This window comes from Cannabis sativa, chromosome 1 (genome assembly GCF_029168945.1).
Source record: "Cannabis sativa cultivar Pink pepper isolate KNU-18-1 chromosome 1, ASM2916894v1, whole genome shotgun sequence".
In the NCBI taxonomy this organism is placed as follows: Eukaryota; Viridiplantae; Streptophyta; class Magnoliopsida; order Rosales; family Cannabaceae; genus Cannabis; species Cannabis sativa.
The window spans coordinates 44,485,940-44,628,033 of record NC_083601.1 but is presented as its reverse complement, the minus strand read 5'-3'; the positions used below and the strand labels follow the sequence as shown (position 1 = coordinate 44,628,033).

Here is a 142,094-nt window from a genome sequence, read left to right as displayed (position 1 = left end):
AGAAATACTAGAAATATATTTCCTACTCTATTTTGCCGTCTCTTAGATAATGCTTACATAATGCTTAGAAAAATGGCATTATTCAAATATTTATGTTATAAAAAAAAAAAAAATACACGTCAAATAACAGAGACAGTTCAAAATAGAGTAGAAAGTGAGTTTAGACTAATTGAAGTTGAAAATCATAAATAGAAGTAACTTTGATAAAAATTATATTTTTTTGTCATATATTTTGTTGATTTACACACGAAAAAAAAATTAAAATATTTTATAAAACTACAATAAAAGAAAGATTTTACGGTTTATTTATTTACATATATATATAATGTGTAAAAAAATATATAAATTTTCAAAATGGAAAAAAGATTTTTTTTATAGCTTTTTATTAATTTCTGGTAGTTTCTAATTTTCAACAACAAAACAATTGACATTTTCCAATAAAATTTAAAAAGAAAACATAAATATCATATTTTTTACAAACTATGAAGTCCATCAAATATGATGGGAATCATCAATTGGGCCATCAAATGGGGCCTTCTTTAATCTTTACTAATACATTAGTGGGCCGCCAAAGTTTCTTAAGAAGGCCTATTATTGATGTCTAATCTCCAGAGGTTGTATAGTTGAGGGGAAAGCATTAATTTTAGTAAAAAGAAACACTCTCTCAGCATAGTAAGGCATTGGGACAATAGAAAAAGTGAAAATGGATATAACTTTTGAAACTTTTGTAGCCAAATCAGGGCACTGAAATAATATATGTATTGAGAGTGTTAACATTAACATTATCATCGTTTCAAGTGAGAAAAGAAATACCCTTGTTTGTTGCATTTGGGTTGGCTGGTTGAGTTAAGCAAAGAAGCAAAGCCAGTGACTTGGTGCTTAAGTGAAGTGAAAATAAAAATGGTTTTGTCTCACAAAAGATGGGGTGAGTCATTTGTGGATAATACTGATTTTAAATTATATAAAAACATGGATTAGTAAGTCAATTCAAAGCAACTAGTTTAAGTCAATTTTCAAACCCTCCAAAGTCCAAACTAAACGAATTTAACCACCGAAATACTAAATATATAATATGTACTGAAAAGTAGTAGAGTACAAATTCAATCTCCTTGTCTTTTCTTCTGTTTACGTTTTTTCTTGTACCAAATAAACACGATGAAAATGAATAAAGAAAGAATTGTACTCTTTTTTATTATTTTATTTCCCTTCTTTAGAAATATGTACTCTGTTTTTTTTAACATTATTTCTTTCATCTTTATGCCTAAAAAGTATCAATATAAACCTCAAAAGATGAATGGCAATTTCGAAATAAGTGTTTGTAATAAAGCTACACAAGTCACAGATTCAAGCTTTCTTCTATTCACATGCCTTGAGTAGAAGAAGGACAGATCAGCAAATATGGTTTTGATTTTGAGGAATTACTCACTCATCTCTACATAGAAACCACTTTCAACTTTCTATACTACTACTAGTAGAAGTAGTCATTATTAGAAACGAAAAATGGGTATGACGAAGTTGTGATCTAATTTAATTTATGAGGTTCATCGTTGAGATTCAGCCTCGGGAAATGAATATATAACTTACACACTTGAGAGTTTTGTCCAAAGACAAAAAAGAGGTTTACTGAGGAAAGAAAGAGTGAGTCAGAAACTTTAGATGATAAAATAAAAGGAAAATGATATACATTACCATCTTTTTGGGTGGGTTGCACATGAAATATTTTTAAGTAGAGATTGCTCATGAATGTGAATGTGAATGTGAATGTGAAATGTGATACCTTACCAATCAATTAAATAAAAACTCCGCATGCTATGCTTTGCATCAAGATTCAACAATTGTAACCAAAGCTACAAACTTAAACACTCTTTGTCTCATAAATAAAATGAATCATAAATAATACATAAACAAATTAATATTATTTATAACAAGTTATATTAGCAAATCCCACCGTTACTATAATTACAGGTACATATGATAAACTTTTCTTTTTTTCTTAAAAAATAAATAAATAAGAAGAAGAATATAGTCCTTCAAAAATCGAACCTTTTTTTCCCTTAAGCTTTGAATATAAAAAATTAAAATAGTAATTTATATTATATGTTTTAATGGGAGATTAACAATATAAGATAAGTAGCTAATTAATTAAGGGTTAACTTAATACACCTTCTTAGTGAAAAGACTCCGGAGATTAAAAAGATTTCCACCGTTTCCGACACTACTAACACCGCCACCGCGGCCACCACCTCCGCCGCCGACTTGGCCACTGCTTCTATTTCTTCCGTTGATACCGCCACCTTCACTGCCGGTGACAGCACCATCACTAGTGCCAACACTCATCAAAGCACTATTCTCATTACTTCTACAACTCAAATGATTTCTATACCCAATACACATCGGAACATTAATATTCAACACTTTAGCTTTCGTAGCACCACCAGCACCGGCATCGGAGGAAGCTGCTACGCCTTTACTCCGGCGAATTTCGGATACTTCTTTTTTCGCTCCCTTTTCCCCATTCCGTACCAAAGGCTCAACGGTTCTACCAATACCACCGCCAGGAGTTCCGGCTCCGGCTCCACCACCACGCCTAACTTGCCAAACTGGGCTGCTCCGGCCCAAATGAACTCCGGCACGACTTGGACTGCTCGGCCATTTTCTGGACTTTGACTCGCCGGCGGAGTTGCTCCGGGAACAGGGTGCGCTATTTACCTTGCGTGAACCGGGAGCTCCAAACATTGTCTTGGGTCGGGTATAAGCATTACCGGCGGATCTACTCCGGGAGAAAGGCCATATATTGATGTTCAACTCGGCGGCGGAACTCGTTCCGGTTCCGGTCTTCCGCTCCTTCTTCTTTTCCTTATTACAATCTTTACTATCTTTATCCTTATTACTATTATTATTATTATTATTAATATTACTATCTTCTGATTCACTTTTGGTGCTTTTCTTAAAAATATCTCTCCACCGCTTCGACGCGCTCAAAGGAACAGCCGATTCGGCGGAAGAAATCTTGGGTCCGGGTCCGGGTCCGGATTCGGGTTCGGGTTTCGGAGGAGGAGGAGGAGCTGGTTCTGGTTGGGGAAGATGGGGTTCGGATTCAGAAGGTGGATCTTTGTGTTGGTGGGAAAGAAGGTGAAGAGGGAGTAGAAAGCCATCTACGATAAGCTCGTCAGCCGATAAGAGATTGGGCTCCGGAAAAGAGGGGTTTCGGACCATCCAGAACTCGAAGTCGGGTGAGTTTGAATCGAAGCTGATTCCTCTTCTCCTTACGCTATTGCTGGGAGTCAAGGTTTGGGCCTCCGGAATGATTATTGGGCTGTCCATTCCCGGGCGGTAGAGGAGTTGAGAAGTTTCTTAGTTTGTTTCCTATGTTTAGAGAGAGAGAGGAAGAAGGAGGAGAAGAGTAGAGGTGTTTTCAGGGGGAAGTGACCCTACTAATGCAATAAATAAAGAGAATTAAACAAAACAATAGACAGATATATTATAGAGAAGAAGAAGAGAATAGAGAGATGGTGTTTTATTTATTTATTTATTTATTTTAATAATAAAAATTTATTCAAAAAAAAAAAAAAATAGAGAAGTGGGGTCCATAGTACATGGAAGGAGCAATGTCATAGGTTAGGATTAGAGAGATGATTTGGTGGTGTAGTTTGAATGTAGAAGGATAATGCTCTTTTTTCTCTTTCATAATATCTCTATTTCTACTCATTAATTAGAATAGATAGAATTTGTCCAACTATTATCTTTCATCTTCGTAGATTTTCGCCTATCTCATTTTTTTTCTTCTTAAGTATATACTTCTAACTATAAAAATACTTACAAATAGCCTCATTCAAATATTTTGGTCTTTTTTTTTAATGAGCAATAAAGATTAAAGATACTTCTAAAAATTTGGATAATAAATGTAAAAATTTCTGATAATGGTTTTAAAACCATTAAAATAAATAAATTTAATAGAAAAAAAATGACAGTTGTAAAATTTTGGTAATAAATTACAATCCAATATCATTAGGGTCATGCAATTTATTTTAAAAACATGCTATCTTTTTTCTAAAAATTTGAAAGAACAATAGGGTAAATCATAAAAATAATTATATAATATACTATGAATCTAATTAAGTCGTAAATCTCTCATCCCCATAGATAAATAAATATTTAGATAAAAAGATATAAACTTTTATAAATGTTTCTCTTTATACAATTTCAATATATATTTTATTGAATATATATATAAATTGATAGGCATGCGGAAATGGTAATAATATCAAGGATTATTGCCTTAATAATTTATTAAAAAAAAACATGGACTATCCATTAAATCGAGACAAATTCAATTATGCCATAATGATGTTATATCTGTATTCAAGAAATTTTTTTTATTAACTGAAGTTAAGAAATTTTGATTACCACTATTTCTCATAATTAATGAGGATGTGATAATATAGCCCCGATATAAGATTTTTGGCATGAAGTTAATGGAATTCCATATGTAACATTGTACATATAGCTTTTTGTTTATTATTGTTATTCTCTTATTATTATTAACATGATCATGACTTTATTAACATCTAAACAGATTATTAATACATCGAACTTAACCACAACCTTTTGCATATTAATTGGATATACTTCACTATAATGACCCATTTAGTAATGTAGTTTACTTACTTTCATGTATACATAAACACACTCTTTAAACATAAGTAGACTCAACAAACCTTGATTTAAAATTTAAGTTAGTTGGTTTAGATTCGAATATATATAAACTGTTTCCTTTTTTTCTTAATATCAATAAATGCTACAAATATGATGTGTACATATTATAACAACACATAACATGTTATAATAATTCATAAATTTTTTCAATTATTATCCTAACAGTCTATGGTGAATACCTATAGAGAAAAGTGTGAAATCTCTTCACAATTAGAGACGACATTATCAGCACACTCTACTATTTTTGGGGGACCAACCTATAAATTAATATTATAGAACCCATAACTCCATATAACAAAGCAAAAACTCCACTTGTGCTAAGTATATAGTGGTGATTTACTTTTGGATATCATTGAACATTGATTTAGATTGTGATATTTTTTTCTATAATAAATAAGATGGTGTTAATCATGTATTTGGGTAAAATATGAAAATAATTAAATTTAAAAGAAAAGAATGATGTCACGTGAAGTTGCTATCTTTCATGTAGGATGATATGACTCCAATATTAGAAATTACAAATTAGAATGTCTTTCACTAGCGTTGACAATTTATAATAAGCATTATTATTCTTATTATTATTATTATTATTATTATTATTATTATTATTATTATTATTATTATTATTATTATTATTATTATTATTACATATCATAATTCAAACACCACTTGATAATAAAATCCCAATTCAATCTCTTATCAACCGCATCAATTACTATCCATGATTTATCTCAACATATCCATATGAATGATGCTTTTATTTTTTAGTTTTTAGATGATAATGAGTGCGAGCAAACAAACAACAATTCCTTAAAATTAGGTAAGTGCCAATTTATGATTTTTAAACTCTTAACTCATTTCCTACTCTTAATTCATTTAGCCATCTATATTTTTTATCTATAAAATTTGAATGCCTAATTATTTGTGTGGTAAAAATGATTTTATTTCTCTCTTTTTTTCTTTGTAGTCTTGAAATTTATCTTTAAAATATTTATTTGGCATTCATTGTTAACAGTTACAATCCCAAAGGCAATGGTAATGAAGTTCATCTAATAATAAATATAATAAATAAAAGTAATGTAGTGGAATAATTATTTTATTATATTTATTGGAAACCTGAAGATCGTTCGTGGGGATAATTTGTTGGCTAGCTAATGAAATTATTATTTGATACACTTCGTAATAATAATTAAAAAAAATAAATAAAATAAAAACATTGACAAATTCTTATTAATCAGTTGACTTGTTCACTTGAGCAGAGCTGGCCGGGGCTGTAAAGGTACGTTTGGTGGCTTTTTTTTCTTCAATTTTTGGTTGAAAAAACCAATAGATGTATTATATAATGATCTATTTCTACAAATAAAATGTCCAAAAACAAAAATTGACGGCTCGAAAAATAATAGTATGTGGAAAATTCAAACACTCAAAAAAGTAATATATATTAATAGAAATGAGGTTAGTTGTGGTGTGGGTTAGAACATGGGCTACAATAATGAATAATGAATAAGAATGAAAAGAGAGCATGTGATGGGCATAAATATTAGTAATTAAAAAGGGATCACACGGTTGGAAAACTTGTAAGATTGGAATTATGCTACAAAATGACAAACTTGGGTTGGGGTTGGATTATTGGAATTGGATTTGGACCCTCCTCCATAAATATATATTTTGATTATTTTTCAAACCAGGATTCAAGATATGTATATATATTGATCTTCAAATATACCACGAATCTTGATAATAATGATAACGATAAATGATAATGTAATAAGTAATTGGTTTTGCAGTACTACTAGTCAGTCTATATATGTACCCCTATAGTGCTGCTAATGGTGAAGCTGCATGTGCCTATGAATGTGATGTGTGTGTAAATGTAAAATTAAGCTATTATATATCTTACAACAATTCTTATTGCTCTAAGGATATTAATGAGAGTAATATTGTGTTGTTTGTTTACATGTTGGAATTAAATTATTATGTTTGGTTGGATATATATTTAAGAATAAAATGAAATTATTTATATTGTATTGAAAAAATTGTCTGATTTATTAGGAAAGGAGAAGACTTATAAGAGCATTGTGTGAGTAATTTGTAATAATTTCAATGATAATTTAATGTGATTTTATAAATAATTACAATAATAATAATAATTAAATGAAAGGGAATTGTTATTCCATTATAGACCCCATTGTTATTCAATACCATAAATTATTTATCCAACAAAAACATGCACTACTTAGTTAATGAAAGTTTTCACACATTCTATATCAATAAAACATATAATCCATGAAAGATAGTACACATTTCATATATCAAAACTCTTGTGGTGCATATTTGATATTTGTAAAGTTGTTTTCAAATTTTTTGGTCCTCTTATGAAACACTAAATATCAGTTGAGATTTTTTTTTTTTTTTTTCATTTTCTTTTCGAAATACACTTTTATTGCTTTGATTAATTGCATTTGTTTGAAAGCAAAATGATGAGGCATGTGAAAGCAATATATATGTATATAAATATACATATATATTACAAAAAACACACCACCATGAAAGCAATGGGTCCCAAAAAAACCCAAATAGATGGCCTTTCTTGATTGCAACAGCTTCTTTTACCCTTATTGCAAAGCTGTTGGGTGTGTTTAATTAGTGTTGTTGTTGTAGAGACTTGTAGTAGTAGCAGTAGTGGTAGCTCTGTCTCTGTATTAGATTAAATTTATGTGTTTGACATAATAACCATCCATGGCTATAGGCTAGCCACACCCAACTACATTTAATTAGACCCCACTTTCTCTCTATCACTATGATGTGATCTCAATTTTCAATTCTAACGTGATTGTCTCTCTTCTTATATTAATAATGATTATTGATAATGTTTTAATCTATGTCTGATGATTTGATTGAATATATAGGACCCTACTTCTTTAAACTATTATATGTAGATTTTTGCTTATAGTTTTGAAGCAAATAATGCATACATAATAATACCTACTAAATCTATTAAGAAAAACCTTTTTTTTTTTAAAGGTTACTTACTTGGTTATGAGATTCTAGGTCTTTCAGATGCAATAGTGCCAAAACTTAATTAATAAAATTGGTGTTATTTATTTTATTTTGGATGAAAATAGTAATGAGAATGCCTCATAAAAGCTAGGAAGGTAGCACCCGTCACCCCCGACTTGTCACAAGCACCAAATACTCCAACCTTGTTAATAGGGATAAGAATACAAATATATGACAGACACCAAATACTAACGGCCAAGCTTACAAGTGTCGTTTTTCATTTTTAACCAATCATAATTTTTGTCGAAAACCAACAAAATCATTAATGCAATTGGATAAAATATAAATATTGAATCACAACACAAACTCGTAGATATATGTATGAAAAAAGTTACTCCTATCCAAAGGAAAAAAACAGCGCCTTAAATATGATGGTGGGCCTAGGCTCTACGGGCCCATACCCATAGTACAGCCCAATTTTTAGCCCTATTCATATAATGGTACGGACCACTTAGCTAAATTAGGCTCTTAGCACTATGTTTTGGGTTTCCCAATTTTCTTTTTCTTCTTCTCATTCTCGTTCATTACGAGATTGACTTTTATATTTTCATTAAATAGGACAAAGGGTTACTTGTAGATTCCCATTTTTTTAACTTTTTATTATGTTCCTTTTCCTCTCAAATTGTTTCCATCTATGGTTGACTCTCATTCTTATCCTACTTTCTACTACCCAATTATTTATCATGAAATTCAAACTTCAATGAAAGTAATTACTAAAATGTTTCAAATTTTCATTTGAGGGGGGAACAATTGTATTAGTAGAGGTTTGCTAACTGAGATTAGACAGTGATTTAATTAGCTTTTATCTACACAAAAAGAATGAAAACAAAAGAGAAAATGAAAATAAGGGAAAGCATGTGATTTGGGGTGTCTTTTGACATAAAAGACTAAAAAGAAGAAAATAAAAAAAAGAAAAGAAAGGCAAGTGGTGTCAGCTGTGTCTTCTGTTAGAGAAAATAAAAATAAATAAAATAAAGTATTACTACTTTTGGGATTGCATCAAATTGAGAGTATAGTTCCCACACACACAATGCAAACACAAAGTAAAATCCGTTTTTGATTTTAAAAAGACAAGATCAAAAAGCACAATTTGATCTACCACTCCATGATTCTGCCTTTATTATTCTTTTAAATTATCATTTTAATTTAATAGACAGATGGCAAAGAGGGTGTTATAAGGACCCATGTCACCCAACTCATAGCAATTTGTTTAAAAGCAAACGAAAAAGAAAAAAAAGTAAAAAAGAAAACTCTTCAGATTTTAATTTAGATGTCAACCTCATATATGTAAATAATCATTGTCAGTCATGTGATCACAATAATTTAGTGTGTAAGATACCTTTCAATTCATCTGTATATTTCGTTTATTATTAATAATAAAATCAAGAAATATATAGAGCTAGCACATAACAGAATTATGTTGCTAATAATTTAGTGTGCCATGATACCTATAAGAATTAACATAAGTAATTTTTGGGTTCTTCTGAGTATTATCCTATGACAACATTGTTTTGTTTTTACCTTTTTTATTGCTACGTTTGGTGAGAGCGTTGGGAATGGAGAGGAGACCCACCTCAGTACAAAAGAGAGGACGTAAAATTTTTCTAATTTGGTAGGTGGATTGTAACATGTGAGAGAGGAAGATGATAAATTTTACGGATTGGAATTTCTGGGGTCATCATAAAAAGGCTTGTTTGCTAAGAAAAAATAATTTGTTTTTTACTTTATAATTTATTCGAACTTGAATTGTCTATAGGAGTACATATATCATTACATCATCACAAAATTTGCTGATATAAATATTAATGTTCGTGTTTGGAACATTTGAACAAAAAAGGTCCAGAACCTGATGTGATGAACTTATACTGTGTTTGTTACAGTTAAATATAGTAACTTAAGAGATAAGAGTGAAGAGAATAAACTGTCTGCTTAATTTTAGTAAAAGAGAAAAATAAGTGAAATTCACTAAAATTTATATTTATAAAGGTGGAAGAAACAAAAAAACCTTAGTAAATTACTAAATTACCTTCATTAATAACTTTGAAATAATATTACAAAATAATAATTCATAAGAAAAGAATTTATTTATTTATTTCCCTCTTCATTGCAAGAAATTATTTACTTTTCTCCTAAGTTTGGGTGTTCTTTTATTTATATATAAAATTTAAAATTTATTTTTTTTAAAAAAAAAAAAAGATAAAAATATTCTTATGCAAGAAAAGGTTATAAACTAGTCAGTGCATCCTTTTCCTCAATTAATCAAATCATGTCATGATATTCGGTATCATAATAAAGAAAACTCAAAGAATTTTATATTTAACACACAAATAGGAAAGAGACATAATTTACGAGTTACTCAAACGAAAGATTCTTCAACATATTAGAATACAAGAGTAGGAAGATATATATCCATAATAACACCAATATACTACTCATTTCTAGTACACTAGTATTTTCTACAGTAAAACCAAATTAGAGTATAGTGCCATAAACCCGGTAGTACTTGATGGTACATAGAAAAATGTCACAAGAAGTCGAAGTAAAACAATGGCAACACATTTTGAATCTCCATAAAAATTTCACATTTCTAACACTTTTATTATCGATGTCATTTTTTTGTGCTCTTACAGAAGTGACATTCCACAAGAAAACCAAACAGGTAATTAACCTGCAGCTTAAGGGCAAATAATAACTAGTTCGTACCAAATATAGCAGGGGAAGAAATCCCACCTAATTGAAATTTCAGAAAAGGGGAAACAAAAAAACAAAAAACAAAGTTTCGTGCACCTACATTAAGCAGAACAATCTCACATCTGCCGAAACAACATCCAATTTATATCGATGACGCAGAAATAATTTCAGTTCATTTTCCTCTTGTTTGATAAAAATAAGAAGACATTAATAATCTTACACTTGCGCACCAAGTTCCAATAGTAGAGTGTGATTAGTTGCATTTGATGATGGGCCAACAAATTGAATAGGACCTGCGCTCAACAAAGTTTGGACAGCACTAGTTAAGAGTACGAATATTGAGCAGTAAGAATATGAGATGTTTATGGACATTCCTGGTTCGTGGTAAGAAACTTTAGCAACTATCAGATTCATTACTAACCGGGACTGATATAACAATTCTTGATGGCCCACTGGTCCCTTAAGGATGCAAACTTCTTAAAAGGTGCACCTGAAATTCATTTAATAATTAGAGAGGCAAAGAGGAAAGAATTTTAAGGAGTTAAGCAACCTACTAAGACTTATCATTTACCCCACATTACTACTACAAACCAAAGTATAAACCAAGTAAATAAGTAGTCTGCTTTTACCTTCAAGCTCCACCATTGCCTTCTTGATCACTGGCTTAAACTTGCCTGAAAACAAGAGAGTCGCATAAATTGCAAACAATATTAAAGAAGAAGCAATACAACAAGGACAGAGCAGAAATCTTCAAATATTCGTCCAATATCATCCTTGCAAACTTTAGTTTACAAATGACCGAATTTTGGAGGATAATAATTACACTGAGTGCGTAAATGAAGGTTATAGTAGTACCGTGTCTTCTCTCCACGTCCATAAGTGAGGTTAAAGCTGTCCCACTTACTGTCCATTCCTCAACCGGAGCAGCCAAATTCCCTACCTGTATGCATTAGGCAGAAAAGAAAAAGAGAAAAGAGTCGTTATTGAACTAAAAAAACTTCGTCCTCAGGATAACAAAAATGTACAATAGTTGCAAACAAGAACATATAAGAAAGTAACTATAAGAGGAAGGGGAAAAATGAAAAAAAAAAAAAAGAAAAAAAAGAAAAGAAAAAAAAAAGTCACAAACCGATGATATCAATCCAGTTTTCCCACTGTGAAGGAGAGCCCCTGCACCATAACCCAATGCATAACAATAGGTAGAATCAAAATTTGTTGGTAGACCACATCTTCCTTCATACCTGCATATGGAAAGATAACAAGGATGAACTAAAGTATGCTTTTCAGGATTGTTAAAGCTTCATTGCTTTTCTCACAGATTTCTATTTCAAATAATGTGAAAGCTACAAGGCAATAAAAATGCCGCAGCCTCTCCGGCTTCAAGTGAGCCCGAGTCATACAGTTGTCAGCAAAATCTCGCAAGCAAATCCTCAAACTCAATGAGCCTGACACATTAACTTTCAAGCTAAATTAAAATGTCATGCAACATTGGTAATTGGAACTTGCGACTCAAATTAATTAGCGCTATTTGGAGATTTCAGCTTATTTATGGATATATTTAATATTTACAGATCCATTTAGCTTAAAAGAAAAAGACATGTATTAAATTGAAGTGTATAGAAAAGAAATCAAATATAATTTCTTTCTCAATTTAGGCAAAAGACATTAAATACCCGAAAAAGTGAGACTGTCCTTGGAATCCACCTTTGTATGCACCTGCTTGACTCCTTTTCTCTAATTCAGTTTCAACCATTTGAATAAGCATCTTCTCTGTTTCTATTTTGGCAACCTGATGGAAATAACTGTACATGAACAACACTGCCCAATATATCTAGAAAAGTAAATATGGAATACCGAATAGTTGAACGAAAATGTATAAACATACCTGAACATTTCCATGAGGATCTCTTTCAAGCATCAACTGCTCTTGGATTGCTGGAGGTAAAAATTCAAAAAGCTGTAAAGATTGATCAGCAAGTTTCTTTTTCCATTGCCCATCCTCATCGACAACCTCGTGGGCTAGAATTTCATTCAGTTCGGCGATAAGTTGTTGCACCTACAAATTGCAATTGACTGTAATGTGGGTCTAATATAAAGAGCCAAAAAATAGGAAATAAATTTACACAGCAACTATGACCAAGAATTTTACCTCCGGAATGAAATCAATTAGACCTTCAGGAATAAGAATGACACCATAATTATAACCAAGTTCAGCACGTTTGGAGATTATGTCAACAATGTAATCGGTAACATTTTTCAGTGTCAACTTCTTTTCAGCAACCTGTACAGAGATATACAGTGATAAGATTATTTTTTTAAGGGAAAAAAAAAACTGTATTACAGTACTTCAGGTTCAATGTGGTGCAGAAATCAATAGTAATTAATTACTTTCAGCACCACATTGAAAATAGATTTTATGGGAACAGTAACTTAGTAATGCATAATGTCAATACTAAAAGGGTGAAGTGGACACTAGCACCTTTACCATTATTATAGTGATTCTAAAAATAAAACCAAAATACCAAAATCAACTTTCCAAAGTGTGTTCCATAGCAAGATACTGTATATTGTCTACATTATAAAAAGGCTATGTGCCTGCAGTTATATAATTTTTAATTGAGTAGCTATACAATGCAAGACAAATCATTCAATGGTACCTCTTCTCCTATAATTGTAATATTGGGATGAGTTTGCAAAGCACATTCGAGTGTTATGTGTGAAGCTGCACGCCCCATAAGCCGCACAACTACAGTTGAGAAATAAATTTCATTAAACTCACGAAAGTGCAACAAAAAGAGAATATGGATTCAAATGTATGCTAGAATCTACAACACTACATGTTCCATGACTTTCAACAAGCATACTTACAGTGATAATATTTTCCAGTTGACCTGGCATCTATCATGACATTTCCAATCATTTCTGCATATATCTGAATAAAATGAAGAGCATCACGTTACTATTTAGTTTTCCTCAGTGTATCCGTAGTTGCATTGCATATCATAGAAAATGATACACTATTAATGCCAAGGAAAGTCTGTCAGAGTCTAAACTTAGTCAGTCAGAGTCTAATTTAGTCAGTCAGTCAGTCAGTCAGAGTCTATTAAGTATTACACGCATGATCCACTAATTCTTTTTTTCAGAATTTTTATTTTAGCACCTGTTTAGTTTTTTAGGCAGAACAGAGTACATTGAATACTATACTATATTTCATTAATCAAACACAATATCACCAAATTTTCTTGCTACTTGTAGTTGATCGCCCACAATTTTGAACAATTAATCAACAGATATGCAAACAATATTCTATGAGAAGTTCCTTCACGTAAAATTTAAAGGTTGATGCTTTGGAGTGAATTCATGAGTTCATGACCTTAATGAAATAGTCGTATCATGGAACAATAAAATTACAATTCCAAATAAATTTTCATCAAGTAAATTGATAAAATTTTCAAGCTTGTTGGGTTAAAAAAATATAGAATGTTGCTAAAAGATTGCTAACACGATATGTGGAAAGGACCATACAAAATTTCTTAGTTCTAGTCGTAAAATAAATTATTTTAGTTTAGTCACCTTGCAAGCAGTATCAAACCCAAAACTTGTTGGGACTTCTTTGCATTTCAAGTCACCATCTATGGTTTTTGGACATCCAATCACCCTAGTTTTCAAATTCTTTCCCCTGGTTGAACAAAAGAAAAAAAGAAAAAAGTATGTTAAACAAACCAGTAGAACAGCCTTAAAGCCAGACTCCTGTGACCCTGCCATCTGCCAATCAAGATTTCTCTAGAGAGAGAGAGAAAAAAAAAGTCATATACCTGAAATTTTCAGCAAGGAGGCAGGCATTTGTGTTCGAGTCATCCCCACCAATAACAACAAGTCCATCCAAATCAAGCTTCTGGGCAGTGTCTGCAGCTTGTTGAAACTAAAAGGAAAATCCATTTAAACAATTTATTATCGGTTTAATGTGTCAATAAAACTAAAAATGAAACTCTGAAGAAGCAAAGAAAAGTCACCTGCTCTGGAGTTTCAATCTTATCTCTTCCACTACATATCATATCAAAACCACCCTGATAAAATAAATAAATCAATCAAATCAAATATAATTTCTTGGTTAAAAAGCACGCATGCATGAATTTTATGTAAATCACTAGAATACAAATAACAATGGATGCACGATATCTTCTAAAACATTCGGAAGCACCTATTTAAGCAAGCAGCGTTACCAGTGATCATGAACTATTCACTCCATAAATTTTTTGTATCATATGGCAAACTAAACCATAATTAAAACTCACCTGGTTTCTATATGGGTAAATAAATTCTGGTGTCAGTTCCACGTACTTTCCCTTCATGATTCCGGCGGGACCTCCCCTGAAACCGTACAATACGCTGCCTTTTGCACGTTCCTGCAAGTAATCTACCAGGAAGCACAGAATGAATGATGACCTCAAGCATACTGAACAGCATTAACTTCGAAGACAAAAATCAAGGAATAATGATAACAAAAGATCCTCACCAAAAATTCCAGAAATGACATTGTGCCCTCCAGGTGCCTGGCCTCCAGACAAAACAACACCAATTTTCAATTTCTTCTGCGAATCATTAGAGTCAGAATCGCTAGGCACTACCAAGGCAGATGGCTGGCCGAAAAGATGTGGAAAAAGCTTTGCGATTTCATCTGAAAGCATAGAAAGGAAAACACAATCGTATCAAAACGAGAAGCCACACACATAACCAAACTAATACTAAAGTTCGTAAGAGATCGAAGTAGACTGAACCAATTAAATCAACGAAAATCTGTGGATCCAATACCTGGATTGCCAGCCGCGGAACTAGGTGGTCCTTCAACGATCTTGAAGGGGTTTCTGATCACGGTAGGGAGAGGGAGGGCGTGGTCGATACGACTCGCCTGGACCTCGCTGTAAACGGAGGCAACTCGACCGGTAGCCGGGGCCGGAATGTCGCCGTTAGCAGCCAATGCCGTAGCCATTTGTTTAGACCTAGTAACACCTCGGAGAAATCTTTCAGTAGGAGTGAGTGAGTGTTGAATCAAAATCCGGTGAAACGAGGAAATCAGGAAAGTAGCATTTATATTTGTAGTAGAAAAGGGTAATAATGTCTTTTAGACATTGGACTCTCCGCCTCTTTGGGTTTGGTTGCAGTTAAACACCGGGGTAGTTTAGGAATCGTAAATTTTCATTGATTTGCAACGATTTTTTACAACAAAGTAACGGACAGGATTAGGGTTTTGAGATGGCGCATAGAAAGTCAGGGTATTCTGATCCGCACTGGATCAAACGAGCGTTATTCTACCTAACCTTGTGGTGGGTCATTCTTAATGTAGGTGAGAACTGAGAGGCATACTCCAACCAATATTTTACGTTTGGTGTGAATAATAGTTTTTTTTTTAAAAAAATAACTATTGTCTAAGCTAAAATCTTGGTGAGCACGTGGGACTCACCTCCCAAAACCATTACAATTATAGTCAGGAGAGGCGAAAGAAAAAACAAAAACAAAAAGCACCTCATTGGCATGGAATTCGGATATTCTGACCACTTGAAATTGTTAACTTTTTTTTTTTTTTTGGTTGATGGAACAATTTTGTGCAGTGTTGTGTATTTGTATATATGGACTTGCATTTTAAGCACAACACAAAATTAGTATGAGCTCAAGAGATTTGAGTACAATACAGTATGAAAAAACATAAAATTGGGCTTGCTACGATGAAAAAAAATTAAAATTTGAAATATAGATTTAAACATAGCACCACAAGGATAAGTACAAAAACATACACTACAAATATATTTGCAGTTACACGAAAGTACTATACACAAGCACAAATGTAAAAAGTACAATTTTTATTTTAGTTCATATGTTTTCTCTCCTATCAAGGATGTGTCAATATTTGTTGCTGGATCTATTTTACACGATTCTAATTAGCTTTGTTGCATTATTTACGAATTCACTTTGTCTAAATGCAAATTGTAAATGTATTGTTCCATGCACCTTTAAAGGCTTGGAGCCTGTAGTTACCAATATAACTTGAATGTAACAACTAAACACAAGAAATTGTAGAATACTCTCTAACAAAAGAAATCCCCCAAAAATATTTATTTATTTTTCAAAATGAGAATAGAAAGAAATAGAAACATAAAAAATAGGAATAAGAATGTAATCAAATTCAAAATATATATATAAAAAATTAATTAAAGAATTATTAAATTTTTTCAATACTCTATCATTTCATTTCAAAATGAAAAGTTGTTTTACTAAAATGATATTCTAATATTTTAAAATGTAATTAAATAAATAAATAGAATAAAAAATTATTTCTTTTCTTTTTCATTTAATTACCAACGCCACCTAAGAGTTTAGATCAATAGGATTGACAAATTTACCAAAAATAAGAGAAGAGCACAAAAAATTAAGATGCAAATTAATGAGAAGATCATTACCCAGAAAGTTGCCACTGAGATCTGGTCTATGGGAGAAGATAACAAAACAGCTCAAGGATGCAATTGCAGTAGCCAAGGGGGAAGAATTCATCAGAAAAAAAGGGAAAAAAAAAAACAAGGAAGTGGAAATGAAGGGAAATGAAGATGAGTCCTCTAAAGTAGAGTAGGTGGTGAGTCAGGGTTGAGATTTCAGCTGAGGAAGCAGGGGTGATGAGTCTCAAATTCATCTGTTCTGAGGTAATATGCTGCTGCAGATGAGCAATTCCACGGCTCGTTGATCATGAGTGAAGTGAAAATAGGAAATGAATTTGCTCAACTAGATAATACAATACTGAAATTCTTTTCATTTGGTTCTTATTTAGAATCGTGTACCAAATATGATGTTGTTTCTAGATTTTGTGTAGTATAGCAGTTTATAGTTAGCTGAGCATTTGTTTGATTATTTTATATGTGAATGAGATCTCATTAGTCATTACACTAACCAGTTTTTGTAGATGATGTCATTGGTGGCGAGCTTCTTTTTAGTAATATACGACTTCTTAAGCCAACCAAGTTAAAAACAATGCTAGATAACTGAGTTCTGATGGCTTTGGATATGTCTCTACACCAATGAGTAAAGTCTTTTCTATCAAAAGAACAAAGGAAAAACATTGCTAAAGTAACCAATTTGCAGCTGTAAAAGTTAAGAATTGACATTTTCATTTCTTCTTTTTTAGCCTTTCTTTTCACAATCTTTTGTTTAATCAAATGTGCAGATAGGTTCAATGATAAATAAAAGCAATTCCTCCAGCAATTCTAGAATTAGACTCTTCTTATGATAAAGTATAAAGAAAGGGGCTTATAAACATGAAATGCAATAATCTTAATCAACTAACACTAATGGAGCCTATGAAATAAGTTTCTTTATATCAAGAAAGCGAAGAACAGTCTGGCCTCTATTAGGTGCCTATTACATCTACATTATCTTACTCCACTCGCCCACAACGACGTTAGGCTTTATCTTTCCTTACCAATCAATGATCATTATAACAACATGTGTCGTTTACCTTTGTTAGTACCACCAACTTAATATGAATATCAAGTTTTGTTAATAAAATATTACTCTATAAACACATGAACAACACCTTGTTCTTCCAGCTTTAGTATTTTGGTAATTATTTTTTGAAGATTCTCACCAGCTGTGTATATATCTTTGTCGGATTTTCTATGCAATTGGATGAGGCAACAGAATAAGCATGAAACAAGTGTACTTATAGTAGAGAAGATCTTTTTCTGTTACTCTACAAAGCAAAAGTGGAAAATTCTGATTGCAATAAGCTTCCATTCAGTTCATCTTATCATCTACATCCAATAAAGCTACTCCTATCAAAGCCTAAGACGTGGTTTGTTCCTAAACCACCTACAATCTTCCCTTTAAACACATTAAAATATATTTATATGTCAATGGTTGGACCCCATCATTACACTCTCAGTTTTAATCTCACCTAATCAATATGTATCTTAAAAAATTCTCTATTTCTTACAATCCAAACTACTATATATATATAGTAAAGAAAAAGATCCATTCTTTTTGGGGTAATCTTTGCGTATAACAATAGCAAGTCATAAGATTAACAAGTACAATTTTAAAGCTGGAATGTGAATTTGTACCAAAACAAAACAGAGTTTAATTTTCAGTGTGATTCCTTTATTTTATTTAAGCTATCTTCAGTAGTCCTAATCATCTAAAGCCTTTTCTGGACCACTTTAAGCAGCTTTACATATTCACCAGCAGATTTTGAAAAGCATGCCACCTAATACTATACTACTACTACTACCCTAATAGAGGAAATTATTGAAGGTCCACTTAAGCACACCATGATCACTATCTCGATTAACCACACAAAGGTTTCTCTAATTACCTTATTAATTTATCTTAACTAATTCTCTGAAACAATACCATATATTAAATATAATTAACAATTAAACATATGTTGTTAAACACAAGACACAATCATGCTTAACGTGACCCACTTGCTAATTCTGCATAAATGATTAACACAATTTCCCTTCACAGCTTCAAATTAAGTGTCCTCAAGAGGAAGATAAAAATGAGAGCCTCCTCTCTAAGGCAACACAAGAAAAGGCAAGATCAGCTTGAGCAGATCAAATCAGGAGGATGCAGTAGAGCTTTGTGTTGTAGTAGTTGCAGGCTTAGTGTTTCATCTTCTGAGGAAGCTGAGAGCACCAACTCGGATCGGTTCGCTTCGGTTTCTAGCCTTGCTCACGCCATGGTCCAGGAAAGGTTGGAGCAGATGATCAGAGAAAGAGAAATGAAGACTATCAATAGTAACTTGGCAGAGAGAAGAAGGCAAAGAGTAAGTTGTAGTAGTAGTAGTGATCAAGGAACTAGTAGTAGCAGTAGAACTAAGTTTGTTTTAATGGTTGCCATGGAAAAGTGTTCTAATGATATTAGAGAGGATTTTAGAGAATCCATGGTGGAGATGATTATGGCTAATCGGATTAGAGAGCCTAAGGATCTTCGTAGTCTCTTAAACTATTATGTTTCCATGAATTCGGATGAATATCATGGTGTTATATTGGAGGTCTTTCATGAAGTTTGCTCTCGTTTGTTTTTATCTTGTAAAGGTCATTATTCATATGCAAAATGAAAATCATAATGTAATGAGATCACTCTCTCTCTCTCTCTCTCTACATATCATAAATGTGTACGCAAATTTTTTCGGGAAAATTATCTATTTTTTGCTTTACATTTTCGGTAAAATAGTGTCGCTCCAAACAGAGTTTTGCCTAGTAAAAAATTATACTCTTTTTTTGACAGAGTTTTGCCTAGTGAAAAATTGTACTTTTTATACTTATTCCAACGTTAACAAATGACATTTTGTGTACCCCTAGTTGATATTCTCTCCTTAACAAATGAGACAGTTGTCCAATTAGAAAATTAAGACCCTGCTTTTTTTGAGTACATCCGTTGATTAAAAGCAAGAACATCCTCTTGATTGTAAAAATAAATGATTGTTCAAGTTATTAGTACTTTATTAATGTGCAAATATCATGTGCCATGGATTTGCTGCTGATGTATATTAAAGCTTATGTGAGAGTTTGGACCACAGTACAACACATAACAAGTTCCAGTTTAGTGGCGAATACAAGCACGTGATCACTCCTAAGTAAATCATGCTGGACACGTCACTTGTATAATCACGGCATTAAAAAACCTTACCTTATTACAAAACAGTAGTATAACTATAAGATGTCAGAAACAGAACAGAGCCATTAGAGGGACTGCATAATAATATAGATAACCATAATACTATATTTTTCTTCAAACGCTCCACACAACACATTTGTGGAGTGTATAAATCCTTTTCAAATTAGCATTGCTGGAATATAACAAACGAGGATCCCCAACCTTTATGACACAGTTTTTCCAGCATAAATATGCTTATTCTATTACTATAATTCAGAACCGTTGGCCGGAAACAAACCCACATAAAAGCACCTAAAACATTTTAAAAGTCATTTGTTTTGGAGTACAACTATACTTCTTTATAATTTAATTGACAAGGCCAGAGTTACAACCAAGTTCTTGGATTTATTACTACTTTTCTATATATATTATTACATCGAAAAACCGAAAACCAAACTGGCTCTTTTATGTATGTATATGTATAGATTACATGAGAAGAAAACGGTGTGTGAGATGACTCAGGGTGTCAACAGGGAGCTTCCTTCCTTTATCAGCACAAATACACTGCCGGCATCTCCCCTTGAAATTCGAAGTTCGCCATCAAGATATGTGGTTAACAGCCACGATTGAGCATTGTTGTTTGAGATTGGAATCTTCAGTGGTGGTTGGTTGGAGAAGGTCTTCACAACAGAAGAAGCTGTATCTTGAACAGAGGTGATCAAGCCCTTGAAAGGTGTCAGATCAATTTTTTGTCCCAGAAATTCCACATTCTCAGGTACAACTATTGAGTCTGTTAGTTGGGGAGTTCCAATGATGCCTTCCTCAAACTTAATCTGAACCAAGAGAATAAAATTCTTTTAGAACATACTCGAAAACCAATGGAAACATTCTAATTCAGAAGAGTTAAGATCCTCTCCAACAGTGAAGCGATCACAATGAAATAGTCACAGGAACAAGTCAAATGATCAGATTTCAAACAACTTATTTGTGCCAAAGCTATCAATTGCTTAGCTATTAGTCTCATAGCGATTAATGATCTAATTAATCAGAAATAACAAAGGGCTAACAAGAAAATGAAACTAACCTGTACGCGCTTGGGACTTCGGACTTCAAATTTGGCATTGGTAGTAATGGAGGTTGTAGTTAATGGACCAGCAAACTGGACAGAGTTCTGAACTGTTAAATTCTCTGAATCAATTGTTTGTGATATCTCCTCTATCTTTACTAATGGCAGTGTACCCCTTGACAACAATGTTAATACACCTGGGAAAGATGTATAACTGTACAGAGGAAAAATATTAAACGCATAAATTTTTCTAAGTAACAGCAATAAAAATGACCCACAAATATTTGACCCCATAATTTATCTTGAGGGGAGGGCTACAAAGCTATGAAAAAACAAAACCCTTGCCAAAAGATAAATAAACATGGCTGTGTTAAGGTCATCTTGTAGAACAGATTATAAATTTTTTAAAGTAAATTAAAATTCCTATCACAATAACCATTCTAATCACTAGTACATATTTTCTGAAGTTCAATAAATCAATGTACTTAAACCAAAATGAAATTCAAACTAAATTGTTATCTTAGCTAAAAAAAATATAGCAGTAATGAAAGAGAGAGCTTACGCAAGAATCCATTTCCCGTTAAGGAGAGGCAAGGCTTCGGTCGGAGCCGGGGTCGGATTCTGGGCCTCCAACTGGGTAATAAGTTCAACAATCTCGGCCCTAGTTTCACTCGAGGCCTTAAGCCCCCGATTAGTACCGTAAAATGAATCCACCAAAGCTTTCTTAAGATTCGCAGTTTCGGACGGCTCAACCGGCGCCTCCTCCTCGGCCACCGCCACCGCTGATCTTTCACCGACCGGTTCGGGGCCCCATTCGTCATCGTCAGCTACCCTGACTCGAAACACAGGTCTTGCCTTACCGAATTGTCGGGTGGAAAGTTTGGGTCCCTCTGAAAATCTGGAAGGTACTCCAATCGAATTCGGAGGAACCGAGAGTTTGGATTGTTGTCGCGGTGGAACCACAGAGCAGGTCTTGCATGGGAACTGGTTTAATTGAGAGACGGAGGCCATGATCAAGATTTTCCTAGCTACAGAGAAGCTTTTAGTTTGCTAAGTTTACAGAGAAGGTGAGCTTAGCTTAGCTATCTATGGCTTCTTAGAACAGTTACTAACTACCAGGAAAACCAGAGACTAGAGAAAACGTTTTTTATAACTTGGAGGGAGAAGCCGTACTCGTATTAAACGAAATGACAATTTTACCCCCTTCATCTAATATTTTTGTGGTGTGTTGGTGAGGGTAGTATAGGGTTTAAAAGGTTAGATTAGTGACAGGTTCATAGATACTTGTCCTGCTTTTGACACGTGGACGACGACTAATGGGTCTACAATAACAACTGGAATTTGGATGAAGGAAACAAAAAATTTATTTTTGTAATAACATATCTAATTTCATCCAAAGAAAAAAAGAGAAAATATGTGGTAATGTGAGACTATTGATTTTCTTTACGTGGCCTAGTCTAGAATCTTCTTCAATAAGTCGGTTCTTTTTTCCTCTTTGGCTTATTGTGAGCATTCCTATTGGTTCCACAAAATGTCTAACACATCGCTAATTTGAAATCAAGAGTTCAATCTTATGGTATATTCAAAAAAATTATCCGTCAATTATTTTATTATTATTTTTAATAAAAACTCAATTCATTGAGATAAATTTAAAAAATTTAAAAATTATGGACAAGCATCCATCTATATACACTCTCCTATATTAGTAACATTTATATTAAGGGTGTTCATAAAATAACCGATCCAATCCAATCCGCATGATCCAATCCAATTCAATCCGTAAAGTGCGGATATTCACACTTGTACGGATTGGATTGGATTGGAAAATTCAAAATCCGCACTTGTACGGATTGGATGTTGATTGACATGTAAAAGTAACCGATCCAATCCAATCCACACATATTTATGACAAAATTAAAAAATTAAATATACAAATAACATTTTAATGTAAAGAATATAGTAATTTAAAAGTCTTAATACGTTTAATACAATTATATTGCAAAACTTAATAGATAAAATGTATATTCTATTCTTATATATTTTTTTTCTACATACAATTTAAAATAAAATTTAATATTTTTTTTATATATACAATTTTTTTTCTTCCTTTGAATTTGTTATTTGTTATTTTATTTATTTAATGTGTTGTTGGAGACATAAAATAACTATAATTTGTTTTATTTTGTTGCTAGTTATGTGAAAAAAAAAATATTTTTTTCATAAATATTAAATAATTCAATATTAAAAAGTAATCAATCCAAAGTAACCGATCCAATCCGCGCTTTTGCGGATTAGATTGGATTGGATTTGAGCTATTGTGCGGATTGGATTGGATCCAAAAAATGAAATCCGCACTTAGTGCGGATTGGATGTTGTTTGACCAAAAAAGTGCGGATTGGATCGGATGAACAGCCTTAATTTATATAGACAACACCATTTACAGACTACAAAATAGCACTATAAAAATTACCACCAACATTAACTAATCAAAAATTAATATTTAATAAAACACACTAAAAAATAAAATTTAAGTTAGAATTATTAATTCAACCAATAACCAGGTAGAATTACTATTAATAATAGACATATTTAAACTAATTAATGTGCAAGAGAATCCCAGTCTAATTGCAAGCAGTTCCCCCACATTAACAGAAAAATCACCTAAAACACCAAATGACCAAACCAGCCAAACTACACTCGCAGCATCCCGTATCACTCCACCCAGCTCGACAAAGCCCCTCCCAAGAACGGCTGAAGCATCAATCGCAAGAGCAAAGAACTCAGAATGTGGTGGCATCCACCGAGTAGGTCGTTGTCAAACTTGGTTTGAATTGCACCGTCCCAGTTGAAGATCCCGCCGAACATACTCTTTGAATTCCAATAGGTGATTATGGGCTAAATCTGGAACAATATCTAATCTTGACTGCATATTATCAAATAATATTGAGTTTCGATCATACCAAAGTCACCATAAGGTAACCATCATTAATTCAAACGCCTCACAAGATAAATTTTTAAAGAGAAATAGAAGAATTTTCGACAATGGTCCATGGACACACCAACAAAGCACTAACCATACCTCCAATCGGTGCCATAATGGAATTAAGCCAAAGCAGGAAAATAAGCTTATGTTTCAGAGTTTCAAATTCTTCTCCGCACTGTGAACAACAAAGGAGTATCTGAACCTTCCGAGAGATAAGTCAGATAAGCTATGTAAATAATTTTATTTTACATCAAAATTTATGTTTATTTATTTATAGCATTCTTAAATTTTAATGTATCCGATTATTAATATAGCTCAAATGTCATAATCTAGTTATCATTAAATTTATTAGTTTAATTAATTCTTTGGATTATAAAATAACATATTCAATGATAGAAATAATAGCAGATGTAATATATATGCATGAGATTAATTTCGTCTCTTTCCTTTCAAAATCAGAATGTCATCATAAGTCATTTTAACTAGAGTTAATCTGTTCTCACACCTCTATTCCAGTTTCTAGATTATGCTTCACCTATTGATACCCTTACTTACATCTTACCTTCATTCATGTTTTTATCGTTTCCTTTCCATTACTTATATGTTATTTCTAAATTGGCACTTTGAACTTGATGTTTTATTTTCTTCGAAACGACACAATAATTTTGTCATGTTTGCGAGTTTATTATTATTCCTTACTAATATATTTCTCAAATTTTGTTAGTGTGTTGTTGCTGTTGTCATGGAGCATAAAAGAAATCAACGACAAAACTATTTTTCAAAAAGACAAAACAGAACACAAATTGAGGTCCAAATTCGAGATCATGAAGATATTAAGAGCCAGTTTATGTCTTTATTTAGTGAAAATTACATGAAATATGGGATTTCATAACAAAGTTAGAAAAATATGGCATTTTTAGGTTTGCCACTCTTCTATGGCATTTTTTCACATTTAAGATTTTTTATGGTATTTGATATGCCATATTTTTATAAACTTATTATCCAATCCCATATTTTATGTTTTTGATTTTAGCTTAATTAATTTTATTTATTTTTTAATTTATTTTACACTTACATTTTAGAGTTTCTTTTTATTTGAAAAATTTACACCAAATACTACATTTTTTTTCAAACATTACATTTTTAATTTGACAAAAACATTTTACTTTTATACTTTTATTAATTTTTTTTTTCTTTTTTACTTATTGAAACTTCAAAAGTTTTTTTTTTTTGTCTTTTTTATATATTTTTTAGTCAATTTTGGCTCTCTTTTTTCTTTTCAACTTTTAAGTCAGTTGCTACTTTTTTTTTTCTTTCTTTCGCTTATCTCTCTCTATTTTTTTTTCTAATTTCTCTTTGTGTCTCTTTTTTCTTTTTTTTAATTTCTCTTTCTCAACCTAATTTTTTTCTCTTAATATATATAATACGTGTACATTTTTATATTTCATTTTTTTTTACAAAAATTAAACTTATTTTTTTTATTTATTTAAACTACTATTTGTTTTTTTTTTGTTAAAAACTAATTATTCCATTAAAAGCAGCAGAAAAAAAAAAAAAAACCAGTTTCATCAACATCATCCTGAAAAAAAAATAATATAAAAAATCATAATCTAAAAAGAATCCAAACTTTAAAAACTAGTTTCATCAACATTGAAAGAAACTAATAATTTCATTTAAAGAATACAAAAAATAGTTTTATCAATACCTAATAATCAAACTTTTAACTTCATTCTTTATTTTGGCATTTAATTTTTTATTTGCTTGCTCAAAAATTAGAGTTAATTTAATCATACAATATGCAACAAATATAACAAAGAGAATCATAAATTAAAATCAAAGAGAAAAAAAAAAGAAACAAAATAAATTAAAGAGACAAAAGTGCAATAAAAACCATAAAAGAATAACAAAAAAAAAACAGTGGAATGTGAGAAACCACTTAGTAAAACAACCAAAATAAAAACAAACAAATAAAAACCAGTTTCTTGAAATAAATTAATAAAAAATTGAATAAAACTCAATTATGAACAACAATAAAAAAAAAACTAGTTATAAAAACTAGTTACTTAAAAAAACCAGTTATGAAAATAATAAAATAATATGTGTGTGAGAAACTGATTAATTAAAATAAAATAAAAATTATTGTTCAAATATCATACAATAATAAAACTGGTTTTATACAAACTAAAAAATATATAATAATATCATAAAAATTGAGCAACCCCATTACAGAACAGTTAAAACCTGTGAAACCAGTTTCGACATGTGAAACCAGTTTTGACGTTATAAAAAATCATAACAAAATACAAATGTTAATAATAAAGTTAATTGAAACCAGTTTCATCAGACAATCAAATAAAAACACACACACACAAATATACAAAAAAAAAAATACTAATCACAAATATAATCAAAACAACACATAATGCCTACCAATAATTTAATAACAAAATATAAGTGTAAGTTTCCAACCTAGAAACAAAATAATAAAAAAGTAACTTGAAAAAAAATTCTAATAACATAATGAAACTATTTTTTTTTATTCTTTTAATGAAATTAATAGTTTCTTTCAATGTTGATGAAACTGATTTTTAAAGTTTATATTATCTTTAGATTATAATTTTTTATATTGTTTTTTCTTCAGGATGATGTTGATGAAACTGGTTTTTTTTTTTTTCTGCTTTTAATGAAATAATTAGTTTTTAACAAAAAAAACAAAGAAAAAAAAATAGTAGTTTAAATAAAAAAAAAAACAAGTTTAATTTCTGTAAAAAAAAATAATATCTATAGTTGAGATCATTTTTTATTTATTTTAGTATTTTATTTTTTTAAAAAAAAAAAGAAAAAATAAATAAAAAGAAACACAAATTTAAAGTTTTTTATGGCATTCCTCAAGACTTTTTCCCATATTTGTAAGTTTTTTAAAAAAAATATCATATTTAGTGTAATTAAATTTTTATGCCATATATATCAAAACTTATCTTTATTTTCCCATATTTTTGTAAATAGCCCCTTTATTTATGAGACTGGCTTGATTGGTCTGGGCCTTCCCTTCCCTTTCCAACTATGGAAAGTAGGCTGTGAGGGTAAGTGAAGCATTGGGCCTAGTTGTTTGAAGGTTTCCTTTCCAATAAGGCCCACCATTGAATAAGCCCCATCAATTTGTGAGAAATTCCCATTTCTTTTTGTGTGGAAATGAATAAAATTTGTGAGATTCCCACCAAATTTTATAAAACATAGCTACAATTTTTTTAAGTTGATGAAGGAAATAGAATAGGAGACAGGGAGATTTGAGTAACATTTTTTTTAAAGTTTTTTTTGGTAGAATGGATATAGTGGTGGAAGGTTGGAGGACATTTATTTGTAAAATTATTATATTATCCTTATACATATTTTTTAATAATATATTAAGTTGGTATAATTGTAATTTCCAACAATTGAAGAGGGAGAGTGAGAATTTTATCATTAATAAAAAAAATTCTAAATCAGAGATTTTTGAAGGATTTGTTGTACATTAAACTATCATTTTTCTCTTTCAATCTTTCTTGCGAAGAATTGTTATCTCTTCTTATCTCTTTCCCTCCACGCACTGATCTCCCTCCTACCAAACATAGTTTTAGGGCTTGTTTGATTTTTCTTTTAAAAAGTTTATTGAAATAAGAAACAAATAAATTTTGCATTTTTTGAAAAATAAAGTATTTGGTTTTGGTTCATGTTTTAAAAAAATAGTTTTTAGTTTTTTTAAGGGTTAATTTCACAAATGCACAAAAACAACAAAAATACGGTTTCACGGAATTTTAAATATTTTTACGATTTTTTTGATTTTATTTACATAAAATACGGTCTTTTTATGTTGAAATTTTGTTCATTTGTTGTTAATTTTTTGTTATATGTATGTTATTTTTTGTTGTTTTTTTGTTGTTATTTTCATGTTACTTTTATGTTGTTGTCTTATTGATTTTATGTTGTTTTCGTGTTATTTTTTAGAAAACCGTAAAAATGTAAAAAAATATTTTTTGAACGTAAAAATGTAAATATTTTACAAAAAATAGTGTCTTATGTAATTATTTCTTTTTTTAATAGGAAAAAATGACTAATATATTTATAGATATATAATTATCTTAAAGTTGTAATAAATAATTTGATGAAAAGAAATGATGCAAAATCTAAAAAATAAGTAGTTGTTTGTCTTTATAACTAAAAAATTGATTTCAGTTTTTAAAAATACAAAACAACTTTTAAAAATAAAAAGGGGCGTTTGGCCAATTTTTTTTTTTTAAAAAAAACAGTTTTAAAAAAAAAAATTAAGTTTCTCCCTTTCTCTTTGTGCTTCAAATTTTTCTATATATATATATATATTTTTTTGTAACTTTATTTTGAGAAAATGATTTTCTAAAACCAATGGCAAACGCCCTATTTTTGTTCAAAAAAAACAACTTTTAGTTTTTTAAAACAAAAACATCTTCTTAATCTTCTTATATAATTATATATATTGTAATTATATCATGCATCTTGCTAGTTTTTGAAACAAAATGAATAATTTTTGTTGCTCAACTGAAGCTTTAAATACTTTTTACACTCTTCTTATACATAATAAATAAAAAAAGTCATAGTGACTTGTGCAACAAGAATACAATAATTGTCCTAATTAAAATAAACACCACCTTTTTAAAAAAAAAAAAAATTAAAAATCTGCACCTATGAAAGATGATAATTTGTCATAACCTTAAAGAGATAATTGTTAAGAGATAATAAATACTCAAAATTTTATATTTATAATAGGTATATATAATTTATTATTTTTTTTAGCAGTATAAATATTCAGTATTTATAAAATAACAATTTTCGTCGAGTTTTTCATACAAAGTCTATTTTAATTTATTAAAAGAAGACTTCAATGTAACTCATATTATATGTTTCTTTCAAAATCTAATAATTTAGATTTAAAATAATAACAATGTATGTATTGACAAAACAAAGAAAAATTATACTTATACTAACATTAAATACTTATAAACTAAAAAATTTAGATATTTATACCATTATTTATCCTAACCTTAATTTAAAATTATTAAAATACATATGTCTTATTATTTAGGCTTCAAAGTATCAATACTACTACGTAAGCAAACAACAACAAATAAACAATATATATATATTATTTATATGTATGAACAAGGAATAATATTAATCAATGGTAATGAAACCCACGTCGATGAGATTATTATCACGTAATACAAAATATGGTATCATCTTAAGTCGATCTCAATTTCTTAATGATTTTTTTTTTATATATAGTTATTATTTTCTAAAATTATTATATATATATAGATAAATTATTGGGAGAATTGTTTAATTAAGACGTGCGTGAGAAATTTTAGTTGGGAGAATGGGTGATGCTCTGTAATATCGGTGGTGTCCACATTAACTAAAAATGTTAAAGCATACTAATTGACCCACACACGCTAATCACTCATTAAATTATATAAAAATAAGATAAAAACACAATTTGTAATAAAATGACATACTTAACATGGTATTTTTTCATCAAAAAAAACATGGTATTTAATTATGAGTACTATTAAGGAAACAGAATATTGACCGTTCAATCAAATACGTTATCTCGAAGCGTTAGCATGATTAATATTAAGCTTTTGTGATTATGGTGTGATGACAGAATATTTGTATGCATAAATGCATGGTACCTTTTATAAAAATAGGACCCAAAAAGAAGAAAAAAAATACAATATTTATGTAAAAAAATAAAAAAGAAACATAGAATATTAAACACGAGGCCCACTCACTGAAATACAAAATAGAATATCAATCATTTTGGCTTCTAAACAAAAAAAAGAAAAAAAAATTGAGAAAGAATCTTTTTTATTTATGCAATTGTCATTCAAATGAAATCTTTTTTTCTCACTTTATAGCGCAATCAATGCTCTAAATATGTTTTTTAGATCGACAAAGAATTTGTTTGGGTCATAAGAAGAAATATTATCATTATTTTTAGATCTTTTTACTTGATTGTTAAATGTTGGTACTTTTACGTAATAATTTTAAGTTGAAAAATTGAAATCTTATCAGTAATTTCTGTTAATTTTTTCTTCATAAAAGAACACAAAATAACAGTGTTAATTTTGAGTGTAAAGTGAAATTAAAGTACACATATGATTTAAAGTGCCACTTGGCATTACCTCGGTTGAGGCGCCGGCTTCAATGGCTTTGACTTGGATTATACTGGCAGGCCAGCCTTAACTCACCTAATCACCTACTTAAATACTCTGATTCTAATATCTTAAATGTTTTAAATATTATAAATTCATTTATTTACAAATATTTGTCACAAACGGATCCCAAGTTCGAGAAGAATGAAAAAAAGGTGGGAAATCAAAACTAGTTAGGGGGAAACACACACCCGTAAGCTGTAAAGTAGCCATATTTTCCTCTTCGATTTTTGTTTTCTTACTTCTTCTTCTTCATTCTCTTTCGTCTCATCTAATTAATTATCTTTCTTTTTCAAATTTTGATGAATTCAATTGAGTCCTTTTTTTCAGTGACGGAGTTGGCTTCAAATGAAACTTAATTCACTTTCTCTCACCAGCCCAGTATTTAATGTTTTATCCTCTGGTGAATTAATCTAGAGGTGGGTATTATTCCTCATTCATGGAAAAAAGATCTCACGAGATTTCCATGGACATTGCAATACCCTTTATTGCGATCCAAACTTGTAAGTCTTGTATATAAAAACAGTTTTTTTTTTTATTGTGTCTAAATCTGTACTGTATTCATAACATTATCGATCTTATTTTAATTGATTTTGTGGTTTCTGGGTGTGTAGGAAAATGAGTCAACTCGGTGTGATTCTACAGGAATCGCTGAGTCGAGAGAGGGAAGCGAGAACGATTCTGTGTTTTCTGAGGGAACAAATGGACGTAGGAGATGGAGGAAGAGGAAGAAGGAGGAGTCTGAAAGAACGGTTTGGATTGAAAGGAATGGGTTGCTGTGGGGCCACGTGGGGTTTCAGGCCAACAGTAATAAGCGTTAGAGATAATGATGAAGAAGAAAACGACAACGACAACAACGAAGAAGGAGAAAACCAAGAACGACAATCTCTGGAAACTATTTTTAACCAAGGAACACTTCAGAATCACCCGGAGAATGATGCGGATCCGGTTTGTTCAGATCCGGATCCAGATCCGGCTCATTCGGCGCCGAGCATGAATCTTGCAGCGGCGTTAGCCGCCGAAAGACAATTCCGGCAAACAAACGAAACCCCAGCGAGGGAAGAGGCGGCGTCAAGAACGGCGGGGAGTACGGCTCCGGGAACGCCAATGAGGGTGTCTTTGATGAGATTACTGGAGGAAACGGACGGTCGTGATGGGAGTACGGAGAAGAGTAATGCAGTAGTAGTAGGAGAAGGAGGGGTGGGGAATGATTCGGTGTGCTGCGTGTGCATGGGAAGGAAGAAAGGCGCGGCTTTCATCCCATGTGGTCACACCTTTTGCAGGGTGTGTTCGAGAGAGATGTGGTTGAATCGAGGTGCCTGTCCCCTCTGCAATCGTCCCATTCTCGAGATTCTCGACATTTTCTAAGACCATCACCATCATCACTATCATCACCATCACCATCATCATCATCATCATCATCTCTTCACTTGATCTGTACTGCCTCGAGTTTTGTGCTTTGCAACGGAATTATTTTTCACGTACCAGAAAAATCCATAAACATATATATTCCATTTTTCTTTTTGTAATGTAAAAATATCGTTTCAATGATTCTTAATTACTATGCAATGTCTACATCAAATGGAAATTCTCATTAATATTGTTTTGTTTATCTATATTTTTTAAGATAACACTCTTTTTTTTTTTTTTTAAGTTTTGCCATCCAATTCCGAGTGCAGGAACAGGATAATATTATTTATTTACTTTAATTATTTAACAAGAGTAGAGGGGTGTTGTGTGAGTGAGTATATGGTTGTACCTTTTCATTCAACTCAATTGGAGTATATCTAACATGTGTATGCATGTTTGTTTGTTAAATTTGTATTAAAGTTCTTATTATTTAATTATTAGTTTAAATAATAAAAATAAAATAAAATTTAATCTAATTTAATTATATTTTTTAAATATATAAAATTTAATTTAATTTTAAATTTATTTATTAAAAAATATATTTAACCAGTTTTATTAAACAATAAAATAAGCAATTATTTTATAAATAAATAAATAAGTTTAGATATGTTAATTTTTTTTTTTTTTGAATGGAGTTTAGATATGTTAATTAAGAATGAGTGTTTGAGAGTATTTAGGGGCGGCCTAGTGGAAGAAGTGGTCCTGCTATCTCTCACTTGTTTGCTAATGATAGTTTCTTCTTTTTGTATGTATCTCCTGATAGTTGTGCCATATTTTGAGTAATATTGGGATGGAATGAGTGTGCGTTAGGTTAGCTTGTTAATTTGACGAAGTCCTCCATGTGTTTTTCTCCTGGTATTTTTAAAGGAGCGGAGGATGCTTTTACAAATGTTTAAGGACTAGTTCGAAGAATTTCGTGTCATGAGAAGTATAGTCTCTTGTGTTTTTCTAGTCGCTGTAAATCTTGTTTGTTTCAATCTATCAAAGATCGGGTTTGGAACAAATTATTTGGTTATTAGAAGTCAAATGGGCCTGAAACCTATAAAGGGTCCTATATTTGGAAAATTATTTTTTGGGGTAGGGAACTTTTTCAGAGGGTGGTCGATGGCTTATTGGAGAAGGACATTCATGAACATTCACTTTCAGGTATGGATTCCTAAACAATCTGCTTCTCGTACTCCTTCTAGACCTATCCTAGTGTGTCTATGGTTATTGATAAACTGAGTGTCTGATGAGGCTAGATAGATTTTGGCTATCCCCAAATCTTTACAACCTTTGGATAGACTAATTTGGCATTACAATGCTTTCGGTGGGTACACAATCAAAAGCGGGTGTTGAAATGCTATTCGATTATTAGGAAGAGGTTAAGTTGATTCTTCTTTAGGCCCTTCTTTTTGGTGGAACTATTTATGGAGTCTTTCTATCCCTCCTAAGATTAAAGTTTTTATTTAGGAAGGTTGTCTTGATTGGTTTCCTACCTCTTACAATTTGAAAATTCTTAAGGTTCCAACAAATTCTTTGTGTTCTATGTGTGGGGTTGAAAAAACCTTTTATTATATTGTATATTTTAGAAAATGTCCTTGTACACAAAATAGCCATATACATATATAAATCTAGGTCATAATTAATTCTATAAACTATAATAGTGACACACTTGGTAAAAGAGATTTCCACGCGAGAATGAGATTGCAGCCTAGTTTTTATATTTCTGGGAAATACTATAATCAAGCAACGTACATTTTTATTATCTATATTCTATATATTATATACCTTATTCGACGTGCATAGACGTATATTGAAATTCAACGCTTTGTTTAAACCAAATAAAATAAACTAGTTGACAAAACGATTGTTGGTTTGGTCGTATTAAACATATTAACAATTTTTTTAAGGAATTCAGAACAAGATATCAAAACACACAATTCATAAACAAGTTTTTATGTATTAAAGATTGTTCCAGGAAACATGCACAAATGCTTGGACTAGCTAGACAATTAGACATCTATGCTCTTCAATAAATAAGAAAGAAGTACCTAATTAATCCTAATATAAAACAACACGTTTAACCAACTACTAATAACAGATTCACAAGACGTTATAGTAGCTACAACATATGAATCACCAAATCACAATCATTACTTCTTAGTGTCTTGATCCATTTTCAAAATAAACATATTATTCCAGGTACAGCACAGCCATATTAAAGCATGCAAAATTAATTTTTGTTGACTTTTGAATTCATAGTCTCAAGGGTCACCTACCAGCAGGCCCGGTCTGAGCTAAGGTGAGCTAGGCCCGTCTTAGGGCCCACCGGCACTTTAAGACCCAAAAATCTTATATATAACATAGAAAAATATTTCTTTTATTTATCAATTAACTAAATTTACTTTTTCAATGGGACGTGGAAATTCTTGCGGACCTGTTTGAGCAACGTGATCGAGATCTTATCATGCATATCCCTCTGAATTCGGGTGAAGAGAATGACATCTGGTTTTGGCAACATGAGAATTCGGGCTTTTATTCAGTCAAGAGTTGTTATCAATGGTTACAAGTGTCGAAAGGGAGATGGTCTGCTGATATGGAATCGAATCTTTGGCGTTCTTTATGGAAAACCAAAGTCCCTCCTAAAGTTATTCACTTTGTTTGGAAAGCCATCACTGGGTGTCTCCCCACTCGTACTCAATTATATACCAAACATGTGCCTGTGCAGCTTGATTGTCCTTGTTGTTCAAGAGAGGAAGAATCAATTTTCCATGTCCTGGTTACTTGTAACTTTGCTCAATCTTGCTGGAACTTGTCAAGTGTGCCTACTGCTGTTATTGGGGGGACTGCATTTGGAGATTGGATAGAGCAGCTTTTAGTTAAATGTCAGCCGGTGGTATTTGAAGAAGCTCTTATGGTGGCATGGGCAATTTGGAAAGCAAGAAACGAATTGCTTTGGAATAAAAATGTCACTAGAGCGGCTGAGGTAATTACCACTGCAACAACAGTGTTGAACCAATGGAAAACTGCTGCTGCTAACCGTTTTTCCCCCCTACCTGCTGTCGTAAACAACACCAGCAACCACGACAATAACTGGACAGCACCAGATGCTGGTTTTTTGAAGGTGAACGTCGACGGTGCTGTATTTTCTGCATCCGGTTCTTTTGGTGTGGGAGGCCTAGCCCGTGATTCTAATGGCCAGCTGATTGAAGCGTTCTGCATGCACAAAGCAGGGTGTTTTCAACCCAGTTTGGTGGAGGCCATTGGTGTAAAAGAAGCTTTAAGTTGGATTAAAAATAAAGGATGGGAACATGTTACTTTGGAAACTGATTCTCTTGTGGTTGTTCAAGCTCTTCAAAGTAATGTGGTCATGCATTCTGTGTTTGGCTCTACTATTACATATTGTCTAAATCTTTTAAAGTCTTTGTCTCATGTTAATGTTTGTTTTGTTAAACGATCTGCTAACAACGCTGCACATTGCCTTGCTCGTGGCGCTTGTTATTGGTCAGATTGTATTTTTGTTGGTAGCAATGTTCCTACTGCTATTAGCACTGCTGTAATGGCCGATTTGGCTGTTCTTTCTTAATGAAGTTATCTACTTTCATTCAAAAAAAAAAAAAAAAAACTAAATTTACTTTTAATTTATATTTAATTGAAACATATTTCTTTTGGGAAATTTACACAGTTTACTGTGTTTTCCCATTTTCTTTCTTTTATACTGTTACACTCCCAAAATAACTTTTGTCTTGTTTTTTTTTTTTTTTTTTTTTTTTTTTTTCTACCAACTTTTTTTTTTCTTTTTTCTTTTCTACGCCAACTTTTTTTTTTTTTTTTCTTGCCAACAATTTTATGTTATTGTTTTGTTTTTTTTTTAGATTGATTGGGACATGGGCTCAATTATTTATTTAATTTTTTATTTTAATGGATATAAAAGTTATTATTTATTATTTTTAATATTTAATAATTATTATTTTTTGAGATAATTTAATAATTATTATTTTGATGAAAAGGTTGATGGGATGTGTCATAAAAGTGACATGTTTTACTTTTTCTTTTATTTAAATAAATTTAAAAATCACACCCCATGTCTCATTCTTTTTTTTTTTATTTAAATAGATTTAAAAATCTCACTCCCATTTCTCACTATTCATCTTCTTCATTATCTCTATCTTCTAGCTTTTCAAATAAATCTCACCCCCATGTTCTAATATTCATCTTCTTCTTCAAGTTTTTTTTTCTTCATCTTTACCGTTGTTTTAGTATTGTTCTACTGTTGTTTTTCATGATTTTTATTTTTTTTTAATGTTCAGTTCTTCTTCTTCATCTTCTTTTCTTTTCTTCTTTTTTTTTTTTTTTTTTTTAATTTTTGAAGTTCTTAGTTATGTTTTTTTTTGAAAATATAAGAGTTAGTGCGGTTTTTTTTTGTTCTAATTTTCTAGAACTTTTCTTGCAAATATAGTGCATTTAGTATTGAGAATGTGCACAACATAGTTAATTTTTGATCATTTTTTTTTATTGTTTTTTTTTTGTTTTAGTATTGTTTTAGTATTGTTTTACTGTTGTTTTTCATGATTTATTTATTTGATGCCGATTTCACTGCCCTTGCTCCATCTCGCTGGAATTAATAGGTATTTTCTGGGTGTTCTCGTGTTGTTGTGATGGTTATGTCTGTGAGTGTGGAAGATGGAGGCTATAAATACATTTATTCTTCGTTCTCTTTGGCTATTTTTGTGGTTTTTTTCTTTTGGTTGTCCTATAAATATATTTGACGAGCTCACTCACAAGAGAGTTTTGAGGTGTGTGTTTCTTTTATATTTTTCTAAGTATTTATATTTGCTTCATTTGTTTTTGTGTTGTTTCAGTGTTGTTTTAGTAGTTTTTTTTTTATAATTTTCTAGGAATAGACTTGCAAATATAGTTGATTTTGCATCTGGTGTTGAGGTTGTACGGATTGTTTGTTTTTTTTAATCATTTTTTTTCTTTTGTTTTGTTTGATTGTTTTAGTGTTGTTTTACCGTTGTTTTGCCATGATTATTTATTGACGTCGATTTTACTGCTTTTGTTTATTCTTGCCGGATTTAATGGTTTTTTCTTGGTGATGTCCATCTCCGGCGACTCCCCACACACGAAGCAGGTTGTTTTCCCGTGTGTTTTACTGTTCACAGTATAAATGTTATGTTGTTGGGCTTGGGCAGTACAAAAGTAAAGAAATTGGGCTGGGGCAGTAAAAATGTTATTTTTGCCGTGTCCCAGTATATTTGTAAAGTTTTGGTCCAAAAACAGTATTTTTGTAAAATTCCCTTTCTTTTTATATGTATTATACCCAAAATACTCTAACATAAAAGAGTCACCTAGAGTATATTGAAGTGACAGGAAAAGAATTGGCAAAGTATTTATAAAAAGAAGTAAAATGATAGAATTTAAAAAAGAGGGTAAAAGTAAAAGATGACAATATAAAAAGAGTATAGAGTATAATTTCCTCCCATTTATCCATACCAGATTAAAAAAGAAAAAGAAAAACTATACTATTGAGGCATTGACTATAGAAAAAAGCATTATTTTATGAAAGTAAGGTAAAAAAAAAAGAAGAGAGAGACAAAAGAACATACCCATTTTTTTAGGGAAATTTACATGGTATACTAACTTTTACCATTTTCTTACAAAAATACTGTCAGGCGGTATTTTTTACTTTTTTACTGTGTTTTTCTATAAGTTTCATACTGCAGTATACTGTGTTAAGTTTTGACTGGTGTTCTACTGGTGTTTTACTGGTGTTCTACTGTTGTTTTGAGTTATCTGCTTTGTGTTTTACTGGTGTTTTATAAAAACACAGTATTTTTGAAAATTTTTCCGTGTGACAGTATTTTTGTAAAAGTTAACCGAAATTCTAGTATTTTTGTAAGTTTCCCACTATAAACTTTCCTTAGGCCCATAATTTTTTAGGGCCGGCCTGTCTAGCAGTGACAAATAATGGGCCTCTTTTTTTCAATGAGGAAATTACAGTATATGGTTTTTTTGAAACTTTGTTACAAATATATGGCTTTTTTAAATTTGACCACTTTTTATGGCATATTTTAATTTTTAAATCATTTTATGGTATTTTTTATACCATATATGTGTAAGCTTAATTTTTTAAAAAAATAAAAAATCTCAAAAAAAAATTTCTCCATTCCATTCAAGTACCCTACATGCCTCATCCTTCAATAGTCCACCTATCGACCTCCGTTCACCAACGACACATCCGACAATCAGCAACCCACACATTCGGCAACCGACGGCTCAAACTGACTTAGATATGAGATTTCCATCACCAAAACCTCAAAGGAACAAACGAATTTTGTTGCAGTTGGGAATCTTGAAACCAATTTCTTAAACTAAAAAATTGGTTTTATAATAAACAAATCTTATATGAAAGTGCATAAGCTATTTTCTTAATTTATTGCCTTAATAAAACTATTTTTAACTGATTTTTTTGTTAAAAAACTAATATCTTCATCAAGAAACTAATTTTTTTAAAATTGGTTTTGATTATATAGAAGTAAAATTTATATATATATATGAGTTTTTAAGTTTTTATAATATTTCTTCTTATAAATAATTATTTATGATGATTTATCTCCTATTTTTTTTTTAAATAACATATTTAGTGCAACTAAGATATATATAAATATATATGTATATCAAAACTTTCTTTTTCTTTTTTTCCAAATTTCTGTAAATAGCCATTCTTCATGACTTCATCAATTCTGCCATTATTTGGTCTTAACTCTTGGGCTGTCCGTAGACATTGTACTGCAAGACAGTCAAGTGCATATATATTGGGCCGATTTCGTAGTCAAGGCCCAAATCAAGGTGAAACCCAATATTTTGGCTAAGGCGTAAATCTAAGTGAAGCCCAACTAAAAAGAGCTGGGTCTATGAATTAGAGTAGGCTGTCCGTCGTATATTTCAACCAAATAGTTCGACTTCGATGGATTATTTGCTGCTCTATTGCTTTCAACTAAAATATTAGTCAGCAACCATTCACTACCCAATCAAAGCTAAAATATTTAGTCGAGTACGAAAATCAGTTTAATGCTTTATCATCTTGTTATGAAACGAGTACATAGAATCTTTCTTTATTTTGATATTTATTCCTAATTAATAAGACCAACTATATACAATACAAACTAAAAATATACACACTTACATGTAAGCAAATTAAGTCTACGACGTGGCATAAAACAAGGAATATGAATTTTCCTATTTATAAACAGAAGTGGGCATCATGGAATGGATAAGAATGAGTTATAATTAAAGGGATCAAGTGATGAGTGAGAAACTCATCATGATCATCATCATCATCATCAATGTGGCACATTTATATAAATTGAATTCGACAGCATATGATTCTATAGGGCTTTGTGAAATGGATTTTTTTTGGTTACGTGCAAGGTATGTACATTTCTTTTAAAAAAAAAAATTATATAAAACCAAAACTAAAATAATAATTACCCTTTTCCTTTTTCGAACTATATAATGGGAGAGTTAGTGGAAGATGTTGAACTCTGTAATTTGTTCCAATTATGTGGCCTCAGAAAGATGACTTAAGGTACTCTTACTCTTTTTACTGCTTTTCCTTGATGTTGATCTTCTAAAAGATCTTATTAAACTCGTTTTATTCTTTCCTTAATTTGCCCAATAAATAATTATGAGAAAGAAACAAAAAGACTTTTGGCAACTTTTAATACATATACTAATGATCATGATGTAGCCTATTATATAATACTTAAAACATAAAGGTAATAAAATCATTAGCTAATAAATCTGTAAGCCAAAGGTAAAGAAAAAAAAAAAGACAATTATTCAACAATTGTGATCAAATCTATAATGAAGATCTGAAATAATAAACTGTTCTGGGCTTTATATAATCGCACATGATATCTCCAACATTTCAAAAAAGTTCAACCAAATCGGCCTCTCTATAGATATAATTATTACATTCTTTATTGAGGAGGAACAAAAAAAAGTTGAAGTATACTATAGTAAATTTGATTAAGTGAAATGTGATTCTTTCTCACTAATTTTGTCTATCTTAGGAGACCCAATTGTACTTTTTTTTTCTTCTTTTCTTTCTCTTCTAGTACTTTTTAAAATGGCATGTTGGTTATCTATAGAGATTTGCTTAAAGAAACAAAGATTATTAAGAAAATAATTGGTAAGATATATTGTAGATGTAGTCTCCCATAACATGCACGCCCATTAATAATGTCCCACATATATAAAAACTTTGATCACAATGATCTAGTCAAACCATATGGATAAGTCATTCAATGCAAAAACAATAAGCTAAGATATATATAAAATTAATTAATTATTATATCAATAGTAAATAATATTAAAGAGATTAATTACTATTTCAGGTGGGTGGGTGGATAATACTGGCTGGGACCATATTATGGGGTCATGCATATATAATTAAAATAGTAAAATACCATCAAAAGGATCTAATTAAATCCCTCATTTGATTGATATTATTGATCATCATCCCATATCTTCATGTGGGGTCTCTTTTTAAATAAGCTGCAAGCTCTCAATGTGGTCCAATAATATATATTAATGTAAGTATGTATCTACATATATATTGCCATACTGAGACTTGAGAATATAGTTGGATTACTTGAAAGTTTGAGTGGATATATTTAAATTTATTAAGAAGAATCAAGAATCAAGTCATTGATTTCATTTCATTGATTTAGATATTGTGCGTACCCTTACTTTTTATATGTAGAAGGTATAAAATGTTGTGTCATTTACTAATTTAGAAGTATTACTATATTGGGATGAAATTTGGCACTGAAGAGAAGATCAAGAGAGTCGAAAATGAGTCTAGATTTACATATTGTCATCGCCGCCAGAAACTGTTTTTTTATTTATTTTTATAATGTCACATATCTAATGGATTTTATTCCAAAAATAGTATAATATGAAAAAATAAAATAATAAAAAGAGTATAATATGAGTATGCTTAATTTGCCTTTACAAAATGAAACTTTCCTAATAGTTACATATTAAATACAATATTTAACAGCACAATAATTACAAAAACTTGTGTAAATATATTATCTTTCACAAAAAGCTGCTTCCATGACTACATTTCGTGGAAATGCCATAAGAATATTTAAATATATATTTATATGATTGTTTTTATATAATTAATTACACTAATAAATAAGTAACATTATTAAATTGCCAAAATTATATTATGAGGTTAAACTTTGGTAACTACTAGATGCAATATAAATTTCACAGATTAATTATAATGTGGGATAAAATACACACATATTTCTTTTATATATAGAATAAATCACACAAAAGTAGTAAGATTTATATTAATATATATGTTTGGCCCCTCAAACATTTTTTTATTTTATATTTCACAAATGAGAAAGGAATCATATTCCTTGATCATCAATCAGATCGATTCAATAATTATATTCTCTTAATTGTTGACGAGATGTTCTTTCTTTTATCATTTTTATTATTACAACTTTCACTATTTTTTTGCAGCTAGCTAGCAAGACAGACAAATTAACAAGTTCTTTACAAATGACTAATCAATTTGTTAGCTATACCCGTGAGTACTTCTCCACCTTCCTATAGCTGTAATTGACATACATAACCTTCTCTCGTGGTTATCCTTAATATATAATTACACCACAGCAATTAAATGAAAATATTCAGTATGAACATGCATGCAGCATATATATCCATTAATTATATTCCTTACATAAATATATATACACTATATATACTAATATAGATGTCACATAAACATAATAAAGATCATGTGTATCACAATATGTAGTATAGCCTAGCTAAGCTAAGACCATACTCGATCTTATGATTTATGAAATGGAAACTGTGATCCTTTTTATTAGGGCTGTTCTGTACGTATCGGATTTGGTATGATTTTCTTTTTCTTTGAACCAAACTATTATTAATATTATTATTATTAGTTTTTGAATAAATCAGGAGATTATCATTATTATTATTATGGTTTTCTAAAAAATTTAAAATATATATCAAATTATATTAATGTTATTCAAAAAAATTAAAATGTATTGGTTAAGAATTGCAGTTTGTATTCAAAATTGTTCTAATATTTTTTGTAAGTAATACTTTTTTTTTTAATTTATTATTTATTATTAATTAAGGTTTCTAAATTTTTTAAAGTTTATAATCAAAACAATACCAACTCATAATTTTTTTTTTCAAAATATCTGCATCCAACACTACAAGAAACGTCACTTTTGCCTGCACAAAAGTTGGTATTGCGCTGGTAAAATAGAATTTACCCATGATGTGTTGGCAAAAAGGGGTTGGCAAATCAATGTTGGTATTAGAACTTTTGCCAGCATAAAATGAAAAGTGCTGGCAAAAAAGACTTTTCCCAGCGCGTAAATGTGCTGGTAAAAGTCAGATTTTAACCACTGCAAATGTACGCTGAGAAAACTTTGATCTCTTTGCCAGCGCAGTTTGCGAAATGCACCGGTAAAAGTTACTTTTACCAGCTCAGTAACGAACTGTGCTGGTAAAAGTGACATTTCTTGTAGTGCAAAGATATACATTGTTTGGATTTCTTTTAATAAAAAAATATAATAAAACCTCTATTTAAAAATATACTTAGATTAAGCGAATTACATTCTACTTAAGAGATTATAACTAAACAGAGGTATACTAGAAAAAAAATGAAAAACTCAAAAAATATCAAATGTAAAAACAATAACAATAAGTAAGGGGTAAATACCATTTTGGATCTCGTATTTTGCAAAAGTTACCGACTGGACATTTTATTTTGTTAAGTGAAAATATATACTATATATATTTTAAAATAGTAATAATAAGACCATGAGTTCAATTTTCGACAATTTTTTTTAAATAACCAACTGAAAATATTCCTAGCACGAACTGATGTAGAAAATGTAATCAGTTTTGTCATGACACATCTAGATTGGACTACTATTAAGTTTTATTTTGATAAAAAATAAGTTCGGTGTCTTGTACTATTTTGAAAATAGGATCCATTTTATCATTTAACAAATAGATTATTCAATCGATAATTTTTGAAAAATACAAGGTCCAAAATAGTATTTATCCATAAAATATTCTTGATACTACTAGATTAATATTACGTGCAATGCATGTATACTTAGTTATATTCTTAATTTTTATTTTGGCTATATTTATTTTTAGTTGTATAATTAGTTTTTTTTATATGTTATATTTCAATAAACAATATTTTTTTAATTAAAAAATATTTAATTTAAGTGTTATTTATAAAAATAAAATATAATAATATTTAAAAAATTTATTGTTAATTATAATTTAGTTTAACTTTAATACTTTTAATTTTATGCTATTTTTCATTCTTTTAGAAATGTCATACACTTTTTTTTTGTTAAAAACATAATATAAATATATTTTCTTAGTAATTGCAATAGGTATAATGATGTTACAATATTGATCCTGTAAGAAACATAAATAATTTTTTATTTTATTGTTAAATATGTAGATAGGGTAAAGAAAAATAATAATAGAGTTTTTTTTAGATATGCATGTACAATGAGTTTAAAATTGATCTTGCACGTTAAAAAAACACTTTATGTTATTATATGGCTACATTTAAGATAATATAGTTATCATAATAAAATTACTTTTTAGTAAATATATATAATATTAATTATATATGTAACAATTTAAAATAAAATTATTAATTTTACATAAATAAATTTACAAACTATATATTCTATTTAAATTTAAAAAATACATAACTAATTACAATTTAAAAATTATTTTTATTTATAATTAACATAAATTGCGACTAATTTTTTTTTCTTCTAATTACCGAAAATGTATTATTTATAGATAACTCAAAGAATGTCCTTTAACTTATTAACATTAGCAATCTAACAATAGTAATGGTCCGGATTGACTAATAATAGTAATTAACACTGAATATTTAATTAGTCTGTTCTTAAAAATAGTTTAATTTTTTTGAATTGGTTAATTAAAAAGATTTGCAAGTATACATGGATTCCAATTGTATTAACGTCCTAGTTTTTATTTGACAATTGGTCCCACTAAATAACAAATTAATGTAGTGACAATGTGTAGAGTATGACGAACCCCACGAGTTATTTCAAGAAAAAAAAATATATTCTTTCCAAGCAACAAGTAATAATATTCTTGAAGCTGGCCTGTACGTAAAGTGACTACGTGACTCACCATCAAAGATTCAAATTGGTATATACAGCAGTACTCTGATGTATTTATATATATATTTATATTTGTATACATGGATATATATAGCTAGGTTTCAAATCATATATACGTGTGTATATATATATTTCCAAAGACATATACCTAATAGAGCCAATTGTAGAGGAGTTGGAAATAACATGGTATGTCAACTAAGTGGGTACAAGTATATGTATATCACTCTTCCTCCACGCTCATCAATTATATTATTAATCCTATATCACCTTTCATCCTTAAAGAGAGAGAGAGAGAGAGAGAGAGAGAGAGAGAGAGAGAGAGAGAGAGAGAGAGAGAGAGAGAGAGAGAGAGAGAGAGAGAGAGAGAGAGAGAGAGAGAGAGAGAGAGAGAAGCAACATGAAATATATTATAACATTTCATAGTCACAAGCTATAACTATAAGTATATATATATCCAAAAGAGTCATCATGGATAGTAATTGGAATTTTCAATAATTTTAATGAAACTAATTTTTAAGTTATGTAGCATTTTCCATCATATATACATAGAATAATGCACGAGGAAACCACAAATTGGAGGACTTATTCCCATCAAATAAATCAATTAATAATGCTACAATATATAATTATTAGATTCAAAATATCTAGCAATATAGCTATAATTATAACACGTACGTATGTAAATATATATAATATAAATTCATAGAATATGGAACGTGATCCAAAACCAAACAAAGCTAAACATGGGTCTTTCGTCCCATTGTACCTTTGGGCATGTGCTTTGCTCTATTATGCAATATCATGGTGTGGGAGAAATTTTATTTAATGTAATTTCTGTCCCCCAAAAGAAATTAATGGTATATATATATATATGGATATGATCATTTTTACGAAAATGAGAGATTTATGAATGTAAATGTAATAATATATATAAGAAAAAGATCATCTACATGCTAAAATTTTAAAATAAAGTTCCCCCACAAATCGAAGAGGATATAGTGATCAGTACAACAATGAAAAAAGAAAAAAAGAAGTTAATATATACTTTGTCTTTTAGCAATAACTACTTTCAATGTACTTTAACTCTGCGGCCAAATTGTTATATATCGAATAATTAATGAATAGTAATTGTACCAAATATCATTTGACATTACATAAAGCTAGCAAGCTGCACCATGCACTTGAATATCCATATGTATAAAGTTATTAACAGTTTTTTTTCATGTTTATAAAGGAAAAAATACAATGAAGAAAGCCACCTTATATATTACATGCAATCAAGATTAGAATCTCACAACAATCATACACACTCAACCACACCATAGTATAGTATGAGGCTATACTAGACATTAAATTGGGTTTTATTTTATATAATTTAATTTATTATAAAAAAATTATTACTAGCTAGTCACTTATTATAGATAAAAAAACTCATCAAAATATTGGACGTTATAATATATATAAATCATATAGATTTCATCCTGCACTACTAGATCTATTCTGCTATATATATAGATATTAATTATATAAAATTATCTGCCCAATTTTTCACTTTCAAACACACAAACATGTACACATTTTCTTCTTAAACTTTTTGTGTAGCTATTTATATTTTTAGTGTGTTGTCAAATCAATATCTTAAATAATTTACTTTTTCACAATTTTTTTCTCATAGATTTAACCATTTTGTGTGTTTTTTAATTAAAGTAATATTTTTATAAAAAGTAGTCCAAATTTCTAAGTTCTATAAGTGGTGGAGGAATATTTGAGCGTGCTTGTAAATTTTATTTGACTACATGTTGATTTTTTTTGCCATGTAATTCTGTATGCATTATTGTATATTCTCTATCCTATGTTAATTTTTTTTTTCAGAAAGTTTAAATAAAGATCTATTTAGAATTACATAAATAAGTATATTATTCTTCAATATTATTTATTTTTTAAAAAAATGAACAAGCTAGGATGGAAAACGGTTGACCTATTCTTTGGTACGTCCCTAAGGTCCAAAGCAAGGACTCTGTATCAGGTCCACTTCATCTTCTTATCAAACAGAGTCACAGTATATGATGAGTCATAAGAGCAAGTCCAACCACACTCCATATATTTATATATGGTGTGATTTCTCTCCAACGATGCACTAAAAGTTACACTATTTTGAAATTTTGTCTACAGTGCACGGTATATATACCGTGCACTGTAGTCACGCCATATATTTTTTATTTATATATATTTATATTATTGTATTTATAAAATTAAGAATTTATTTTTAAAAAAATTTACAATACACATTTTTAAAAGTAATGTACGAATTTATTCCTATTTATTTTGGCACCCAACAAATTTTTCTAGTCTACTTTTTTATATAGTTGTGTATATTATAGTTATTTAAAACATCCTATAAAGTTTTGAGAAATTTAAAAAAATTTAACACGCCGAAAACAATGCATTTATTTAAAAGTGGCGCACTGATATACTCCTACCTGATTCGGCATTCGAAAGACTTGTTTACTCTTTTTTTTCATGGTTGTGTACATTATAGTTATTTAAGACATCTTGTAAAGTTTCAAAAAATTTAAAAAAATCTAACACGCCGAAAATAAAATTCAAACTTTTTATCACGTAACTCTTTTATTTAGAGGGGTGAATTGTAAAAATATCTTATAATATTTTGTTATGTATATTTAAATGTGAATACCATAAATTATTTTTATTTTTAATTATGATTTAAGTAAAATTTTATTATATTTTTTTTGAAAAAAAATTACACATTAAAAACAATATAAATTTAAACACATATATTAAAATTAAAATTAGACACACTAAATATCATATTCTTTATTAATCAAGAGTACAAATACTTTATATTATACAACAAAATATTATAAAATGAAACCACAGTCAATAGTACATAATAAAAACATTACAAACTTAAAATTTATTTAAAAATTATTAGTTAAATATAACAATTGTAGTAATTTTGGTTAATTAATATGATATTAATTTTTATTTTATTAAAAAATTAATATAATAATAAGAAGTATTTTTTAGTGTAATTTTTGGTGTTGTGGTTGGAGAAGAAATATTTTTTGACGCCAAATTTAGTGATAGTGTAACACTATATTTAGTGCATCATTGGAGATGCTCTAACTCACTAGCTATGTATTATAAGTATAACCCAATTTACAAGTGTTGTAATGGCCCAATAGACAAAACAGCATTAAGGAAATCTCCAATCCATCTCTACTAAAAACAATTAATATGGAATTATATGTTTTGTTTTCTTCCTCTCCTTTCAGCATTGATCTTTCCCAAAATTGCATATAAAACTAATTACTAATAATTCATACAAATTAATGACTAGTGTGGTTTGGTAGAACCAGATAACAAAGAACACATAATTGCATGAGAGTTAAGAATCGACCTAATATTTGGAGTGTTATAGAGTATAAAATATAGCTAAGGGCCATGCTCCTTATTAATTAATATTTATTCTTTACTAGATCCCACCCATTTTAATCAAAAGTTTGTTCTCTATTTTTTTTTTTTTTTTGAGATAAAAGTTTGTTCTCTATTAATTATTAATTATAATTTATTTTTGAACAATTTATTATTTAATGATTTCACTAAACTTACGCCAACAAAATTCACATTATATTTTTGTTCGATTCTTTTGTTTGCCTTTTTCTTTTTTCACTATTTTTTTAAAAAAATTAACAGAATATTTTAATTCTTTTAATTTAGTTTTTATGTTAGTTACGTACTCAATATGATGTTAGTGATGATGATATATTAGGCAAAACTAGAGATATTAGGAAAAAAAAAATTACAATAAGATATTGTCGGAAAGAATTTTATTGGCAAATAAATAAGATTGATTAATCTGTGTTACAATGTTAATTACATTTATTTATTTCAATTTATGATTTTTGTCTATGAACTATTGACAATATTATAAATTGGTTATTCTGTAGGTTTTATCATACATGACAAACAAAATAATGACATGACTGCGCGATGAACCAATTGTCACCAAGGCTAAATGTATAATTTAACAATATAAAAATGAATTTTTTTTAAAAAATAAAAATAAATTAATGATTAAAAAAATTATGTAAAACTAAATTAAAAAAAAATTATATCAAATACACATGTGGCGTTAACATGATACTGACGTAACCAAATCATCATTTTGTATGAAACATGTGATAAAACTTGACAAAATAACTAATTTACAACACTGTAAATAGTTTAGGAAATACTTTTAGCGAATTAAAAAATTTAGAGATATAATATTATATAAGTCATAGTTCTAAGACAAAAATTATAAATAGTCTTTATTTAAAGTAAGATTTTCTGTTTTAAAAGAATTGTTTTAAATTAAGATTTAAATTATAAGTTGTTATTGTTATTTATGTTCCCACATTTTAATTTTATAAATATATTGAAAAATAACTTAGCAGATCATGCCACCTTCTGTGGTGTGGACACCTTAAAATTTCAAAAAGAAAAAAAAACAATTGTATTAATAAAAATAAGTTAACAAGCTATAACGTTAGATTAGTTGTGATCAGATAAAAACATTTTAGAAAGCTGGAGTACTGATTCTCTTCTCGAAGCTTTAGAACAAAGTTAATTAAATTATGAAATATGCCGACACCATTTTGAGTCTTTTAAAGTATATGCACCAATATAGGTAAGCAAGTAGCCATATATTAATAAGATGAAGAATTACTTATATATTATTTTTTTATTAATTTTTTTAAATTACGGTAGTTGCTTTAGTAATTTTTGTGTGAATTTTAATTGTGATTTAAATTTATTATTTTGTTAATTATTATGTTAATTTTTGTAAAAATATATAAAAAAAATTACTTTAAAATATAAAAATAAAAAAATCCTAATAAAATTTAAATACATGCTGTTTAATGATAAAATAAATGTCTAATTTTAACTTTTATACTAAAGCACGACATAATTATAAATAACCATAACCAAAATGTATTATATGAAAAAGTTTAAAAGAGGAGCATATCGCGTTCATATTAGTCAAGACAACAGTACTAAATTTTATCAGATAAAAGAAATATAAAAAAAAAAGTACTATTAGATTTCCAATTTTATATAGTCGATATTTTTAAAAAGAAGACAAAACAAAAATATATAAAAGGGTGTTGTGTACTCAAACTTTATTAGCTCGGCAAATTTTATATCATCTGACAGGTAACTGTGTAAACTTATTAGTTATTTTATGTAGAAATTAAAATAGCAAAAGCAAAAACTGTTTCTAGGTTCTTCGAGGAAATTAAAGAAAGGGCTAGATTGCATTTTAATGAGTATAGTGCATAGGAAACTTACAGGCACAGACTACTTTCAATTTTCAAATATATATATACATATATTATGTCCTTTTTCTATTTCTGTGTGTAATTAATCTCCTGTGACGCATTTTCTAATTTCTATAGACGAATTAAGGGAATCTTCTTTTAAGATCCAAATCTCATATGTAATACTACTCTTACCATTAAAAACAAAAACCCAATTGTTAACAAAAATCATTATTATTTTTACAATTGTACGTGTATAATACTAATCAGTTGGTTTTCCTCAAAGAAAAAAAAAGCTATGTGACTGGTCTCAACGAACATATCAAAATTATACTATTATTGACACCTTACCTTAAGCAATACTCCTAAAAGCTCTTTTATTCTATATTCGTTATTGTATTTTCACAGATTGTAATTCGTGATGTACGATATCTGTCAAATGAAAGAGTTATTTGATATGACGGCTAAGATTGATCTAGAGATAATTAGGATTAAAAAGTAGAAATGTACCCTGACACTCATTTAATGTACCCTGAGACTCATCCAATGTACCACGAAATACATTCCGTGAAAGTATATCACGAGACAAAATCATATCCCTTAAAATATATTATTGAAATTCTTTTATTTATTTATCTTACCACAAATTTTTACATTACTCTAATCTCTATTATTGTGTATGCATAACTACTCATTTTAAAGTATGCAGAACTGATCAATACTAAAATACATCAATATCAATATCTTACTAACTTTGTATTAATACATTTCTCTTATTTTTGCTGTTATGAAAAGAGTCTGACAAGAGAAAGAGAGTAACTAGACACAAGAAAGTGACGATAATAATAAACTAGAAAGAGCCAAAGTAGAAATATAGGCCCATTTCCCAGAAAATTGCATTATAACACACACAATTTATTTATTCATTTATTGGACAAAACAAGTCATAGATTATGCCACAGCACAAAGAAGAAAGAATAGGGGCACCCGGCCCCCACAGGATGTGCTCACATACATCTTCCACGACTCCACACCTCCTTTTTTTAGCTTCATTTATTGCAATACTCTTCACTTTTTTTTCTTTCCTTTTTCAATTTACTTTCTTTTTCTTTTCTTCCAAAAAAAAAAAAAACATATTTACTACTTTATTTTTCACTGTAGAGAACTCAGAACTCTATTATTCCATCTCCATCATTATTTGTTCTCTTTATCGCTTATAAATTGCTTCAAACCCTTACACCAATCTCACCACATACCAACTTTCAATATACTTACTTACTTAGCTCTTAAGATCACTCACTCTTCTTAGAGACCCAAAAAAGAAAAAAAACAGAGTATATTGATAGAAAGTAGTCTCTTCCAACAAAAAAGAAAGAAATGGCAATTCAACCAAGTTTTCCCATTGTTGACATGGCAAAACTCAGCACTGATGAGAGAAAAACAACCATGGAGTTGATCAACGACGCTTGTGAGAACTGGGGTTTCTTTGAGGTATACATATACATACATACATACATATATATAAAGTAGTGGTATAATTATAAAGATAGCTTTTTTATAAAGCTCTGTTCTTTCTTCTGTATATTTTGTTTCTGGGATCGGTTTTTGTATAGTTTTCTTTTTGTTGTTCATGTGAAATTATTATGTTTGATCAGTTGATGAACCACGGAATATCACGTGAACTGCTGGACACGGTTGAGAGGCTAACAAAGGAGCACTACAGACAGTGCATGGAGCAAAGGTTTAAAGATATGGTGAAAAGCAAAGGCCTTGAGGCCGTACAGTCCGAGATCGACGATTTGGATTGGGAAAGCACCTTCTTCTTACGCCATCTTCCCACTTCAAACTTGTCCCAAATCCCCGATCTTGATCAAAACTACAGGTTAATTATATATTATGTTATGTACTATATATATAGTACTATTCATGATTGAAAAGAAAAAAAAAACTTGTTATTATTATTCTAATATAAGATGTTTTTTCAGGGATGTGATGAAAGAGTTTGCTGGAGAAATAGAAAAACTAGCTGAGCAACTTCTGGATTTGTTGTGTGAGAATCTTGGGCTTGAAAAAGGCTACCTCAAAAATGCATTTTACGGATCCAAAGGCCCAACTTTCGGAACTAAGGTCAGCAACTACCCACCCTGCCCAAAACCCGAACTTATTAAGGGCCTCCGGGCCCACACCGACGCCGGAGGTCTCATACTTCTCTTCCAAGACGACAAGGTCAGTGGTCTTCAGCTCCTTAAGGATGGTGAATGGATTGATGTTCCTCCCATGAGACACTCCATTGTTATCAACCTTGGTGACCAACTTGAGGTAAACTTGAAACTATAAAATTTACAGTAATTTTTAATATAAAATATCAAGTCATTATTTACATGTACGTAATTTTTTTATTAATATAATTAAATTATTTTTTTTAAAAAAAATCCATATTAATTTATTTTGAATGTATTTATAGGTAATCACGAACGGAAAATACAAGAGCGTTATGCACCGTGTGATAGCTCAATCTGACGGTAACAGAATGTCAATAGCATCTTTCTATAACCCTGGAAGTGACGCCGTTATCTTTCCAGCGCCGGCATTGTTGGAAGAAGCTGCAGCCAATGAGGGCCAGAGCGAAAGCCGAGCCATTGTGTACCCAAAGTTTGTGTTTGAGGACTACATGAAGCTATACGCTGGGCTGAAATTCCAAGCTAAGGAGCCAAGGTTTGAAGCCATGAAGGCCATGGAAACCACCGTCAATGTGGGCCCTATCGCAATTGTTTGAGATTGTAGGAACAATTATTAAAAAACGACAGCAAAAACAGATCATGGGATTTAGTTAAATTATTAGTTTGCGTCGTATATATATGTACTCTCTGTGTCTTGTTATTAATTAGTTTATGTTTTATTAAGGAATATATATGGGTGTTTGTTTGTTCTATGATGTTCTTGTAAGTCATAATAGTAACTTCTATATTATATTATAATATAAGCTTAAGTTGTATGAAGTAAATAATAATAATAATATTAATCTATAGTAATAGTTCGTGTTGTGTGTTTATTATTCATGTGTCAATGTTAATTAGCCTTTGAAAAGATAGATAGATATATGTTAAAGATGAGCTTTTTAAGATTTTGTCGGAGTTTTATATGAATTTAGTTATTATAAAGTACTGCTGTGTTGATCGGAAATGCTTTTTTTCACTGTTTCACTAAGCATAATTCTACAGTAGCGTAATGCAGAAAAAGACACGAATGAGATTGATAAAAGAATATTTTAATATATTATTTTGGTTTTGGCTTTTTCTAGAAAACACACATTTTTTTTTTTAATTTTTACATTTTAAAATATTTTTTTTATATTTTTACAAAAAATTAATATAAAAACTTACATAACAACTAACAAAATAATTTAAATCCTAACAAAAATTTATATAATAATCTATATAAAAATTATTAGAGCAACTATTCAAATTTAAAACAACTCAAACTATAAATTTAAAAAAAAAAATCAAAAATAATATATAGAATAATTTTTTTCTTACTTTAATAATTTAGGAAAATTCTACAATGCACGCCCTTAAAATAGATATATTGATGCACTCCTATATTTTTTCGCATTCGAAATAATTTTTTAGTCAAATTTTTTCTCATGGTCATGTATGTTATAGTTATTTAAGACATCCTGCAAAATTTTAAGAAATTCGGAAAAGTTTAACACGCCGAAAACTATGTTCAAACAGTGTGTTGCACGCGTGACTATATTATTATGACAAATTCTATTAAAAAAAAATTTCTTTGTCCAAATTATTTATTAATTTGGTAAAAAAAAAACAGTTGGGATTTAAAAGGTGTAAAATAAAAAACAGTAATACTTGATTTACTATTTAATTATACTCTTTTTCTTAGGTTACTAATACTACAAACAACAAAATACAGATATAAATAATAAAAGTCATTATTATTATTGATAGTTTAATAGTAATTCAGAATATTCATTTTTTCATGTTAATTTTATATTAATAAATAAAGATGCTATAATAAATTGGTTGTATGCCAAATTTGACTCATTTTTAAGAATATTTGTAAGATGTAACCATGCATGAGTGGTGCAATAGAATGAAATAATAGAAGAATAGTGGTCTTGTGCATCCGCATTTTCATTTTACAAAATATTTTAATTTGATGCAATCTAGCTAATACCCAGAAAAGATTAAAACAAAGAAATATAGAACAAAAAACTTAAACGAAAAAAATAATAATAATAACACGCATATGCAAATGTATTATGTATATATATATATAGGGCAAGTATGATATGAAAGCAAAAGTTTTCTACCGCTAGGGAATTTTTTTTTGCTGTTGATTTTAGATCATATGATTATTATGATGTAAGGTGTACATACTTACTACTTGTAAACACTTAAAATTTTATACATATTATAATATTATTTGATGATATTTATTTTTTTAAAAAAATATTATTAATAATTAAAAATTTTAGTAGTTTTTATTTTGAATAATTATTATTTTTTTTAAAGTTACTTTTTTTTTTTTTTCAAATTTACGGTTTGAGTTTCTAAAGTGGTTGCAGCTTTAGTTGCAATAGGGGTTTCTATACGATTTTTTGTTGTGATTTAGGTTACATCGCTAGTTGCAATATGAGTTTTTATATAGAATTCTGTAGAAATGCAAAAAATATATATATATATTTAGAAGTGTAAAAATGAAAAAGACCCAATTTTTTTTTCTGATATATAAAAAAAAATATTCTTCCCGCTTGTATTATTGCTTTTAGTTTTTGGTGTTATTGGTTTTGTTAAAAGGAAATCTATTTTTAGTTGAGATATACAAATTATTATAAACTATGCATGTATTATATATAACTTATTTCTTTTTTTATCATAAATTGCGGTTGTTTTTTATCTTTCTTGAAAATCGTAATTTTTTCTAAAAATAATATGAAGAAAATTAATATAATAATAATAATTTCTGCTGAAGAAAGAATATTGTAATAATAATTTTGGTGAGAAGAGATTAGGGTTTTGCCAGTAACCCCAGTAAGTATGTTGCATAAAAGAACTGGCCCCATGTGCTCTCATACCAGTGAATAGTGACGATTTTTTGTTCATTTTACAAGTAACTGGCTGCGCCGTTAAATCGAATTATATCATTTTCTTAACACACTATAGTTTTATCAGACACATCTTTTTTAAATGTCGGAAGATTATGTTCCAAGCTAATTAATTGCTGATTCTATTTTAACTATTAGATTAGAAGTTTAAAATACTAAAGAGAATAAATGAAAAAGAATAATCCACCCAAAATTTAAAGTCTCAGTGCAAGTAAATGAATGACTTGTATAATTTTCTCTTTAGAATATCGAATTAATGAAAAAGTTATCTCACACTATAAAGAGGAATATTATTACAGAAACAAAACAAAAAATATACAAACAAAAAGTATAGTTTATGTCATAATTAATTGTTGCCCCATATAAAAGTAGAACCAATAATATATATTGTAAGTAGAAACCAAATCCAACGATCTAGTGGAACAATAAACAAATGTATTATTAGGCTATTAATCCTTCCAAGGATCTAGTCTGCAAATAGTACTGCCCCCCCTCACAAGATAATATATACATATGTACAAATATATTTATAATTCTATCTGTATTTGCAGATCAAACAAATGGGACTTAATAATACCAACTTATTATGATCACTAATATTCCCGAGAGGGAAAAAGGGACCCATTTCAAATATTGGGTAAACAATGCAAACAGGCTTTATTTTATATAATTCCAATAAATAATGTTTTTAAATAAGTAGCTTCTTCTGTGAAGTACTTCATAGCTAAGGAAGGAAGATAGTTTATAAATTGAGCTACTACACTTTATAATTTAATAAAGTTTTACATAATAATTCAGATTTTGTTTGCTATTATTTTTAGCAAATATCGTTTGAAGCACCGTGTTTCATTTTTGTAACATTTTGGTGCATTCGTCACTAGATTCACTAAACATTATTATGTACTGTCACATAATGACAAAAATGTCTAGGAATAAATTGGAAAAACAAAAAAATAAAAGTCCAGTCCAGGCCTTGTTTCCTTTTTTTCTTCTTTTGCTACTGAGTGTTGTTACATTGCTTGATCGGTACTTTCTGATTTTACATTATTTCCTTTGAGTTATGTAAACAATAATATTAATAAGGGATATAGGCTAGCTACTATTTGAATTTTATATTATGTTACACATTTAATCCCATGAATTGACTTTTTCGAGGTAAAATTCTTTAACCTCTACTTCTACTTCTGTTTCAGTATTCACTATTTTATCTTTTTTTTTTTTTTATAAGGTATTCACTATTCTATCCAAAAAAAACTATATTAATTAAGGTGGCGTTTGGTTGGAGATAATGAAATGGAATGGAATGGAAAGGAAACAATTTTCATTTCATTCCTTTGTTTAGTTGCATTTTAAAGTATTGGAATGACATTCCAATGGAATGCTCTTTCCACCATTTTGGTGGAATGACTATTCTATTTTGAAAAGGAAGGAATGACCATTCCAATGTAACAAGAAAAAAAAATTAATTATTTTTTTATCAATTTTTTTTATGCATTTTAAATTTTATTCCATTCCATTCCTATTCCTATTCCCATTCCCATTCCTATTCCTATATTTTCATTCCTCCTAACCAAACGCCTAAGTGTCAAGTAAATATGCCACCGTGTACTAGATTTATACAAAAATAATGATAGAAAAATGTGTAAACTTATTTGCCTTTGAAGAGTAATATGTAACTAGATAATTGAATGATAGTATTTGAGGAAATTAAACTCTATATCCTTTTTATATTGTCTTCTTTTATTTTTACTCTCCTTTTTAAAGTCTATTATTTTTACCTCTTTTTTCAAACATTGTATCAATTTTGCCCCTGTCACTTCAAGATACTCTTCATGTGACTCTCTTATGTCAGGATATTTTAGGTACAATACATATAAAAGATGTATGTTTCAATTAAATATAAAGACGTAAATTGGATTAATTGACTAATAAAAGTGGTATTTTTCAACTTCCCCTCCCCCTTTCTCATTGGTATTCTAGGTTAAGAGTAGTTGGGCCTTCTTATTAAAAAAGAGAAATGTGGGCCTTTAATAGCTCTTAGCCCACGGATAATGTCTCTTTTCTAAAATTACGTGTATACCCCATTTAAAGTTCCGAAAATTATAAGGGTTAATCTGGTAAAAGGAAGTAGCTACTAACTAGGGCACCAAACCAGCAACAGATGATGTCTATAAATTCCCCCAAGTTCTTATACATATCGTAGCAGTCACTCTTCCTAATATCTTCGCCTGGTTCGTCTTTTTATTTTAATTTTTTTGTCTCTCTCTTCTGGTTTTTAGGGTTGGGGATCTTGTTGTTTTACAATAACATCGATTTTTTGTTTATGAATCATTTCCTATTCTTTTATTGTAAGTTTTTAACACGAAACGCCTCTGTTCTATAAAATTAATAAGCGGAGACTATTTATGTGTCTTTGTTTAGATGAACATGGAGGTATAGCAAATAGGCCGAGATATCGTTTCAGTCGTCATTTATTGGGTTGACGATTTGATTGTTGCTCGTCCATATTTATACATTTTACATTTTCTTTTTCCTTTCATGGTGTTTTGACTAAGATGGGGTGTTAAATATTTATGGGTAATTTTCCATTATTATCAAAATCTTTATGAACCTGCCTTATATGATATGTTTATATTAGAATATCTGATTTTTTTGGTCTTAACTTCAAGCCAGTTAAGTAGAAATAATCTGATATTTATGTAAATGCAAGTCTAAAATTTGCTGGTATAAAGAAGTGCCTAAATGTATATACTAAAACTGAACAAGAAAACACAACTAACTCATACCCCACAAGGACTATAAATGCATGCTTCTCATCCCTTTATGGTAGGATGATAATCTTTCTATCACTTTTTTGCTATGGCATCTGTTTTTGTCTCTTTGAACAAGAAAATGGGAATGTTAACTGGTTAAGGCTAGAAATATCGAACATTTCTATGAACCTCTGATCTGAAACTCTGGCTTTGGCTGCAGCAAATCTCTGGTATTCATCGAAAATAGATGAAAGACACCATTTTTGCATTCTCCTTAAGCAACCCATGAGACAACCCGTTCGGTGCTGCAATTCGCAATAAGATTAGCATACAATTTGAAGAAATAATAAGTGAAACTTAATAAAGGTGAGAGAGATTTTACCATCCCTCGTTTGCAATGAATTAGAATGGGGTGGTTTCTCTCATCTAATAATGAAAAGACAATAATGGCAAACGAAATAGAGAAATAGTTAAGTAAATAAGAATGCGAAAGCTATGATATGGATTAAACATTATTAAGTGTTAGTTATACCAAGAACTACTTTCAAGGCTTCCACAATTGTTTCCTCTAGAATGTTTACAAAAGGCTCCTGTGGGCCGCAAATTACCCATAATCAGTGTCTAAACCGAAAAACTATTTCTATATGCACATAAAGTCAAAAGTTTTCCAAGTAAACGAGGGTTATATCCAATGATACATTTATATTCGTTGAACAAATTGCATATTCATGCATCATGTCAAAGTCAAATCAGTCAAACATATATGATTATATATTTCATTTTTCCAACAGTTTATGGCATGTAAAAAACCTAAGTTTCTTAGAACTTGCAAGTGAATTTGGCTCTATAATCGATGAAATAATTCTATCATATAATCGATCACAATTGGACATATGTATGTACAAATAAATTTGGCTTAATTATTTCCAAAACAATTTTGAGAATCAAGTAAAAGCAGTAACAGAACCTGGTAGCTGGCAAAGTTTAATCCCATTTGCCTTAACAAACTCATTGTTCGCTTCTGGATAGGGTTCCGGGCACAAGTATTTTAATAGAGGGAGATCGGTAGAATCAGAATTAAGAAATTATTGAACAAATTTTAAATGGAAGCGCATAGCAAGATCCACTTACACAATTGATCGAATTTCTAAGGATTGCAAAAAGCTGAAATTGGCGGAGCAAATCCAGACCTAAAGACACCACAATCGACCATGGCGAAATTCAGAGGCGGCACAAACACCTCCTCCTCTTCTTTATGATTAATATCATCTCCAGTCACCGGAGCCTTGCCGGCCGATGCCGAGAGATTGGTGTTCGCGTGATCCAAATTTTCTACCTTCATGGCTATTTTCGCGCCAAATTTTCGGAAAAGGTAAGGAACAGGTTGGAAAGGGAAATTTGGATTTTTGCGTGTAATTTGGTTTTGTTAATATGAGACAGATGGGATTCCGAGACTCAATCAATCTACAATAACGAATATCTAATATCTATATCCTTATTCAGACTGACATTCAAGACAAATTTGAGAAGATCTTTGACTGGATTAGATGGATATTACATTTAATAATGTCTCTCCATTTTGTCTGGATCCAAATTCAAAAATAAAAGAAAAATTCATATCTAAATAAATAAATCCAAATGTAAAGACTTGTTTGGAGGTGAATACCGGTGGGTATATGTTGGAATCACGAGCAAAGGCGTTGGTTGTTGGTCCCTGGTTTGTTTGGTTTAGCTTAGTGTAAAAAACTTTTAACAATCCCGTTATGACTATCGACTAAGCAATCTCATACTGAGGATGTTTTGGACTTTTAGAAAAGAAAATTATAGTTGTCTGTTCGTCACGATTAAACAAACACAAAACCCCGTTCTTCTTCTCTTTCTTATTTATTTATCAATCACCAAAAGGCAATCGGCAATGTCATGAGATAACTTTATAAGAGTTTAGTTCTGTTTATTCAGGGAGAAAGCACTAATACTTTAATTGCTCCTCCACTAGTTGCTGTTAACAATGTGGGGCTATCGCTTTTCCAACAGACGGCACTAATAAAATATGACCCTGCAACATCTTCATTGTCATTTGACTCCGAAGAAGTGAATTTGTGACTAGCCATGGGTTTAGATATCGCCTGCAACCAAAAAAATTGTTGTCAGATTGTAGACAGATAATATAATGTTGGATGGTAATTACCAAGACTGAGTAATTTGTATAACTATAATCACCTTGTGATAAATGAAGATTTCATTTGTCTCGCTGCCACAAGCTAGGTATTCTCTGTTCACGGTTAAACCAACGAAATTCTTTTCGTTTGTGTGGCCTCTATAAGTGCGAAGCTGTGGAAGTAAAAGAAAAGAAATTGAAAAACATGGCAAGAAAAAGAAAAAAGAAAAAAAATGGTGGATTTCAAAGTTGAAAATGCCATGGAGATGGTATGGCAACTCACTGGTAAATTGTTCTTGACATCCCACAAGCGCAATGTGCTGTCAGTTGATGCTGAAGCAAGTTCGTTGTTAGACAAGAATTTTACATATGAAACAGCCTTCGTGTGTCCACTAAAGACGTGTAATGGCTGGCTTGTATTTCTCAAGTCGTAGTAGTGTGTTTGATGATCCGCACAACCCACCTGCAAAATTGTGAGAAAGTATATTGCAAATTAGCAGTTAAAATGTTCTTGTTGATTCGACACTAACAGCTTCATTAGATTCTGAGAACATGATCAGTGGTATCATCAGCACTGCCAAAATATGTGCACATTTATTGAGAGAGAAGAATTAGAACAGAGACGTACAGCTACGTGGAAGCTGGATCCAGGATTATACTTGACAGAACAAATTTTTGCTTTCATGTCAATGTTAAGAACACTTGATTCTTTATTAGTGCACCAAACTTTCACCTGTTCATATCAAATACATGCTGAGAAATCTTCAAGTAAGACAAGAACTTTGAAATTAAAATTATATTCATACATTTTCAATTTTTTATGAGTAATTATAGTTGGGATGATTTCTTAATTTAGTACCCCCTTTTTTTTTTTCCTTTCAACTATCTCGTTCATTATTGAATACGTTTCTACATTTTAAATATTTATTTTAAAATAAATCATTTTTATAGACACATACTTGTAAAATTTATAAGAATGGACTAGTGACATTTCCATCATTGCCTATAAGCTATAACTTATCAAATATCGATTACCATCACTCTTCAGTAAGCACATAATTCAGGCACAACTGACTAAACAAAGGGTGTTGTTATAAGGCATATCCTATGGTGTTCAAAGTATATACCATCATTAGTGTAATTAACTATTAGGTTCTTCAAGTTTCAACACAATACTAAATTGCATCAATCACAATATGTTGGACATAACATAACGTCCAATAGATAGCATACATAAGACCTACTCTAGTTCTAGGTACCTTACAGTCATCACCGCCGGATACAAGCATTGAGGGTTCAGAAAGTGAAAAATCTACACTCCAAGCTCGCTTTTCATGCTCCTCATACTCCATCACACTCTGCAAGAAGAAAGACTATGGTTAAAGGAAAGAACTCTGACAATATTTGATTGGCCTGCAGCAAATCATGACAGCATAAGTGCATGACAAAGTGAACATGGAAGTGGGAGGAAATGTGAAGAGAGTAACACCTGGCCAGTAGTTACATCCCAAACTGTTACAATTCCTTCGTAGTCACTGCTTGCAATCTGGTTTTTTGTGTGCTTATTCCAGCTCAAGCAAATAAGCTTACATCGCGTGGGCATATCAACAATAGGATAATGGATATCATTTGGTTCATTAACCACCTGAAAAAGTATCTCAATGGATATCATTTTAGAAGTATCATTATGAATACTGTGCATGCATAACTATGTTAAGTGCTTATGTTCTCTTTTATGATAGAGAATTCAATTTTTATAGGATAAATACGGACTTTGGGAGTCATTTTGGGTGGGTAATCTAAACAAATGTATATTATTTTTAATTTTTTCTGAAAGGACATAAGTATATATTCTTTACAACTTAGCTTACTACAAGATGCATAAACACAATTATAGGACAATCACATTTTCCTCAACTATATATCATGCAGTATAGTGGTTACCACCTACCGAGGAAAATTCAAAAACTTTGATGCGCCGTGAAACTCCAGCTGTGGCAAATAATTCATCATCTTGATTAAATTCTATACTGCAACAAACATTATGAGATAATTGTCAACATTCATTCTTATAGATAAAATAAAAAAGTTACCCAATTTCATAACACATTTTTATTTATGGACAGACATCATTTGTAAGAAACAACAAATAAATAAAGATTTTGATACATGTCTGGGAAGAGAACACATATTGTAGTGTTCATTACCTAAGGACTCAAATAAGTAATGAGTTATGATACAAAATTTCTAGATTGTCTAAGAAATTGGGACATTGAACATATATCTGAAGAATGATGAAAGAGCGAGTTTCTAATCACCTGGACACAATATTAGCAGCGTGGAAAAGATCACCATGCCTTAATTCCGCAATGACTCTCAATCGACTAACTCAAGCAACCGAAAGGTATAAGTTACAGTTGTAGATGATAATTCAAAAAAGGAAACAAAAATAAGAAAGTCATGAATGAGGCCTATTGTGTAAGTCTATACCTGTATCGTGTAAAAGTAGACAGAACAGATTGAAAATCTTCAAGGCCTGCACTATAACCTTCCTTCCTCATCAGATTCGGGTTCTGTTCTTCCACTTTAGGTGAGTGTTCAATCAAATTTCGTCGTTTTTGCAAGTAACATTCTTGTAAGCTATCAAACTGTAGCATCACAATATTTTAAAATAAAAATTAAAGAAATAGCTGAAAAGGATAAGAACCAAATTAGTAAGTATTGAAGTTAATCCACAAGCCTACTCATATCAATGTAGGTTGAGGTTAATCCATGCAAACGAACAGGTAACCAAGCTACTAAAATATATCATAATGTATAGTTATGAAACGAAATGGCTTAGTAATAAGAACTGAACTCAAGATACCTGTGAATAGATGTGCCTTTTTCTCTCTAGAGCCAGTCCTGTTGCAGTAGCAGGCTGCAAGCCAGCTTCATTTTGAGCATCCTTCCGGTAGAGTCCATGGCAGTTTGCTTCAACATTTACGTTAGATGTTTTCCTGTGTGACTTACCTGAACCAGTAAGGGCTTGAGCAGAATTGGGGCCATTCCCGTGCTTGTCAATTAAGGACGAGGATGCTTTTTCTGAAATAGTTTCGTCCATAAGCATTCTCATTTTTCCAGAGAATCTCTCTTTTTCCCTGTAGAGATCAACTCTACGCCTCTCTACAGCATATATGTCCTCCTTAATGTAATGGAGATCAGAGTGTATCTATTAAAAACAAACAGAATAAACAAAGACCCTTATAATCTCCAAACTGACTACATTAATTAAAACAGAAAAAGTCACTCAGATCTACTCAGTGGCCGTTGTGCAACAGAAAATCACCATAAAAATGCAATATCATAATTATGATAAACCAAAAGTGGATAAGAAAATAAAAGACTTGACCACAACAAGGACACAAAATCAATAATGACCTGATTGAGTTGTTCAAGCTTTTGTTTCCTCAAGCAATGTAAGAAACTGAGCATAATATGCATGTTAGTCTCAGCTTCTTCTTGCTCAATTTTATTCTTCTTATCCGTAAGGAGAGAAATAAGGCCATCTAGGTCTTTAATTGACACCTCAAGACCCTGACTACGAATCATCAGAAAAATTCAGTCATAGAAATTGAAAATTGATCAGTTACAGAAATCAACAATGATTTTTTTTTTTTTAACAGAGAAGAGCTCGAAGAAAGATTAATAAAATGGAAGGGAGTACATGTGGACAAGCATAGTCAAATACATTATTGAACTGAATTTCCAATTGGACGACTGACCTGTTGTAATGCGTGATGAAAATGTTCAAATGGAGATGCCGTCTTACTCAATCGAGAAGCCGAAGTCTTCTTCAGACACTGAATCAAAACCAGAATAATTAAATATAACTAGTGTAATATAGCGACAGCCACTGACGATAACAAAGCATTCGAAGGGAGTATGAATTGTATAATCAAGATCAAATAGATTAACGATTATAATATCAAACCAAAGCCATTTCTTTCTTGTATTTCATCCTTCTAAGTTTTCGAAAGAACCAAACGTAGCATAGTGATTACGCTAGCCTAACTATAATGATCCGTAAAAGGCGTAAACAACAAAATGCTAAACGAATTAAACAATCATTTTTCTTTTCCTCATGCTTTTCCAAGAAAGAAACAGAGTACTCTAAAACGAAAACAAACCTTGTCCACCAAGAAATTAGGGAAAATTTGCTTTGTTGTGAGGAAATGACCGCAAGAAGGACAATCGCTCTTATGGCGTAGGTGAGTTACGAGGCACATATAACAAAAGCTATGGCCACAAGCGGTGAGGAATGCGTCTTTTATGATCTGCATGCAGATAGGGCAGAGTATGTCCTTGTCCGCATCTTCCATGTCCACATCCTCCTCCATCTCCTCCGCCGGACGCGGCAACATCGGCGGTGGCATTTCGGTAGGGGGTTCCGGTAAGGGTTCGCCTTTCACGGTGGGCACTAAAGCCCCCATTGAGCTCCTTCCCATTCTACTCTGTCTCTCTAAGATTAGAGTTTCCTTTTCTGTTTCTCTGTTTCTCTCTCTAGACTTGGACAACGACTAAGAGAGAGAGAGCTTTTTGTATGAAACAGAAGATATTTTGATCTGTGGAAGAAGAAGAAGAAGAAGAAGGGTTAGTAGTTTTCAGTAGTTAAATTTGTATTTCAGTGAAAAGAAAAAGAGAGAAAGAATCAGAAAAGAAGAGAGTATAGTATTACTTAATACTACACATTATACATTATACACTGTGTCCGTACATAGCGACAGAAAGGTGAGATATTTTTGTGAGGGAGAAAACGGCCCACGTTATGCGGCCAATTTTGATTAATCCATCACCAATTAATCGGCGTGTACCATTTAATACCCTTTCTTTGTAATAATTACTTATTGGCTTACACTTTATTTCTCTCTATCATAATTTCACCCAACTAAAAAATTAGAGAAATGCTAAAGACACTAGTGGTGCCTAGCATCTTCCTATATGTCAATATCGCTATTGGTACAATTAAGTATCGGGTCCCATATAATTTAATATAATAGTTTTTAGGGAGTATCGCTAGCCAATCGCAACGCGACATGTCGCAAAAGTGCTAAGTACCACTGGTGCCTAATAGCAATGCTCAAAAAATTAATAGCGAAATTTGTGGTCTTAATCTCTACTTAAAATTTTATGAAATTTATATTTTTTGTGTGGCAAATATTTTTATGTAGTTCATTTTTTTTAGCAAATATCCCAATTGTATTTAATGCAACATTAATTTCTGAGATGGTAACAAGAACTAACAAAAGAGTACATAGGGATTTTTGTGCCTAAAATAATTTAGGTGCAACAAAATAATTATTTAAGAATTTTTGCCACCAAATTTTTTACAAGAGTTTAAATATTGAACTACATCACTATTTATGCCATAAATATCTTAAATTAATTTAATATTTACCTAAAAAATTATTTCTTTTCTTTTTCCAAATAATTTTTTACAATATTATACCATTTAAAGTTTCTAACCTTTTTTTTTAAAAAAAAATAATTGCCGTTATAATTTATATTGGGGTGGGAAAGCACTTAGCTTAAGACAAACGTTCAGAATTCAGACACAATACAAAAGCTTACAGCCTTACATTTGATGCATAAAAAATAAAAAATCTTATTGCACAGATATTTCATTCGAGTTTTCAAGAATCTTACCTAACTTTGATCAATAAGAATACTAAATATGATTATTTTTAGAAAAATTAATTTACTTTTTTTAAAAAAATACTTTAGTTATATAACAGCCACGCTTAACTATTAAATTATTATTTTTACTTAATATTATTGTTTTTAGTTTTATAACATGGTGTTATTTTATTTTTATTTTATTAGTATTAGTATTTTTTATTGTTATTTGGTATTTGCATATATGTTAATGTTTTAAATCAATTATTAATTTTGTGATAAATTTAAATTTGATGACTAAAATGTAAGACTATATTTTAAAATAAAATTAAATAAAAGTTAGGATACAAAAAATAAAAAAGTTGTACACTAAATTAGTGTAGATTAAAAATTTAACATTATTAATGATGTAAAATTTGATACGTACACACTAATTTAGTGCATAATTTGATATGTAGTAAAATAATATGAAGATTTTCCATCAATCTAATAAAATGATGTACCATTAGAAATGCTCTTAAATCTAACAAGTTAAGAATCCCTAATAAAAGCTCATCTCACAGATTTTCTATCCACCCTTAAATCATGATGCAGAATTAATTTATGTGCATTTATAATTGTAAACACTACAAAAAAAATGATATATTATTATTGAGAAATGCTAAAAGTATTAGTGGTGTCTAGTATTTTTTAATGTATTAATATCGTTATTGGTTCAGTTAAGTATCGAGTCTGATATAATTTAATATATTAACTTTTAAAAAGTATCACTAGTTAATTGTTAGATAATATATCTAGAGATACTAGACACTACTGTGTCTTGAATAAGACTCAAGTGCATTTTAAGATCCAATCTTACACTTTTTAATTTAATAAAATAATAATGCTCACATCGATGAAAAAGTAATTTCACATTGGCGGTGGCTTACGTGGATGGTTTGGTAGATATATATGAATATTTATATATTCTCTTTCTTAATAAAAATCTCAAATGTTGTCACCAAACAAATTTACATAAAAAAAACGATGCGTAGGAAAAAAGTGTGTTTCTTTTTTCTGGGACCCAATGAGGAGGGACCTTTTATTTTGCCATCTTCAGTTAATTAACCATGGAAAAATGGAGTTAATGTTCTGGTTAATTAAGGACTAAGGAGGAGTTGAGGACGCATAATACATCCACATGGGAGCTTTAATGGGTCAAGAAGCTCAAGCCTTTTGGTCGTTATTTTCCTCTCACATGACTCATCATGACCAATTAAGTACGTGACCCACTATATTAACATGGTGTCGGACCACAACCTTTATCCAGTAATCCATATTAGTCAAGTAAACTTGATAAGTATTACTGTATTAGAAAAGAAGAAGAAAATAGAAAAAAAAATATATACATGTTTATTGTTTACATATTTAATCAAATAAGCCAAAGTGTTGTATCTAATTATGAACACTTCCGTGTAATTTTTTTGAAAAGAAATCTTTAATTAACATGTGTTTTGGAGCAGCAAGTTGATTTAAAAACTGTAATAAGAGACTACTCCTTTACATATTTAATCAAATAAGCCTCATACAAAATCCAGATCAATTCAACTCTACACAAAAGACAAATGATCAGAAGCATTGTTTAATGATAAGCATTTTGTTCCAAAAAACTGTCTCAATCAAACTGTGATATTCTTTCCATGAATAAAAAAAAATAGATTTCTTTTGCAGCCAATTAATTGTGTACTTTTTTTAGGAGAACTCATGAACTTTTCGAAGCTCTTTCTTTTTCTTTTTTTTTTTTAAAAAAAAAAATATTAATATATATATATATATATAGTAGCTTTGTTCGAATTTCACATAATTACAAAACTTATTACTGGGACCACATTATATAATGTTGACATGATTTTAGGTTGCTCATTAAAATTGATCTTCACTAACAAAAATGGTGATGCTCTAGACTAGACATCTCTTTATTTTGAGCTACACACTGTCAATGAGGATAGCAAAGTAAAGGGACAGTATTATGAGTTGTGCTTTTTGTGGCTGATTGGAATATATGTTTTGTTTTTTGGAATTCATGGTGATTTTAATGTAATTGTGAGTGATTATATAAATATAATAATTTTGATATTTAGATTAAATTTATTAGTACTAAACTACTAATACTTGAATTTAATCAATTACAAAATGCAGCCAAATAGTGGCCTGAAGCAATATTCTTCATTTTAATCCATGAATGATTTTGTAAATTAACAAAGGGTTGTACGTGTTCAATGTTTCTTCTTCACATTAAAAAGGAGAATATATCTTAATTTCTTCTTATTTTTTCATATATATATATTATTTATATAAAATACTAAAGAGGTGTATACATTGATATTACTAAGTTGATGTTACATATAATTAGTTTTTTTTCAAATTTTTGAAATATAGTTTGAAATTTTCATCTTTGGTAAAAAAAAATATATAAGTAGTGATTTGTTAAATATAAATATCACAAAATTAATCGAACACAAGAATAAACGTTTTCAAAGAAAGAATGATATTATATTTCAAAGAGAGCAAGAGATGAGCACAATAAAAGAAATATATATTATAATTTATATATATATATATATATATTTATATAGAATGCTATCATGCTTCACAGCGCATAGTAACACTATGCACCAAATTCATTCAACCAATAAAAAACTTAAAAAGAAAATGGCGCTCCCACTTAAAAATATTTCTATATATACACAGATAAAAATTAATATGAAATTCCACATTTATCTTTATGGTTCAATCTATATAAACAAAAAACTGAGAAACTATATTTGTTTATCTTTGACTGTTACAGCTACTTTGTAATAAATTTGGCCATGTATACAAACAATTAAATTTTCTTTGTTGAGACAGATTTTTTTACACAATCTACAATACCTTCACAATCTGCTTGAGGTAGTACACAATTACCTTCATCTTCGAATTCATCTTCTGGGTATGAATGAGGCGACCGGAGGTTACCGTGAGTTTGGCAGGCTTTCATGGTCTTGCAATGTTCAGCTTCATCATCTCTTATGTTGAGAAATACATCATATAGATTCTCTGAAAAAATGGAGAAGAATTGAAATGAGATAAGTCAAGGAGCATAATTTTATTGTTAAAAATATGTTAACAGAATGCACTGGAGATCATTAATCATGTTAGGAAAACCGCTAACAAATATACTTCCACAAGTTTGCATACTTACCTATAGTTGGTCTTCGAGAGTTGGGTGGTCTAGAAGTTTGAAATTCATCTGGATAAAAAGGGAAAGCCAGTGTTACTGTGCTGTTACACATAGGAATGTCCACAAGATAACCATAGATAAAATGAGAACATTACCAAATAAATACAAATCGTCTCCAGTGTAGTACTTCACAGCAATCTCGGGTGCAGGCAACTTTTTCAACTCATCTAGAACAGGAAATAGAGCAGAACAATATAAATGAAGTTGCATTATGAGGTATGAGGTGCTAACATATTACAGCCAATAAGTAGATGGAGATCATTATAGTAACCAAAACAAGGATACAACCATCTTTTTACACTAGAGATGCAAACACGACATTGAATATGATTGACCAGCGTCCCAATCGCATTCAAAGGAGATGGGTAAATCATGTCATACCATCTCATTATTCAGACAAATCATACTATAAGGCGGTATATAAGGTAATTTCTAATTCTTTTTTTTTTTTGTTAAGGAAGGAATTTCTGTGCTTTATCCTACATGAAGATTTATGTGGAAGTTCGTACCTCCTTCAGCCTTGATGAATTTGTCATAGGTTGAAAATGCATGGCTCTCTACGCATTCAGAAAAATGATCTGCAATCATGATGAAACCTATACGTTAGACAAATGATCTAAACATTCAGCCCATACCCCAACAAACTACAAAAACGCTTTCAGACATTCTTAAGGAGCAATCTAAAAGGAAAGCCTGAACTCGAATGTTTGAAATAAATTAAGCCCAAATTAATCGATAAAGATGTGACCAGCAGATACAGCTGCACATACTTCTTAATTCATAATTCATAATTTGTCAGGATTGGAAAGATAACTAAGCCACTGTTTTTCTACAATAGCATTTATACATTCATCATGATGATTTTATTACTTAATTTGGTTTTAAAATAATGGGAAGTTCTCACATAAGATAATCAAACTAATTAGTTGCCAAGAGACAAAATTCATAACAGAGGCGGTGACTACATATGCTCATACTTACATGCCATTCTTGGGCTTACTATATACATAAAGACTGTCATAAAATAGTAAAAAACCGCAATATGTTGAGCAAGAAAGCGATCGAACCACAGAGAACTTCCCCCGAGTTCCTGCAAGATGCACAAGGAATTGCAATATTATGTAAAGGCCTTCATCATGTGTTATGTGGAAGGAATATCAAATTTTCATTAATGCAAACTTATACAATGTGGTGAAATATGTATGAAAAAGTTAACTTCCTTCCCCAAAAACAGAAGTAGAAAAGAAGGTGATGCTTTCTGAAGGAGATACATTTATTAGTATCTACGTGTGAGAGAGATCTTGCAGGAGAAATTGTCTAATTGTGTTTGAAAACCTAAAGTGGCGTGCAATATCAATATTGCTAGAATCTAAGGAAGATATTACCTCCATGATAAGCAAGTGGTGCATCTCATTCCAGCTCTCAGCAAAATGTACTTTCAAATAATCTGCTCTTCTCCACCAACCAAACGTCTCATACAAGTGTAGAACAGACATAAAAGCTGTCACAATCTACGAGTCAGAACTAACTATAACAATAATCATAATCCAAAATTCAGCTACACAGTCTTTCTACCATTGCAATCAAGATCAAACAAGGACACAGAACAAATAAAGTAAATGATAATAACCAGTGATAAAATGAGAAAGAACATTATAAATTCCCTATTATATTTAGTTCTAACGAGTAAGTTTCAGACAATTAAACGCGTTATCATGCACATTTGGAGTAACACTGCATTTGTTTAACAAGCTAGGATGAGCAGACATATAGACAAGTATGGACCCCCACTATAACTTAGCTTTCCTAGTCGCAAGCAAATAACTATACTGTTTAATCTGAAAGTAGATTCAGTGATAAATAACTGAAGAAATGGATACAAAGCAAATTTTACAACTCACCAAAGTAAGGGACTCTGGCAATAGTTTCTAAAACGAAGAATCTGGCATAATTTCTGTCATGATACAAGGTGTCAAGTATCTTTATCACCGAGTCCTGGAATTATCATGAAAAGAAGAACAAAACTACATTGTAACATAGTAACATCATAGAGGCAAGTAGCTCCTTTGAACCCAAAAAATCATAATAAACAAATTGAAGGGGACAAAATAGTCCAAAGGGAAGAAGATTTACCGTCAGCAATACGTTAACGGATTGCTCAAACTTGATGACCCAACTCTCCAAAGTACTGGAAGATGTGCTCTCTGGTGGTTCTCCACTGCTTTCCTTCAGCTCATCCTTGGATGAAGTTTTGGTCTGAAAGGATTCTTCCACTACCACTTTGTCCTCATTATCTTGCAAAAGGGTAGCGTGGACTCTATATAATTTCCTATACAAGAAAAAAAATCAAGTTAAAAAACCACATAAAGTCCCAATTAATAGACCCATTCAAAAAGATAAGCTTGTATGATCATAGGCTCATAGCTCAAGTTTACAAAGCTAAAACAACCACTTTTCTACTCTATATATTAGTAGATAGCCGTAACATTATCATAACAGAAGAAAAAACATCTCAAATCACAAGACATAAACTTGAAAAACCATCAGCTCAGACTGAGTTTTTGATATTTCCCTAAGTGGATGGAATTCCAATGAAATATCTTTCCGGATGTTATATAAGTGAATTTAGTTTTCCCAAACGACAATCAGAATTGGAGAAACAGACAATACTTACCTAGTAAGAGATGGAGGAGCAGAACGAGAATTGTAACCAATAGGGCAGAAGGAGAAGGAAGAAGAAGCGGAATTGACAGTATATTTCCTTAGTTTCAGAGATGAAGAAGATGAGCGAGAGGCCGTTATAGGAAAGACTGGAGAAGACAAAGGGGCCGCCATTATCGACAGTGAAGCTGTAAAATACGGTTCAACTAGAAATGAAAACAAAGATAAGAGAATCAATAACAAGAACAAGCGCCATATCAACTTCAAGCACGGCGATTACAAAGAAGTAGTGTCAAAATTACATTTGGGTTTGACAAGAAAATTGATCTAACTTCATATTTTGTTTGCAGCCAATGTCATCTTGTCGTTTTGTTAGCCTGCTTGTATTCAACGGATATTCCTTTTCTGTTTCCGTGTCCATGTTTTTGCCCACTGATTTTTACTTTTTGGAGATGACAAGTATTATTGGGCCGAAGATTCTAACTGGGCCTAGTCCAAGTACTAATTGTAGGGGTAAATTGAAAAATGCCTTTTTTATTCATCAATTAATCAAATTTACCTCTAATTTTATATTTATTTGAAACATACCTCTTTTTATATATATTGTACCCAAAATACCCTTACATAAGAGAATCACATGAAGATTATCTTGAAATGACAGGGGAAAAATTGATACAATATTTAAAAAAAGAGGTAAAAATGATAGATTTTAAAAAAAAAGGTAAAAATAAAAGAGGACAATATAAAATTTCCTCCTAATTAATTGTATGGTTTTGGGCTTAACACACTATGCCTCTGTCATCAGCCCAATATCAGCTGTGAATGCTCTGTACAACCTTTTCTACAAAAATATGACGATTATTAAAATAGTTTTTAAGATTATGAAGAAAAAAACTGTTACTAAAAGTAAATTTTGTGCAAAAATGCAGGAAATTAAAACTCGTAAAAGAATTTTAATTAAAAAAGTCCATAACATAATAATATTTTTTCTCATTTTTGGCATAATAATCACCATAAGTAATAGCATAAGTAAACAAAGAAGAATGGATCAATCAATGTTGCTTGATCTTCTTTATGAGCTTGAGTAATATTGTCATTAAATACCTTGAAGGTGTGTAACACAATATAAAATGGCATTTTACAAGTAGATAATAATTTTTTTATATTATTTATTAAATTAAAATACAGAATTCAATATTAAAATTGTACTAGTAGTAATATAATTTGTATATATATATAATGTTGTTGGACACCAATAATACAATTTAGTACTTCTTAACAAAAAGTAGATATATTAATAAAGTGTATTTTAAAAATGGATGTGATGTGTATTGTAAACATATTTAAAAAAATTGTATGATATCATTTTATTTTATTTTATTTTTAGTATAAGATATATGATTATGATATATCAATTTGGCAATAAAAATTATATGTTCGTGACAAGACTAATATAATAATATAATATATACTAAACACCAAGTACCAAAAGGAGTGACCTTGGTTTCTCAATTGAGTTCAGATATTTTATTTTTTAAAATTAAAAATAATAAGAAGAGAGACCCAACTTGGAGTTTGCAATGTTCTTTTTGAAAGGAAGTTAATATCATTTTAATTATCATTGTTTCAGGAATGTTAGATTTCTATCAACCTCATGTACTTTATACGTGTCCATAATGGTCATTACCCTTTCCCCTCTTGATTTCTTACACGTAGGTTTAATTGTTCATCACACGTAGTAGCTGAGCTGAGGGATACCACCCCTAATCACAAAATATCCTTGTAAAAAGTAGGTATTATTTGTTTCTAGAATTTGTTTTTCCCACTTGTTTCTTTTTAATTAGTTAGTAAGGTTAAGTTTGTTTTTGCTTATGTATTTGGCAATATAGAAATCACAACATTTTACAAGTTGCTTCAAAATATTAAAATCAACAAAACTTTACGTACATTGATTAGTATATTGTCACGGCTGGTAACAGCACTAATTTCTCAACTTGGTTTTCTAATATGGTATGTGGGGACATAGAGATTTAGACTTATAAACACACTATTGGGAGAAAAACCTTTAAACAAACAATTCAAACAAATTTAATACATGGCACAAATCAGGTGGTGATGTTTAAGTGGGCTCCACCGTTCTTCGTGTCATCCTCAATATCGAACCTTATTTTTCTCAATTCTTTTAATTTTTTTAAATATAGAAATTAAACATATATTATGACTCTCTCTTTCCCCTAACTGCATATGTAAGGAATATTAATATATTAAAAAGCAAAATAAAATAAAATAAAATCTTCTTAAGCTCTGCCTCTTGGGTTTTACTTTAAGGCCTTTTTTTCGTACCAAATAATTCGATCAAGCTAGCTGTGTGAAAAGGTCATATTTCTTTTCTTATATGTATAACCATCGAACACAATCAATTCTGACTCAGAAATTTCCAAGACTATGGAAGATGAAAGACACAGCCTGATATTCTCGAAGCCCAGCATCCATGGGGGGAAAGAATTAAAGAAGTTCGGATCATTCCTTAGATGGGTCTGCGTGGACCAATCAAGTATATGGCGGGTCGGGTTGTCGTGGTCCGTTTTCGTTGTGTTCACCATTGGTGTACCTTTAGCGTCTCACTTCCTCCTCTCCTGTCCGACCTGCGACGACAACCATAGCCGGCCGTACCATGTGCCAGCGCAGATATCGCTCTCGCTTTACGCAACCCTTTCTTTCTTTTGTTTGTCTCGTTGGGCTCGTAAGTACGGGTTAAGGAAGTTTCTCTTCATCGACAGATTGTGCGATTCCAGCCAGAAGGTCCGACAAAAATACGATGAATATGTTCAGGTACGACTGAATTAACAAACCCCTTTAATTTTTTTGATCAAAGAAATTGAAAAATCAGAAATTTTAATTTGGTTATGTTATATTAATTAAGGATGTATATTATAAAAAACAGCAAGAAAAAGTTCAGAAGAGAGAGACATCATAGCTAACGAAACGTTGAGAATCGATGAATGAGTAAAGCTGCGGGTGAAAGCCTAATGGCGTGTCCTTCTTTTCTTGTTCTCAAAAGAGTCTAATTTAATACTTTTGTAGTTAAAAAGTAATAATGAACACCGAACACTTGTCACTTTTTCTGCGACCGCCACTAAATTATATGTAGAGAGTAGACAATAGCCAAATTGTTTTGTTCAAGGATTTTTTGTTTTTTTCTGTGAACTTTTGTTTTCTACATTCTTGTCTGACACCTTTCTTAACCGAATGGTAATCAATAATAGTTGAGCAAATATTATTCTTATTTACTTTCTAGTTTCTATACACAATAACTTTGCATCCTGTTATTTACTTATTAAGGACAATGTCACAGTTAGTATTGGATTAATTTATGGCCATATTGCATTACAATTTGTTTCTCCGTCCCTAGATATTGCTTACATACTTTTATTATTTAACATTAAAACTCCATTAAAAAATATTCATTTATATAACATAATTTCTATTTATTATATTTTTATATTGGGGTGGGGGATGGTTTCCAACTTGGAAGTTGAGACCTCTTCTATGTGAGTTACTGTTTGTTTAGATACATGAATAATTTGTTTAAAATAGTTTTTTTTTTTTTTTTAACTATTATTGGTAAGGCATAAAATCAGCCTAATAATAAGTCAACATCTATGAGACTATTTACCAAATACTATGATTTATCAATTCCGTGAGAAAGAATCATTAGATTTTAATATAGTCAAGTTACAACTTTTTTTTATTTTTTTTAAAGAGAAAAGTTCTCAGTCCTCACAATTTTTTATTTTTATTTTTTGGAAAAAAAAAAAGAAAACATATAAGACTTCCCGTAACATATACTGTAGACTTTCTAATACCCATATAGTTGAATTTGATCAAACATTCGCGGAGGATTGAACTACACAAAAAAAAAATATATAATTTATCTACAGTTTTTTCACAAAAGAATAATTTTTCATGACATTTTTTTTTTTCATTATTTTTCTTGTTTTTTAATTTGTTATCTGAAATTATTTTTGTTGTTCTTTGTGAAGGAATCTCTGAAGTTTCTGGTAGCGATCATCCTTTTGTACTCTGCTGCTGAGTTTGCATACAAAATATGGTGGTACGTCTCAGGCGCACAGGAAATCCCATATTTCGGCAACCTCGTTCTAAGCGAGACACTTTTCTGCATGTTGGAGCTCTTTTCATGGCTGTATCGAATCACACTAATTTTCCTTGTCTGTGTTCTCTTCCGCCTTATCTGTTATCTTCAAATACTAAGACTAGAAGATTTTGCACGAGTTTTTCAGAAGGAAACTGAAGTGGGTCTTATCCTAATCGAACACCTCAGCATCAGAAGAAATCTCCGGACCATTAGCCATAGATACAGACTCTTCATCTTGTTCTCTCTTCTTTTAGTCACTTTAAGTCAACTCATTGCTCTGCTCATGGTAACCAAGTCAAGTTCTCATGTCAACGTTTTCAAAGCTGGAGAACTTGCGGTAATATAAATAATTCCTTCTCTTTTTTCTTTTAGCAAATAAAATACTGTCTAGTGATCTCACTCAAATCATATTGTTCTGTTTTGGTGGCACGCAGATATGCTCTACAAGCATAGTGACAGGGCTTTACGTATGCCTGCGTAGCGCGACTAAAGTAAGTCACAAGGCTCAGTCACTCACAGGGTTGGCTGCAAAATGGCATGTATGTGCTACTGTCAACTCCTTTGATTCTTTGGATGAGGAGACTCCAACTTCGGCCATGACAGCAGCCCAACTTTCTTCGGGTCAAGTTTTTCCTATAGGGGGCGAGTATGGATCGGATGAGGAATCAGGGAGTGGAGATGATGATGATGATTTGAACGACACCAAGTTGGTCCCAATTTTCACTCACACCATATCATTTCACAAACGGCAAGCTTTAGGTTAGTGTAATGTGAATTATATGTATATATTTATACCAGCAAGGCCTATTCTATCCTATGTATATGTTTGATGATATGTGTGTGTTTTGTTGCAGTGACGTATTTGGAGAATAACAAAGCAGGAATTACAGTGTTTGGATTCATGCTGGACAGAACATGGCTTCACTCCATTTTTGGGATTCAACTTGCTCTTTTGCTTTGGCTACTCAATAAGACAATTGGTATTTCTTAAATCTTCTAAGTGGTATATATCTATATCCATGTATAATGATTTCACAGTTTTTAAAATATGTACTCTGCTAAATTATACTTCTTTCTCCCCTTTTGTTTGACATTTTGTATTTACTTGAAAATTTTGCAAATTTCTTTTAGGCCTTAAATCTCATGATACACAATAAGACTAGATATAATTTTAGTGTATATATATAAATAATTAGTTCATAGCTATTTGAGTTTGGCAAAAAAATTAAACAATTCAAGGGTTCCTGAGACATGACAGTGCATATTAATCAAACAAATTGAAGGCTTAAAAGTTAAAACAGAGTAAAGCTGCCTCATAAAAACCACAGTATTTGATTGAAAAATGTCTTTTTTCTCTTTTGGAAATCCAGCAGCTTATTGATCTTGATCTGGTTCAAAGGTCAAACACATGAGCAATGAAGTTCAGACAAGAGGACTCCTTTATTAAGCTAATTCTTCATGAAATCTTGAGTTTGAACTACTTCATAATGGATGAAGAGGCTTATAAACATCAATTGATTAAAGTTGTGAAGGTAATACTGACCATTACCAGAGAACTTAATTAAGAAAGAGAATGGAATAAGAAGAAGAAAAGAATAGAAGGCCTCACAATCTGAAGTGTCTTTTTTTCTTTACTTGGCCCAAAATGCGTAGTTTTGTTTACAAGATGTAAAAGTAATGAAGGGTTTCCTTCAAATAAGTAAATAAAATTCAAGGGCATTTGAGATTATTTATATGACTTATCTGACCAGTTTTATTTTTATTATTATTTTTTTTTTGCTAACAAAAATAGAATTCATTGTTGGATTAAGACCTAACATTGCTACTGAACAAAGTAAATTAAGGCCAAATTTTGACTTTTCCAGCATTATTAAGCATGTAAATGAAAATAAAATATAAAGCAAAATTAAAAAGGAGCAAAAGATCGAAATCTAAATCATCCCTTTATTTATACAGCCTTTCCAAAGCATAACTAGGATAACAAAAGGGAAAGCTATAGTTGGGGGCAAATTTTGGCCATCTTTTCTCCACCAAATTAATAGCACTTCCATCATCTCTACCCTTTTTAGTACAGTTTAATTCTGCGCACAATCACAACAAAAAGAATCACTAAGAAATAACACTTCTCTAATTGAAACGCATATATTATTTTGTAAGGACAAATGCATAACTTACTTGTATAAGAAAAAACAAAATTGAGATGGAGAGAGAATTAGATTACGTACGTGCTGCAGTCGACGCTGGGGTCAAGGGGTACGTCAAGGCCTTGAAGATTGCAAAGTTGGGGAAGCTGTTTAGCTCTGTCAGGGACAATTTTATACTCAATGGCAGCTTCCTTCAAACACACACAAAGGTCTCTGCGCACTGCGGTGGTGTTGGCCGCTTGAAATACGTCTTGGCAAGCCAAACAGCAGCTAACGCTCGGCGTTGGCGGGTCCGAGCCTGATAAGTAGCCTGTACATGACATCAATTTTGTAATGGCATCTTTGCATGTTATATCATCAGAACTAGAACTAGCACTAGCACTAGCACTTGGGCTAGGACTAGGACTAGGACTTGTTCTAGAAGAATTGACCACCATGAACACCATCATACCCAAACATAGCAGACGCAGAAACCAACCCATCATCATTTTGTTTTGCATATAGAATGTTTAGACTGTACTAGACTTATCTATCTATATATAAGAAAAGATATGAGTTGTGTGTTTGAAACATGGGATGCCTTGCCTGATTTATATAGTACTTCATTCATCTATGCATTTATAAGCCGGATTTATGGTAGTTCATGGCTGCATTATGAGTCTAATTAGTTGATTGTTTAAGCCTAGTTCATGCCTTTTCTGTTTTTAGACCTTAAAATTAAGTTGATTATAATTTTGTCTTTTTGTACTTTTTTTTGCGTCTATTATTCAATTTGTTACTATATTTAACCGACGAAGCTTTTCTAATGAAGGGCTATTTGTTATTTTAATCAAGTGGTTATTGGTATTTGAAAATTTAGGGAGTAAATTACTATATATTTTTAAATTCTCATATATATGATGCAAAACCACCATATTCAAACACTCATATCCTTCCATCTACCTGGTTTACCAAATTTTGAAGAAATTTATATTTTGGCTATTATTTGAATTAATTGTAATTTGTTGTTCCAGGACTTTACTACTCACTATTCATTTTGTTAATATGTACATTCAGTTTTCAAATGTATGCTGTAAATATCGGCAGTTAAGTATTATATCACAAAAACCATATATTTTCTTTGGACTAATTTAAATAAAATGTGATTATAATTAAATAAGGACATAATCATTCAATGACAAACATTAATGTAACTCCTAATTATTATCCCTTCAAATGCGATATGACCAATGTATACTTAACACATACATAGTCATAATTCCAGAATATACTCGTGAAATTTAACAATGTAACGCTCTAAACACATTTTATAATTGTATACAGGTATGAGGTATCTAATTACTGATCAAACGCTCCAAACGTACAAATCTTCTTACAACTATTGAAATCAAACTAAGATGAAGTACACCTGGCCTTTTCTAGTACCTCATAGAGACCAGAGTTCTCATTAATCTCATATATGTGAGTTAATCACGCCCTGTCATGGTCCAAAGATATATATCAGAAGACGCACATATAAATACACAACACAAATAAAAAAAAATAATGGATTGGAAGAAACAAAAGTAGATAAGAAATAGGAAATAAGCTGAAGTCCAGCGGCCCAGTTGTAATATTATTAATTAATTTTAAATTAATCTCTGTTTAGTTGGTAAGCAGATGGTTATTGCTTGTAATGCAAAAAAAGAAAATATTCAATGGCCTGAGCAATATTTTCCAGTTGGTAATTATATTTGTTTTATGTTATTGTTTGTATGATAATGGGATACACCGATGTGAAATTACTCATCCATAATAGCACCTGGATCCCACCATTTGATAATCACACCGTAAATTTAGATCCATAGTATCATTAATGATTACTTATTTTTATTTAATTTTAATTCTTTATGTACACGTACTTGAGCAATGCTATTATTTAGAGAAATATTAAAGAGTAATATTAGCGGTATAAGTATATCCACACCTAAAAAGACTAGCTTAAAAATATTCTAGGTCACTAATGAATTGGATTTTTGGTGAAAAAAGAAAAATGTAATGAAATTATAAGAAAAAATATAAATGTACAAAAAAAAAATCAATTTTTAAGTTTAATATGAAATTTTTTATTAATTTAGTGTTTTTTAATATATAATTTTTCTTTTCATACTATATTTAAGAACTTATTATTTTCTATTTTTTTTCTTTCTTTGCAAAAATTTAACTTCCAAACATAACTTAAAAAAATATTATTTTATTAGAATGCAAAATTGTACTGCATGAAGAAGTATGAGTATAGGTGTGTATGGTGAAATGTTAGGATTTCATTATGCATTTTATGTATGATATTGAATTTCGATACATTATTATTAATATGGGACTTAACATATTTGGACACCACTAATATTTAATATAAGACTAATTCATTTATTAAAAGTTAGAGTTTAACACATTATTACTCTGTCTTATACATAGATTTTTTTTTACAAAATACTGTCTTATAATATATTTATGTATAAATTGAATCAAATGATTGCTTGTAGAATTAGTAATTTGTTACTAATAAAAATTAAAAAAACAGTGAAAGAAAACTGCCAAAGAGAACAGGTTACTGCGAAGTAGAGGACAAAAAAACAATTAATTGTTAATTTATTTATTTTTTTAAGGGAAAAAAACAATTAAGTTTAATTCCACAAGCTAGCGTACATATTATTTATTATATAGTTCTATAGCTAGCTAGCTAGCAAACATACTTAAAGACATTTAGGCCGGGGTGTTTACATTAATGTAATCACAGGTAAACAAGTCTTATAAGTAAACTTTGTAACCATCGATATATTCTTTCATTTGTACTCAGCAGGAGATTTATTTTTCTAGCTATACCAGCCAGCCACTACAATCTTAATTTCGACATCTTCTTCATTTGCTATTCGATCATCCATATCCCTTATGGCTGTAAGTAATAATATTAATCATACTGTCATGATCATTTTCTAGTGTGTTCATGATGCTAATTTGATCATTTGATTGGTTTCTTGATTTCATATTTTTAGGGAACTTCGATCTCTTTCAGTCTTTCGTCAATAATTTTAATAAAACTGACTTTAATTAGATAATTAGCTTATTAATTATTAATTTGGTATTAGTGATCTATCTATGCAGATTATATAAATATATATAAGTATATAGGATCGTCAGTAATTCTTTGATTTATTTATGTGTTCTCAATATATTTGCTTGGTCATGGAAATTAATTTACATATGTATATGATCATCAATAATATAGCAGTTTGTACTGTTTTGTTCAAATTAGAGATCAAGCTCAAATAATAATCAAACAAATCTTACATGTTTTATTTGTTACCTACTTATCTAAAATTGTTATATTAGGCTTTCCTGATTTGGTAGAGCAGTGCTGGTTTATATATATATATATTTTAATAAAGATCTTAAAAGAATTATATATCACTAATATTATTACAAATTTATATGTACACATGAAACGAAAGACATCACATGTCCCAAAGTTTGGCAACTGGGAAAACGACGACGTACCATACACAGCCTACTTTGACCACGCACGCAAAGAGAAACCCAAAGGAGGCCATGCCAGGTTCAACCCGAACGACCCCGAAGAGAATCCCGAGGCCTTCATTGGAGCTACGAATAGGATAGTGCACCATAAGCCTCTGGAAAGCGAAGCACCCAATCAATACCATCATAGCAATTCATCATCATCCCATGCAAACGAACCAGCACGGCGGAGCCACGGCCACCGCACACGTCATCACAGAAGCGGTTCAGGAGCTAGCGCGGGTCATATGACAACATCAGAATCTGGAGGCAGTGGTAGTTATAAGAGTAACAATAATAATAATAATAATAATAGTTATACTGAGAAAAGCAGTACTTCTGATCAGCATCACCAGTCTCGTCAAAGATCATCACGTGCGAATATTAATTTGGTATCTGATCATCATAAGAAGAAGACTACTACTTCTAATTCTTCTTCTTCTTCTTATTCGGCTCAAGTAGTAATAAGTCATGACAGTAGCTCTTGCTCAGTCTCGGACATTATTAAAGGGCAGGGGCGACACACAGCTAGTACTGCTCATGATCATCATCACGTAAGTTAGTATACATATAAATATTGAAATTCATTATCATGTATGTGTGATTTATAGTATGTAATTTTGTATATATGACAGCATAGAACAACATCAATACCAAAATTTGGGGCTTGGGATGTGAATGATCCGAGGTCAGGAGATGGATTTACTGTCATATTCGAGAAGCTGAAGGAAGAAAAGACCAACGTCACTTCTAGTAAGATCCCAAATATTTCGCCTCCACCGCATCACTTTTCGAAACTAGACCACAGTAAACGTACTAATAATAACACATCTTCTATATCAAAGGTATTTATATTTAATTTCGTTTTATTTTATTATTTATTTAGATGAATTTCCCTTTCAAAATTTCATAATTTTAATTTGTTGATTAGAAAGAAAAAAAAAACCATAATTTCTACTACTGCATGCAGATATGTTGCTGTTTTCCAACTGGAGGAGAATGATTTTACGTGAATGATGAATGACTATATTACACTACTACAGAAAGTACAATTCTCGTCAGTTTTTAAATGTCATTTAAAGAATTTACGTCGGTTTATAAAACCGACGTGTATGCCGTAGTCGCAAATAGTTTTTTATTAGCGTCATTTTTAAAATGACGCAAAAAAACAATTATCTTCATTTAAAAACCGACGTAAAATATACATACTTTTATTTTATCTTTAGCGTCGGTTTGAAAATGACGCAAAATAATTTGTAGCATTTCTAAACCGTCACAAAAAAGTTATACCGTCAGTTTAAAAATGACACATAAATTGCTAAAATTGGAAGATTGAGTGAGGAACAAAACTAGTGGAAATTAATGGTTTCTAACTTGTTTAAATTTAATTTGTTGGCCACATACATGAAAGTAGTATAATCTAATAATAACTTAACTGTCAAACATTGTGGCAATTTATACAAATTCCCTTTACCTTTAGATTTTGAACATACACATCAATATATAATCTGGGGACAAAATTGTTCAAATTCCCACCCCCAAAAAAGAAAAAAGAAAAAGAAAATCTAATGAAAAATTGTATTGCAGTAGTCGTTATTTACATCTTTCTCTGCATTAAACCATATCCAGTCACAAGAGCCATAACAAGAGAGTGATCCACACTTGCCTCAATCACCAAATTCAAAACATCATCTCCTAATATTACCCCTGTAGATTGCTTTCTCTTTGCCTGCGAAAACCCAAATCATAAAACCATTAAAAAAAGCTAAAAATGTCATTTTTGAAACCAAAATAATCATATATAATAATAATAATAATCATTAGCCTTATTAATTTTCACATTCAGATTTATAAAAATGTACATTTGTCATTAGAGTGAGTCTTGTACCTTTGTCTTTGTACTTTTCATTAAACTAAAACAAATAATAAACATTGGCAATTTGGCATTAGACTTTGTACTTTCATAAAGAACATACAGCTCCTTGTAGATTTGACTGTGTTAAACCACTGCAAAATAAAGATAACAAAAAATATAAAGAACGCAAGAAACAAAAATCAAGTTGAACACACAAGTACCATAGAGAAAAAGGGTTGCTGCTATTAGAAACTATTATAGTGGTCCCTCTTTAGAGGTTCCAAATATAAGCAAACAGTATGTACTTAATTCTCTCTAACATAGAACATGGAGCTCCAAGAGGGTGACATGTCCAAGGCTTTGGTTGCCTTGAATCCAGAAGCTGCCTCCATCCCTATACCTAAACTGAGGAATGTCAGTAGACTCCGAACAGACCAAGTGTAATTACATTCTTACGTAGCATACGAAGTCAGTTTTCAGCACGCTAAAGCTTAAACCAGTAATAATCTCTATTCCTGAATTAGTATTCATAGCCACTGCCCAATTAATATTCTTGAAAGCTGTGTTAAGAAAACTATACTAGCAACACAATGGAGTTACATTTACAGAGTAATTCTTAAGAGATGTGCTACATTTTATCTTCTCAACAAACTGATTTGATGCAGGTATGAACTACCAGATTCACATCCTTTATTGGAACAGGTTAGTTAATTTCTATCTGTAGACTTATTAACTAAACCATATCAATCATTCTACTCATTTCATTAAAGCTGAGCATTTACATTGAATTTAAACAGCTTGAGAAACGAGAACCTTAGGTAGATCATCATGAGAAATCAAATCCAATACCTACTATGAGTGAACCGTGAGCCTAATTTAAACCAAAATCAAGCATTACCTGATCAAAATTACATGGATTTCATTTTTAATATTCCTTATAAATTACATGGAGTTTATTTTTTATCTTCAGTCCAATGGTTCTTTAAATTAACAGAGATTAAAGTTGTATTGTATCACTGTTAATCTGATAACATAGCCATTCAAAAAAGAAAAAAGTTTGAAAACTAATAATTCATCCACACTGTTAAGCTAATTTAATCTTAGAGTAAAGATCATTTTGGCAAAAGTTGCTGTAAAAGTCTTTCAAATTGCAACAGAACTCTATTCCTTTAGAAATTTGTGTTACTTGTTTAAGCATATCTTAAAGACAAAATCGTGCAGAGGCACAAATGTTCTTGAATGTTTCTCTATTTTAATTTTCAAAAAATTGTTCACATAAATATTTTTACTTAAGAAACGATAACAACACAAAGCAATATATATTGATGCAAAAGAGCATGTTTGGTACCATTTTGAAGCAACATTGACGATAAGAACGACCTTTCCATTATATTCACTACAGACTCACATCATTTCCAGGAATATCCTGAAATCAAATCCAATTACAAAATTTGAATAACTAAAACAAATATAATAATTAAAAAAATTCCAAGAAGAGCACAAAACAACCCCAAAAAACAGAATTTTTACATATGAAGAAAACATATAATGACAAATTACTATGTTAAGAATTCAGCTTCGAGCCCTCGACTCGCATTCGGTTGGGGCCCAAATTGACAAACCCTAGAAAAATGCAGAGAAATTGAATCAGTTGAAAGTGATGGTCCCCAGTGATAGGGAAGGGAGAATTGCGAAGTTGGGCTTGACGAGAAGAGAGAGTCACCAATGAATTTTGGGAGCCGAATGCTCTAAGCTTTGGTTTTTGGAGAACCATATCGTAGTATCTCAATTCAATCTAATATTTTCAACCAGATTTTTTAATTTTTAAAAATAAATATATATATATATATATACCTCACTATATAGGGTTATTTTGTGCGAGCTTGGCCTGAGCGGAAACAACAATGTTAGGGGCTGAGCTTGGCCCGAACGGAGAAGACAACAAGAGCAGGAGGAGAGCTGGGATTGGGGTGGTGTGTTGCGTCGATGACCAAAACTTAGAGAAGAGGGATCGGGGCGAGCAGCAGGGTTTGGGGCGAGCTTTGATCGCCATTCATGGAGTTTGGGGTTAGGGCGGAGTGAGAGAGAGAGAGAGAGAGAGAGAGAGAGAGAGAGAGCAGGGAGATGTCTTTTTGCAAAATAAAACTTTGAATAGAAATAGGGTTTTTGTAAATATTTAATAAGTTTGCGTCAATTTATAAACGATGCTCAACTTTATTGCATCGGTTAGTAACGGACTTGAGTATTGTCCGCGTCAATTATCAATAGACGAATAAAACAAACATTTTTTTAAAAAAAATTCACATTCCCGTCAGTTTACATTTTAGCGTCTAATATACAATCGACGCAAATTACTAATTTTTTGCGTCTGTTAGAAACTGACGCAACAACTCAGCCACTATTTTTTGCGTCGGTCCTCGATGTTGACCGTCGTGTTGACCGACGCAAATTATGATTTTTGTAGTAGTGTTATATGATTTTCTTTTATTTCCAAGCATATAAATCTATAGCAAATCCAACAAACGACTCATTTTTCTCTCGATTATATTGTATAAATAGATATATACACTTTTGGAATTTGAATTATTGGAAATTGTGTTTTTCTAATTAATATATATTGTCCAAAGGTTTTGTGTACGTTGTCTATTATGATTTCACTTCTTTATTTATTTCTTTTGAAGTAGCTACTCTGTAGAGTAGTAGACATATCAAATTATCCAATTTCAAAATTACTAAGCACTTTATTAAATAGATTTGCATTTTTTTCCAGCTCAATTAATATTGAAAAAACCATTTGCCTGTACTCAAAAAAAAAAAAAAAAAAAAAAAAAAAAACCATTTGCCAGTTACATATATCATGTTAACTAATAAATAGTAAACGGTATAGTTTTAATTCAATTTTTATATGATTGTATACAATATTATAATTATTTAAGTGTTTTTGAAGAAAAAATAAAATAATCTAAAATACAGGAAATAGAGTTAAAAACTTAAAACATTCTATTTTACATCTGTATAATACATTTTTTTTAGCAAATATAATACAATTTATTGAACTTTAATATTTTTAACATTATAAATTATTTCAAAATTTTCATCCTAATTATCAACAATGTAAATCTGTCATATAAAAAAGAAAACTATAATTATAACTTTTCAAATACAGAAAATATAGAAGAATGGGACACACCTAATAAAAAATGTTGTGTAGAAGTAACATTATTTGGAAAATAATTAACTTTTAATTAAGAGTGTACAATTTTATAAACATTAAAGTTCGGAAAATATGATTTTATATATAGACAATTGCTATATTAATAAAATTAAGTTCTGATAAAAATTCTTAAATTTAACAATTTAAATCATTTAAGAAGTTTTTTAACAAAATAAAAAGTTTAAAAAATATAATTTAATAAGAGACAAATATACTAAATAGCTAACTAAAAAATAATTATTTTCTGAGCGATGTTACTTCCACAACATTATTTATTAGGTATTATAGTAAATTAAGATACTTTAGTAAAATGTTAAGTACAAGTTCATACATTCATAATTCTGATTGATGTCATATTCATTAATGTATCTTATGTTATTGGTCAAGAATGTTAACAAAAACCTTTTAAAACGCGGTTTTGTTTTATATGGTCAAAGATGTAGTGACCAGGCTGGTTCACAACATATAACCCTGAATCCCGAATTCACAAAAGTTGGGCTCCACCTTCGCAGAGTGTCTTTGACTCTTTGCCATATTGGGCCCAATGAGAAATCAAGCGCCAAGACCCACCGGCAATTTGTCTACAAACGACGTCGTTTACACTTGATTTATTTTACCTTGTGGCGATATAATATTTTCGTTTGAAGCGCCAAAAATGCATAAAAAGAGGGTTTATTATTAAAATTTACTTAACCCCTACTCTTTGCAAACCCCCTTTCCTTCTATTTGAAAAAAAGAAAATTAAAAAAAAAACTGAATCATCAATCCAGGAACTCTTGGATTCTGGTGAAACTTTCACATGGAGATTGGGTCGAGTTCAGTAGTTCCCTGCTCTAAAGAGCACCAGAAGATCTATCAGGAGTGGTTCAACGTAGCAGATTCAGGTATTCAAACTTCTTCTCTTCATTTTTGTCGTTCAAATCAAACTCGCAACTCGTTTGAAGTTTATTAAATCGAATACATTTGTACGTTGATAATAGACGGTGATCGCCGTATTACTGGCAACGACGCCACGAAGTTTTTCTCCATGTCTACACTTTCTCGTACGGAACTGAAGCAGGTACCAGTTTTTTTTTTAACAGTTTGGTTATCTTGATATTAATTTTTTCCTTAATAGGATTTCATTTCCTTAATAGGTATGATTGATTTAGAACTTAGATCCAACGTGATTTGACACATGAAATTACTTTAGTTGGATATTGATGATTACTTGATTAGTGATGCTATGTGAATTAATATCAGTAAATATAGTTTTCTAGAGTGATGATTGCATTGATTGTGTCTGAACTGATCACTTAGGTGGATTTTTTTTTATTGAAAAATCGTTTAGGTGGATTTAAGTTTTTTTTTTCGGAAAACATCTCATAGATAATGTTTGGACATAATAAGATATGCTAATTGTTAACTAGAGTTAGAAGAACCTATTAATGATTTTGGTATAAAACATTGCCCGATCATTTTTATCGTTATTATTATTTTCATTATCGTTCCTTTTTTCCTACTGCCTTTTCTAGGGACTTCTGTGGTTTCATGTTTATGTTTTTGATTTCTTCTCGAGGTGTTTGGGATTATGATACTTTGAGTTTGTGAATCTCATTGCTTTTGTCCATTTGATGTTGAAGGTGTGGGCCCTTGCGGACACTAAGCGGCAAGGGTTTCTAGGTCTTACTGAGTTCATTACTGCAATGCAGGTATGTGCATTCACTTTTATTTGTATTTTCGTTTATTTTTGTGCACATTTTCTCATCTTACTTTGTGAATAATTTTCTTCTTTTCAGCTTGTTTCATTAGCACAAGCAGGTCATGAATTAACTCCAGAAATTCTTAAAAGTTCAGGTAAGTACAATCTAGGTTGATTGATGAATATGAACGCAATTTTGTCCTACAATACGAACTTTTTTCAAATTGACCTTTTGTGGCATTGTAAGAGATTATAATATGTTGATCCATTATCTGCATGTGATGTGCATGAATGTTAACAAACATGTAAATGTTAAATCTTATTAAAGCGAAGTTTTATATTATGTATAATGGAAAATGAGAGTTTAGAGAAGGTTGTCAACCTTTAATTTGGGCTGATGTTACTAAATCCGTATCAAGCATGAACTTTTTCTGTACCTTATTGCCTCGAATGTCGCAAGGAACAAACCTTGTAGTATAAGTATATCTTCCTATTTATCTAATCGAAAAAAGTATATAATCCTATATTGTGTTCTTTGAGATTTATAGTCAAGCTCAAGGCATTGGGTCTTTCTAAGAGTTTGACATTCTTGCCTTTCAAAAGGTCGATGGGAGAGTGCGCTAGCTCAACACTTTTCAAACAAATCACTATTCTCGTGCATCCTAATTTAACATAATGTTTAGTCATATATATTCTATTTGTGTTTCTTCTCAATAGATTTCTGTTAACTGTAGTTGTCAAAGAGGACCTTCCACTTCCGGTGATGAAAGGCTTGGATACTTTAGTAGCTGTAAGTGGTATCCCTTTTGTTGTAAAATTAATAGTATTACTGATGATTATCACAGTTTCATTGATAAATTTTTTTTCCTACAGAAAACTAAAGCCCCACCAACACATACTCAGACTCAGCCGGATCCATATGGTTTGAAATTTATTCTTCTCAGCGTATGAGAACATTTTTGTTTTTTTTTTAAAAAAGAATATGTTTAAATTTTTTTCTTTAACAACGTAGGAATTGTTCAGCCTCAGCCAACTCAATGGTATCCTTCAAAATCTGTTAAAAAGGTGAGTGATTCTAATGAATTGTAAAACTTTTTTTTTTTTTTGGCTGAAAGCGGTAGAACTATTTTTATTATAGTTGATTTGGTAGATTTTTTCTCCTTTCAATCTATTTTGCTTAAATAGCTTGGTTATCTGAGATGATTAAGTATGTGACAGTCAGTAGTCCTGTGATCCGTAAGGGGAAATATCGGGTAAGCTGTGCAATCCCACACCGCCTGGGGAAGGTCAAGTGGGATGATTCTGGGACTGTGTAGGTATGGGACTACACAGTTGAAGAGGGCTTAAATGGATTGATTGGTACTACTTATATCAACAAGGTGCATCTTGTTTTTCGGTAGCCCATCTCGAAAGAACTCCACAGTTAAGCGTGCTTGGCTTGGAGCAATTTCAAGGATGGGTGACCTCCTGGAAAGTTTTCCCAGGAAGCGTGCGAGTGAGGACAAAGCACGCTGGAAACACTCGTGTTGGTCTGTAGGGTCAGTCATCAGTCCATGAAGCAGCCAGAGTGACGTACTCGTGTATAAGAGCCATTCATTCCGTGGGTGTAAGGACCCAATGGAGGCTTGAAGCGGGGACGTTACAAAGTATCAGTCAACTCTAGATTTGTTTTTGTGCTAGACTTCGTGTGAGATATTTAAACATGTGTTTAAGATAGTGTGTTTTTGTACTAAGTAATTTTAAAGTTAATGAATACATCTTGGACATTAATTTTATGTAAAAGAGAGAAAGAATTAGAGTTAGTCAAATTTGTCCATATTATTATCACATTTCTATTTTCTTATATTATTATTATGACATTTCTACTTCTTTCTTTTTCGTTGCAGTTGCCTCTTAATGCTGTTACATCCATAATTGATGGCTTAAAAAGATTGTATACTGAAAAGCTAAAGCCACTTGAAGTTGCCTATCGTTTTAATGATTTTGTATCACCTTTACTGGTAAGTTGACTCGTATTTTGGATTGATTAATGCCAAGTGTTAAGTAACTCATTCTTATGATGTAAGTTGTATCTTACAGGTGTAGATGCACTCTTTTTCTGTTTACATGTATTATGTTTTCATTAAGCACCTTGTAACTTGTTGATTTGTTTTTTCAGACTAGTAGTGACTTTGATGCTAAACCCATGGTCATGTTATTGGGTCAGTATTCAACTGGGAAAACAACATTTATAAAGCATATGTTAAAGTGTGACTACCCAGGTTGGAGAAAGTTATTTTATTCTCTTTGTTCTATTTTCAATATGCAATGATATATGATGTTGATTTATTTTTTCTTTTCTTTGTCACAGGAGCTCATATTGGGCCAGAGCCTACAACAGATAGATTTGTTGTTGTAATGGTATGATAATTTGTCATCTTCCCATGATGTTGTGTGTTTTAACACATTCAATTTTGCTTATCAAAAGTTTTCTTAAATCAATATTTGAAGATCTCTTTATCTTGATGCTTCTATTAAGGCTGTTTTTTTATCTCTTTGTTGTTTGGTGTATTGGATTGTTGCTGTCTAGTCTGGGCCTGATGAGAGAAGTATTCCTGGGAACACAATAGCTGTTCAGGCTGACATGCCTTTCAGTGGCCTAACATCGTTTGGAGGGTCATTTTTATCAAAATTTCAGTGTAGCCAAATGCCACATCCTGTGAGTTTATATTTTATTCTTGTAAAACGAATTATTACCCTCATTTTTCCTGTTTTCTTACTTTAATCTTTTCTTCTATAATTGAAGTTGCTTGACGAAATTACATTTGTGGATACTCCTGGTGTACTATCTGGAGAAAAGCAACGGACACAACGAAGCTATGATTTCACTGGTGTTATATCCTGGTTTGCTGCAAAATGTGATCTTATTCTTCTCCTGTTTGATCCCCATAAACTTGATATTAGTGACGAATTTAAACGTGTAATTTCGTCTCTGCGTGGTCATGATGACAAGATTCGCGTGGTTCTCAATAAGGCAGATCAAGTTGACACGCAACAGGTAGACGTTCAGATACTCTATTGAATATTTTTTCTCCTAGATATCTTTGACTTTTGATGACTGCATTTGTCTACTTTGACATCATTAATTATATTATAACTTATAGCTCATGAGAGTATATGGAGCTTTGATGTGGTCACTTGGAAAAGTTTTGAATACACCAGAGGTTTCGCGTGTTTATATTGGGTATGCTATTCCACTCCCTGCCTTCCATGCTGTAATTTCAGCTGACATAGTTTATTTGTGGCACAAAATTTCTCTCTTATTTCCAAAAACATGTATATCTTCTCTTATATATTGCCCACCAATTATTTACAAGAAAACTTATCATTGTGTGCTTGAACTTGTATAGCACAAAAGAAATAGATTATTGCCCAATGTACTAGCTTCTAGACTGTGTTGTTTATGTGAATTGTTCACAACTAAATCTTTATTTCAAGCATTAACTCATGAGTGATTTTATTGTCTTTGTAGCTCATTCAACGACAAACCTGTTAAAGAATCAGCTCTAGGCCCTATGGGCCAAGAACTCTTTGAAAAAGAGCAAGATGATCTCCTGGCAGATTTGGTTGATATTCCAAAGAAGGCTTGTGACCGTCGGGTATGATAATATTTTTCTGTAAATTTATATTTGTGTGTTGCAGGAGAATATACATATTTTATGTTTTTTTTCAGAATCTTCTACTTGTCACATAAATGAACTGATTACATCTTGCAGATCAATGAATTTGTGAAACGTGCCCGAGCGGCTAAGATGCATGCTTACATAATTAGTCATCTCAAGAAAGAGATGCCGGCCATGATGGGTAAAGCTAAGACGCAACAACGGCTTATTGATAATCTTGAAGATGAGTTTGCGAAGGTATGTCTCTTATGTATGCCTAGATAGAAGGTTTTCATAAGTGGAAGAAATATACATATACTAACTTTTGGTTTTGCTAATTAGGTCCAAAGAGAGTTTCATTTGCCGCCTGGTGATTTTCCAAATGTTGAGCATTTTAGAGAGGTCTTGAATGGTTACAGCATTGACAAATTTGAGAAACTGAAGCCTAAATTGATCCAAGGTGTAGATGATATGCTCGGTTATGAAATTCCAGAACTCCTGAAAAAATTTAGGAATCCTTATGACTAAAATAATTGTTAGGTGATTTTTGTACTCTATGATATTGAAAAAAGAAAAAAAAAATTGTTAGGTGGTATTACAATTTACAAAGGAATGTGTATTGGTTTATTTTGAGTTAGTTTCTCGAATTTAATTCAAAAACGTTTTATTGTGTTCCAATATAAAGCTCCTTTTTTCTTGCTAATTGCCATGAAGATACTAGTCCTTTTCTTGTACACCCTATACCATGTCAAATATTATCCCATTTATAGTAAAATATTCTGTTATGCTGTGAGTACTGTTATTGAATATTAGTGTCTAATGTTAGTCTTGTTTTACAATTAGTTAGTGATATTTTTAAAAAATTATTTTTTTTTATATTATAAAAAACTAGATACTTAATTACACAAATGGTAGTATCACACTTAGAAATGTGCTAGGCAAAAATAATGTCTTTTAACAATTACACTGTAAGAAATTATCCTAGCATGTCTGAATGCAATTGATGCAGATTTTGTTCTTTTTAGTTTAAATGGGGGGAAATAATAATCAAATATAAATTACTCTATTTTTTCGTTAGACTTTTAGCTAAAAAACACTTTTCAGAATGAGCAGGCCATTATGTCTTTATATTTGTAATGAAATGCTTAAAAAAAATTATCCATATTTAGTGATTAAACTAGAAAATATGTAGTTGCAAACTAATCGCTATATTAATATTATTGTTGTACCTCATTACTGAATCGACGTATTATCAAAATAAAAATTTAAGTAAATGACAAATAGCAATTAGTTTGAAAGGTTAAATTTGTGGTAAATTATAATTTGAAATGTTGAAAATTAAAACATGTCTGGTAAAATTTTGTAATAAATAAAAATTCGTTCAAATAATTTTTTTAAAATATAAATAAAAAAAAAATCGTATTATTTTATAAAATTATACAACTTGTAAGAGAAAGCCAAATTTGCATCTAGATAAAAACAAGGTACGTTGATCATCTCACCTACAAGGACTTCACTTGTTTCAAAACCTGATTTTCCTTTTTCGGCTTTTGTTTCATCTTTGGAATAACTGAAAAAAATGGAGAAATCACATAAAATTGGGAGAAGATTCGAAGGGAAGGTGGCGATTGTCACGGCGTCGACTCAGGGAATCGGCTTCAGCATCGCAGAGCGTCTCGGCATCGAAGGTGCCTCCGTCGTGATCTCTTCCCGAAAGCAGGTTTCTACGCCGTACTACTTAATTTCAGTCTTTGCTTTTATAAATTTGAAATATACGCACTTGGATTTTCTTTCCCATATCAAATTTGATTTCTTTCCCTGCTAAGAAATAGTAATTGAGAATAGATAACTTAATGGAGATGTTTTTATCAAATTATCCCAGAAAAACGTGGATGATGCAGTTGAAAAGCTTAGGGGGAAGGGAATTGAGACGTTTGGGATTGTTTGTCATGTTTCAAATGCACAGCAAAGGAAGAATCTTATAGACAAAACTGTTCAGGTGAGACATCAGACATAGTTTGCGTTATTGGTTTGGCCTTTGATTTTTTAAGATCAATTATCAAAGGTCGTAGTATAGTTAGTGTTTGTTTATGTATTCTATTGAAGTGTTTGAAACTTGCTGGTTTGCTCGCAGAAATATGGGAAGATAGATGTGTTTATATCGAATGCTGCTGTTAATCCTTCTGTTGATTCGATTTTGGAAACCCAAGAATCCGTCCTTGACAAGCTATGGGAGGTTAATGTCAAAGCTTCTATACTTGTTTTACAGGTAATTAGAGTAGGAAATGAGAAGATGTATATGCTGTAGTGTTTTCTGAGTGAGGTAGCATTATATTGTCTTAATTATTTTTCATTGGTTTTGTTTGTGACCTGCGTTACAGTTACTGATCCTCACCTAGATAACCATAATCACGAGTCATCACTTTATATTCACAATCTCATTTTGAGCTTGTAATATTTTCGGGGCATATTTAGTACTAATCTGTAATTTAAAGCATTGCAACTAGAAAGGTTTGTAGGAAATGAGAGGTCATGAAAAAACTTCATTTTATGGCCACTGCCGGTTTTATTACAAATTAGTAAACATGTGTAATGAGGAATAGATAACTTTTTCAGGGATAAGAATATGAATAAAAGATGATATGATTACAATATTATCCATCGTTACATTCCTAGTAAGAGTCAATCCTATAAATAAGTGGGAGATTCATGTACAAGACAACCTCTAGTGATAATAAAGTGTTTGATTCATTTTCCAATTTCTAAGTTTACTCTCTATTTTGCCTCTTCTATTTTCTCTCCTTTGTTATCCTTTACATCACATAACCTAGGTGTTAATAAAATGATTTAGCTCGATTATGTTAACAGGATGCAGCTCCTCACATGACAAAAGGTTCTTCAGTTGTTTTTATTTCCTCTATAACTGCTTTCCAACCTGACCCTGCCGTGGCAATGTACGGGGTTACTAAAACTGCCCTCTTGGGGCTTACCAAGGCAAGTAATTGCTTCAAAAGTCTTACTTACATTGTTTATTTCATTGTAAAAGTGTTAGGCTCTGTGCATTATGTTTTGTTCTCACCTTTTCTCAATATTTATCTAGGCACTTGCTGCTCAGATGGCCCCAAATACTCGGGTAAACTGTGTTGCTCCTGGTTTTGTACCAACACATTTTGCGGATTTTCTTACAAGAGATGCTGCTATCGTAAGTAGATTTGTAATCCCAATTGGGTAATGAACATTGCATAAAAATTGAAAAGAAAAAAAATAGAAAACACTTTGTTATGAGTTTCTTTGCTGACTAATATTTGATTTGGAATTTGTTGCAGAAGCAGCAGCTTGAGGACAATACTTTGCTTAAAAGGCTTGGAACCACTGAAGACATGGCTGCTGCTACTGCTTTTTTGGCATCTGATGATGCTTCTTACATAACTGGAGAAACACTGGTCGTGGCTGGAGGGACGCAATCTAGACTCTAATTCACATTCTTATTTTGTATATTAGCTCTCGTACAAGAATTCATGGATGATTATCATTAAAACTTCATATATCTATAGCAGTTATGCTGGGAAGAACTTGGAAAAAGTTAATAATTGGTTGACTCAAGATAAGTTCTCTGTTTTTTTTAGGAAATAGTCTCAGAAACTATCACTAAAAAGCAAAAAACTCAATGGGACCAAAGATTAAGAGATATCAGGAAATTACACTACATATCTCTTTTAACATGTTGTCTTTAATTTTTACTCTTTCTTTCAAAATTTATTATGTTTATTTCTTTTTTTCATTTATTCTACCAATTTTACTCCTATTATTTCACTATAATTTTTATTTTTCTCTAATTAAAATTTTGTCTAAATTTTTTTACAAACCTATACATCTATCTACAAAGAATATAAATCTATTATGTTTGAAATTGGATATAATACTCATTAAAAAAGGTATATTTAAATTAAATTTTATTTGAAAATAAATTTTTGTTAATGTATAAAAAAAATGTATTCTTCAACTTCTCTCTTAATAAATTGCATCAACTATTATAGTGCTTTTAATACAATAAGAATATCTAAGGCCCCAAACTGTATTTAGAGATATTGATAATATAAACTTAGCAAGAGTATTAACAATAATGTTAACAATTTGGCTTTCATACCAGAAAGGACTAACTTCAAAGACGAATTTAAAATGGTATTAAGCTTATCAACCAAACATTTGCAATCATATTTGAAATGAAAATTGTGAAAATAAAAAAAGATTGCACTGAGTGAAAGCATGACTGTTAAGCAAAAAATTTCACATTTAAAGTATTAAAATAAATGCAAAACATAATTTTACCTATGCTAAATTTATAGTATAAGAGTTTATTAATTTAAGTTCGATCCATCCAAGATTATAAGAATAATCTCTTAATTACAATCTTTTTGTTTAAAGGAAATACCCTTTAATTCTAACTACGATGATATTAAATGATTTGAAATAATTTATGGAAATTGGGGATAAATTTGGAATTGCAGCTGAACTCAATCAATTTAATTAATCGAGTTAGCTACATACCTTCTTTGTGAATGATCAAGCCACTTGTAGCTCAGAATATGATATTTTTGAATTTGAATATAAGAATTTCGGTATATGACCATTTTCAAGAATTCTCTGCTATTTGAATATTTAGAAAAATTTCTAGGTGGATGATTTTTTATGAAATTTTGAGATTTATATTTTATACCATTTTGCGGTATCGGAGACTGCACTTACTCTTAGCAACTAAGTTGCTTACGTATCTTTTTGTAGGAATCAAGTCAAACGTAGTTCAAAATACGGTGTTCTGATAATTATGAGTTGAATGACCTCTTTTCAGAATGCTATTTAATTTATTATGACTTAAAATTTTAGTGCATTTTTGAATTTTTTAGGTAAAATTACTATTTTTTAAGGTTTTTATAAGGTAATGACCTCTTTGAAATTTTATGAGGTGAATGACCTCTTTAATTATTCAAGATTAATTTTGATAGCTCATTTGAAATTTTGTGCTATTTTTTATGACTATAGAATTTTATTATTTTTGTGATAATTGTTTTGAGATTTTTTTTATTATTTTTTTATAAATAAAAAAATTATTTAGTTGACATTTTAATTATTTATTTTAAAATTTAAAAATAATAATTTATCTTTTAAGTTGGTCAATTAAAATTTAAGATAACATCTAAATATTTGTTTTATAATTCAAAGTTTCATTCAATTTGAATTATATAATTGGACATATGGATTATGATATATATAGTCTCTTGTCTTGTATAATATATTAATATATATCATTCACCAACGGGTAGCATTTTATAATTGTAAGATTATTCCATATATACAATCCGTATATACTGTAAGTTCCTTCATTATTTCGTCTCATCCTATATATGTATATATGTTTATAATTTACATAAACACACATGCCAACGCCATGATTATATATCCATATATTTTTATAATATGTATGGCCATTGGAAAATTTATGAAATGACGAGACCTCTTTTCATGCTTTACTATGTAGTTGATTGACTTCACAATTTTCTAATATCTACACAGTAAATTTTTTCATTATTCCATTATCAAGATCTATTATTGTATATAATATAATACATAAATATATACATTACACTATTAAATTGATGATACATATACATATATTTACATATTTATATATATACATATATTTTTGTGGCAGTTTTTTTTACAGCATATATATCTTGATATGTATAAAAGTCATATCATTATATAAAAATATTTATATATATATATGTATATATATATATTTAAGTCACACCTTATGCCTCTGCCCATAAATTGGCTATTTGTGGTTCCACTTGAACATTTACATCAAATTGATTTTGGATTTTTTACCAAAAGCTTTTATATCAGCTAAGTGGAAGTGACTAATTTGAATAATTGATTATTTTGCATTGATAATTCCCAAACAAGTATTAACTGGATTTATTACTTTCCTCCAAATTGAATTCGTACTTTATAATAATTTTAACAACATAAAAATTATTTTGGATTTCTTATTCTTCCCTTTGGTTATATACCACATATTTCATTTATTTTCTAAAGTCTAGTAGACCAAAAGAAAATCTTAAAGATTTTTAATAAATCGGGCAGTATAACGCCATAAAAATTTATATTATTCTCTTCGATTATATATCACATATCTACTTATTTTCTAAAGTCTAATGAATCGAAGAGAAATATAAAAATCTACGATGAAATCGACACATGAGAATATTAGTCTCTTCCTTTCCCCTTTGATTATATATCACATTAATTTATTTTCTGAAGTCTAGTAAATCAAAGGAGATTGGAATGACTCTTTGCTAATAAACAAAAATAAAAATAACTAAGAAGAAAAAAAAAGTAAATCCATTTATGGATCTTCACTTACTCTTGTAGAGCTTGAAGAATGACTTTGAATAATACATTTTTTTTTCTTTCTTTTCTCAAATTTTTTTACTCTGTTTTACTCTTACGTAAAAGTGGTGGAGGTAGAGAAAATATCTCCTTAATAACTTTGAATAATACATTTTTTTTCTTTCTTTGCTCAAATTTTTTTGCTCTGTTTTACTCTCTTTTTTGTAACTTACTCATTCCATTATCTTATTATTATTATTATTTTAATAATCAAATATTTCCTTTAAATTTTAACTGAAAGAAATATTCATATACTAAAATAATAATAATAATAATAATAATAATAATAATAATAATAATAATAATAATAATAATAATAATTTTATTAATAAAATTATAATTATTAAATTTTTTCGTTTAACAATGACGTAGAGAAAAAACTTCTACCATTTTCAGTTGAAATTTTCCTTATAACTTCCAAATAGTGGTAGCCAAAACCACTTCATGAAAACAAATTTGAAAAAAAAAAAAATTAAAAATTTACACGGATGATGTTGTAATTATGACGAACATGGGTATGAAAACAAATTTGAAAAAAATATTTCGGCATGTATTATTAGACATAGATATTGATTAAGAGATTTTAATAGGAGATTGGAAGTAGTAATCTTATTTTTTTTTTTTTTTAAAAAAAAAAGTGTAGTATATATACTGTATATACATTTTTTAAAGGGGTATTTTAGTAGGTTTTATATCTATTTTTGTATTTAGGAGAGTTTTTCAATCTAATTTTTTTATAATTGTATATATTTTAGTTATTGAAAATCACATGTAAATTTTCAAAAATTTATAAATAATTTATAGTGTTAAAAATAATGTTTAAATAATTATTTACCACACGAATAATAAAATAATTACACGTACAATAAAATATTTAAATTTTATTTCCGATGCTAAATATTTGAAATTTTCTTAAAAAAAGAAAGAGTTTTTTCTCGACTAAATCCTCTCAACTATCGTGTCACTTACAAATTTAAAGTATCATCCGGTTGACTGTCACCATGAACGGCTTATGTGCATACTTTTGTACACGTGGTACGTTTATATTGGTATATCGAATATTATTATTTTCAAAATTCATTTAAAATTATAAAAATAAAAAATAAAAAATAAAAATATTATACATTTTTTTATATTTTTTAAATAATAATATTATGTGTACTAATACAAACGTATCATATATATAAGAGTGTACACATAATCAGTCTATGTTGGCAGTCAACTGTAAAAAATGGATGACACCTTAAATTTACAAATTGTTAAGTAATTTGGAGAGTTTTACCGTTAAAATTTAAACTTAGATGATTAAGTGCAAATAAAGTAATAAGATGATTTAACCGCAAAATCTCTAAAAAAAAATAAAAAAAAACACAAAAAAAACAAAGTTAGCCCACCTAAATGTCGAACTAGGGGTTAATTTACGGAACTATAACACTTTCCCAATTTTTCCTTTTTAATCCTTTGACCTCCTTTGACTTATGCCTCCCTTTCTTCTATATAATAAGTATTTAATTGGCCAAGGAAATAATAAAGCATAATTTAAATTAATATGTATTAAGAAGGAAAGTGAAGGTAAGTCTACTAATTAATTGTTAAGAAAATGATAAGGAGCAAGAGATTCGAAGGAAAAGTGGCCATTGTGACTGGTTCCACTCAGGGCATTGGCTACAGCATTGCTCACCGCCTTGGCTTGGAAGGTGCCTCTGTTGTCATCTCCTCCCGCAACCAGGTTAACTATTTATTAATTATTATTATTATGATCTATTCATGTCATAGAAATTATAGAATTCATTTCAAGTGTATCTTATATCTTTTGTTTGATTAAACACGAATCCTTTACTAGAAAAATGTTGATGAAGCAACCCAAAAGCTTAAAAGTCAAGGAATCCAAGTGTTGGGGCTTGTTTGTCATGTCTCTAATGCCCAACAAAGGAAAGATCTCATACACAAGACACTCGAGGTCATTTTATTATTTAATAAATTAATTGGTGATGAATTACATGATCCATATAGTGTTTCATAATGTAATTAGATTAATAATGAATTGACATATTTTGTTTATATATGTAACTCAAATTAAATTAATAATAAATTATTTCATGCAGAAATTTGGAAAGATAGATGTGATTGTTTCAAGTGTTGCTGTCAATCCAATAACTGGCAAACGCATAACCACGATTATGGGAACCCAAGAGTCTATTCTTGACAAGATGTGGGAAGTAAATATCAAAGCTCCCATTCTTCTTATGAAGGTACCTAATAAAGAAATAAATCAAATTGCATATGAAAATATTATTATTGTTTTATGCATATTTATTAAATTTTATCTTATTTTTATTTAATCATTTCTCCAAACTAAATACATTCTTAATTTAATTTTATAGGAGGCTGCTCCGCACATGAAGAAAGGTTCAATTATTTTCATTTCCTCTATATCTGCCTACGTACAACCAATATCAGGGGCTATGTACGGAGTGACTAAGACAACTCTACTTGGGCTTACTAAGGTCAATTTGGTAGAGGGAGAAGTTGAAAAATACTCTCTTTTTTTATACATTAATTAAATTCACCCTCAAATAAAATTTTATTTAAATATACCTCTTTTTATGAGTATTGTACCCAAATTATCTTTATACAATCACATAATTAAGACATAATTTCAAACATAATAGATTTGTGTTCTTTGTAAATGAGTGTGTAAGTTTGTGAAAAAGTTGAGGTAAAATTTTAATTAGAGAAGAATAAAAACTATCGTGAAGTGGTAGAGGTAAAATTAGTAAAATAATTGAAAAAATAAGGAAACATAATATATTTTGAAAGAGAGTATATATTAAAAGCATCAAGTTAAAAAAAAGTATGTAGTGTAATTTCCTTTTTGATAGACCTCATATCATATTTTTGGGGTAGGGCTTGGGTATGGGCTTGACGTAACTAACTATGCATGTTTGGGTTTGCAGGCTCTTGCTTTTGAACTAGGCCCAGAAGTGCGAGTAAATTGTGTTGCTTCTGGAGTTGTGCCGACTCGCTTTAGCGAGATAATTACAACAAGTGAAACTTTGGTAAGTAGAAACAAGTAGTAAGTGTTTTGTATTAGTAGAAAGATATGCTCTTATTGGAATGAAAATTAGATTTTGTAAGATTGCTTCTCAAAATAAATTTAACATCATTTTTTTAAATAACTATAACATTAACTTGTTCAAAAGAAAAAAAAAACTATCATTTTGTAGCTGAAGTATTTTACCACATTATAATGTTCTCAATGATCTTATTAGGTTTGTCTGGAGTTTTATTTACTGAATAGTTGATATTTTTCTAATAATTGAATTAGTTTTGCCAACATACTCTAAAGTCTAATAATCTAAACCACATTATTGACACTACTCTAGTTAATATTGGTTAGGATGAAAACAAAATACAATTATAAATGGTAGTAAGTAATTCAACGTAATATATATATTATGAGATGAGATGATTGGTGATGAGTTGAATATGTTGCAGATGAAAATAGTTCTGGATAGTAGTAAACTGAAGAGGCTTGGTACCCCTGAAGAGATTGCTGCTGCTGCTGTTTTTTTGGCTTCTGATGATGCTTCCTACATTACTGGAGAAACCCTTGTGGTGGCTGGAGGCATCCCATCCAGACTCTAATAATAATAATAATAATAATAATAATAATAATCCCATATAAAAAAATAATAATAATAATAATCCCGTATAAAATAATAATTATAGGCTCCACTTAAGATCAATACTCGATCCAGTTGAGTGAGAAAACAATGTTTACTTCTTTATAAAGCCTACTCAGTTTATACTTCTGTTAAAATTATAGAATATTAAATAGACTATATGTGTTACTTCTACGCTTGAATTACTTTATTTTTCATTTCTAATTTCATAATTTTTAGTGTTTTTTTTTTTTTACTTCAAATGATCTCAATGCGCCAATAACACTCGGAAATATATTGAATGACAAAAAAGATGAATAATTTTGTAATTTGAATAATATTTAAAAATGTTGAGAAATCGTTAGAAGACGATTCAACCTCTAACTGTCAGAGCCAAAGTTAGTTAGAAAGTTAGAGTTTCTATTAAGAGTTTGTTAGACCGTTAGATTCCAATCATCCATGGCCACCAATGCTTCCTCTTTCTCTGCCTCTGCTCCAGTCTCTGCTTCGTCTTCCTCCTCTGCCGGAGGTTCACGCGTCTCCATGTCTCCGTTTGCCTCTACTCTCAACTCAGTAGTCTCTGTCAAGCTGGATCGTGTTAACTACACATCTCCTGGCGCGCTCAACTCGTTTCAGATATCTGTGGTTATGATCTTGAAGGCTATGTGTTTGGCACAACTCCTCAACCATCTCGCAGTGTTGAGAAAACTGACGAAAATGGAGTCAAGGTTCTCACTCCTCAACCTCCTCCTTCTCAGTCCACAAATGGTGATAGTAGCACCAAGGCTGCTCTTTTTGCTTCTCCAGAAACTGTAGCTGACCCTGCCTGGTATGCTGATAGCGGAGCTACATATCATATCACAACTGATTTCAACAATCTCACTCTACAGAATGACTATCATGGTTCAGACAAGTTTATGGTAGCCAATGATGAGCTTATTCCTATTACTCATACTGGTTCTACTTCTCTATCTTCTCATCATCACTTAAGAACTGTTAATCTTCATAATGTTCTTTGTGTTCCTAATATTAAAAAGAGTTTAATTAGTATTTCTAAGCTCACTGTCGATAATGATGTTTTTGTTGAATTTCATGTCAATAATTATCTTATTAAGGATGAGACAACAAGTTAGTTCCTTCTGGAAGGACAGCTTAAGGATGGGCTCTATTCTCTTTTGTCTAGCTCAAACAGTACTTTCCCAGTTACTAGTCACACTGAGTCTAGATGGTTCAATTGTAATTCAGCTAGTGATCAGTTACAAAACTGTTCAATGTCATACTACTGTTCGTACTACTTTTTGTAAGTGGCACTAAAGTTTGGGTCACCCTAGCAATAAGATTGTCTCTCAATTAGCTTCTATTTTACCAAGTTGTACTAAAATTTCTAAATCAAATAAACCTGAATTTTTCCTAACAGTATGTTGGTTTTGGGGGTTTTCCTGCTAAAATTTGAGTTTTGAAGGTTAATTACAAGTAAAATAAAATTATCGCAATTAACCCACAAAAATATAAAAATGACAAAAAAATGGACATTTTTATAAAATTCCCTAATAATTAATATTAATAATAACAACAAACTAACTTAAGTAATTAACATGAGGAGATTATCTGTCAATTACATTGAGTTCACAATACTCTTCGAGTTGAATGCCCTAGTAGCACTAGTACTCTAGTACCTCTAAAAGTTTGGAACAGAAATTTTACCTTCTATTTTAAATGAGAATTGCTAAAGGACATCAATAACCAGTGGTGTCTAATATTTTTTTTTAGTGTTATGCCGCTATTAGTATAATTAAGTTGTGGGTCTTATATAACTTAAAAAAATAACTTTTAAGGAATTTTATTTACCAATCATAGAGTACCACTTATAGTACTCCATAACAATACTCATTTTAAATTAATGATCCTTAAGTTTTTAAAAGAAAAATATGCATTTGGTCTCTTCAGATATATATATATTTTTTAAATTCTTTACCCCATTGTATTTAACTTAGAATCTACCATCAATCTTCTACTATTTCAACTTTTTGTATTATTATCGCACCTCAAAATATATGTCATAATATTTTTTTATTATTTTTGTTATATATATTGAAACAAGGAAGAAAAAATAAAAAATTTAACAACCACTAAACAACACACATTACTAAACAGCAACCCGAACGAATCAAAGACTATTATTTAAAATAGCCATTACATTTTTTCCCTGTAGATGTAAACTTCGACAAAGTTACAAAATTGAACTCTAGCCTTGAAACAAAGTTTAATCTACTTACTTAGCAACATGCTCCTTCAAAAATACAATTATTGCAGGTGCACCATATGAAATAGACAACAAATTAATACAATAACTGTCGATGATAACGAAGCAGCTTGTAAGTGTCATGTTTTTGTGTAGCAAATTAGGTAAATACTCTTGTTCAGTTTTTCTGCTTCAAAATTTGTTTTTCTAACATCTTTTCTGTGGTTAGTTGCATCTGATCTCGCTAAATCTATCTTAGTACCATGTCAGCTTTCTCGTGTTTGTTAGAATATGCCAGTTGTACTTAGCTGGTTGGTTAGTTAGTCAGTTTTTATTATCTTCAGGATATATATTCTGTTGTGTCTGTTTTGCTAACTAACTCTCTTCGGTTAGAATCATCTTCTTGATTCTTGCTCTGCTAGGGCAACATATTCCTTTGTTTGTTTCGTGTTTTTGTAGATAGAAATTCATGTGGTCTTCCTGAGGTTGAAGATGGAGATTGAATCTGCCTGATCTGAAGAGAGTTCAGATTACTGTGCTGAAGGTGGTTCAACTGTGTGAATGCTAAGTGTTCTTGTGTACAGAGATCTAAATGAGTTTAGATCTCAAAACTTGAGAGTCTTCAAGTGTTAGGTAACATTGTATAAAAGTCAATTTCGATTACATTGTTTGATTTGAAGAATCAGAACTGGAATTTGTAATTGAATTGATTTTATAGTGGATGTTACTTTACCCGGTTCAAGGGAACCCAAGCACTACTCGGTTGGAATGCGTTTCCAATACAGAGGAAGCTTGTAAATTCTGTGTTCTTTGATTTACTTTCTGTTTAGATCTTAGGATAATCTGATGAGATTAATCAATTAAAATTTGTAGTAATTAGGACTTTCACAGACAATCCATTTGCCTGCTCAACCGGGTTGCTAAGCCACTCACCAAGACTAACTGCCGATGATTACTTACTTCTTGGCCAGCCAATCTAAATGGCCAAACCAAGAAATAAGTAATCACCTTTCTAGAAAATATGCAGATAAAGAAGAGATGAAGATGAGATTCAGAAAATAACTCACAAACCAAACATAATAATTAAGTCTCCACATTAATAAATTTGGCCAGAAATCACATGTGAAAATATGATTATTAAGAGCTTCTTATAAATTAAATTTATAAAGTATTAATTTTTAATTTTTTGTTCTCTTTTAATAAAATGCCTAATCTTAATTTTCCCTAATTAAGGCTCCCAAACCTCCTATATTTCGTAGTAATAATAATCATAATAGCATTAATAATAACAACAAAGCAAATTAATTAACACGAGGAGATTATTTGTCAATTACATTGAGTTCACGGAACTGTGAATTGAGTTGAATGCCCCTAGCTAGTAGCATTAATAGTCTAGTTGTAGTACCTCTATCAATGGTTGCATTTTTATTGTAATCATCATAGTTATATTTTTTTAAGCCATTGGATTACTATTAAATGGTTGTGATTAATTTGGAAATTAAATAAAAATAAATAATAAATAACGTGTAACTTGAAAGTAACCTAATCATTTATTTACTTATAAAACTTTAATTAAGATTAATTATATTTTAAAATTAAATTAATTATAATTATTAATTAATTTTTTGCAATTTATTACTATATAAAGATTTTTTAGCAATTTATTTTTTTATACTTAAATTATTTAAAATTTTATAGCAAAACTTTTTATAATTTAAAATTATACACATACAATTTCATAATTTAAATTTTATTATACTTGTAATCTTAATTTTAAATTATTACACTTAATTATTTAATTTTTTATTCAAATATTTAAAAAGTAAAAAATGAAATAAGTTGAAGGATTTTTTAGAAAAAAAAAATAGCTGCACTTGTTATTGATTGATTAGCTTGAGGCCTCATACTTAGTTCATATAATTGTAACAAAATAATTAAATATTACTTAAAAATAATTAATTATTTAAAAATTTATTATAAGAAGAGAATTTTAATTTGTGTCAAAAGAAGTTTAATTTTTGTAAAAATAAATGAATTTTATTGTAAATATTATAATTAAATGGCTTAATTATTAAAATAATTCAAGTAAGGATTTAAATATAAACATTAATTGCTAAAAGAGGTCTTGTTAAATATTTAATTAATTATTTTAAGAAAATAATTAATTATAATTAAATAATTCTAAAAAAGGAATGTCTACTATTTAATTAATTATTTTAAGAAAATAGTTAATTATAATTAATTAAATTTAAAAAAGGAAAGTCTACCTATTAATAACCTGCTATTACAGGTTAAAGGAAAAATGTAACTATATGATTACAATAAAAATGTAACCATTAAATAGTCACCCATATATATATATATATATATATAAATAATATGCATTTGGTCTCTTCGGATATTCTTTAAAATTCTTTACTCCACTGTATTTAACTTATAGAGGCTACCCTCAATTTTATGTTTCAACCTCTTGAATAACTATTGCATCTAAATAGACATATTAAAATATATTTTTATTTAATTTTTTTTATAGCTTCATTATAGCTATACTATTAAGTTTCTAAATTTTTAAAAAATTGTGAATGCTTTATTATCGACAACTAGAGTTTCTAATATTCTAATTTACTATACATATTCGAAAAATTATAAATTTATTTTCGACACAGTAAGTTATCAGAACTTTTTAAGTATTTATAAAGATAATATTGTAAATATAACGAATACACTATAAAAAATTATAAAACAAATCTGTCGGCATGTGTTTTCAATTACGGAGATTGATTAAGATATTGCAATAGAAAGTTGTAATTAGTATGGGTGTTCGTAGTGTAGGTGGTGCGGGTTGTAGTTTTTTTTTTCAAATCAAACCGCATATGCAGTTTTTGTAATTTCTCTAATTGCAACCGAGATCTTAAAACTACAAAAATTACATCGCGAATACGATATGGTATGGTACGGTTTGAGCGGTTTACACTATTATCATCATCAAACTTTATAATGAAAATTTAAAAATCAAACTATAATAAAACTTTAACAATACGAAATAAATTTTTTATTAAAATTTTAACATCATAACATATATAATAATTTTCAAGTTATTATATTGAATTGTCTCTAAAAAAATAAAATAGTATACACATATATTATATGTTTATTCTTATATAAAAAAAAATAAAAATTGATAAATTTGTAATATATAGTGCGATACGGTTTGAATTACAAATCACACGGCATAATATAATTTAGCAAAAATAGAAACTGCAATCGTACCACAACAAAATTTAAACTATATTTTATATGGGGTATAGTGTTGTGCGCGGCGCCTAGTTTGTACAGTTTATTTGCGTATTCGAAAAACTATAAAGTATAAACCTTTCTTCTTTAACTTAAGCCTATGTCTCTTATATAGTAACTAGAAAATATAGCTAACTCGCGTGCGGTTATTGTTGACTTATTCTTGTAATTTTTATTATTTTAGAGTAGTAAATGCTTATTTATATTTTATGAAATGAAAATGAACTTGTCAATCCTAGATTATATATATACATATATAGATTGGTAAGCAAGCATAATTTATACATTATATACTAATTTCTATTAAGAAGGAGAGTGAGGAAGGTGATTAAGTCTACTAATTAATTGTTAAGAAAATGATAAGGGGCAAGAGATTTGAAGGAAAAGTGGCCATTGTGACTGGTTCCACTCAGGGCATAGGCTACAGCATTGCTCACCGTCTTGGCTTGGAAGGTGCCTCTGTTGTCGTCTCCTCCCGCAACCAGGTTTAACTATTTATTAATCATTATAATGATCTATTCATGCCAATGCCATTGAAATTAGATTGAAATGAATATTATATCTTTTGTTTAATTAAACACGAATACTTTATTAGGAAAATGTTGATGAAGCAACCCAAAAGCTTAAAGGTCAAGGAATCCAAGTGTTGGGGCTCGTTTGTCATGTCTCTAATGCCCAACATAGGAAAGACCTCATACACAAGACACTCGAGGTCATTTTATTATTCAATAAATTAATTGGTGATGAATTACATGATCCATATAGTGTTTCATAATGTGGTTAGATTAATAATGAATCGACATGTTTTATTTATATATGTAACTCAAAATAAATTAATAATAAATAATTTGATGCAGAAATTTGGAAAGATAGATGTAATTGTTTCAAATGCTGCTGTCAATCCAATGGCTGGCAAAAGCATAGCCACGGTTATGGGAACCCAAGAATCCATTCTTGACAAGATGTGGGAAGTAAATATCAAAGCTCCTATTCTTCTTATGCAGGTATATGATAAATAAATTAAATTGCATAAGAATATATTATTATTATTATTATTTTATGCATATTTATTAAATTTTATCTTATTTTTATTTAATCATTTCTTCAAACCAAACACATTCTTAATTTAATTTTATAGGAGGCTGTTCCGTACATGAAGAATGGCTCAATTATTTTCATTTCTTCTATAACTGCCTATGTACAGCCAATTTCATGGGCTATGTACGGAGTGACTAAGACAACTCTACTTGGGCTTACAAAGGTAAATTGAAGAAATTAAATTGCATACCTACTTTATTTTACTTGTTTTAATTTTTACCTCTATTTTTATATTTTTTTAAGATAAACTCACTTTTATGGATGGTGTTCTCATTAGATCTCTTAGGTTAATGTAAATTATATAGTAGACTTAAGTAGAGAGTGAGGTTATATTAGGCAACTCACACAAAAAAATGAGTATATTTTAATAAAATATAATATTAAATTATTTTTAATTAATGGATATAAAAAAATGATATTATAAGAAAAATTTACATTTCATATTATTTTTTCCATTTTATTTTAATTTTACTGTTGTAAGAAAGAAAAATTATGTTATTGCTGTTTCTTTTTAATATTGTATGCTATTTTCTTTTTACTTTTGGTCAACACTCAACAGCCCACATTTTTTATATATAAAAGTTTGAAATTTTTATGTGTTTACACATGTGTATAAAAATTTGAAAATTTTTTATTTGATGGCTCGTGTTACTTTTGTGACAGTTTTTGTTTTTTTTCTTAAAATATTTATTTTTATTAGGCCTGCACATGGGTTGGGTTGGGCGATTTTTGGGCGGTTTGGCGGTTTTTTTATTTGGCGGTTTTTTAAAATCACAACCCATACCTGCCCAATAAAAGTTTGGGTTGGGCGGTTTTTTAGAGGGCGGTTTTTTGGGCGGTTTGGGTTGCTTAAAAATCAAAACTTCAAAAGTATATTGCCACAAGTATAGACTCCACTTTTTGCTTAAACAACATATGTAAATTTTACTCAGCAAAAAAATATCTCCCTCCCTTCCCCCATACCAATACAACCTGTGGTATACTATATTATCACCAAAATTGAAGCTTTGGTTTGGTTTACAGTCACAAGTTAAAGCCACCATCTAAATAACTATAAGACAGTTATTTACTTTCACACATAGTGCGACAATTAGTTTTAGGTTTTTTTTTTTGTTTTTCTTTTAGGCAGCCTTAGGAATAAATTTTTTTAAAATATATATATAATAATAATAAATAACGGGTACGGGTTGGACCCGCTCCTTTTAGGCGAACCCATACCCGCCCGCCAATCAACGGGTTAAAACTCAACCCAACCCAATTTTTGCGGTTTTTTAATGGGCGGTTTCCATGCGGACGGATTCTAATGGGTTAGGCGGTTCCCACGGTTTAGCGGTTTTTATGTTCCGGCCTAATTTTATCATTTTTTTTTTAAATTTTGGCAACCCATTGAGCAAATAACAAAATACACAAATTATTTATTGAAATTATTTCAAAAATACACAAAAATAACAAAAAAATTATAAAAATACGATTTCACAGAATTTTAAATATTTTTACGATTTTTTTATTTTATTTACAGTAAATACGGTCTTTTTATGTTGTACTCTTGTAAATTTGCTGTTGATTTTTTGTTATCTGCATGTAATTTTTTGTTGTTAGTTTAATATTATTTAGATGTTATTTTTATGTTATTTTTATATAGCTTTCTTGTTGTTTTCGTGTTATTTTTATAGAAAATCGTAAAATGTAAAAAAAATCTATTAGCGTAAAAATGTAATTGTTTTACAAAAAATTGTGCATCATGTAACTATCCCTTATTTATTTATTATTGTATTTGAGCTCTATCTCTCTCATGCTCATCTTCTTCTTCCCTCTCCTATTCATATTCTTCTTTATTTTTTTTTTTCCCTTTTTTTTCCCAATTGTCTACAACATTACTCAAATAAAATCTAACCCTCTCCTTTTGTAGTAGGTAACTTAAAAAAAATAATAATAAAAAAGAGTATGTGAAGGAGGAAGAAGATTTGAGAAAGATAAGAGTGTGGTTGTTTGTGTGTGAGAGAGGTGAAGAGCTTGCAAGCCCACCCTCTTTCTCCCACTTATCCTATCAGTTATTGATTTATTTTGTTATTGTTTTAAGGTTATTTTAATGTTTTTTTCTTTTATTTCTTTATCACATTTATCTAAATATTATTGTACTTCTCTATTTTTAATAGTAATAAGAAAATAATGAAACTTGTATGTAAGTTATTTTCTTCAGTATCCTATATTCCAATATATGTTTAGTTTTTATTATGTTGTTCTACTATTATTTTTTAGTTGTTCTGTTTCTTTTCATTTTTGATGTCTTCTCCTGTATGTTCTCTTGTTGTGCCCTGGCTCCCTTATTTTGTTGCATTTGTTATGTTGTTTCTTTTCCCAGCCAATTTCCATCGTTTTTCTTTATCTTTAAGATTTCACAATTTTAATGGGAGGTAAAACTATTATTGTATATGATTCTTTCAGTCTGGTTAACTTAAACAAATATTCAGTGGTTGGTTTAACCTGTGTAATTTGAAACCAACATTTATTAAACATACGAAACAATAGTGGAACAACCCAAAAACAACATTATAAAAACTATAACAGCTCCAGTATTAATGGATTTAGTGTTTCTGCTTCACTTCGCCGAAATTAATAGTTTTTTTCTAGCTGTTCTCGTGTTGCTAAGGTGGTTCTGTCTGTGAGTATGGAAGATAAAGACTTTCGTTTTTTTTTTTTTTTTTTATGTTACGGTATAAAAAAAAAAAAAAAAAAAAAAAAAAAGAGGCATTATAAATGTAATTTTTGTCGTGTGACAGTAAAATTGTAAACTTCTACTTAAAATCTAGTATTTTTTGTAAAAATTTCTATTCTATTCTTGGGAGCTGGGCTTGACGTAACTAACAATGTTTGCGTTTGTAGGCTCTTGCTTCAGAACTAGGCCCAGAAGTGCGAGTAAATTGTGTTGCTTCTGGAGTAGTGCCGACTCGCTTCGGCGAGATAATTACAAAAAGTGACACTGTTGTAAGTAGAAACAAGTAGTAAGTGTTTTGTATTAGTAGAAAGATATGTTGTTATTGGAATGAAAATTAGATTTTGTAAGATTGCTTCTCAAACTAAATTTAACATCATTTTTATAAATAACTATAACATTAACTTGTTCAAAACAAAAAAAAAGAAAAACTATCATTTTGTAGCTGAAGTATTTTACAACATTATAATTTTCTCAATGATCTTATTAGGTTTGTCTGGAGTTTTATTTACTGAATAGTTGATATTTTTCTAATAACTGAATTAGTTTTGCCAACATAACTCTAAAGTCTAATAATCTAAACCACATTATTGACACTACTATAGTTAGTTTGATTAACAAAATTTGAGGAGAATAAGTTAATATTGGTTAGGATGAAAACAAAATACAATTATAAATGATAGTAAGTAATTCAACGTAATATATATGATGAGATGAGATGATTGGTGATGAGTTGAATATGTTGCAGATGAAAATAGTTCTGGATAGTAGTCAACTGAAGAGGCTTGGTGCCCCTGAAGAGATTGCTGCTGCTGCTGTTTTTTTGGCTTCTGATGATGCTTCCTACATTACTGGAGAAACCCTTGTGGTGGCTGGAGGCATCCCATCCAGGCTATAATAATAATAATAATAATAATAATAATAATAATAATAATAATAATAATAATAATAATAATAATAATAATAATAATAATAATAATAATCCCATATAAAATAATAATTATAGACTCCATTTAAGATCAATACTCGGTCCAGTTGAGTGAGAAAACGATGTTTACTTCTTTACGAAGCCTGCCCAATTAATTCTATATTTTACTTCTGTTAAAATTACAGAATATTAAATGGACTATATGTATTACTTTTATGAATTACTTAATTATTCTTTTCTAATTTCGTCATTTTAAGTGTTTTCTTTTTTACTTCAAATGATCTCAATGCGCCAATAACATTCGGAGATATATTCTATGATAAAAAAGATGAATAATTCTGTAATTTGAATAATATTAAAAAGGATAAAAAAAGAGGATGAGAAACTTAGTAGTACATTACTTGAGTGTTCTTAGTGTAATCATTTACATAATAATAATAGGGATGAGAGATAGACGAAAAGAATACTCAACTCTATTTTGGGCAAACAACCAAGCAACCCTTAATTCCGAATTAACCCTTTACTACTTTAGGGCATATCTCTATGAGTTTATGTACATAAAATAGCAAAAAATCACAATGCTAGCTTAGCATTCTCATTATACAGCTTTCTTCTTCACAGACAACTCGTTTCTCCCACTACACCAAAATATAGAATTGGTGACATTTGGATTGGTAACATTTGTAAAAAAATGTCATAATAATATCATTTAAGTAACATTTGATAAGAAATGTCACTTTAAAGAGAATAATTGACATTTTAATTAATAACATTTTATTAAAATGTAACTATCAATATACTTTAGTGACATTTGAATAAAAATGCCATTAGTTTTTTCATATTTAACTTTAGTAACATTTAAAAAATATCACTAAAATATATTAATACTAACATTTGTAAAAAGGACACAAAATATTAAATTTAGTGACATTTTAAAATGTCACTTAAAATAAAAAAAAAAAATTGTTACTGAAAATATTTTGTAACAATTTTAATTTGTCAATATTAATTGTAAATAATAACTTAAAATTTAAACTGCTAACAAAAAATATAATAAAATAATATATTAAAAAACCCCACGTATGCTCTCATATCCCTTGATTTTCTCTCCTACACCTCACATCTACTCACCACTATACTCATATAGTCATATTACTCACCACACTTATTCAATTATCCTCAAAATGTTCATTAAAATATTGTACCTTCAAACCATTTCAGGCCAAGGTCCAAAAAAAAAAAAGCCATTCCAGGCCAGCCATCATTGTTTTCACGAACAAGAGTTTAAAATATAAAACCAATCCCATTGCTTACAAATTTCTCTTATTAATTGTCCAAAGGTTATATCTTCATCTCTTCTTTCATGATCTTCACAAATAAAGTAAGTTATGCAATTTAATTCTTCATATAACTTTTATTTATGTAATGCTTTTTCATATGCTTTTTCATTGTTTTTCATTTTTTACCACACAGATGTGTTCTATATAGAAATCATAATTATTCATTTCTTATGTGATTACAAGGTTTTTTTTTAGTTAGATATTCTTATGAAAGAAAACACAATGTATATATGTTATTTGTCTTTTAACAAGTTTCATCTTACTTAATTGTTTATTCCCCAATATTTTACTAATTCAATTTGTATTATACTTTGCGTTTTACAGGTAGAAGTATAAGAAGAGCCAGAGAAAATGAACAATAAACTAAGACATATAATCATTACAGCAAATTAATTCATAAAAATCAAAATTAAATTTTAACAATTTAAACTTGTGTATGTAAAAAGTTGTAAATTATATATTTCTTTTTTGTTGGTGTTTGTTTTAATTTCTTTGTAATAAAAGTTTCACCATATCTTGTTTATATACAATACTGTTGTAATTTTATTGTTGTTTAAGAAATGTTTAGACTTTATTTTGAGACATGCTTGTATAATTTATTATTGTATTTACTATAATTTATTTTTTGTTATTATAATATATTTATTTATAATAAGTTAAACTGGTATTAATATTAATAAAATCATGACATTTTAAATAGTATACGATTAATATTAACAAAATTAATAATTTGTATATATTTTTATAAAATAATAATTTAATGATATGTTTAGAGTCATAATTTTAAAATGACATTAAAATTATTTTTAAAATGAAAAAAATTATAATTTAATAACATTTTTATAAATGTTAGTAATATAATTTAGTAACAATTTTAAAATGTCACTAGTATTATTTTAAATATAGCAAATAAATATATAAAATATTTACTAGTGACATTTTCAATTGTCACTAAAGTGAACTATTTAGTGACACTTTACTTTACCTCACATGGGCATATCTTACATTTTTTACAATTGTTACAAAGGTTATAAATGTTACTAAATTATATAATTTTGACATTTCTAAGTGTGATTAAATGTTGTTTTTGGATCTCTACAACTCTTACAACGCATATTCACTGGAAACTATGTGACCTTATAAGCATCTTCTAGGCCAATTTACACACCTAAATTGGGGAAAAAGAAAAGTAGCTGTGGTCTACTGGTATGCACTTTGTTACATCAGTCTCACCCTTCAAATATTTACTCATCGTGGCATTCAACTACCAAACATCTATACAGGAATTACATCGGCATTCTGATTATCATCGCACATCAATATAAGACCGTCGACGTAGGTCGGGAGGAGGCAACGGGACCACTGGCACCCTGTTGAGACAGGCTCTGCTGATGGAACTATCATTAGAACATTGTCATGGCGCTGGACAACCCCCATCACGCTTACCGTGCTTCCTTCTTTAATATATCTGACAAACGAGCAAAAAAAACACGGTATGGTGTGATGATTTAATGGTCCCTTTAGTAGATAGAGCTTTCAATTCTAAACTAGTTAGTTTGAAGAAAGAAAGAAGGTACTTGAATTCAACAACCACTAAACAATACACATTACTAAACAGCAACCCGAACGAATCAAAGGCTATTATTTAAAACAGCCATTACATTTTTTTCCCTCTAGATGTAAACTTCGACAAGTTACAAAATTGAACTCTAACCTTAATACAAAATTTAATCTACATACTTAGCAACATGCTCCTTCACAAATACAATTATTGCAGGTGCACCATATGAAATAGACAACAAATACAATAACTGCCGATGATAACGAAGCAGCCAATCCATTCGCCTGCCCAACCGGGTTGCTAAGCCACTCACCGAGACTAACTGGCCAAACCAAGAAGAAAGTAATCACCTTTCTAAAAAGAGGAGATGAAGATGAGATTCAGAAAATAATTAACTCACAAACCAAATATAATAATTAAGTACACATTAATAAATTTGGCCAGAAAATTACGGGTCAAAATATGATCATTAACAGCTTCTCATATATTAAATTTATGAGGTATTGATTTTTAATTTTTTATTTTCTTCTAATAAAATGCCCAATTTTAATTATCCCTAAGGCTCCCAAACCTCCTATATTTCGTAAGAATAACAACAACAGGAGGAGATTATTTGTCAATTACATTGAGTTCACGGTACTGTTTGAGTTGAATGCCCCTATAGTAGCATTAGTAGTCTAGTAGTAGTACCTCTAAAAATTTGGAACCAAAAACTTACCCACTATTGCAAATTAATCCTTAGGTTTCTAAAAAAGAAAATATAAGCATTTGGTCTATTCGGATATATTTCTTTAAAATTCTAGCTTTACTCCATTGTATTTGTATTTAACTTATTGAGGCTACCCTCAATTTTATGTTTCAACCTCTTGATTAACTATTGCATCTGAATAGACATGTTAAAGTATATTTTTATTTAATTTTTTTTATCACGATGTTCATTATAGCTATAATAATAAGTTTGTAAATTTTTAAAAAATTCTGAATGATTTATAGTATCGACAATAGAGTTTTTGATATTCTAATTTACTATGCATATTCGAAAAATTACAAATCTATTTTCGACAAAGTAAGTTATCGAAACTTTTTAAATATTTATAAAGATGATATTGTAAATATAACGAATACCACTATATGTCGGCATGTATTTTAAAACAGGGAGATTGATTAAGATATTGTAATAGAAGGTTGTAATTAGTAGATGTGTTCGTAGTTAACATCATTTAGAATAGTGTGGAAAGCAGAATTAAAAAGATTAGATGATTTCAATCTTTGGACCACCAGAAGTGCATCTGTTTCTATTAAATCTGCTGCCAAATTGAGTGAAAGTAGCCATTGTAACTAGAAAAACTATAAACCTTTCTTCTTTAACTTATGCCTCTGTCTCTTATATAGTAACTAGAAAATTTAGGTAACTTGCGTACGGTTATTATTTACTTATTCTTGTAATTTTATCATTTAAGAGTAATAAATGATTATTTATATTTTATGAATTGAAAATGAACCTGTCAATCTTAGATTATATATATATAGATTGGTAAGCAAGCATAATTTATACATTACACTAATTTCTATTAAGAAGGAGAGTGAGGAAGGTGATTAAGTCTACTAATTAATTGTTAAGAAAATGATAAGGGGCAAGAGATTTGAAGGAAAAGTGGCCATTGTGACTGGTTCCACTCAGGGCATAGGCTACAGCATTGCTCACCGTCTTGGCTTGGAAGGTGCCTCTGTTGTCATCTCCTCCCGCAACCAGGTTTAACTATTTATTAATCATTATAATGATCTATTCATGCCATAGTAATTAGAATTCATTTCAAGTATATATTATATCTTTTGTTTAATTAAACACGAATACTTTATTAGGAAAATGTTGATGAAGCAACCCAAAAGCTTAAAGGTCAAGGAATCCGAGTGTTGGGGCTTGTTTGTCATGTCTCTAATGCCCAACAAAGAAAAGATCTCATACACAAGACAGTCGAGGTCATTTTATTATTTAATAAATTAATTAGTGATGAATTACATGATCCATATAGTGTTTCATAATGTAATTAGATTAATAATGAATTGACATGTTTTATTTATATATGTAACTCAAAATAAATTAATAATAAATAATTTCATGTAGAAATTTGGAAAGATAAATGTGATTGTTTTAAATGCTGCTGTCAATCCAATGGCTGGCAAAAGCATAGCCACGATTATGGGAACTCAAGAATCCATTCTTGACAAGATGTGGGAAGTAAATATTAAAGCTCCTATTCTTCTTATGCAGGTACATAATAAATAAATCAAATTGCATAAGAATATATAATTACTATTAGGCTAATTAGCAATTTTTTCTCCCGAACTTTGACATATACCAAATTATATGCTCCCTGAACTTTTTTGGTCGTTAAAAATTCCCTCTGAACTATTGAGATTGTTAAATTTAAGGACTTTTGTCTAATTTCATTCAATTTTACTGTTTCAGGTACTAAATCATGCTCCCCAAACTTTGATATCTACCATATCATGCCCCTCAAACTTTTATATGTATTAAATCATGTCCCTTGAACTTTCATCCATGTTAGAATTTTTTTACTAAAATTAGATAAAAGTCCTTAAATTTAACAATCTTAATAGTTCAGGGGGAATTTTTAACGGCCAAAAAAGTTCAGGGGGCATGATTTAGTACATGTCAAAGTTCGGGGAGAAAAATTGCTAATTAGTCTTATTATTATTATATGCAAATTTATTAAATTTTATCTTAGTTTTTATTTAATCATTTCTTCAAACCAAACATATTCTTAATTTAATTTTATAGGAGGCTGCTCCGCACATGAAGAATGGCTCAATTATTTTCATTTCTTCTATATCTGCCTATGTACAGCCAATTTCATGGGCTATGTACGGAGTGACTAAGACAACTCTACTTGGGCTTACAAAGGTAAAATTAAGAAAATTACATTGTATGCCCACTTTATTTTACTTGTTTTAATTTTTACTTCTATTTTCATATTCTTTAAGATAAACTTACTTTTATAGATGATGTTCTTATTAGATCTCTTAGGTTAATGTAAATTATATGCTAAACTTAAGTAGAGAGTGAGGTTATATTGGGCAACCAACTCATAAAAGTGAATATATTTTAATAAAATATAATATGAATGTATTTTTGATTAATGGATATAAAAAATGTATTTTTCAACTTATCGCGATAAAATTGGCAGACCACATATTTAATAAGGGGAATTTACATTCCATACTATTTTTTTCATTTTATTTTAATTTTATTGTTGTAAGAAAAAAAATTACATTTTTACTGTTTATTTTTAATATTGTATACTAATTATTTTTTTTTTACTTTTGGTCAACAGCCCACATATTTTATATATATAAAAGTATGAAATTTTTGTGTGTGTTTATATATATGTGAAAGTTTAAAAAATTTTAGTTTGATGGCTCATGTTACTTTTGTAACAGTTTTTATTTTTTTTTTCTTTAAAATATTTGTTTTTTATTCAGTATCCTATGTTCCTATATATGTTTAGTTTTTCTTCCGTTGTTTTACTATTATTTTTTAGTTGTTCTGTTTCTTTTCATTTTTGATGTTTTCTCCTTTATGTTCTCTTGTTGTGCCCCAACTCTCCTATTTTGCTGCATTTGTTATATTATTTCTTTTTCCAGTCAACTTCCATCCTTTTTTTTTTCGATCTTTCAGATTTCACCCTTTCAATGGGAGGTACTATTTTTGTCTATAATTCTTTCATTCTGGTTACCTCAAACAAATATTTAGTGATTGGTTTAACCTGTGTAATTTGAAACTAATATTTGTTAAACATACGAAACAATAGTAGAACAACCCAAAAATAACATTAGAAAAACTATAACAGCTCTAATATTAATAGATTTAATGTTTCTGTTTCACCTTGCTGGAATTAATAGTTTTTTTTCTAGCTGTTCTGGTGTTGTTGTGGTAGTTCTGTCCGTAAGTGTGCAAGATAGAGGCTTCGTTTTTTTTATGTTACAATATAAAAGAAAAATAAAGAAGAGGCAGTATAAATATACTTTCTGTCGTGTGGTATTAAAATTGTAAACTTTTACTTAAAATCTAGTATTCTTGTAAAAATCCTTATTCTATTCTTGGGGGCTGGGCTTGACGTAACTAACAATGTTTGCGATTGCAGGCTCTTGCTTCAGAACTAGGCCCAGAAGTGCGAGTAAATTGTGTTGCTTCTGGAGTTGTGCCGACTCGCTTCGGCGAGATAATTACAAAAAGTGAAACTGTTGTAAGTAGAAACAAGTAGTAAGTATTTTGTATAAGTAGAAAGATATGCTGCTATTGGAATAAAAATTAGAATTTGTACGATTGCTCTCTAACTAAATTTAACATCATTTAAGCCACTAAGGCTAGCATAGTGGTGAGGGAGGGTTGGGAAAAAGGGAGAGGTTATGGGTTTGAACTCAAGACCTTCATGCTATTAAGCTAATATATGATTGTAAAATATCATTACGCTACACTAAAAAAAACAATTTAACATCATTTTTTTCAGTAACTATAACATTAACTTGTTTAAAAGAAAAAAGAAAAAACTATCATTTTGCTGAAGTATTTTACCACATTATAATTTTCTCAATGATCTTATTAGGTTTGTCTGGAGTTTTATTTACTGAATAGTTGATATTTTTCTAATAACTGAATTAGTTTTGCCAACATACTCTAAAGTCTAATCTAAACCACATTATTGCCTCTACTCTAGTTAGTTTGATTAACAAAATTTGAGGACAATAAGTAAATATTAGTTAGGATGAAAACAAAATACAATTATAAATGGTAGTAAGTAATTCAACGTAATATATATGATGAGATGAGATGATTGGTGATGAGTTGAATATGTTGCAGATGAAAATAATTCTGGATAGTAGTCAACTGAAGAGGCTTGGTACCCCTGAAGAGATTGCTGCTGCTGCTGTTTTTTTGGCTTCTGATGATGCTTCCTACATTACTGGAGAAACCCTTGTGGTGGCTGGAGGCATCCCATCCCGGCTGTAATAATAATAATAATAATAATAATAATAATAATAATAATAATAATAATAATAATAATAATAATATAATCCCATATAAAATAATAATTATAGACTCCATTTAAGATCAATACTCGGTCCAGTTACAAAAGCCTGCCCAGTTTAATATTCTATATTTTACTTCTGTTAAAATTATATAATATTAAATAGACTATATATGTGTTACTTCTACACTTGAATTACTTTATTTTTCTTTTCAAATTTCGTCATTTTAAGTGTTTTCTTTTTTTACTTCAAATGATATCTCAATGCACCAATAACACTCGGAGATAATAAGATATATTCTCATAATTCTTTAATTTAAATAATATTTAAAAAAAAAAAAAAAGAGGATGAGAAACTTAGTAGTACATTACTTGCGTGTTCTTAGTATAAGCATTTACATAATAATCAAATAGGGATGAGAGATAGACGAAAAGAATACTCAACTCTATTTTGGGCAAACAACCAAGCAACCCTTAATTCCGAACCCTTTACTTTAGGGCATATCTCTATGAGTTTATGTACATAAAATAGCAAAAAAATCACAATGCTTAGCATTCTCATTATACAGCTTTCTTCTTCAGAGACCAACTCGTTTCTCCATATCCATATGGATCTCTACAACTCTTACAACGCATATTCACTGGAAACTATGTGACCTTTAATATAAGCCTCTTCTTTCTTAGCATCTTCTAGGCCAATTTACACACCTAAATTGAGGAAAAAGAAAAGTAGCTGTGGTCTACTGGTATGCACTTTGTTACATCAGTCTCACCCTTCAAATATTTACTCATCGTGGCATTCAACTACCAAACATCTATACAGGAATTACATCGGCATTCTGATTATCATCGCACATCAATATAAGACCGTCGACGTAGGTCGGGAGGAGGCAACGGGACCACTGGCACCCTGTTGAGACAGGCTCTGCTGATGGAACTATCATTAGAACATTGTCATGGCGCTGGACAACCCCCATCACGCTTACCGTGCTTCCTTCTTTAATATATCTGACAAACGAGCAAAAAAAACACGGTATGGTGTGATGAATCAATGGTCCCTTTAGTAGATAGAGTTTTCAATTCTAAACTAGTTAGTTGGAAGAAAGAAAGAAGGAACTTGAATTCAAAAAATGTTGCAATACCCTTCTTTGAGACGCATTACACGATCATCACTAGATAGACTGCGATCAGCTAGCCAGCTTAAAAAGCCTGGAGACAAATCTCTGTTTTCTTTTGTTATATCCACAACAGTAGCTGGTTTAACAAAGGGTGCAACCTTAGCTCCATAACCAACTTTCACCAAGGCTCTTAATCCAGATTGAAAGTCTGATATGTAAAAATCAGCAACATATTTCTGTTCAAAAGAGAAAACGATCATTTCAAACATTGAAGAAAATGCTTGCTGCCTTTCTATATCAATTTATTTTATAAATATGGTTCCATCCAATAACCCCATCTTAAATTATAATCTAGTGCTACCTTTACAGTTTGATCTGATACTCTCCAATCATTTAATAAATTAGTGAATGAAGCAAATAGTTTAACTAACCTCTGAGTACCTACAACCCCATGAGAAACAGCGGTGCCTAGGATTAGCAGGCTTTCCTCCCCATCCTTTATATTCATACAACTCTGTGGAAACATACACACACCTAGTTTCTTTGTGGTAAGATGATTCCAGAGGAATGCTGCCACAAGTGACAACCTGCAAAGTGATGGACAGTATACATTAATTTAGTTCACAAACGGCCTCAATTAGTATTTAATTACTATCCACAATAACATGTACATCAAAATTTCATTGGTTGCAAGCGTAGAAGGAAATTAGGTAGGTGAAATCCCAGATTACTATTTTATAAAGATTCTGACTAAAACAGTAACACACATAATGAAAAATACAAAAGCAACATTGTTGTTGTTCTTTATTCTTTATGAAACATTGTTGTGATTAAAAGTCCAATTATAAGTTGTCATATGGTAGTTATAAAATCTAATGCATTCTAAAAATGGTTACTCCACCAAAATTCAAACCAACCCTTCTTTTCTGAATTTGGGGTTTGGCACATTCATCAAATTATAAGAGTAAATAAATAAAAATAATTTAATCTAATCTAAATTAATGAATTATTTTAATATCACGCTGGAAAGAGCAATAGGCTAACTTCATCATCAAGTATTTCAATAATAAATGATTGTATGATTAAAATTGCCACAAAAATATAAGTCAATATTCCCTTTCTCTCTCTTTCTCAATTCCTCTTTTTCTTTTTGTTTTCTTCTGTAATTAGAAAATTAACACAGCCAATTCTAATTTCAAACTCCTAGCTATATAAAATAAATTTAAAATGATAAATATAGAAATAATTATCGATTTTTAAAAAAAAAATACTTACCCCAGTAACCTTCACGTACTTTCCATCAATGGCACCTCTAATCTCAGCATCAGGATAGTTCTTCACAAATTCTATCAAACCTCTCTTACCCCAAAAATAATTCCACATTATCAGCACCATTACCGGTGCTAGAACTCCGGCCACCGCAATCAGAATAACCGCCTTCTTAACTGCTACCATCAAAAAAGCCCCTACAAGCAAACCCATCGCCACTACCACCAGGAAAACCCACACCACCGCCTTTGAAACCCTAAACCCTACCTTCACCCCTTCACTCAAGCTCGTCACGGCCGTCCCGTACACTGCTTTTCCAGTGGACGCAGCATGCTCCATGTGACCCGACCTCCTCCCACCGCCACCCAACGATCCCTGTGGACCAGAGACCACCGGACCCGACGTAATAAGGCCCGTGGGTTGGAGCGGCACCATGGGACCAGAGAATTTCTTCGGAATCGGACCGGAGCTAGTGTGCTTACTTACTGGACCGGAGTTCGGCCCGGATCGGACGGATCCACTGTTGTGCTGAGAAGACGAGGAAGGTCGTGATGTCTTGGTCGAAGGAGGACCATTGGATGAAGGATCAAGGACTGGGATATCGAACATTTTGCCGAGTTCACCGGATTTCTTAATGTCGCCGCCGGTATAAGGTACGGCCCGTGAACCCATTGTTGGTAACCGTTCCTTGAGCTGTTCGGGTCGACCCGAGACGTACAGCCCACTGCTGAGCTGGTGAGAAGGGATTCGTGACCCCATTTCTCAGAGAGAGAAAGAAAGAGATGAAGAGAGAGAGAGTGTGAGTCTGAAAGTTTCGAGTGTGTGTGTCAGTGTTTGGGGTGTGTAGGTGGAGAAGTTGAATGGTGTTAAGAGACAAAGGGGAAAGGTTTTTCGTAATTACCAAAATAGGTCTTGCATTTTCCCTTATTAACGTATGTCTCCTTTTTCGCCTTATTCTAAGATAAGGACCCAATCATTTCCTACAAAATCCCTAATATTATAACGTTTTCACTCTGTTAACTTAACTCCCTATCATTTAAATTTTAGCATATAATTTGGATTATTTACACCACATATTAAAATTTTTGATTTTTTTACTTTTTTACCGTAGGTAAGAATTTTTTTAAAAAATAATGTGTAAATTTTATACTGTGTATTGTATTAAATTTTTACTGTTGTTCTACGGTTATTTTTTAGTTGTTTCACTGTTATTTTTAGTTGTTCTTATTTATGATCCACTTTCGTTTTACAAAAATATAGTATTTTGAAAAAAAAATCGTGTTATAGTATTTTTATAAAAATTAATCCAAATTTTAATATTTTTGTAAGTTTCTATAATTTCGTTTTTGATAACTAAATTTTATCATATAATTATTAATTGGTTTCCTCACCAAAAAATAAAACCAATAACTTTTCAACTAAGAAAATAATAATCTTCAAAAAAAATTAAAATAAATGCATAAAATTAAATATATAAATATATTAATTAATATTTATATTTTGATATATTGCTAATGTAATATATTTACTCTATTAATTAAAAATATATACACACAAACATATTTATAATTTTTTAAATATTTTTATAAACAGTGTATATATAAATTTATTAAATATTTGATCAGTATTATTAATGTTTATATAATACTATTATTTTTTTTGTGACATTAGTAGAGGAGGATTCGAACTGTGACAGTCAATAGTCCCGTGATCCGTAAGGGGAAATACTGGGTAAGCTGTGCAATCCCACACCGCCTGGGGAAGGTCAAGTGGGATGATTCTGAGACTGTGTAGGTATGGGACTACATAGTTGAAGAGAGCTTAAATAGATTGATTGGTACTACCTATATCAACAAGGTGCATCTTGTTTTTCGGTAGCCCATCTCGAAAGAACTCCACAGTTAAACGTGCTTGGCCTGGAGCAATTTCAAGATGGGTGACCTCCTGGGAAGTTTTCCCAGGAAGCGTGTGAGTGAGGACAAAGCACGCTAGAAACACTAGTGTTGGTCTGTAGGGTCAGTCATCAGTCCATGAAGCAGCCAGAGTGACATACTCATGTATAAGAGCCATTATTCCGTGGGTGTAAGGGCCCAATGGAGGCTTGAAGCGGGGACATTACAAATGGTATCAGAGCCTTGACCCAGCCGGAAGTGTGATCGACGAGGACGTCGGACCCCGTAAGGGGGGGTGATTGTGACGGTCAGTAGTCCCGTGATCCGTAAGGGGAAATACTGGGTAAGCTGTGCAATCCCACACCGCTTGGGGAAGGTCAAGTGGGATGATTCTGAGACTGGTATGGGACTACATAGTTGAAGAGAGCTTAAATTGATTGATTGGTACTACCTATATCAACAAGGTGCATCTTGTTTTTCAGTAGCCCATCTCGAAAGAACTCCATAGTTAAGCGTGCTTGGCCTGGAGCAATTTCAAGATGGGTGACCTCCTAGGAAGTTTTCCCAGGAAGCGTGTGAGTGAGGACAAAGCACGCTGGAAACACTTGTGTTGGTCTGTAGGGTCAGTCATCAGTCCATGAAGCAGCCAGAGTGACGTACTCATGTATAAGAGTCATTATTCTGTGGGTGTAAGGGCCCAATGGAGGCTTGAAGCGGGGACGTTACACGAACTTAGGACCTCCTATTTGTGATAAGAAGTTAGACTTAGAACCATTAGACTATGCCTATGACCACATTTATAATGATATTATTAATCTAGTGTCTTCATTACCAAAAATTAAAAATAAAAAAAAAATGTAGTGTGTTTATTACAACGGTAAATAATATTTTGGACCATGTGTTTTACCAAAATTACTGATTGGATCCTATGTTTTGTTAAATAACAAAATGGACCTTGTATTTTCCAAAATAATAAAAACAGGACCCTAATATTAATTTTTGACAACTTTTTTTTTTAATATAACCAACTTGAAGACAATTCCTAATACGAACGGATATAGAATATATAAACAGTTTTGTCATAACACTTTTAGATCGGATTATAATTAATTTTATTTTGACAAAAACTAAATTTAGGATCCTATTTGTACTATTTTAGAAAATACAGAGTCTATTTTGTCATTTAACAAAATAGAGGATTCAATTGGTAACTTTTACAAAACGCAAGGTTCAAAATAGTATTTACCCTTATTACAATAATATTTTAATATAATCAATATAATTTATTTATTAAAAGTTTATAAATAATTTTAAAAATAACTCACTTATGGTTATTTAAATTTTTGAATACACACTTGTATTTATTAGTTATTCACAAATGTATTAAAGAAAATAAACTGTAATTAAATGTAATATTATGTATAAATATTATATATTTATAATAGAGCAATTTGCGACATAAATATCTAAGTTTAACTTTCAATTGTATATAAATACTTAAGTTTAAGTTTTTGCATAATAATACTTAAATTATATTTCTGGAACTCTGTAGATACCTTACCGTTAAATATTAAATTATTAGTACGAACTAATTTAATTAAATTCACAAAGTGCGAATACTTATATTTGTGCAAATTTAATGTTGATTAATATATAAAAATAATAAGTTGAATGTTTTTTTTTTCTGAAAAAAAAAATAATAAGTTGAATGTTAATTGATATATAAAAGTAATTAATTTAATTCAATCCACACACAATAAAAAAATAAAAAATAAATGAGAATGACTATTTTTTGGGGAGAAATTACTATATTTACGACAAGTTATATATATATTTTTAATTTGGATTATAATTTAAATTGCTGAGTGAATTACAATATAGATTACAAATTAAGTTGAGTTGTGATTTGAATTGTTGCCTAAACAATTAAAACATTTATTGTAAAGCAAGTATATTTATAATTTATACCAATTTTACGGTTTAAATGAAAAAAAAATAGGGTAAATACCATTTTGGACCCTCTGTTTTGTAAAAGTTACCAATTGGACCTTGTGTTTTGTTAAATGACAAAATGGACCCTGTATTTTCTAAAATGGTACAAATAGGACCCTGAATTGATTTTTTTGTCAAAATAAAGTTTAATTATAATCCGATCTAAAAGTGCTATGATAAAACTGTTTACATTTTTTGTATCTATCCGTATTAAGCATTGTCTTCAAGTTGGTTTTATTAAAAAAAAAAAGTTGTCAAAAATTAAGCTCAGGGTCCTATTTTTACTATTTTAGAAAATACAGGGTCCATTTTGTCATTTAACAAAACACAGGATCCAATCTGTAATTTTTGCAAAATACAGGATCTAAAATGGTATTTACCCAAAAAAAATATTCTCAAATGTATAAATGAAGAAATATTTTTTTTACAAGAGATAGAAAGAATGACTATTGACTACATTAGAAGAGTGAGTTTTTTTTTTTTTCTTTTTTTTTTCTTTTTTTTTTTTTATTATAGAAGGAGAATGAGTTGTTCAATTACTTGCTTATGATTTGTCACGGTCGAAATAGCAAAAACGTGGGTCCCCTAGAAGTCGGCACTTGGGTACATGGGTCCCTACAAATAATACGATGCAGATCTTGCCTTCCCAACTTAGTTATATTCTTCTCTCCAATTCTCAAAATATGATATTGATTCAACGGTCCTGATGGGTCCATCTCCAATTGTTTTCTACTAAAATATTTTAGTGGGGCCAGTCCCTCTATCTCTATTTTCTCAAACAACACTGGTAGATCCACCGTCCACGTCACTCTTTCACAATGCCAAATCAAATCTTTTTTTGGTTTATGTGGCAAACTCTACTCTCTTATGGTTGTGGGTCCCAATTAGAGGTAACAAAATGTGTCATTGTGTCGTGTTCATATTATATTTTATGACTTGTTTTTATATTTCGTGTCAGACGTATTAATTCAGTTTTTGACTCGTATTTAATTTTCTCAATTCTAACTTGACCCGTAAAAAATCGTGTCGTGTTCGTATTGACTGTGACCTGTTATGCTATTATTAAAGTTAAAATTATAAAGAAAAATTATAAATTTAGATTCTATTAAAAAATTTATGTACGTTTGTATATTATATAATTTGTTATATATATAATAAAAATTAAGTTAAAAACTTTTTAACTTAATATTAAATCACTAAATATATATTTTTATATAATAATATTAATAATAAGTTAAAGAAACCGTGTCAAACATATCAAACTCGTGTTAAGCAGGTCGTGTCGTATTTGACTCGTTTTTATTTCGTGTCAAGTCGTGTCGACCCATATCTAATTTTCTCGACTCTAACTCATAAAATTCATGTCATATTTGTGTTCGTGTGTTGTGTCGAAACATATTTTGCCACCCTTGATCCCAACATCTAACGATAAACAGTCATTAATAATTGAAAATCTTTTTTTCTATTTTGAGAAAGACACTAATTAGTATTAATTATAATTTCCTAATCAATCTTCATAATAATTTTTTTTTTTTTTTTTGCAGTATTAGTTATATTTATAATATTTTTTTGAACAAAGATTATGAATTTTATTCAATAACATTCAACCATTACAAATTTACAATATCCTTTATATCCTTTATGGTGATAGTCATCATAAGTACAATCTAACAAAGTATAAAGCAAAAATCTTATGAAATGCACCCATTAAGAACGAAACTTTTCAAAAATAGTTCAAGGTGATTTTTTAGCATTGTCATTATGTATATTTTTTTTTTAATAATAAGCGTATTTTCATAAAACAAAATAGTTAGACCTCATGGTCATTACAAAATAAGTTCTCCGGTAAGGAGAAAACCGAAATAGAGCCGTTCAAATGGTGGGTAAAAGCCCACTTAGCGACATTGTGGGCAATAAAATTACAGGATCTACTAACATTAATAAAATTACAACTAATAAACGAGGGAGAAGACTTAGAGCAAAAGGAGACATAGTTCTCAAGAGCCCAATGAGACTCCTTCCTATTGAGCGCATTGATGACTAGTCTCGAGTTACTCTCCACTATTACAAATTTGGATCCCATTTCTATATAAATTTTTAATAAATAAATATCATCAAATCAAATAAGTATAAAATTTTGAGGATTTCTTATATGTATTTTTTATTTGAATAGTGCTATAGTTATTCTATTATTATAATTTTTTAGTTAATTCTCGTGTTTAAAAAAATATACACTTGAATATTTTTTATTTTTTATTTTTTATGTCTTTGTTATAGTTATAATAATATTTTTATAAAATTTTAAAAAACAGTAAATAATTTATAGTATTAATATATGTTTAAATTTTTTTAAACAAACATAATAAACTGAAATATTATAAATTCTGTTTTCAGTACTTAAACTATTTATAATTTTTCAAAATTTTACAAAAATGAATATCATTTTGTTAGCATTCTTTTTTTTTTTAATGAAAATAATTTTTATTAGACAGAAACATCCGCTAATACAGAGGACTGAAGAGCAAGGGAAATATCACTCTCAGAAAAGAGACGACCTGACCAATAACAAGCACCACGTGTCATACAGTGCGCGGCTTTGTTAGCAGACCGTTTAATATGACTACTAGAAACATTACTTAAAGAATATAAAATAAATTGACAATCTTTAACAAATAAACCAAAAATAAAAGACATAGATACCGAACTAAGAATAATTTAATCAACTAAAATGCAGTCCCTCTAAAATGACATTTGTAATTAGCATTCTTTTTTTAATTTTGACATTGAGATGTTTTTTAATTCTTTATTTAAAATAACATATTAATATGTGTAAATAAATATTATTCAAGAAAGGAGGGTAGAATTGAAAATTAGCTTAAGTATAATGTGGGTGGTACTGGTAATAGTGGCGAAGCATATTACTTACTGCTTCCCACTTTTATGTTTTACTATTACTATTACTATTACTAACGCCTTTCTCTGAACAAAAATATCTACGAATCTTTTCTTTTTCCAAAAGAAATGGCCTCATCTTTAATATATAGCTTTTTGTCTAATATTAATCTTAACACTTAATTTTCTCTATCCAAAGATAATATTAAATGAAATTATTGTATTCCTATTAATTAAACATGCGCAATAATATTGTTGAGCATAAGATAAAATTAAATTTAAAGTTTAAAATGTGGTTATGTATAGTTTAGTGGTTTTGCATTTTTTTTTTCTTTACCAAAAGAAAGTCTCAAATTCAAATCTCTCCTCCTCAAAATTGAGAAAAAAAAAATTATGGTTCAATATTTGATTTTCTATAAATATACTTCATATTTTTCTTACCTTATAATCATCTCTTTCAAAGGTTAATAATTAGAAGGAAAAAAATTAAAGTTTTTATTCAGTAAAATTGATACGCAAATATACTAAATTGAATCAAATAATATAATGATAAAGTAGAGTATCGTTTCCACGAGAATTAATTATCAAATATTAATTAATTAATATTTTATTTCTATTTGATTAAATAAAAATATTGGAGAAAAGTAAATAAGACAAAATAATAATTAAAATTTAGAGAAATAACAAAAATTATTATGATCTCCAACTATCTTTTATTTTACTTTCTAATGTAATTAACCAATTTCTTTTCTTCCTATTTAATTGACAAATTGACTTAAGTAGCTCATAATCTGGGTAAGATTAACAAACCCAGTCTATATGACAAATTGAACTATTCTGAGTGTTTTAAATTGATCATTCTGTCAAGTTTTGTCACACGTAACAAAAATGATGATGACATGACTATTTAGCCAGTTGCCACGTCAACATAAAATTTAAAATTTTTAAAAAATAAAAATTATGTATTTTTAAAAAATCATTAAGCTAAAAATCAATTAATGATTAAAAATATTACATGTAATACTAAATTAATTTTTTTAAAAAAAATTAGTTACACATGTGGCATTGAAGTGGTAGCTGGTTAAGCAGTAACTGACCAATTCACAATACTGTAAATAGTTCATGGATCATTTTCAAAAACAAAAAAAAAAATAGTTATTTTTAACGAAGTAAAAAAACAACACAATAATATATAAGTTATAGTAATTTAAAAATAAAAATCCTAAATAGTCTTAATATTTTATTGAAATATTAATTAATTTTTTTTCTTCATAATTTTAAGATCAACTCTTGGTAAGGCTATAATCGATGGTGTGGACTTGAATTATTTGATAGTATTTTCTTTCATGAATATTTTTAATTTGTAATGAGTTTGTTAATTTATCTTTTAATCATTGTCGTAGACTCATTTATTGGCAAAACTAGTTTCATCCTCTTTCTATTGATACTCATTTCAGAATTAGGTGCTCATAATTAATGATATTATCTTTCCCACTTTCTTTGCCTTGAAGTGTCCTTGGTTTGGGATCTTCAGGCCAAGGTTTTTTTTTTTTTTAAAAAAAAATTAAAAAATTGAAAGATTTGTTCTTTTTGGTGTTGAATACTGTATTAACCAATTGAAACTTAAAAATGATTGCAAGTCACAAACATTTGGCAACTAGTAATTAGTCCCATTAAGGAAACATCTCTAACTTGATTAATCATTGTTAATCACGCAGTCAACGGTTAGATTAAGTAAAAGTGTTATAAAGAGACCCCATTTTTAGAAATTAATCATTTTGATTCACTTTAGAAATATCGTTATATATTTCCCTTCCTTCTTCCCCATCCTTGTCAGAATTTCTTTTTCCTTTTTTGATTGAAATTATCTTACATATATTTCATTTTTTTGCATGACGCATATATAAAGTTTTCATAGATCATGTATAATCATTGTGTTAATTGATTTGAGGGTATGAATGTAACATATGAATTTAGCCTTAATTAGATTGTTGTTATAAAAATATTTTGAGTTTTAATTAAAATAACTATATACTATAGTGGAATTTGCCATCTATAGATATTGGATACTATATGTGTCGGTGGAACTATATATGGTCCCCTCATCTCCGATTTCATTAAAAATTAATTGTATAGTATATGAAAAAATCCAAGGTGAGAGAGAAAGAACTAACTTCATTTGATTTATTGAATACATTTCCTTTTTGAATGGATGCTTATGTTTACAACAATATTATTATTAAGCTTATAATATAAAAATTAGTAAAAAATTCATACACCTCTATTTTGCACACTCTAATTACATACTATAATATAAGTAATGTTAGCTAGCTAGAGTCACACAAAAGTTATATATATTTTATCTATTTAGTTTTCATAATAAAGAATTGTATATGGAAATTACATATCATTTTTAATTACATAATTGAGATTAATTACACATTATTATATTTTGTGTGTAGATAATATAGTATGTGCAAATTAAGTGCATGTGCCGGATTTATATAATTAACTTCAGTTACATAATTAAATATAACGTGCTTCTACTTAAAAATATTTATAATTAGAATTAATTACACATGATAAAGAGTGTACAAATTAAATGTGTCTATATTTAATAATGTAAAAAGTTAATAAATTTTATATTTTAATTTAATAACTATTATAAAAATTAAGTATCAGTTAAAAATAATATAAAACCCTACTAATATCTATTAACAACACTTTATTCAACATAAATTCTTCCTATAATATTCAAATTCAATCATGCTCCAAACCCACTTCACCTACTACTATAGTTTATGATTATTTTATTTATATATTTCTTTAAGCATTTAATTTATTGTGAGATGATTTTCTTAATAAAATAAAATAAAATTCATGTTATATATAGTACTTAGTATACATATTATAGCACATAACATGCCAATGAACAATCCTAGACATATTGAGATTACAGCCTTGCAACAATCGAGTAGAGGCAGTACAAGAGAATAAGTGTAGGAACAAATACACACACATCTAACATAATATACAAATATATTTATATATATTTCTATATATATAAATTTGGAAAATGTTACACAATCTCACAAGTTGGTCTTGATTGTCAGGTTTGGTCTGCGCTTCAAACACATCTAGTTCAAAAAATTTAGAGGAAATTACACTCTATATCCTTTTTATATTGTCATCTTTTATTTTTATCCTCTTTTTTAAAGTCTATCATTTTTACTTTTTTTTTTAAACATTATACTAATTTTACCCCTGTCACTTCAAGATACTCTCCATGTGACTCTCTTATGTCAGGGTATTTTGGGTACAATACACATAAAAAGAGGTATGTTTCAAATAAATATAAAAGTAGAGGTAAATTTGATTAATTGATTAATAAAAGTGGTATTTTTCAACTTACCCCAAAAATCTAAAATAATTTCTTTAAAATTTATATATATTTATAATAATTTTTAAAAATATCACATATTTTTTTTTAATAAGATTTCTAAGAATTTTTTACAGTCTAATATGGTATCATCAGCCGAAAAAAATTTGAACAAATATCTACATTATCTTAAGATGATGTTAGAGAATTTTAGATTATGTGTAGAAACTTAATACTATTAAATACCAGAAGCTACTCATCCTACTACACTTTCTTAACCTTATTTCACATTTTAACATGAAGGTATGAATTTCCGTACTCCCCACCCGAAACTATATGTTTGGTGGGAGGGAGGGAGAGTAATATAGATGGAGAGATTAGAGAGGATGAGGAGTAAGAGGGATGGAGAGGATTGTTAATCTTTTTTGTATTGTTTGGTATTAAGTGTGAGGTGGGAAGGATGAAGAAAAAATTAATTAGTAAAATTACAATATCCTTTTAAAATAAAATTTTATTATTTTTTTAAGGGTAGCTATTGTATTTTGCAAAATATATTTTGTCTTTTTATACCATCCTTCCAAATTTGGAGGGATTAAATTTTGAAGGTTTAGAGGGAGAATGTCTCCCTCTATCTCTCCTCTCCCTCCTTTTCTCCCTCTTGCCAAACAAGTGATTTAGTCTCTCCTTCCATCGCTCTTCTTCCACCCCTCCACCCATCTCTCCTTCCTACCAAACATAAGTGATGGGCAATTGTGAGAGTAGTTGAAGAAAAGGACTAAAATGGAACATTTAAGTTCAAGTTTCAAGTACCCAGCACTTTGGATACACAATACCATATCTACACATTTATTTGGTGAGTTTCAATTCAATTGGCTACACCATTTTCATATGGAGAGTAATTTATTAGCACTGATTCTTGTTATTGTTAATTATTGTCTTTGTCAGTCCAAATTTGATTAATACGACGACTCTAGTCAATTTTCAGCTTAACAATAAACAGTTATGCGGCTTTAAGGTTCATCACTGTGATAGTCACCTATCACCCATCACCATATTTCCCCCTTTATGATCACTTTTTTTACTCTTTTTATAGTTCATAAAAAAATTCAGTTTCTTTGATAAATAATCTTTAGAAGCAATTTATTAAATATAAGTTTTAAAAATTAAGAGCATGTTTGTTTTGGTGTAATCAAAATTGGAATGAAATGGGGATTACAATTACAATATTTGGTTGGGCCTTTTAATTTTTTTAATCTTTTTACATTGTAATGAGTACCACTTGCATGAATTCTCATATTAGACTCATGAATAAGGATTACAATTATCAATACATTACAAAAAGATTTTTCTACCCTTCTCTCTCTTACCTCTCTATCAAATGTAGTTGACAATAAATAAAATGAGAACATTTTGGTCAATATATTAATTATTCAATTTTATTTTTGTAATAAACCAAATAAAAAAAATTAATTACAATGTTCATTACAAAATAAACCAAATAGTAATTCTATTACATTCTATTACTATTCCTATTAGCATTACAATTACATTCCAATAAACCAAACACCACGTAAATTTACATATACATAACATATCAAATGCTATAAAATAGTTTAAAAATAAAAATAAATTCTTCTTTTTTCATTCCAGAAGGGTTTTTTATTTTCTTTCTTTTTATTTTTTTTTTTCAAAAAGTCACATTTAATTTAATTAAATTGATTCTGAACGAGACAAATGGGCCAAGTCCATTAGCTATCTTTAAACCTTGTTTCGTAAGAGTGGGCCGAACTTTGATTTGGGCTTCTTTTGTCTAGCTCAAGTTATGGGCTGAGCCATGTATGGCATAGGTTTTTATTTGGAAATGTACATAATTTTTTTTTCGATGTGAAGGAAATATACATAAATTACTATTTGTATTTTTTTTTTATATTTTTTACGTTCAAAAGTTTTTTCTCTATATATTTTTAATCTTATAAAAACAATACAAAAATAACAAAACAAAAAATATATGAAAATAATAATAAAAAAATAACATCCAAACAACATAAAAAAAATAATATACAAATAACAAAAATCAACATCAAAATAAAAAAAGTATACCATAAAAATCTATCATAAAGTAGACAATTATACCTTAAAATCAGATTTAGAAAATTGTACAAACAAACATGACAATAGTAGCCTTTTATCACCATTATGAGTCTATAAATACCCCAATAATGTAAAACAAAGAGTCGAAAAACTCTCTATAATAAATACTCTCATAAATACAATAATTCGTGAATTGAAGCTCATTAATGCCTTCACTATGTAAAAATATTTTCTTCTAACATTCATTAATTACTTCATACAACTTTAATTATTAATTGTCGAAAATCTCGACCAACAAAAATTAAAATTAAAAAAACGATTAAAAAAAATCTCACCTATATGGTATAAATAAGGGCTTTTTTCATAAATGTACAACAAAAATAAAATAATTGCAAAAAATGTGCAAAAAAAAATTATTTTAAAAATTTATACATTTTGAAAACTTATTATATGAAACCATACATTTTTAATATGTTTATTAAACCTCAAAATAAATAATTTCGTAAAATTAATTAAACAGATTTATAAAAATAAACAAGTTAAATATTTTTTTATTAAAAGATAAATGTTTATTATCTATTTTAGTATGAATTATTATAATTTAATAAGATTTTTTTTAATAAAATACAATATCAAAATTATAAACATTAATGTATATAAATATAAATCAATACTTAAAATTACTAAAAATAAACATGACACGTAGAGTGATATAATAAACATATGTGAATATTATTATTTTGTTTATTAAAGTAGTATGTTTAATAAATAGAAAACAAAATAAACATATATATACAAAGTATTTTATATTATTATTATGTTTATTATAATTGTAAACATAAAAATAGACATAGTCAATTTATACTATACTAAAGTAAGTATATTTTCTTTCTATTGTTTCTATATATTGATTATTTTCTAATGAGTTAGTGAACGAGTTTTCTATTGAAGTATAATTCTTACAACAATAAATAAATAAACAAACATAACTTTATAAATTCCAAAAATTATTTAATTAAAAAAAATAAACACGACACAATTAATAAACAAAGAAAAAGATAAAGATAAACAATTTTTTTATATATATTATTTATTTTCTAAAAAATTACTAAAAAAATAAACATAACACACGTAAAGTGATATAATAAACTTATGTGAATATTATTATTTTGTTTATTAAATTAGTATGTTTAATTAATAGAAAATAAAATAAACACATATATAAAATATTTTATATTATTAGTATGTTTATTATAATTGTAAACATAAAAATAAACATAGCCAATAAACACATATATGTTATAAATATTAATAATTATGTAGATGTCCAAATCTTTTATTTATTACCATGAATTGTAATCAACATTCCTCTTTTCCTTAGTTTTCCTTTTCTCTTAGTTTCTTAATATCTCACTCTTGTATTTGTATAAATAGGGGTTCACCCCATTAGAATAAATAACTCAGAAATTCTCATTCACTTTCTCTTTCTCTCTTCATCTTCTTCTTCTTTCTTCTCTTCTACTTTATATTATTTTATATTATTGTATAACACGTTATCAGCACGAGTCTCTGTCCAAGCTTCAAGCATGAGTCTCTGCCTAAGACCCAATGTAAGTATTTTGTTAAAGTTCTTGAATTGTTTCAAAGTCACGATACACTAAATATATATTTATATATATACTCATCTGACTGAAATAATTTCAAGAATCATTTGGTTTCCTTTTTCTTTTTATCTATATATCTATATATTATATATGCATGTATATGTTTTTATATATTTATTATTAATTTCATATATATATTATGTTCTTATCATTCATAATATTTACAATATATGTGTGCCTATGATATGATAGAGAAAATCTATATAAATTATACATATATCCAAAAGATTATGTATTATCGATAAAATATTGCATATATCCTAAAGATTATGCATTATCGATAAAATATTGCATATATCCTAAAGATTATGCATCATCGATAAAATATTGCATATATCCTGAAGATTATGCATCATCGAAAAAAAAAAATTGTATATATCCTGAAGATTATGCATCCTCGATAAAATATTGCATATATCCTGATGATTATGCGTCCTCAATAAAATCTTGCATATATCCTGAAGATTATGCAAACGTAATATTCATTATATAGTTGATGGATATATAATGAAAGAGATGAATACATATTTATATATATGTTCTTGTATTCTTTGAGGACAATGAAAAGTAATCTAATATCGATATAGATTTTGACAAACATTTCCTGAAGTAAATGTTTTATATTTGTCAAAAAAAAAAAAATGATTGTATTTATGTGAATACAACTAATGAATCATTAAAAATGATTATTATTGATGCAATTTTATAGTGGGTTTTGAATATCCAAAAAGAATGTTAAGAAAATTGCATTGAAACATCAAAGTATAAGAATAACAATGAGCATGACTAATGTTATTTAAATACATGAGGCATGTATTTATTGTTCATCATTCCCTGCAGAGAATGATACGAATTGAAGTCAATTACTTTTAAAGATTCCTCGTATTAGTCATGTTATTATACATTGTTATTACTTGCAATGTTGGAAATTATTGAATCTGACATATATTAAAGATTAAATTTTGCATACATCTTGGAGACTATGCAAAAATTGCATTCATATATTCTTTAAAATATCGTAAAAGAAATTGTTGAATAATTTCTTATATTTTTATGGATGAACAAGTAATAAATTTTTAAGAAATTTATAATAATGTTCTACTTGTTCAACGTCATTCCCCGAAGTGAATGTAATGATTTTAGATAATCAATGACATTATTTACTACTCAAATATTTCCAGAAAAGTGGAAACAACCAAAAGATGAGATACCACACACAATCAAAGTGCATGAAATCTATATACCATGTGTGGAATTGAATAATAGTGGTCGCGTACTTGTAGTACAGACACACTTATAATCAAGATAAAAATATACTTGATTATTTAATAGAATGTGAATTGTGTACAAACTTATTGTACATTTAGAATATTTAAATATCATTCCCTAAAGAGAATGAATAGACATGAAATTCTATTTCAAAGAATATAGATTTCACATATATTGGCAATGCCAGAAGTAAATTAATATATACATATTTTATTATTTCTTGAAATCAATAGTTTCAAACTATTATTGGTACAGAATATGTATATATATAGTTACTATTTAATTCAGTTTGCATATTCCCAAAAGTGGATATATAATTTACTAATATTCGTTAGTGATCAAATATAATCAAAGTGATAAAGAATCACAAAATGATTATTTGAAAAGCTTCCTGAAGAAGTCTTACATACAATTGCTACTTTGAGTAGTAAAATGTCTTTGTATGTACCTAGATGTGTAACTTTTATCTAGTTAAGAAAGTGATAATAAATAACTTATTATATGTACTTGTTGTACATTTAAATATATAATATATCAAGTCATGATAATTAGACTGATGAATAGTCTATTAATAAATTAGACGACTTGTTAAAAAGATATCAGGAAAAATGAATGATATGTTATGGTTATATCTATTTGACCATTACAATAACATGATGAAGTTGTCATGTATTTCTTAAATTATACACATCATTGAATTGATGATAGTGATTCCTGAAGAAATATAAAGTTTGATAAACATAATAGTGACTCCTGAAGAGTGTATATGTTTTGGAGAATAATATAATTATATTATTCGTGTATATAAAAATGAAACTTGTAATGATTATGTTGTAATGAATTTACATTACATTTTGAAAGTTTCATTGAAATACAAATTATAGTGAACCTGAAGTTCATGAATTGAATTATTTTGACATGATCAATCATATGCAATAAATTGTCAAAGAATTTGACTAAATTTTGTTGAAGAACCAGAAGATTCTTCTCATTGTTAATTTATAAGGCTCAAAAGAAGAATGTGCATATATTTGCACATAGAAAATATTTAAATTATATTTCTCTAACAATCTTGAGCCATTATTAGATTTTTATTACATAGTTTCTTATCGATGTGATAAGATTATATGATCATGCATTTACAAAATGTGTAAATTTATGTATTTCTAATTATACATGTATGACTCATTCTTAAAAATGAATTAAGTTCATAAGGATTGAACTTGAAACTGAAGTTTATTGAACCTGAAGTTCAATATCATATAGTATATATGAGTTTAAACAAATATTGATTCATTGTGATATACTGAAATCCCTACAGGTATATTAATATTATTAGATATCACAATTTTTTAAAAATTCTCTCGATCAGGGGGAGAGAAGCAGTTGGGATCGATAATAATTTTTGAAAATGATCCTTGCACAAAGTATATAAGAACAATATAGTTCAAAATGATATATACCAACTGCAAATCAATATTATTCAAAGTTGAGATAGAATGAGTTGAAAACGCCTGAAGCGTAAATGAACAATATAGAAATTATTAGTAAATGTTCATTTGATTTGCCCTGAAATTGTTAAATCTAGAGGTACTCATGAAGATACCTTAAAGTTATAAAGTATTGATGATTTAAAAATGATAACCGTGATGAAAACGGTACTCTAGAAGAGACTCCCAAGAGAAGTTAGACATAACACATTTGATCATAATTGAATCCCTGAAGTGATTCTATATAGGTACCTATAAATGATAAACATATTTGAAAAATATGTAATTTAAAGAGATCTCTATAAGTTATGTCAATATGGGAGGAAATTATCATTTATTGAAATTTTTGTCGACAATAAATATTGAATGTTTGCATATGCAATAAACTAACATGAGATAGCAAGGATCATGGTATTAGATTTGTCGAGAATCATCGACATACATTTTAATTTTTGGCCAAAATATTATGACGCAATCCAGGCAAATTTACTCACATAAAGTGAAGTAAGACCTGTAGGGTGTGCAAATAAATATTTCTAATGAGAAATTTGCATATATGTATTTGTACATAATGAATTGTTGTACAAAGTTTGCATAGACATGAGATTGATTGAAGTAAGGCTTAAATATTGAGAAAATATAATCATGATTTGATTATAGCCTGAAATATATTTTATGAGGATTTATAAGCGTCACATAAATGTTGCAACAAAAGGTTATTTATTTGGAGCTCCTAGTGAGAATTTGAAATAAGCCTTATCTAAAAATTCTAGAAGAATTTAATACATGTCTTAAGTGATATTAATTCAAAGTTGCGCGCACTATATGACAAAGATCTTTGTATGAAATAAAGACATGTAAGTAAATTATTATTTGAAAAATACCTATGGATTGTCTATGCAATATAAATACGTAAATTATACGTTGTGATAGACTCTTGAAGAGTTCTTGATTAATTGATAAACAAACTTTTATTTCTTTTGTATTTCGAGAAATATTAATGTATAAAGTTTGTTCATTTGTATTGAAGTCCTGAAGTACTTCATATGTATCAAGAATTATAGATATATGATCATTTGATATGGAAATTAAGATCATAAAACAAGATGGAATAAATATATGGTCTTGGAGTACCATCATTGTTACAAATGAAAATTTATAGTACCATTAATGTGTTATGTTCATATCTACTTGAAATTTTAAATTTTCGTATGAACAAAGTTGTGTACACACATGAATGATACAATTAGTTGGATAAAGACTAATGTTCCACGAACCCCTCATCTATAATTTAGAAGTCCATACATACTCTGGAAGAGTTATAGAAAATATATGATCAAAGATTGTATATGATGATATTTTGAAAGTGATAACAATAATCTCATGAGATCTATTATCACCAAAAGAATTATGGATCATATGTGCATGAGGGGGAGACATATTTATGTTGCACTCTTTTTCCCTTAGTTCAGGTTTTGTCCCACTGGGTTTTCCTGGCAAGGTTTTTAATGAGGCAACTTACAAATAGTTATGAATATGAAATATATATTGTACTCTTTTTCCCTAGCTCAGATTTTGTCCCACTGGGTTTTTCTGGCAAGGTTTTTAACGAGGCAACTATAAATCATGTTAACATACTTGCATTTTATGAAGCAAGTAGAGAATGTGTGTGAGTGAGATCATTGACATAGCATATTTGGGAAACATATGGATTGCACTCAATAAAGAAGTATCAACCCAAGCAATTCTCTATGGATAATACTGCTTGCATCGTTCAACTAAAAGGAGGTACATTGAAGGAGATAGAGTTAGAACACATTTCACGAAATTCTTCTTTATACGCTTCAAGAAAATGCATATTGGTGTTCAACATATTCAATCAAGTGTCAATCTTACAAACTTATTCACAAAGTTATTACCAACATCAACATTTGAGAAGACGGCAGACAAGATCGAAATTCGTCGATTAGAAGATCTCCACAAATGCCTAAATGAGGGGGAGTTAGTTTACACTATACTCTTTTTCCTTTGATCAAGTTTTCAGCAAGATTTTTAATAAGGCAGTTATATTATGGACATCCAAGGGGAGTGTTATAAATATTAATAATTATGTAGATGTCCAAATCTTTTATTTATTACCATGAATTGTAATCAACATTCCTATTTTCCTTAGTTTCCCTTTTCTCTTAGTTTCTTAATATCTCACTCTTGTATTTGTATAAATAGGGGTTCACCCCATTAGAATAAATAACTCAGAAATTCTCATTCACTTTCTCTTTCTCTCTTCATCTTCTTCTTCTTTCTTCTCTTCTACTTTATATTATTTTATATTATTGTATAACAATATATAAAATGTTTTATATTATTAGTATATTTATTATAATTGTAAACATAAAAATAAACATAAATAATATTACCATATATATACTAATCAATAATTATTACCATATATATTATAAAAAAAATTGAAAAAAAGTTTTTAATTATATATAAAATTGTATGAGAAAATGATAATAAGTTTTTTTGCACATATTTTGTAATTAATTAAAATAATGTATACAAAATTGTAAAATGTCCAACTTATCCCAATGAGACTAGTTATCCAAACTTTTAAGGGGTAAGTTGAAAAATGCATCTTTTATTAATCAATTAACCAAATTAATTTCTAATTTTTTTTTAATTAAAACATACCTCTTCTTATATGTATTGTATCTAAAATGCCCTGACATAAGGGAGTCACATGTAGAGTATCTTGAAGTGAAAGGGGTAAAATTGGTACAATGTTTAAAAAAAGAAGTAAAAATAATAGACTTTAAAAAAGAGCGTAAAAATAAAAGAGTACAATATAAAAAAATTATAGAGTCTAATTTCCTCAACTTTTAACATGTCTAAACACTGAAAAATTAGCTTATCTAATCCAGCCAAATCCTCCGTACCAAACGGGTCTTAAGAGTTTTTTCGGTTGATCAAAATATTTATAGTTTAAATTTTTAAAAATAGATAATTAAAATGTATATTATATATTTAAATTATTCTGTAGTATATAAAATAAAATCATTTAGTAGCTTGTTATATAGCAACTCATTAGTTATTCCATTGATTTTATATAACAAATAACAAACATAAAATTAAATAAAGTGACATTATATGACTGACAACGAGATGAATATGCAGAATGAATTGAAAGAGAAAATTAATAAACCACGCTCCCCAAAGAATTCGGTACATTAAGGGATATGCTCTTTTTCTATTGAATTACACTTCCTTTCCCTCTCAAAAAAAAAAAAAAAAAGAAAAAAAGGTTTGCTTTTTTCTTGAATGTGATTCCAAACTTATAAAAATTGCTTGCTTTTTTCCACCCAAGAGAAAATGTTTCGAGACAGTTGTGTTGAATACAATCTTTGATTCTTTAATCGTACAAATGAAATAAGAATGGAACAAAATAATCTCATTTTTAGTTCATTTCATTTTTCAATAGTCTTCC

At 29.7% G+C, this 142,094-nt stretch overlaps 17 protein-coding genes, 2 long non-coding RNA genes and 1 other non-coding gene across 30 annotated transcripts; 11 read left to right on the top strand and 9 right to left on the bottom strand.

Moving 5' to 3' along the window:
• Positions 1–1,894: 1,894 nt before the first annotated feature.
• On the bottom strand, positions 1,895–3,481 carry LOC115707404 (uncharacterized). The gene has a single exon (XM_030635361.2). It carries the CDS (start codon positions 3,322–3,324, stop codon positions 2,155–2,157), a length of 1,170 nt encoding a protein of 389 aa, XP_030491221.2. The 5' UTR covers positions 3,325–3,481; the 3' UTR covers positions 1,895–2,154.
• Positions 3,482–10,343: 6,862 nt separating this feature from the next.
• Positions 10,344–15,856, bottom strand: LOC115707679 (pyrophosphate--fructose 6-phosphate 1-phosphotransferase subunit beta). The gene is made up of 16 exons (XM_030635711.2): positions 15,280–15,856; positions 14,984–15,145; positions 14,763–14,884; positions 14,481–14,534; positions 14,283–14,389; positions 14,041–14,146; positions 13,336–13,399; positions 13,125–13,213; positions 12,617–12,748; positions 12,353–12,523; positions 12,141–12,256; positions 11,597–11,708; positions 11,323–11,407; positions 11,097–11,141; positions 10,889–10,957; positions 10,344–10,760 (listed from the first exon to the last, which is right to left on the bottom strand). The coding sequence occupies exons 1-16, from the start codon at positions 15,455–15,457 to the stop codon at positions 10,684–10,686; spliced, it is 1,689 nt and encodes a 562-aa protein (XP_030491571.2). The 5' UTR covers positions 15,458–15,856; the 3' UTR covers positions 10,344–10,683.
• Positions 15,857–18,637: 2,781 nt separating this feature from the next.
• On the top strand, positions 18,638–19,595 carry LOC115707254 (probable transcription repressor OFP9). The gene is made up of 2 exons (XM_030635151.2): positions 18,638–18,809; positions 18,979–19,595. Exon 2 carries the CDS (start codon positions 19,013–19,015, stop codon positions 19,571–19,573), a length of 561 nt encoding a protein of 186 aa, XP_030491011.1. The 5' UTR covers positions 18,638–18,809; positions 18,979–19,012; the 3' UTR covers positions 19,574–19,595.
• An 849-nt stretch (positions 19,596–20,444) lies between these two features.
• On the bottom strand, positions 20,445–22,546 carry LOC115707411 (plastid-lipid-associated protein, chloroplastic). Its single transcript, XM_030635368.2, has 3 exons — positions 21,741–22,546; positions 21,197–21,392; positions 20,445–20,945 (listed from the first exon to the last, which is right to left on the bottom strand). The coding sequence occupies exons 1-3, from the start codon at positions 22,187–22,189 to the stop codon at positions 20,631–20,633; spliced, it is 960 nt and encodes a 319-aa protein (XP_030491228.1). The 5' UTR covers positions 22,190–22,546; the 3' UTR covers positions 20,445–20,630.
• Positions 22,547–30,305: 7,759 nt separating this feature from the next.
• LOC115708248 (uncharacterized) lies at positions 30,306–31,997 on the top strand. Of its 3 annotated transcripts, none has more exons than XM_030636469.2 (3): positions 30,369–30,540; positions 30,716–30,888; positions 31,000–31,997. In XM_030636469.2, exon 3 carries the CDS (start codon positions 31,004–31,006, stop codon positions 31,751–31,753), a length of 750 nt encoding a protein of 249 aa, XP_030492329.2. In that variant the 5' UTR covers positions 30,369–30,540; positions 30,716–30,888; positions 31,000–31,003; the 3' UTR covers positions 31,754–31,997. The 3 variants fall into 3 exon arrangements, with proteins under 3 accessions (XP_030492327.2, XP_030492329.2, XP_030492328.2); XM_030636468.2 differs by having other exon boundaries at positions 30,373–30,585; XM_030636467.2 differs by having other exon boundaries at positions 30,306–30,888.
• Positions 31,998–50,524: 18,527 nt separating this feature from the next.
• On the top strand, positions 50,525–52,410 carry LOC115707397 (1-aminocyclopropane-1-carboxylate oxidase). The gene is made up of 4 exons (XM_030635356.2): positions 50,525–50,849; positions 51,014–51,240; positions 51,344–51,677; positions 51,823–52,410. The coding sequence occupies exons 1-4, from the start codon at positions 50,736–50,738 to the stop codon at positions 52,132–52,134; spliced, it is 987 nt and encodes a 328-aa protein (XP_030491216.2). The 5' UTR covers positions 50,525–50,735; the 3' UTR covers positions 52,135–52,410.
• Positions 52,411–56,867: 4,457 nt separating this feature from the next.
• Positions 56,868–56,991, top strand: LOC115708507 (small nucleolar RNA snoR111). Its single transcript, XR_004010002.1, has one exon. It is a non-coding gene; the product is annotated as a small nucleolar RNA snoR111 (small nucleolar RNA).
• Positions 56,992–57,095: 104 nt separating this feature from the next.
• LOC115707395 (uncharacterized) lies at positions 57,096–57,951 on the bottom strand. Its single transcript, XR_009685674.1, has 2 exons — positions 57,619–57,951; positions 57,096–57,541 (listed from the first exon to the last, which is right to left on the bottom strand). It is a non-coding gene; the product is annotated as an uncharacterized LOC115707395 (long non-coding RNA).
• A 1,129-nt stretch (positions 57,952–59,080) lies between these two features.
• Positions 59,081–64,185, bottom strand: LOC115707394 (E3 ubiquitin-protein ligase COP1). Its single transcript, XM_030635351.2, has 14 exons — positions 64,112–64,185; positions 63,564–63,998; positions 63,159–63,236; positions 62,815–62,970; positions 62,261–62,605; positions 61,885–62,042; positions 61,713–61,778; positions 61,346–61,424; positions 60,884–61,039; positions 60,654–60,752; positions 60,023–60,127; positions 59,678–59,857; positions 59,457–59,567; positions 59,081–59,362 (listed from the first exon to the last, which is right to left on the bottom strand). Exons 2-14 carry the CDS (start codon positions 63,879–63,881, stop codon positions 59,192–59,194), a joined length of 2,022 nt encoding a protein of 673 aa, XP_030491211.1. The 5' UTR covers positions 63,882–63,998; positions 64,112–64,185; the 3' UTR covers positions 59,081–59,191.
• Positions 64,186–67,753: 3,568 nt separating this feature from the next.
• Positions 67,754–71,412, bottom strand: LOC115707392 (ubiquinol oxidase 4, chloroplastic/chromoplastic). 3 transcript variants are annotated; one of them, XM_030635349.2, is made up of 10 exons: positions 71,272–71,412; positions 70,983–71,175; positions 70,442–70,637; positions 70,210–70,303; positions 69,694–69,809; positions 69,290–69,398; positions 68,818–68,886; positions 68,404–68,475; positions 68,270–68,317; positions 67,754–68,124 (listed from the first exon to the last, which is right to left on the bottom strand). In XM_030635349.2, the coding sequence occupies exons 2-10, from the start codon at positions 71,141–71,143 to the stop codon at positions 67,913–67,915; spliced, it is 1,077 nt and encodes a 358-aa protein (XP_030491209.1). In that variant the 5' UTR covers positions 71,144–71,175; positions 71,272–71,412; the 3' UTR covers positions 67,754–67,912. The 3 variants fall into 3 exon arrangements, with proteins under 3 accessions (XP_030491209.1, XP_030491210.1, XP_030491208.1); XM_030635350.2 differs by having other exon boundaries at positions 70,983–71,157; positions 71,272–71,401; XM_030635348.2 differs by having other exon boundaries at positions 70,983–71,362.
• A 1,757-nt stretch (positions 71,413–73,169) lies between these two features.
• Positions 73,170–76,854, top strand: LOC115707390 (uncharacterized). 3 transcript variants are annotated; one of them, XM_030635346.2, is made up of 5 exons: positions 73,170–73,801; positions 75,013–75,462; positions 75,560–75,884; positions 75,980–76,105; positions 76,499–76,854. In XM_030635346.2, exons 1-5 carry the CDS (start codon positions 73,415–73,417, stop codon positions 76,504–76,506), a joined length of 1,296 nt encoding a protein of 431 aa, XP_030491206.1. In that variant the 5' UTR covers positions 73,170–73,414; the 3' UTR covers positions 76,507–76,854. The 3 variants fall into 3 exon arrangements, with proteins under 3 accessions (XP_030491206.1, XP_030491203.1, XP_030491205.1); XM_030635343.2 differs by having other exon boundaries at positions 73,176–73,801; positions 76,496–76,854; XM_030635345.2 differs by having other exon boundaries at positions 73,176–73,801; positions 75,980–76,128.
• Positions 76,855–77,047: 193 nt separating this feature from the next.
• LOC115707391 (non-specific lipid-transfer protein AP10) lies at positions 77,048–77,907 on the bottom strand. The gene is made up of 2 exons (XM_030635347.2): positions 77,351–77,907; positions 77,048–77,206 (listed from the first exon to the last, which is right to left on the bottom strand). The coding sequence occupies exons 1-2, from the start codon at positions 77,767–77,769 to the stop codon at positions 77,191–77,193; spliced, it is 435 nt and encodes a 144-aa protein (XP_030491207.1). The 5' UTR covers positions 77,770–77,907; the 3' UTR covers positions 77,048–77,190.
• A 2,136-nt stretch (positions 77,908–80,043) lies between these two features.
• LOC115704881 (RPM1-interacting protein 4-like) lies at positions 80,044–85,313 on the top strand. The gene is made up of 5 exons (XM_061108400.1): positions 80,044–80,203; positions 80,758–81,375; positions 81,457–81,666; positions 81,792–81,853; positions 85,149–85,313. The coding sequence occupies exons 1-4, from the start codon at positions 80,198–80,200 to the stop codon at positions 81,822–81,824; spliced, it is 867 nt and encodes a 288-aa protein (XP_060964383.1). The 5' UTR covers positions 80,044–80,197; the 3' UTR covers positions 81,825–81,853; positions 85,149–85,313.
• LOC133033552 (uncharacterized) lies at positions 82,175–84,015 on the bottom strand. Its single transcript, XR_009685673.1, has 2 exons — positions 82,710–84,015; positions 82,175–82,550 (listed from the first exon to the last, which is right to left on the bottom strand). It is a non-coding gene; the product is annotated as an uncharacterized LOC133033552 (long non-coding RNA).
• Positions 85,314–86,285: 972 nt separating the features above from the next.
• On the top strand, positions 86,286–92,019 carry LOC115707382 (EH domain-containing protein 2). The gene is made up of 16 exons (XM_030635333.2): positions 86,286–86,774; positions 86,871–86,950; positions 87,513–87,581; positions 87,669–87,726; positions 88,306–88,361; positions 88,445–88,493; positions 88,584–88,636; positions 89,458–89,571; positions 89,730–89,832; positions 89,922–89,971; positions 90,141–90,269; positions 90,357–90,608; positions 90,715–90,794; positions 91,083–91,209; positions 91,327–91,470; positions 91,555–92,019. Exons 1-16 carry the CDS (start codon positions 86,690–86,692, stop codon positions 91,738–91,740), a joined length of 1,635 nt encoding a protein of 544 aa, XP_030491193.2. The 5' UTR covers positions 86,286–86,689; the 3' UTR covers positions 91,741–92,019.
• Positions 92,020–92,650: 631 nt separating this feature from the next.
• LOC115707384 (tropinone reductase-like 3) lies at positions 92,651–94,952 on the top strand. The gene is made up of 6 exons (XM_030635335.2): positions 92,651–92,932; positions 93,095–93,211; positions 93,347–93,481; positions 94,081–94,206; positions 94,313–94,414; positions 94,539–94,952. Exons 1-6 carry the CDS (start codon positions 92,792–92,794, stop codon positions 94,686–94,688), a joined length of 771 nt encoding a protein of 256 aa, XP_030491195.2. The 5' UTR covers positions 92,651–92,791; the 3' UTR covers positions 94,689–94,952.
• Positions 94,953–99,208: 4,256 nt separating this feature from the next.
• On the top strand, positions 99,209–101,333 carry LOC115707388 (tropinone reductase-like 3). 2 transcript variants are annotated; one of them, XM_061116958.1, is made up of 6 exons: positions 99,209–99,391; positions 99,506–99,622; positions 99,768–99,914; positions 100,047–100,169; positions 100,620–100,738; positions 101,161–101,289. In XM_061116958.1, coding segments are annotated over exons 1-6 (636 nt in total). In that variant the 5' UTR covers positions 99,209–99,262; the 3' UTR covers positions 101,162–101,289. The 2 variants fall into 2 exon arrangements, with proteins under 2 accessions (XP_060972941.1, XP_060972944.1); XM_061116961.1 differs by having other exon boundaries at positions 99,248–99,391; positions 100,620–100,721; positions 101,161–101,333.
• Positions 101,334–107,143: 5,810 nt separating this feature from the next.
• Positions 107,144–111,852, top strand: LOC115707385 (tropinone reductase-like 3). Of its 2 annotated transcripts, none has more exons than XM_030635338.2 (6): positions 107,144–107,348; positions 107,459–107,575; positions 107,721–107,867; positions 108,002–108,124; positions 110,845–110,963; positions 111,423–111,657. In XM_030635338.2, coding segments are annotated over exons 1-6 (636 nt in total). In that variant the 5' UTR covers positions 107,144–107,219; the 3' UTR covers positions 111,424–111,657. The 2 variants fall into 2 exon arrangements, with proteins under 2 accessions (XP_030491198.1, XP_030491196.1); XM_030635336.2 differs by having other exon boundaries at positions 107,146–107,348; positions 110,845–110,946; positions 111,423–111,852.
• A 3,983-nt stretch (positions 111,853–115,835) lies between these two features.
• Positions 115,836–119,741, top strand: LOC115707387 (tropinone reductase-like 3). 3 transcript variants are annotated; one of them, XM_061116949.1, is made up of 7 exons: positions 115,836–116,256; positions 116,367–116,483; positions 116,629–116,775; positions 117,307–117,429; positions 118,670–118,771; positions 119,386–119,549; positions 119,598–119,741. In XM_061116949.1, exons 1-6 carry the CDS (start codon positions 116,128–116,130, stop codon positions 119,533–119,535), a joined length of 768 nt encoding a protein of 255 aa, XP_060972932.1. In that variant the 5' UTR covers positions 115,836–116,127; the 3' UTR covers positions 119,536–119,549; positions 119,598–119,741. The 3 variants fall into 3 exon arrangements, with proteins under 3 accessions (XP_060972932.1, XP_030491200.2, XP_030491199.2); XM_030635340.2 differs by having other exon boundaries at positions 119,386–119,741; XM_030635339.2 differs by lacking the exon at positions 119,598–119,741 and having other exon boundaries at positions 118,670–118,788; positions 119,386–119,525.
• A 262-nt stretch (positions 119,742–120,003) lies between these two features.
• LOC115707383 (uncharacterized membrane protein At1g16860) lies at positions 120,004–122,861 on the bottom strand. Its single transcript, XM_030635334.2, has 4 exons — positions 121,948–122,861; positions 121,104–121,259; positions 120,697–120,908; positions 120,004–120,562 (listed from the first exon to the last, which is right to left on the bottom strand). Exons 1-4 carry the CDS (start codon positions 122,698–122,700, stop codon positions 120,370–120,372), a joined length of 1,314 nt encoding a protein of 437 aa, XP_030491194.1. The 5' UTR covers positions 122,701–122,861; the 3' UTR covers positions 120,004–120,369.
• Between the last annotated feature and the right edge of the window lie 19,233 nt (positions 122,862–142,094).

Bases quoted from the DNA above. Each gene is read 5' to 3' on its own strand.
- LOC115707404 (XM_030635361.2), bottom strand. From the start codon at position 3,324: ATGGACAGCCCAATAATCATTCCGGAGGCCCAAACCTTGACTCCCAGC.
- LOC115707679 (XM_030635711.2), bottom strand. From the start codon at position 15,457: ATGGCTACGGCATTGGCTGCTAACGGCGACATTCCGGCCCCGGCTACC. The intron at 14,147-14,282 runs GTATATGACTTT...TTGTTCAACCAG, and splicing joins CTCCTTGCTGAAAATTTCAG to GGGAAAGAATTTGAAAACTA. The intron at 11,709-12,140 runs GTATTTAATGTC...TTCCATATGCAG, and splicing joins GGACAGTCTCACTTTTTCGG to GTATGAAGGAAGATGTGGTC.
- LOC115707254 (XM_030635151.2), top strand. From the start codon at position 19,013: ATGAGAGCCTCCTCTCTAAGGCAACACAAGAAAAGGCAAGATCAGCTT.
- LOC115707411 (XM_030635368.2), bottom strand. From the start codon at position 22,189: ATGGCCTCCGTCTCTCAATTAAACCAGTTCCCATGCAAGACCTGCTCT. The intron at 21,393-21,740 runs GTAAGCTCTCTC...TCCTCTGTACAG, and splicing joins AACGGGAAATGGATTCTTGC to TTATACATCTTTCCCAGGTG. The intron at 20,946-21,196 runs GTTAGTTTCATT...CTCTTGGTTCAG, and splicing joins GAAGTCCCAAGCGCGTACAG to ATTAAGTTTGAGGAAGGCAT.
- LOC115708248 (XM_030636467.2), top strand. From the start codon at position 31,004: ATGAGTCAACTCGGTGTGATTCTACAGGAATCGCTGAGTCGAGAGAGG.
- LOC115707397 (XM_030635356.2), top strand. From the start codon at position 50,736: ATGGCAATTCAACCAAGTTTTCCCATTGTTGACATGGCAAAACTCAGC. The intron at 50,850-51,013 runs GTATACATATAC...ATGTTTGATCAG, and splicing joins AGAACTGGGGTTTCTTTGAG to TTGATGAACCACGGAATATC. The intron at 51,241-51,343 runs GTTAATTATATA...ATGTTTTTTCAG, and splicing joins GATCTTGATCAAAACTACAG to GGATGTGATGAAAGAGTTTG.
- LOC115707394 (XM_030635351.2), bottom strand. From the start codon at position 63,881: ATGGGAAGGAGCTCAATGGGGGCTTTAGTGCCCACCGTGAAAGGCGAA. The intron at 62,606-62,814 runs GTCATTATTGAT...TGTTTTTAATAG, and splicing joins AGCTTGAACAACTCAATCAG to ATACACTCTGATCTCCATTA. The intron at 61,040-61,345 runs GTAGGTGGTAAC...ATACTTTTTCAG, and splicing joins AAGTTTTTGAATTTTCCTCG to GTGGTTAATGAACCAAATGA.
- LOC115707392 (XM_030635349.2), bottom strand. From the start codon at position 71,143: ATGGCGGCCCCTTTGTCTTCTCCAGTCTTTCCTATAACGGCCTCTCGC. The intron at 70,304-70,441 runs GTAAATCTTCTT...TGATAATTCCAG, and splicing joins CCGTTAACGTATTGCTGACG to GACTCGGTGATAAAGATACT. The intron at 68,887-69,289 runs GTAAGTATGAGC...TCATGATTGCAG, and splicing joins AGTAAGCCCAAGAATGGCAT to ATCATTTTTCTGAATGCGTA.
- LOC115707390 (XM_030635343.2), top strand. From the start codon at position 73,415: ATGGAAGATGAAAGACACAGCCTGATATTCTCGAAGCCCAGCATCCAT. The intron at 73,802-75,012 runs GTACGACTGAAT...TTCTTTGTGAAG, and splicing joins AATACGATGAATATGTTCAG to GAATCTCTGAAGTTTCTGGT. The intron at 75,463-75,559 runs GTAATATAAATA...GGTGGCACGCAG, and splicing joins TCAAAGCTGGAGAACTTGCG to ATATGCTCTACAAGCATAGT.
- LOC115707391 (XM_030635347.2), bottom strand. From the start codon at position 77,769: ATGCAAAACAAAATGATGATGGGTTGGTTTCTGCGTCTGCTATGTTTG.
- LOC115704881 (XM_061108400.1), top strand. The intron at 81,376-81,456 runs GTAAGTTAGTAT...TATATATGACAG, and splicing joins CTGCTCATGATCATCATCAC to CATAGAACAACATCAATACC. The intron at 81,667-81,791 runs GTATTTATATTT...TACTGCATGCAG, and splicing joins ACACATCTTCTATATCAAAG to ATATGTTGCTGTTTTCCAAC.
- LOC115707382 (XM_030635333.2), top strand. From the start codon at position 86,690: ATGGAGATTGGGTCGAGTTCAGTAGTTCCCTGCTCTAAAGAGCACCAG. The intron at 88,494-88,583 runs GTTTGAAATTTA...TTAACAACGTAG, and splicing joins GACTCAGCCGGATCCATATG to GAATTGTTCAGCCTCAGCCA. The intron at 91,210-91,326 runs GTATGATAATAT...TACATCTTGCAG, and splicing joins AGAAGGCTTGTGACCGTCGG to ATCAATGAATTTGTGAAACG.
- LOC115707384 (XM_030635335.2), top strand. From the start codon at position 92,792: ATGGAGAAATCACATAAAATTGGGAGAAGATTCGAAGGGAAGGTGGCG. The intron at 92,933-93,094 runs GTTTCTACGCCG...AAATTATCCCAG, and splicing joins TGATCTCTTCCCGAAAGCAG to AAAAACGTGGATGATGCAGT. The intron at 93,212-93,346 runs GTGAGACATCAG...GTTTGCTCGCAG, and splicing joins TTATAGACAAAACTGTTCAG to AAATATGGGAAGATAGATGT.
- LOC115707388 (XM_061116961.1), top strand. From the start codon at position 99,263: ATGATAAGGAGCAAGAGATTCGAAGGAAAAGTGGCCATTGTGACTGGT. The intron at 100,170-100,619 runs GTCAATTTGGTA...TTGGGTTTGCAG, and splicing joins CTCTACTTGGGCTTACTAAG to GCTCTTGCTTTTGAACTAGG. The intron at 100,722-101,160 runs GTAAGTAGAAAC...AATATGTTGCAG, and splicing joins TTACAACAAGTGAAACTTTG to ATGAAAATAGTTCTGGATAG.
- LOC115707385 (XM_030635336.2), top strand. From the start codon at position 107,220: ATGATAAGGGGCAAGAGATTTGAAGGAAAAGTGGCCATTGTGACTGGT. The intron at 107,349-107,458 runs GTTTAACTATTT...ATACTTTATTAG, and splicing joins TCGTCTCCTCCCGCAACCAG to GAAAATGTTGATGAAGCAAC. The intron at 107,868-108,001 runs GTATATGATAAA...TTAATTTTATAG, and splicing joins CTCCTATTCTTCTTATGCAG to GAGGCTGTTCCGTACATGAA.
- LOC115707387 (XM_061116949.1), top strand. From the start codon at position 116,128: ATGATAAGGGGCAAGAGATTTGAAGGAAAAGTGGCCATTGTGACTGGT. The intron at 116,257-116,366 runs GTTTAACTATTT...ATACTTTATTAG, and splicing joins TCATCTCCTCCCGCAACCAG to GAAAATGTTGATGAAGCAAC. The intron at 116,776-117,306 runs GTACATAATAAA...TTAATTTTATAG, and splicing joins CTCCTATTCTTCTTATGCAG to GAGGCTGCTCCGCACATGAA.
- LOC115707383 (XM_030635334.2), bottom strand. From the start codon at position 122,700: ATGGGGTCACGAATCCCTTCTCACCAGCTCAGCAGTGGGCTGTACGTC. The intron at 120,909-121,103 runs GTTAGTTAAACT...TCTTTTGAACAG, and splicing joins GGGGTTGTAGGTACTCAGAG to AAATATGTTGCTGATTTTTA. The intron at 120,563-120,696 runs GTATTGCAACAT...CTCGTTTGTCAG, and splicing joins GTAATGCGTCTCAAAGAAGG to ATATATTAAAGAAGGAAGCA.